The 144,179-nt window shown below is 38.6% G+C and overlaps 2 protein-coding genes across 5 annotated transcripts in view; one reads left to right on the top strand and one right to left on the bottom strand.

The window, feature by feature from the left end:
- Positions 1-3,282: 3,282 nt before the first annotated feature.
- On the bottom strand, positions 3,283-50,885 carry Ptar1 (protein prenyltransferase alpha subunit repeat containing 1). Its single transcript, XM_070035710.1, has 7 exons — positions 50,739-50,885; positions 41,892-42,061; positions 35,009-35,075; positions 26,666-26,770; positions 24,079-24,292; positions 14,194-14,498; positions 3,283-11,956 (listed from the first exon to the last, which is right to left on the bottom strand). The coding sequence occupies exons 1-7, from the start codon at positions 50,822-50,824 to the stop codon at positions 11,614-11,616; spliced, it is 1,290 nt and encodes a 429-aa protein (XP_069891811.1). The 5' UTR covers positions 50,825-50,885; the 3' UTR covers positions 3,283-11,613.
- A 35,849-nt stretch (positions 50,886-86,734) lies between these two features.
- Positions 86,735-144,179, top strand: part of Cfap95 (cilia and flagella associated protein 95) — a 58,596-nt gene continuing 1,151 nt past the window's right edge. Inside the window, exons 1-5 of one of the 4 annotated variants that reach the window (XM_070035455.1) lie at positions 86,735-86,950; positions 105,655-105,763; positions 116,723-116,841; positions 117,584-117,652; positions 131,722-131,779. In XM_070035455.1, coding sequence (XP_069891556.1) covers positions 86,811-86,950; positions 105,655-105,763; positions 116,723-116,841; positions 117,584-117,652; positions 131,722-131,779 — 495 coding nt within the window. In that variant the 5' untranslated portion in view covers positions 86,735-86,810. The other 3 variants (XM_070035457.1, XM_070035458.1, XM_070035456.1) reach the window with 3 other exon arrangements.

The raw sequence follows: 144,179 nt of genomic DNA on the forward strand, positions 1-144,179 counted from the left end.
TGGACATTGATCATACTATTTATTAGTTGGTAACCCCACTGAAATGTTTCACTTTGGTCAAGAATCAATTAATGGTATGGGTATAGGTCTACTGCTGAGCTGTATTGTTCTATTATCTGTCCATTCTGATGCCAAAGCCTCTTGTATTATGTCTTTATAGTGAGCCATCTTTTCCAAGATAGTTTCAGTTATATTGAGTCCTTTTCATCTGCACTTAATTTTAAGCAGCTCATCAGTCTTTTCTAAAACCCTATTGGAATTCTTGATGCAGTGTTGAATTTATAGATCAAACTTTGGAAGAACGATGTATGTGTTGTCCGCTACCATGTTGTTTTCATTCTTCTATTGGGGTGACAATTATATAAAATGCTTTATGTAGTTATTGCAAAAACACGCACACATGGCAGTCTAGAAAGAGAACTCCACCAATAACCCCCAATACTTGTTCCCACCCTTTTTCAGGGCTCCACTACCCTGCGTGTTGTTTGCTTTCCTTGTAAGATGTTCTCACCCACTTTCCCAAGTTTTATAGGAATGTAACCATCTAGTATTTCTTTTACCTTCCTCAAAGTTTTTCTGTATTTGTAATTGTACATTGGCAGTTACATTATTGCAGTATGCTAAATTCATCAAGATACTGGAATTACAATACTGTGGTCAAAAACTGAGTAATCGGTTCAATCTTTTATCTTAAGACTTGGGATTTCATAGTTTGGGTATGGTGTGGATTTTGTTTATTCTCCTTTGGGGAGAAATTTTTTTTTCTAGTATTATTAGTCATGTTCAATAAAAAGGCTAGGTTTGTCATGGGTGGATATGAAATTTTAAACATTTGTTTTAATAAAATCAGGATCCAATTTTACATAGTATCTTACGATCCATTTTTATGAACCATTCTAAAAATTAATTGGATGTTTTCCATGAAATGACACCTTCTTCTGTTATTTTCTACCTCCCTAAACACTACACAAGATTCCTTTTCCTCAAAGGGCATAGTTGACATTGACTTGTATTAAATAAATGTTCAAGTTAGATGTGTCCCAACTTATAGAGGGAACTGGCTACTATGTCTTTCCCAGTGGACCTCAGTAGACAATAAGACTACACAATCAACTTGAAATAAAACAAATGGGTGTGGTGCTATACAATTCCCCTTGTCCACCATCCTATAGTACTCTTGAGCTGGGATGAGCAGCAACTTAAGCCAACAGGAGGAACAACAGTAAAATGGTGGAGGCCATTTCGGGACAGATAGCACCCGTCTGTAGAGAGCAGCCCTTTCTCTTGATTATGCTCCAGTGACTGAAAGGTATGAAAATGGTCCAATATGAGAGCAATGCTAATATTCCAAACGAATAGTCCATTATCGCTACAAGTTATCAGGATTTGAATTCTGATAGCCAAGATTTTGCTCATCATCCTTCTGTGAAGCCTAGACAAAGTATTGCTTTATCTAAAGGATAGAAGAGGCAAGCAGCCCTTCAACTTCCACAGCTATTAACACAGGCACACACAGTACTATATATACTTCTCATAGGAGAACACTGTAACTTAAGAGCTGATGCACAACCTGGTCATTTTGGAATGAGTTATTAGTAGTTTTGAACTCAGGGCCTACTACTTGATGACCTTTTTTTTTTTTTTTTTGCATTTGTTATTTTTCACAATGCCTTGTTTTATGACTAGGCCAGCCTGGACCACGATCCTCCCATTTATGCTTGCGTACAAAGCTCGGACAACAGGTATGGGCCAATACACTCAGCCATTGGTTGAATATTGTGGAGTTTTGCCCAAGCTGGCCTCAAACCATGACCCTACAGGCAGATCTCTGCTGCTCAAATAGCTAGGATTACAGGTTTGAGCCATTAGCTCTGGCTATATTTCTTTTTAACCACAGCATTTAATTCTCCTTTTGAAAATACAGCACAAGTAGAACTCTGAGTTTCCTAACATGAAGAAAATGGTGACCGCTTGCTATATGTAGACCAACTACTTTATAATTACATTAATAACTTTAAGGGCCAGAGTATCAACCTGCCTGCTATCATTAATCTTTCAATAAGTACGCTATTAAGCAAGGCAATTTCCCAGGGACGCACTTTGCTAACATCAATTTTTGTCAAATTTATATAAATTGTTAATCAAATTAAGACTTTTTGTAAACTACTTTTTTATTTCCCTAACATTAGTGCAAAAAATGACTGCAGTGTTCAGTGTTTGTGTATGTATATATATATATATATATATATACGCATACATATATAGATACTATATATAATTACTATATATAATACATAGTAATTGAACGTCTCCCCCGCCCCCCCCCCCCAGTACTTGGGATAAAGCCAGGGCTTCCATAATGTTTGTTAGGTAAGCACTCTACAGCTTGCTCTATATTTGAAGCCTTTTTTGAGAAGGGGTCTTGCTACTTTGCCTAGGCTGGTCTCAAATATATAATGCTCCCCCCTCTGCATGCTAAGAGTTGGGGTTATGGGTATTACTGTTTTAAAATACTTGGTTGGGGGGGGATACTGGTATTGAACACAAGGCCTCATGCTTGCCACGCAAGCACTCTACCATCTGTGTGATGTCTCCTGTCCTTTTGATTGTTTCTTTTGAAATATATAAAATAGAAGTTAAAGCAAATCTAGTCATACTTTTATAAGTCAACTAGTCATTGTTAATGCAATTTAAGGACAATTATGTCATTTTCCTTCTGTTGTTTGATATTTCTTTTGTGCCCTACACAGAGCGATATTTTTTTTAATTTAAAAACACAATTTAAATTTTACAATTGATATTCTTCAGAACATATTAATCTTTGTTTAATCACAGAAAATGCAAGAGAACAGATTGAAATCTTATTATAAGACAGGAGCCAGTGGCACATACCTATAACCTTAAACACTTAGAAACTAGGTTTGGGAGGAGAATTTTAATCTGAGTCTAGCCCTGGCAGAAAAGATCTTCAGATCCCTGCTCAACACAGGATGGGCATAGTGGTATGTAGATTTGGGATAAAGGCATGTGCATTCATTATCCTAGCTTTTACAGGATACCTAAAATAGGTGGATCACAGCCCAGACATAATAACTAACACCAAAGAGTGCTTGACATAGCGATATTTTTAACTTTTTCTACAAATATAAGTATAAAATTATTGGTTTCATTTAGACAGTATTTCACACCATCACCCTCAGTAATTCAACTGAACAGTTGAGTAGACCAGAGCTAAGTTGAAAGCACTACCGCAGATGAAAATAAAATCACACTCAGCACTCATTTTAGGAGATGAAAAGTTTACTTAGAAATTGGAGACATTTAGCAAAGACAAATACTATTTCCTGTTTTCTGTATTCTTCAGAAATACAGTAATTTATAGCTGGCTTGGAACATAGTCACAAGTTGAAAACTAATCTAATGAGAAAAGGAATGTTTCATTCTACTTCTCTGTCATTCTTTATAACTTAGTAAGTGTACCAGTAGGTATTGAAATATGGCTGCATAGAAAGATCAGAATCCTAGGGCTGTTAATATACATTATTAATTAATAAGAATAATACATAACAAAATGAGTACAGATCTACAATTAACATGCATTTAGGCCATTATTTTGAAGGAGCAGGTCACAATAGTGAAAACACCTGAAAAAGGAACTGTTGATGTGTTATGATCAAATATCATGGTATTTTACGTGGCACATAATTTCTTTAAAAAATAGTTGGCAAGTCAAATTGGAACAGGTTGACTTCTAGAGCAAATATAACATGAAGATGAAGGAAAGTGGCTAATTCTACTAGACATTTTTCTAAATATCTCAAATAACTTAAAGTACCACAATTTCACATTTATCACCTCCATATTTAAAATAAGTACCCCATGAATCTGCACTGTCCAATATAGCAGCCCTTAGTCCTATGTGGCTCGAGTACTTGTAATGTGGCCAGTCAGAATTGAGACATGTTGGAAATGTAAACTACACAGTAAATTTTTAAGACTTTGTTTATGGAAAGAAGGTAGTTATTACATCTCAATAACTTTTATATTTATTACTTATACAAATGTTATTTTCAACATACTGGATTCAATGAAACATTATTAAAGTTAATTTCACCTCTTTTTAAACATGGCTACAAGAAAATGAGAAAGTACTTTGTGGCTCATATTATATTTCTATTGAATAGTGCAGCTATAGATCATACAAAATCATTGTAATACTAGCCTAAGAATTTAGCTAATAATTTAAGCACTCTAGAGTACTAATTCCCAGAACACCAAAAGTGCACTCTGCACATACCTTATTGAACATTTTATTCTTATCCCTTTCCAAGGTATACCTTCTAAATGTAAAAAAATTCACAAATATTTAATCCTTAATAATTAACCCTTAAATAATTAATCCTTTTATAAAAGGGATAATTACTTTAGGAAAGAGCTAAAGGAGAAAGGTTCAATGCAGCCTGTTATGTTGGAGAAGGCAGATTAGGAAACACAGGACTGCTATTAGTGAAGACATTATCCACAGTGAGACAAGGTAGCCAGACTAACCTTTTAATGCCTAGGATCTGACCCTTCACCAAAAGACTTATATGTAACTTGTCCATTTGAATACAAAGTACAAGAAAATCTTAAAATACCCACTGCAATTTACTGAAATGTTCTTTACCTGGCTGATTAGGGCAAATGGACACATGTGTTAGATTTCCAACTTTGCTGGAGGTGGCCAGTTAAAATCTACAAACAATGTAAAATTGAAATGCATAGTGGATGCTAATGGTATCAAGACCTTTCCCTTAAAGTCTTCAGTGTTAAACTAAGCAACTGAATAATATCTAAAGATTAGACATTAAAATGTGTTAAAAACTCATTACTTAAAAAAAAATCTTTTTCTCCCTCACATTTATTTGTAGGTTTTGTAAATGCACGGCATACTTATAGTACCCAATCTTTCCTTTTTTTTTCAAATAAAAGACAGTAAGTTAGTTTAGCACACATTCCATTATTCTCAGCACAGATACAACAAACACAATACCGAGAGTGCTCACTTTAGTCAGAAGCCAGCATCATAATCATGCATCAAAACTTCACCAAAAGGCAATGCCTAATTACACCTGTACTACACACTTGGTTCCTTACACTCAAGTAGGAATGTTTGTTTCAGACTGTTTAACTTTTGTATTGAGTAAACTGACAAAAAATACTCTGACAGCTGAAAGTGAACAGATACCAAAACTACTGTATCACTTATGAAAACTTTCTAAAGGTATTTTAAAAAACAAGCAGAAGTTACTTCATGTAATATAACATTACCACTCTTAAGACACTAGAAAATTAACTAAAATTTAGGGAGAAATACAGCCTAAAGTAGATAGTACTAGACACAGTGGTAAGAGAATGGATTGCAGAACACTACAGTAGTTTTCCTCGAGAGTTCAATCACCATTTTTAACAACATTTCATCACATTTATTATTGTGCCCTGCACAGGAAAATACTAAACTTTTCACATCTCCTATATTCAGACAATGTTCTGTATAAACAATATTTTTACTACATGTTACTAACTCCAGCCTACATATGCTTAATAATTCATGTCAAATGATAAAAATGTTCACTTTCACACATATATTACTCTATGAATATATTCCTCAGTGAAATAGTAACAAGTCTCCTTGTGGAAAACTCATTGTCTAGTGTTACAACAACAACTGACTGTTTGCTAACACCTCATGTGACTGCACTCAGGCTACCTGCTCCAAATGTGTGACACTTGATTAGGGGAGGAAAGAAGCAACTATTTCTGACAGAATACGGTTGGAGTCAGTATTTGCGTATATGAAATTATACATCCCTATGGCATAAAACTTCGTCCCCTTGTAAACGAATAATTTAATCATGTATGCTGCATAGTACTCTGAGGAAAGTGATTGCCAGACAAAGAATTAAGGCTGATGCCCTAGAGGCCTGGAAGAAAGGTGAGGAGGTTATGGTTTATTAAACCCCAACAACCCAAAACGAACAGTTTACTCAAATAATTTGGTGATGTAGAACAAACTGGTCGTTGTTCTAGATTTCTAATTTCACTGGAGAAAACTGCCTTAAACTGGAGTGTTTTAGGCAAATATGAAAAAAACTTATCTCATATATATTTATCTGTGTATATACACATTGTTTAGGATCTGCCCATAAATATTCTGAAGGAAACACAAGTCTTAGAAAGCAAAATAGTTGTCAATTTGAAAAATAATAGGAATCATTTTCCTCAATGGGATTTCTAAAGTTGAGAATGATATTCACTAAAATAAAATATAACTTTTCCCACCTTCCCCAAACATGGAAAAATAAACTCAGCGGTTATTTCCACAGAAGACATGTGTAAGATTAATGTTCATAACACAACCATGAGGGCTCAGCCACAAGAAGAATGAGGCAGGCAGGGTATCTCTACTAGCTACTGCACTGGTAGTGGTTTATAAAAAATACTATATATACTAAAATTTTAAGAGCTAGTAATATATTTAGCATATTTTTGCCTTTTCTTTTTACCACTGAATATAAAATTTTGTCCTAAATTGACTAAATCTATACCCTGAGGAATAACAATGAATAAAGAAATGTCAGGGTTTGCTTTATGGATCACATTACTGTCCAGAAAGCATGAACTATATATAGCTAATATTCTTGGAAGCACAATGTTTCACCAACAGACCAACTACTGCCCTATGTATTTTTTAAGCAAAGAATTTGGTTTTACAGTGCTGACTGGCTGGCCTGGGGAGAGAAGAGAAGTCTAAAGCTGGGAGCCTGAGGTTTCCCCTCTAGTCCCGATCCACTATGAACACAGCAGAATGCTGTCTGTTAGGGACATATTACTCAAGAATTCTCTATAAAGCACTTTGGAATCTTAACTATATATGCTTTTATGAAATTACAATGGACAGTTATTTGCTATTCTGAAATATGAAATTCCTATCCCTTTCCATACACAAATACATAAAATGATATACTTTGCATCTCAAATAGTTAATATTGTCATTATTAAAAAAGAAGTCCTATTTTTCTGCCTTTTAACTATTTTACATCAAGCCTTTAAGTGGGAGGAAAGGAAGGTCTTTAAAAGTAAGGCAAAGGATTCATTTAGAACAACCATTCAAGAAGCTGGTTCTAGTGGTTATAGCTCAGGGCTAAGAGTGCTTTTCTAGCATGGGTAAGGTCCTGGGTGTGATCCCCAGCACCACAAAACCAAACCAAACAACAACAAAAAAGGTTAACCATCTCTTTTTTATCTTAGGGTAGGGTGCCTGTTTCCCTTTGAACACAGTTTGTCTTTTGTTCTAGTTTGTCTTTAACTGTAGAGCCACTAAATGTGATGCCTACAATTCAAAATGAAACTTGTCAGAGAGAAAGAATTCTTGTAGGTGCCTAACAGGGTAACTGATGACACAATCAGCTATTTCCTTCTGACAACAGTATCTCACTAAAGGACAAACAGCCCAGGGACCATGCCTAGCAGTGAGAATGAGTCATCATAAGCTGTTTAATAAAACTTCTGTCCCTCAGTTTGACTTAAAACACTAGACTTCAATATAATATAAGCTTGTTCCCCTCAAAAATAAGAAAGGCACTCAAATGAACACAAGATACATAGCTATTTTGCTTTTTAAAGGGTCAGTGTGTAGCAGTAAAAAAGAGTTCTTCGAGTATATGTTTTTTTGCTACTGCTTTGTGACACTGTTTGCCTCTACATACTTCTTTAATAAAAAGGTGCTTACAATGTGTATATTTGTGTGTGTGTGTGTGTGTGTGTGTGTGTGTGTTGTGTATATAAGCACAGTCAATTGTATTTGAGATAGTCAAGACAAGATTCAGTTTCTATAATGTTGAAATTATTAGTATACTTTAAACATAACCTAGTAACAGAATAAAGCTTAACTGAAAATAGCTTTAAAAAATTGTGTTACTTCTTTTTACAGCTAAATCTTTAGCATCTTCTATAATTCAAGGAGCTAAGGTAGAGATTGTTGTACAGCGAGTGGTAGTTCCACTCCCAAATTGCATTCAGCCCGTTTCAGATACCATCTTGTGCTATAAAAAAGAAAACTTCAAGATTGACAATTTGTTTGCAGCAATTTTACAAGTCCTCTCTTTTCTCTCTACACACACATACATGCACACAGTCACTCACCAAGCATAAACTGAGATGACCCGAAACATATTTAAATGACACAATATCCATCATATGTTTTCTACAGACTACTGCATAAAAGTTGCAAAGCGTTTTATTTCCGCATCTTATGTCACAGAAGCCCTTATTTGATGATTTAGCTGGCTTTTAGTGACAATCTATATACTACACTGAATTCTATGAATAGTTAATGAAGTGGAGTTTGATCTCTAGCACTGCCACAGAAAGAAGAAAGAAAGAAAGAAAGAAAGAAAGAAAGAAAGAAAGAAAGAAAGAAAGAAAGAAAGAAAGAAAGAAAGAAAGAAAGAAAGAAAGAAAGACATTAACAAAGTCTTTAAATTAGAACCATACTAAAAGATTAAGAAATAGGACTGAAAGTCTGGGCACAGAGGTCATAGGGGATATTAACAGGTTATAAAATCCTAAAGCTTAAAAAATGACTTACAAGTTTAGGAAATTCCAGGACCACAGCTCAAGTTTGGGAAAAAAGAGAAGCATAAAATGTCTATGCAAGTACAGAGATATCAACAGGTCACTAAAGTCAAAGAACTGCTTTAGCTGTCCAATAGTGGCTCTGTTGGCAAGATCTGTTCTTAAACATCATAAAAGAACAGAGAACAGTATTCTTAATGCAAGTGGGTTTCATTAATTGGGAATTCTGAATGTCAAGTACAGCTAACTGGAGAGCTGCATTTCTTGTCTGGGACTTAGTAAGTTTAAACAAGGTAATGAAATTAAGAGAACACATCTAATTAAGTTGTTTTAAATGGAATAACTCTCCCTAAGAATTATGAAGCTAGTCTATAGTGTTTACTTACAATCTATTAATTTTTCAACTATCACCATCATTCATGACCAAGCATTCTCTTTTTCAGTTGGTCATTAACAGTGAATCCCCAGAATGTGCAAGGCACACAGAATCAGGAAACAGTGTATTACCCAAACAGGTTAAAGTTAAAAAAAAAAAAAAAAGGCTAGGTTTATGGCAAGTCCCTTTCAGATTTTATAGCTGTTTGCTTGTCAGTAGTTTTTTTGATCCACAGGATGGTATTATTTTAACTGATAGTCTTCCAGTGAGAGCTGGGTAAAATATGTCAATTTAACTTATCGTTTTGTTTGAACAACTACATATTTGTAGAAAAGTAAGACTAACAAGTCCCTGAATTAGACATTTTCTTTCTACTTCATGAGTGCATTTCATCAGACATTATTATGCTAGTGAGTTTAAATGTAAACCACTTAAAAAATCATAACCATATATGACAATTCTTAAGTTTTCATATAAATGAACACTTGAAAAATATCAGTATTAAAAATAAAGTAGCCCACAAAAGTCACATACTAACAATATCTTTTGGATATTTGTATTTTTACTACTTAGTTATAACTTCATTAGGAAGACAAGAGACTAAGAGATATTAAAAGGCTGCAGGGCTTCAGAAAGGTTGAGCCTTAGGATGCATGAAGGCAGTTAACACCAATGATGGGTAAGATATTGAGTGGAAGGTATAAAAGGCATGGGGCACTATAAAAATGTAGCTAATCTTCATAGAGTAAGGTCTATACCCATTTCCTGACACATGCCCAAATCAAAGAGTAATATAAGCCCTATTGATTGAGATACTAAAACTGATGCTTGATAAAAGTTAATACCAAGTGTGGCCAGAACTTGGCAAAATGTATCAATGGAATGGATGAAAATTCTAGTATCTTCTTGCTGTTTCTACCTAATCTCCACATGAGTGGAAACCTCATAAGTCTAATGGTTTTAATCCATGGTAGTCTATTAAAACTTGAGGTATTTGATTCAAAAGATGCTTTGTATACAAGGGGCTAAGGGGTTACTTATAATGGCAATTATTTTCTCACCTAAACTGTATAAAAACTACAAAAAGGTTAAGTTTTGCCCCCAAAGAGAGGAGCAATGTCTATCGACTGGGGCCAAGCTGGGTAGTTTTTACCGGTGTTCTTCAAAGTCTCAGTTCAGCAGCCCATAACTCAACAAAACCATGATGCCCAAGAAAAAGATCTATTTTGTTTCCCTTAAGACAAGTCCAGGCTTTCTAGAATCATAAGACAAAAGAAGCCTGTTTTATCCTATAACCTGCTCCCTACCTTACACATCACTAATCATGAAAAAAGAGAATAGGTCAAGTAATCATACTTTGTATTTTAGAGATATGGTATAAAATTCAGAGAAATAGGACAATTAATTTCAGTAGGCATCTGTAAAGAAAGACAGATGAGAGAAAACACACAAAAGTGAAGGTGATAAAAGATGGAACAGACTGGTAAAAAGGAGAAAGGTGTGTGCAAAGAAGAAACAGACTATTTACAAAGGGGGAAATAAGATAATGAACTGGACATTATGTGACCCATTCCCATACCTTCCCTTCATCAACCTAAAAAACGCAGCCCTTGTTATTAAAAAGATAAGATACAGCTATAATGTGGATACTTTGGTACCTCATCCCTGATAAGTTCAGTATCAAAGTGTTTTTGTTTCATTTTTAGAATACAAATTGAAGAACTAATCTGCAAAACTACTCTTTCTCCTTGGCTTCCACAAAATTTTTGTTGATTATCTAGTATAACCTCAATAAGTTAAATGTTTAAAAAGGAAGTTTATATGAATACATTTCTATGTATGTTTCCCATTTTTCATAAGTGATTTTAGGAGGAAAAAAAGTAGTTAACTAAAAATGGCATTCTGAAGTCTTTTTCAAAAAGAAAAACATTTATTTTATAAGGGCTGACTTGATTGTTTTGGCATATACCAAATATAAGATAAAAACAATCTACCAAAACTAGTAATAAAAATGCTTCTCAGCACTATAATTACACAAACCCTTAGTTTTTTTTTTAAAAAATAACCATTTAGAATGGATTACACTGGAAGCACATTTTCATGTAAATTCTAATACTTCTGACTTTGGTTATCTTTGTCTAGGACTTGAGAATATGCTAGAGAAAGAGGTGTAGTTTATATCTTCAGATATCCATCTATTTAGTCATTTGATTCTCAGAACAATAGTTAGAACAAGTCATATTGCATTTGTATTAATGTTCTTAAGCTGAACTACAATGTAAAATTTTAATTAAAAAAATTTGGCTATGCACCAACTGAACTGAAGTAGGTAAAGGTATACATATAAACTCATTAGAAGGTCCAAATGAGAAGCCCAACATAGAAATAGAGTGTAAGAAATTGAAAAAAAAATAAGACTCACTGTTTAGCAGGATGGAACTAGACAATTATTACTTTATCCCCAAAGGAATGTATTTTTAAAATAAATAGTTACTATGGACTTTTAACTTACAGATGAGGAGCACACAGTTACCTAGTAAGAGCAAAAAGTTGGTGCAACTATGTCAGTAAGAAAGCAGTATTGCACTAAAAGGGGAACTCTATGGATCACCCCAACTCTTTCATTGACTCAATGTGACCAGCCATTTCCTGTATGCATTGGCATACCTGGCTTGCTCGACGTTCCGACAGGTGGATAACACTTGATCAATGAACCTGTGCTCCATTTCTAGGCCTAGGGAGTCTGGAGCTGGGGTTCGCTTCAGGCGCTTGGTTTCCTGGGAATAGCCTTGCTTGCTAGAGTCATTCAGTCCATCTACTTCCATTGCCTGAGATGGCTGGGGACCTGCTGGGATCAGGTGCAAATCATACAAAGCTCTTCCGGGGCTATCTGCAGGAGACAGCTGGGTCATGCTGCCAGGAAGCCTACCATTTAAATGATGTTGAAGGTAGAAAGCATGCCGCCTGTGGTGGGGATGGGTAGAGAAAAAACAACATCACGTCACAACATCGCGCTTTTGAGGGAGAGAACTGCTATAATTTGAAAGCACACAGCGTTCAGTCCACTGCCCATTTCAAAGCCTGGAGCTAAACAGGGAAAGGAGGGAAAACAGTTGTAATGGAATCTCTATGCTTTGGATAAAGGTGTCAACACTAGCTTACTGGTTTGCGAGAAACAACACTACTTCTAAGAGTTTTTCAGTTAGTATTTGCTGAGATAACAATGGCTTAGAGGTGTTACTCTTTAGTAACTATTGTAACATTAGAAACAGGTCTTAGCTCACTGTTTGCCATAAAGTACCATATAAAAAAAATAAAAAACTAACGGTATGGATACCTTAGAAGATGAGTAATTAAGAAATAAGGAGTAAACAGTTCCGGGAGGTTTAATTCAGGGCCTCTATAATTACCATTTTTAAAGCAGAATGCATTTACAGCCATTATTCTTATTACCTAGACATACTGAACTTCTTTCTAAATCTACCACTGTGCTCATAAATATCCATATGCAGTGGGTATGTGCAGGGCTCTGAGCAAAACAGAAGATATAATTCCTATTTTCTTTTCTTTTTTTTTTTTTTTTTTTTTTGCCTGTCCTGGGGCTTGAACTGTGAGCCTGGGCACTGTCCTTGAGCTTCTTTTGCTCAAGGCTGACACTCTATCACTTGCACCACAGTGCCACTTCTGGCATTTTCTGTGTAGATGGTACTAAGGAATCGAACCCAGGGCTTCATGAATGCGAGACAAACACTCTACCATTAAGCCACATTTCCAGCCCTCCTATTTCCTTCGTAAAAGAAAGTTTCTCTATCTTTATCACTCTGAATTGCTTAAAATTAAAAATGAACATCCCTATGCCCCATTGGCATAACTGCTGTGTGTAATAAGATAGATTACACAGGTTCTGTTGTTTTATTTCATCACCCATACAAGCAACTCTAAAGCCCTTAAACTCTAACTCTATTCCTTTTCCCTGTATATTCCAGAGTTGATGAGAAACATATAATATACCCATTTAATGGATAGTAAAATTAAACAACATTCATTGCCTAATAGTAATGAATCTGTAGCAGAAAACTAGCCTATATAATACATAACCTAACTCCAAAGTTAACTTTCTACAAAGAAAAGTTATCTGCTAATCTAGCTGGCATTCAAATGCACCTATCATTTTTTTAAATATCCAAAGTGTAATACACCTAAATACAAAATAGCTATAAAAACCCTGAATATAAAAACAAACTCAAGTTAAGATTTTCGCACTTGAAATTGTGGGATAAGTATGTTAAGATAATTCTCTGTTCATGAAGGTGACAAAAACAGAGGTAGGGAGAAGGTGGCTTCTATCTTCTGAGTATGTTAACCAGCTCTCAAGTAGAGACTAATCTGGATAAAGGGTATAAACCCAGTAACTTAAGAAATAAACACACATTTAAAAAAAATCTACTTCCTGCTTGCACTGACAAGCCTTTTGCTTACAAACTGACAAACTGAATACACTGGCTGGAAGTAGAATTTGTATTTAATGAAAACAAAGATGCTTCCAAATAGAGGAAGTTCCAAAATGAATGAAGCAAGGAGTTCACTTACATAGACTTCATCAAGGCATGAAATATGCCTTGTTAAATGTACTCAAAACTCAGGGTAAGGACCGGTAAACTTTTTGTTTAAAGAAACAAAGTTGGCTTAAATAAAAAGTATAAAGGGATTGTTCTTAAAGTAAGTTAATCTGAAGACCATTTAGGGCAAGAAAACAATATTAAAAATTACCTTTTTCCTCAGGATCTAATTAATAGTCTCAATCCTGATTGCATCGTAATTATCTATTAAGAGCTTTTTAAAATTAAAAACAGATGACAGCATTCCATCCAAGACATGCTAGATATTAGGATCTGTAAAGATGAGTAGAGAAATTCATGTGTGTTTTGTTTGCATTTTGAAAGTAACTCAGGGATTTTGCTGCACATTTATGGATGAATGCCACTATCCTCAACAGGTATAGATCTGTGTGAGGAACCTATTGATGATGATGATGATGATGATGGTGGTGGTATGGTAAATACAAACCCTTTCTCACTCAGGCAAAGCTGCCATCAGATGGTCATATTCACCCAAAGACAGAAGTCAATATAATACCATCTGCAGGTGCCAAAACGACATGTCCAGTTTCACACAAGAAGTAAATTTTCTCCTTTTCTTACCTATGACACCAAAGAGTTTCATGTCCTGGGTAGGAATCAATAAGATCTGTGGTGAATTCAACTTCTTCTTCTAGAAGCTGGGGTAGATTGATCCTTGATTCTTCTGCTGAAGCTGTTGCTTCTTCATCTTTTGGAAGAACTAGAGTAGCTTCACTTCTCAAAGAGTTTTGCTCTAATACAGAAGTATCTGTCACAGTTTGGCTAATCAAAGACTTCAGTAAAAACTGGCGGTAGTGAAATCCACTGTGGTCTGAAACATGTACGGATGCCCAATGTTTAGTAGAAGACAGTTCATCAAGAAGGATCTTGTGGGAAGAAGAAAGGGAGGTGAGAAGAGAAATTTCCAAAGGCTTTCCTTTCTTAGTTAACACCTCTGACTTTTCTTTGAAACGTTCTTTATTTGACTACCATCTCACCAACATTTTGAAAACAGTATCTACCACACTGCTGTCACTTAGCAGAAGCTTAATACATGCTAGTTTCCCCATTCTTTTATAAAGTGGGAGAGGTTTTCTTTTTGTAAGTCACAAAATTCATGAACTTGTGATACTTTTTTCTCTTGGCTTTGATAAATAGCTTACTGACTGGCATGGAGAAAAGTCTAATTCCAAAATGATGAACATTAGGGCATTCATTTAGAAGTAATGGTAGCACAGAAGGTTAAAACATTAAAGATAAATTCTGGTTACTGGGTTGTGTGTGTATGCCAGTCCTAGCGCTTGACTTCAGGGCCTGGGCACTGCCCCTGTGCTTTTTTTTTTTTTTTTTTTTTCTCAAGGCAAGCTTCTGCCACTTGCTTTTGTGGTGATTAGTTGGAGATGAGAGTCTCACAGACTTTCCTACCTGGGCTTGCTTCCAATCGGCATCCTCAGATCTCAGCTTCCTGAGTTGCTAGGATTACAGGTGTAAGGTACCAGCACCTGCCTTGCCTTGATTACTGTTGAGGGAGTTTGTGTTTTATATCTGGGCTGACCTGGACTGCATCTTTCTACTTGTGCTTCCCTGTGTCACCTGGGAGGCAGATGCGTGCAGCCCACGCCCAGCACTGTGCTCCCCTGAGGCCTGGAGAGTACACTACTTCCTCTGATTAACTGCTTGTCAAGGGTCCTTGGTTCTTCCTGTACAAACTTCTCACACATCTCTTTTCTTCCTCAGAAGAAATCTTCTTTCCCTCTTCTGAACCTCCACAGCACTTGTGTGTTCCGTTATACAGAGAGAATACTGTGTGCGTGTCTTTGTCCAAGCTAGTGCTCAGGTATTATATGTATATATGTATTTATGTATGCATTGTGCCAGTCCTGTGGCTCAGGTCAGGGCCTGGGCACAGTCCTTGAGCTGCTGTGCCCAAGGCAAGTGCTCTACCACTTGAGCCACAGCTCCATTTCTGGGTTTTTGGTGGTTAGTTTGTATAAGAGTCTCACTGGCTTCCTGCCTGGGCTGGCTCTGAACTGAGATCCTCAGATCTCAGGCTCCTAAGTAGTTAGGATTACAAGTATGAGTGACTGGTGCCTGGAAGACATTTATTCATCCCTAACAGATATTTTTATCCCTCTATGTGCACTGCCATCTAATAAATGAATGAACAGTTTAACTAAGGAGATAACAAGAACAAAGGACTGAGATTACTTCCAGAAAAATTATATCAGTTAAATTTCACATATCTTCTTTAAGTTCTCTCCTTAAAAAAAAATTTTTTTTTTTTTGGTCATTCCTGGGCTTGAACCCAGGGCTTGGACGCTGTTCCTGAGCTCTTTTGCTCAAGGCAAGCTCTCCACCGTTTTGGGCCATAGCTCCACTTCTAGTTTTTGAGTGGTTTTCTGGAGATAAAGAGTCTCACAGGGACTTTGCTGCCCAGGCTGGCTTTGAACCACAATCCTCAGATCTGAGCCTCCTGAGTAGCTTGGATTACAAGCTTCAAATACCTGTGCCCAACTCCTTTAAACTTTAAAAAAATTGGTTTTTAGATAAAATCTTGTAGTACCATCTCAGCAGCACCATCTTCTCCTGTCCCAGACTCTTGAGTGGTCCAAGCTTTACAGAGTTTATTCACAGCTACTAACATTTAAATTTGGAAGCTACAGTCTGGAAAGTGGCTGAGAAATGGAAAACTAGGTAATTTATTTGCTTATAAAAGGTGAGCAGAGATAGTACCAGATAAAAATCTATCTAAAGAGACTAATTTAAGGTTAGGATATATTTAAAGAATTAGGCCACAGGATATTTAGTAGCTTTTTATTTTGATACAGTTTCTTAAGCATAGACTGAATAGCTACATATTTAAAAATAAACTTATTTAACATGAATAAGCTTCAGATTATCTCTCACTGGACAGTTCTCTGAAAAAAAAAAAAAAACACCCCAGAAACAAAGGAGGAGGCAACAATGCTTGATAAGATGTTGTCATTACCTTGCTCATGTAATTGTAACCCCTCTGTATGGTATTTTCACAATAATAATTTTAAAAAAACCCTCAGAATAACACAAATAAAATTTAATTTCTTACAACTCAAATCTGTATGTTTTTCTAAGACATAGAAGGATGCAAGAATTTCATGGCATTTTTTTATGGGACCAGGTATTTGTGTATAGATGCTGATGAGATATTAAGAAGCTACAGGAAGTGGTGCTGTGGCTCAAGTGATAGAGCATTAGCCTAGAACACAAAAGAGGCTCAGGGACAGCGCCCAGGCCCTGAGTTCAAGCTCCATAACTGACCAAAAACAAAACAAACAAAAACAAAAAAACCCAAAAAACAAAAACTACAGAAGCAATGCAATAAAGATACCAGGCTTAAGTTACACACGCTATCAGTCTCCATGAAGTATTTGTTTTTCCTTGATTATAAAGAGGATGAAAATGATTACAGAAAATTTCAACAGTCTGGACAAATACAAAAAACAACCAAAACTCATTCATTACCCTGCTGGCTACTCTCAAAAGTCTGGCAGAGCTGGGCACTGGTGCCTGACGCCTATAATCCTAGCTACTCAGGAGGCTGAGATCTGAGGATTATGGCTCAAAGCCAGCCCAGGCAGGAAAGCACTTGCATCTCTTATCTCTAATAAACCAATAGAAAACAGAAAGTGGTGCTATGGCTCAAGCGGTAGAGTGTGCTTGCCTTGAGCTGAAGAGTGCAGGGACAGTGCCCAAGCCCAGAGTTCAAGCCCCACCACCAACCAAAAGAAAAAAAGTCTGGCAGATAATCTTTCAGGTTTTCTTCTTAGTACGGCATGCACACAAATTTTATTTTTAACACAAATTTTGTACTGATTTTATTCCACTGAAATTATATATCATCTTACATCTTTACTATCTTATTACATAATTTTAATGGTTGCAAAATACTTTTTCTTAAGAAAAATCACAATTTATAAATTCTTCTATTTCTACTCTTGCATAAGAAAAATTCTTACAACTAAAACTACATGGTATCTATCAATTTAGGAGAAAGTTCTAGAAGTTTTCCTAAATCTATTAACTTTATTCACTTTATTTATTAAGTAGTTTTCATGATAAGTAGATACAAAAATTAAAGTAGACCATACATTTTGCATATTTTGTGAAGATTAAAACATTCATGAGATATTTATCCAAGATGTTTATGTTATGAAAGGCATTTTTATGAGCTAATTTTTTTGTTTCCTCTTATATTAACTACCTATTTTACCTAATTCTCTTCATTTATGAATTGACTAATTTACTATTTGTACTAATTTACTATTTGGACCAGTCATTATTTTTCTTCTAAGTTTTATAAGAGATATTTATGTATTAATACTATTAGATCTCCATTTATCATATACGCTTTAAATATTTTTATCAATATACTATAGCAATCAACTTTCTATTTGCATTTTTCCAGGTTTACTTGCATAGTTGACAAGTTTTATATACTTTTGATATACAAGAAATGTTCTTATGTGTACACTGTGAAATAATTAACACAAGCTAATTAACATCCATCACTTCACACAGTATTTTCCTTTTTATGGTAAAAACATTTATAATCAACTCAGCAAATTTTAAGAAACAATATTTGAATTCTTGTCATTGTGCTGTACAATTGATCTTTACAACTGTTTTTAGCCAGCAATTTCCCATTCCTGATCCTAGCCCAACTCAGCCACACATCACTGTACTATTTGCTTGTAGGAGTTCAATGTTTTTAGATTCCACATAGAAGTGAGATTGTATAATAGTCTGCTTATTTCACTTGGCATGTCCTCCAGATTCCCATGTTCTTCTCACAGATTTTTAATTCTCTTATAATTCAGTGTACATAGGAAATTAAAACTCTTATGTTAAGTATTTTCTAAAAAGTCCATTTTACAAATTGAATAAAGTATTTCTTCTTTAATTATGTGAAATGCCACATCTACACCTATTATACACTGGGATTTGTTTCTAACCTTACATTTTTTTTTAAATTACTGAATGAAACAGTACTGTAATATACTCAAATATCTAATAATACAGTGTTCTTTTCCCCCCAACAATTTCTTAGCCACTTTTTGCAGCTTTCTTATTACTAATAAACTCTAAAATCAATTTCTGAAGTTGAAAGATAATACATCATTTATAGATTTATGGTTATACTGCCATCATTGCTAATATATTTCAAGCATTTTCAGCTACCTCAAAAATAGTCCATTCCTATGAAGAGTCAATCCCCATTCCCTCTTCCAAGCCTCTGGCTTTCAATAATATGCTTTGTCTATTCTGCATATACCAAATAAATAAATGATCTTTTGAATCTGCTCACTTTCAATAGCTCAATGTTTTAGTGTTCATCCATGCTCCAAGATGTATCCTTATTTTTATTGCCTTATTATGGCCAACATTACATTCCATAAATATACTGTGTTTTGTTCTCCTTTTCTCAGATAATACACAATTGGATTGTTATATTTTTTGGCTATTTTTAACCATACTGACCACAAACATTCTCATACAAGATTTGTTATGATCATGTTTTCAGTCCTTTTGGGTGATTCTAAGAATTATAGGATCCTATACTTTCCTTATTTTATATGTATGTAAATTCTACCATTTTGTCTTTTGAGAAAATGCTTAACATATTTTCCATGCTGACTGCACTATTTTACATTTTCACTATGTTTGTCATTATTTTAGCCATTCTAATTGGTGTGCGCTAAGTGTTTTACTCACTGTGGTTTTCATTTCCACTTCTTAAATGGCTGATGATATCCAATGTCTTTGCTATCTTTACTGGTTGCTTGCGAATCTTTTCTGGAAAATGTTCCCATGTTTGTTTTTGTGCCAGTTTGAACTCAAGGTTTGAACTCAAGGACTCACACTTGCCAAGCAAGTGTTGTGCCACCTGAGCTGTTTGACTGGATATCAGGTTCCTGTCTGGTTGTGCAGGGGCTTGGCTGCACTCAGACTATTTACAGTAATAACAAAGCTAGAATGATAGGCACAGCCATTAACTTTGAACTCTCCATCTCAGCCTCCCAAGTACTTAGGATTACAGGCATTTGCCACTGGCACCTGCTCCCATATGTTTTTGTTTTTTTTAAGCAACATGTTATATCAACTTTTAGTTGGCTAATACCAATAAATTTTGCTTGGTAACCTGCCCTTTCCACTCTACCCTCATAAATAAGATCTTAGAGGAAGCTGGGTATAATGGCTGAAGTCTATAATCTACTTGGGATACAGAGATTGGGGGAGTGTTGTGGTCCAGGCATAAAGTGTAGAGACTCCATCTCAACCTATGGCTGAGCATGATGACATGTGCCTATTATCCCAGCTACAGGGGAAGCACAATTTCTATTATCTATTATCCCCAGTAACATAGGAAAGCATAGGTAGAAGGATCACAGCCCCAGCCCGCCTGGGCATAAAGTAAGATCCTACCTCGAAAACAACCAAGGCAAAAAGGGGCTGAAGAGATATACCACCTGACCCATTCATGTACTGAGGGGCATCTGGATTGATTCCATGTCTTGGCTATGGTAACTAATGCTGCAATGTACATGGTTGTGCTGGTAGCTTTAGTATGGCCTTGTTTGTGGTTAGTTAGGTAAATGCCCAGAAGTGAGACTGCAGAGTCACAGGGAGCTCTATGTTTAGTCTTTTGAGGAACCTCAGACTGCTTTCCAGAGTGGGCAAACAAGTTTACACTCCTGCAAACAGTGTAGCAGCAGCAGTTCCCTTTTGGCCACATCCCCACCAGCACCTGTTGTTATTAGATTTCTTGATAATGGCCTTTCTAACTGGGGTAAGGTAGAATCTCAATGTTGTTTTGATTTGTATTCTTTAATGGCCAGAGATGATGAACATTTCTTCATGTGTCTATTGGCCAGTCTTATTTCTTCTTCAGAGAAGCCTCTCTTTAAGTCTTTAGCCCACTTGCTAATGGGGCAGTTGTTTATTTGAGGATTTGTTTTTTTGGGTGTTTAATTTTTTGGCTGTAAGTATATTTTAGATATGATGCCTTGTCTGTTGTTTGGCTAGTAAAAATCTTCTCCCATTCGGTGGGCTTTCAATTTATCTTTCTAGCTGTGTCTTTTGCCATGAAGAAACTGTAGTTTAATGCACTCCCATTTATCCAACCTTTGTTTGATTTGTTCTGGGTCTTTATTGAGAAAATTTTGACCTGTGCCAAGGAATCCTAGAGTTTCCCCTATTCCTTCCTATAGTATATACACACAATGGAATTCTATGCTTCCATCAGAAAGAACAACATTGCCCCATTTGTTAGGAAATGGAAAGACCTGGAAAAAAATATTAAGCAAAGCAAGCCAGGCCCAAAGAAATGTAGGTTGCATGGTTTCCCTCATTTGTAATAACTAGAATATGTTTATGATATTCTCAGCAGAGAATCACAATGGCTCAGTCACTAGGTACATATGACCATATATAATGAAGCATATCAAAATGAACTCCAAGAATTGGAAATAACAGGTTTTTATTATGTACTGTTTGCAGTTATTATTATTTCTTTTTTACTTTTCTGTACCTTTTGTTTTGTATATAAGCTTATCTGATCCGTGGAAGGGAAAGGGTATCAAAGAAACAACAGGACAAAGGAAGAACTAATGAAACAATGAGACTCACTAAATACTATGTCAGAAATGAACTTTACAGCTTGGCAGGGGAAGGGAATGGGGAGGGGAAAGTGGAAGAAAATGAGGAAGGGGGTTACAGTGTTCAAAAAGAAATGTATTTATTACCTTACTTAGGTAACCATAAACAACCCCTCCTGCTCATCACCTTTACAATAAATAGGTTTTAAAAAGTTATCCCACCTATTTTGCAAGCACAAAGCTCTGAGTTCATTCCTCACACTGTCAAAGTAAAATTAATTTATGTTCCTTTAAACATACAAATAACACCAGGGAACAGAAAACAGAAAAATAGTCTCATGATGCTACTCCACAGCAGTAATAAACGTCCTTTACTCTGTAACATTTTTCCCAACTTAAAAAGTTTGTTAACAACAAAGAAAAAAAATCTGTAACACCACTGTATATGTTTTCATAAGTATCTACTATATATTTGCTTTCGTAAGTATCTACTGTATATTTGCTTTGTTCCAGGTACTATTTCCAACTTTACAGTGCTTTCTCATATTCTATGAGCTCTACCCTTTACTTGGTTCTACAGCTTACTGTAAATATTTTTATTTAAAAATCTTCTAAACTACAACTTAGAGTAAACCAAAACACTCTTATTTGTGATAGTTTGTAATCTAGTAATTCCTCAGCATTAAAAGGTTAAAAGTCTTTCTAGTACATTATAAACATTTTTGTAATCAACCTTTATATTTAATAAAGTATTCAATGATTATGAAGCACTTCATGTGGACACATTCAATGTGCATCACTTGATGAGACAGGAATTACCATTCCAGCTTTACAGTGAGGAAGCCAAAGGTCAGAAAGGCTACACAACAAATCGGCTAAACATCCATGATACTCACTGCATCTCTATGCCCACGGAGTGAGCCTTGGTCATTATACAGTATTTCTTTCGGATGAATCCCTAGAAGCAGAACTGTTAGAGGTATTGCTTACCCTCTTCCTTCTTTTAAATGTTATGTTGCTCATTAGTCAGATTCTAACCATTTTTATGATGTTCATTGTTATACTCTTACCAATACTTTAGCACTTAAAAACACTGTGCTGCAGTGGTGGTGACCACAGCCCTACAGGCAGGACAAGGAAGCTGATGATACCTGGTTCCTTGTTCCTGACGTCATGGGAATGCTCCTTAAAAGGGCCAAATCATAGCAAGAGCTCTCAGCTCACTTGGGCTTTTCTTCATAGTTCCAAGTTACCTGAAAGTGCTCACCTCCACTAGGAAATAGGGGAGCTGAGATGACCAGCTCCACAGCACCACCCTGAACCCACTAGATAACTTGTGCTCCATGCCTTCAGACTCAGGCAGCTATTTCTAGTGAGTGCTGGCTGGAGAAAGAGGTAGTTCCTATAATCTCAACTCTGTACTCTGAGTTTCCCTCAGTCCCTTCCGGCATCATTCTGCTTTGCGATGGACTTGCTCAGCCAGAGTTCTAGTTTGGAGAGGGCAGCTCTTTGTCTTTATGGTCACACCCAAGTACACATGGCAGTAGCTGGGAATAAATAATGAAAAGTACTTATGGCCAGTTTCATTTTACCTATGGGAGAACAGAGAGAGGGACTGAAAGTCAACGAGTCTTTATGAAGTGCCTGGTACTTTCTTACCATAATTCATTGAAACAGACAGTGGAGTCCTTCCTTTAAAAAGGAAAAGATTAAAAACCACCCTTCCACATAGTGGCATAATTCTGAGTTCAGGCTGATATGATTCTAAGATTTGCTTTTTCTATTCCATTAGGTGGCCTCTTTACCTGAAACTGACAGCTATATAAATTGGAAGAAAAAGGGATATTCTTTCAGCGTTGTTGCCGTAAAAGGTCTTGGAAGTAAAACCTTTATTTGTCCTCAAGAGGAAAACAAAGGGAAAAGAAGGTAGACACAAGAAGTAGATTGTAACCTAAAATTACAAACTGCTTTCCCATGAGTCTTAAAACATCACTTAGGGCACTTTGACCTTCAACTTGACCTCCTTCTGAATTGTTCCAATCTGAGAAACTTTTTGGAAGAGTACCCTACATTCTTAGGACATTATAATACTATAAGGAGAGAAGAAGAAAATGAAGAAACATAACAAAAATAGAAAGCAGCACAAAGAATACTGATTCTTACTCTGATGAATGAATAGTAAATGGTCAATTATGACTCTAGGCCATGAAAATCTCTGAAAATTTACATCTCTTTATTTCTAAACTGAAAATACTAGGTTCTGAGAGTTGCTAACCTAACTAGGCATTCAAATAAGCCCCTGAGCCTATGGGTGGAACAAATAAACAAACACCAGTACATTCTACCCTCATTGTCTTGGACTGAATTGGAACTTAGGAATCACCAGATAATTGATAGACTGCAAATGTGGGAATACCTAGGTTTGATCTTCTGACTCTGCTTCCCTTTACCTCCACAGTAGGGAAAGGAACCTGGAAAGGTGGTCACCTAAGTCAGCTCATGTTTACATATCCAGATACTACTAAGAAATCATTCTAAATCTAAAAGATACTCTTCCTGCTTCAGGGCAAAGTAAGTTGTGATCAGTTTTTCTAACAGATCTACTCTGCTTTGGACTACCAATGCATTACACCCAGTAGTGCCCTAAAGCAACTGCACTTTTTGCAACTGCTAGAGTTTCTTTGGAGGTGTCAGTTGTCATAATTCTCTTTGGTTGGTGGATCACTATTTCCTTTCCTTTATTACGTTAACGCTCTTCTGAGAGTGAGTTAATACCAGAAGATTTGAAGGGCAGACAGGCAGCTTAGCCCCAGACACCCATTCACAGTCCTACCTTGACGTCTAGCTTGGCCAGGTGTTGTAAAACCCAGATGCGATGGGACCAGGCATTATAGTTGCTTGGGTATCTCCCTGCTGCTTCACCACACACTTCCATCTCTTCCTGTATTAGTCGCTGTGTCCTCTCTGCAGGTATTGTTCCCAAGTTTCCTTTGGCCACAAAGGAAGGTAAGGAACTTTCTTGAATCAGTTGTTGTAGCACCCATCGCCTGCCAAGGCAGCATGTGGCAAAGAGGAGGAGAAAAGGAACATCAGTCAGAGAGGAAAAAAACCACAACCAAACTCTCTTTTCTTTGTTCTTGACTTAGTTTCCATTCACATACAGTGAAGAACAGTATCTATAAATTTAGCTTGGGGGAAGGTGAGGAGGGCCTACTGTTTTATTGTTTTTGAAGATAAATGAGGTATTGTGAATAGGGGCTAGTTAGGAAATAGAAACTTTTCTATAATTTTAGAATTTGTCAAAAAGAAAATGTCATCAGTTCTAAAACAACAATTCCCAAGCTCCATTTTGCTAAAAAATATAAAGGAACTGGATGGTCTGTGTGCTATATGAGGTGGTGATGCGCTTGGGTTATTAAAGATTAATAAATACATATACACACTTAGCCCTATGTGCGTTTACAAATAATTAAGAAACTTTTTCTATTATTTTGGTGCCAGTACTGAGGCTTGAACTCAGGGCCTGGTGCCATCCCTTAGCACTTTTGCTCAAGGCTGGCATTCAACCACTGGAGCAACACCTGCACATCTGAAAGTCTCATGGACCTTGCTGCTGGGGCGGGCTTTGAACCCTGAATCCTCAGATCTCAGCCTCCTGAGTAGCTAGGACTATAGATGTGAGCCGCTGGCGCTTGTCAATAAGCTGTATTTTGACAGCATTCATTAACAGAATTTTATGCTACATCATAAAATCTACAAATATAATATAATTAAGCCAAAATTGTCTTTATTCAAAATTTTTCCTTCTGTATATTTAAGATTTGCGTTAGCACACATATAAATGAAAAGCATTAAAAACTCTTAACTAATGTTGTTGGTTAGTACAATTTTTTTTCCTCTTATGAATGTCTTCTTTTAACTAAAAACTGTGATTCCAAAGGGGTAGAAAATTGAGCATCATTTCTAATTATGAGTTTTTATTTAACAATGAAATGCTTAAATGCTTTTTAAAAATAAATTGCAGAAGCCAATAATTAATGGATGCATATATATATATATATATATATATGTGTGTGTGTGTGTGTAATAGTTTTCTTTTGACCTACACCCACCCACACACCTAAAAAAACACACACACACAATTCTCTAACATCTGCTATTCCAATTTTTAGTAAGGAAGAAAATAGTACTCTTTTATGTGGTTTGTAGAAGCTGACTTGGTACAAACCAGAGGCAAGAGTATAGCCAAGACACTCTTGAGCTGACCTAAAATTCTAAAAAGACTCAAGATTAAGCAAAACTGAATGATTTAACGAGAATAGACTTCTTCAGAGAGTTCTCCACTGATACCAATCAGCAAGATCACAGCATCCCTTTTCAGTTAAACAACAGCAGTTACATGGGTCCAAGTGGAAAATACTTCTAGAGATCAGAATTTTGAGAACCCTTTCTTGCTGTCTTAGGTCATTACCCTAAAAACCCTCTTTAAATTTATGATCTTAATAGCTTTTTTTTTCTTTTTTCGGTCAGTCAGTCTGGGCCTGGGCACTGTCCCTCAACTCTTCAGCTCAAGGCTAGTGCTCTACCACTTGAGCCAAAGTGCCACTTCTGGTTTTCTGGTGGTTCATTAGAGATAAGAGTCTCATGGACTTTCCTGCCTGGGCTGGTTTTGAACCACGATCCTCAGATCTCAGCCTCCTGAGTAGCTAGGATTAAGACATGAGCCACTGATACCTGGCATGATCTTAATAGCTTTAACTCAACCTATTTTAACCATTCACTTCAGTAGCCCTTAGCCTCCTTTAAAAGTTAAGTTTAATGATCACAACCATCAGACTGCCATCTTTACCAGGAACAGAACCTTACATTTATGCATTTAAAAAATCAATTTGCTTATTACAGATGAATATCTAAATGCAATGTCTAAAATTACAAAAAAAAACAGGTAGTATCAGCCAACAATTATTAATTAATACATGCCAGGCATTATGTTTACCTGCATAATCTCATACACATTCAACTCTTAACATGATGAGATAGGTATAATTATCACTCTTGTTTTATAAGTGAGGAAACAGATTCAGGCACTTAAGGAACAAACGATAGTCTTTTGACAAAAACATAGGTCACAACAAAAGCTGTGTTTTCTTTCCCCAGAAATCCTGAATACTAAAAAAAAGATCTTAGCCAGTCACCTGGATGGGTGATTACGGGCTCACATCTAAAATCCTAGCTACTCAGGAGACTGAGATCTGAGAATCATAGTTTAGAGCCAGTCAAGGCAGACAAATCTACAAACAACTAGCAAAAAGCCAGAAATATGTATGGCTCAAGTTCAGAGTTCAGAGTTCAGAGTTCAAGCCCCAGTACCAGCATAAAACAAAAACAAATGAATATATGATCTTATACATTAACCACACCTATGAATCCATGTTTCTGGACTCTTTGGAAACTTAGTTAAGGCCAGTTTTCCCAGATATAAGTCCTTAATTGGATTTAAAGTGCCAGAGAGGATCAGCTCTTTCCTGCAAGAGAAAAAAATAAAATAAAAACATTGCTTATCCTTCTATTCAATCATTCTGCATGGCTTTTAATATAACCTCACTGCGAAGTGAATTTCCAAGAATTAAAATAATAAAATTAATAAAAGCAATTTTAAAAATGGAAGGGTTGACACTGGTCAAGATGCACTGTACTCATAAACTGACATGCTGAATGAATTGAAACCCCTCTGTACAACTACATAAAGGTAATAAAAAAATTTAAAAATTAAACCCCCAATCTACTGTAGTATATAAAACCATCATAAATTGCACATATAGTAATCAAGAACAAATTATCACTATAAAAAAACAAAACAACAAAAAGCAAATAAACAAACTAATGACTGAGCTTCTAGAAAGCAGCTCTTTCAACAACAGAACTTTAGTAACTATTTGGGAAAAGGCAAAGAAGTTTTCTGGCTTCACATCCAAAGGTTATATGACCTGACTGAAGTATCTATAGGACAGATTCAATAGTAGTAAAGAATTGCTTTTACTTCCTAACTAGGGCTTTTTATAGTCTAGTTCCTTAGCAGATAAAAATATGTATACAACAGAACACAGTATGACTGAAATGTAAGAAGAAACTATCATTTGTTAAACTATTACCCTAACAAAATTATTTTTCAGTTGTCCCTTCTGCCTGTTCCCATATGCATATTTTAGTGTGTAACTGTACATCTTACATGTGTCACATTAAGAGCAGCTGTGTTATAACTGAATGTCTTGCCCTCTGATTTTTACTTCTTTAGGTTTCTCTCAACTCTTGTACTATGACCTAGGACAATTTTTCCAAGAGGCATTACCAGGTGAAATGCTGTGTGGCCCTCACTACTGCTCTATGCCACTGTTTCTTTACAACAGCATATGCAGATGTAATATCATATGCAGATGTATTACCAAAAGCTTTTTGCTGTTTTAATGTCAATCAAGCTCAACCAAAGCTTTAATGCAATTATGAGGAATGTTGCTGAATAGGTTGCTACTTAATTCTTAGTAAATATAGTCTCTCATTTAAGTTTTTGGCCATAATCATTAAGTTCCCAATTCTCAATATTATTTTCTAATAAAATCAAATCAATTGCTTATATCTGGTTAAACTTAAAAATGGTAGTTATATTTATCTTCCTTGATTACTTTAGAGAAGTTTAAGCCCAACAAAATCATTATAGCTTTCTTACATTTTTTGATACAACAAAATCTCTTATACTTCTAAAATACATTTTCTTTCTAACAGCAATATACTATTTCTAAATTTTTGTTTAATATGAAAATTAAGTTCCTTTTAGATAAAAATGATAAACACTGATTAATACTTTCATTTCAAAGTTGTTTTAAGGTAATTTTACAAAATTACCTAAGCTTATAATCATTTTAATGAAGGAATTTATTGACTTTTCCTTCTAATGCATACTAAACTTATTTTTCATTAAAAAAATATTTAGCCCAGCAGGATGGTTCATGCCTGTAATCCTAGCTACTTAGTAGGCTGAGATCTGAGGATCTCAGAAAAGTCCATAGACTCTTATTTCCAAACTACCATCCTCCTTCCTCTCAAAACACAAGAAGTGGTGCTACGGCTCAAGTGCTAGTCTTGAGCACAAAAGCTCAGAGACAGTGCCCAGGCCATGAGTTCATGTCCCCAGACACACACACACACACACGCACACACATAATGCACACACACACACACACACACAAGTGCACGCGCGCATACACACACACACGCACGCACGCACGCACGCACACACGCACGCACGCGCACACACACACACACACACACACACACACACACACTTAATGCTCCAGATTGCTTTGTCAGAACTTTTTCCATTTGAAATTAGTTAACATACGTACAAAAATCTATCAAGTAAGGTGAGGCAAATTTGGAGACAAGATCTCAAGCATGTAGCTACCCCTGGCTGGCTTCAAGCTCCGGATCTTTCTGCTTCTGCCTCTTGAGTGCTGGAGGTAGAGGCACTGTGGTGAGTTTAGAAAACACTACTGAAATGAATTTATTATCTCCAGACGTACGGGAAAATAGTAACAATGGTCTTCAGAAAAGAAGCCATCTTATAACTGAATTTACATAAAGATTCTTAAATTATGGCGTTCTCTTAGTTACTCTGAATAAAGTAATATTTTGAGAAGATACCTTAACCTTAAACAACCTCAATGGTACTATCATGTGGGCATGCAGAAAAAAAGGAACATGAATTGTAATATAACTTTAGCAAACCTTCTTAGTGGCAGAACCAATCACTTATGTAGTTAAGTTATAGCAATCATATAACCTAGAAATACCACAAAAAAACAAAAACAAAAACAACTTGACAGCTCTAATGAATTCACAGATTTAATAGGAACCTGGCTGGATTCAAAAGTGCCATCCCTCAAAAAAAAAATAAGAAAGTGCCATAGTTCAAACAACTTAGATATAGCATGATGAGAACAGGAAAACTACTAGATAACTTTTTTAAAGAAAAGGTTCTAAGACAACAAAGTCAGTGATATGAGTCATGTGAAGTGTTTCAATAAAATTAATGAGCATGAAAATAAACAATTTATAAATTATTTCACCTAACATATCCCTCTGTCCCTCCCTTCCTTCCTGATTCATTTTTTCTTCCCCTCCCTCCCTTCTTCCCTTGTACTAGGGACTGAACTTGGCTTTAAACTTGCTAGACACTCTACCTTTTGAGACACGCCAGGCCTTTTTTAAAATATAGGATCTAAGGTTGCCTGGGCTGGCCTTGAACCACAATTCTCCAGGTTGCTGGGATTTCAGGTGTGAGTCACCACATTACTGTTTTTGAGATAGGGTCTCTAGCTAACTTTTCCTAGGCTGACAATTGAATTGTGATCTCCATCTATGCCTTTGTGTAGCTGAGATTACAGACATGTATCATCACACCCAGACCCAAAATAAACACTTTAAGAACTCAAGGTGGTTTTATTTGAGGGAACGTTAATTTCAGCCTTAACTGAATACGCTTTCTTATTTACTTTATGCTAAGTCTTCAGTGGTATACTGCCAACAGCAGTAAGAAATAAAGTCCAAGTTACCAAATACACATGACCCTGGTATTATTCCAGTATTATTGAGCAGGGCTGGCAGGAAAAGTGTGGTGCTACATGTACTTCCTTGCCGTGGGAGGAAATTACTTAAATGAGGACAGCCTTTTATAAAAATGTAAGAGAAGGAAAGAAGGTTGTTCTTTTTAAAGCAAGAAAAAGTTGGATTGTATAAAAGCAGTAAGGTCTTCCTTAGAGCAAATATTTCAAGCAGCATGATACTCCTTTAAAATCTTTGCTACATTTTTCACTTGCCATCTAAATAAAATAAATGACAAACCCATCACTTTCTCTGGAAGGCTGTGGCTATTTCTGAAACCAGCTACTTTTGTACTAAAACACCCATGGGAATTTTCAGTTTCCTAAGGTGACTGGTGTGCTTTCTTCCTGCATCTCAAAACTATTAGCTATTAGTTTTATTTTTTTCCTTGCTGTCACTCTAAGATTTCTTTAGGAGGCAAGTAGACATATGTACCTTAATCAAGACTAAGTCTACCAAGGTTATCCGAGTACTCAGCACATACTGAATTAAATCAGTAAGTACCATCTTTATTCAATCTTCAGTTATTCTGTCTGAGATGACACAGACATTCATAAAAACTAATACCTACTAAACACTCCCCTTGGGTCAGGCCCTTTGTAAAGTGATTTATTACATTTGCTATCTAATTAACTGTAAGGAGTATTATGTTGAGCCATATGAAGCTGCCAATATTCAATCTCCCAAAAAAATCTTATTTTACTTTGCAAGTTTTAGATTTGTAGAAAAGTGGTAAGAACAATACAGAGAACACCCACCTATTCTTCACCCAGTTTCTCTACTGTGAATGTCTAATATTATTAGGTGTACTTGTAAAACTGATGTGTTAATAATATTGACACATTTATGGCAGTCCATGCTTAGAATTTCCTACCTTTTACCAAGTGTCCTATTTCTATTCCAAGATCTCACCCAAGAGTCCACATTATAGTTACGTCTTCTTAGTTGTTCCTCATTCATGATTACATTGTTTTTGATGGCCATGATAGCTTTGAGTACTGATCAGGTGTTTTGTTTTGTTTTTGTGCCGGTTCTGGGGTGTGAACTCAGAGTTGTCTGTCCTGGAGCTTTATTAGTCAAGGCTAGTGCTCTACCACTTGAACCACCGCCCAACTGGCTTTTTGTGGCAGTGAACTGGAGTTAAGAGTCTCATGGACTTTTATGCCCAAGATGATTTTGAACCGTGATCCTCAGTTATCAGCCTTCTGAGTAGCTAGAATTACACGTGTGAGCTGGCTCCTGGCTCTCTTGTCTCTTTAACATACCCCCTCCATATTATTTTGTGAGCACTTTCTTTACATTCTGGCTCTACAAGATGTCCCAGGCCCATCTTGTATATTTCCTACCCTGATGTTACAATGGGCTATTTAAGGTTATGAGTACTGGGTTTCAACTGTTTTTAATCTACACATTCTAAACTCATAGACAAGAAAACTGAGAACTGGAGAGTTTCAGAAACTCAAAGTTGCTCAGGGTGTCCTACATCAAAATTTCTGAGTCAAACATGAGTTCTGCATAATAATGAGTTATAAATTTAAATTACAGGCTATGCATAAAGGACTTCAATTAATGGGGTAGAATGTCAAACAAGTCTAATTCCTCACTGGTGTTTTGCTTACTCTAAGTTCACAGACTGATGAAACAGTGGGACATGAAGCAGCCTCTGTTATCAAATAATTCACCAACTTTCAGAACAAATTCAATGTAAAAGCAAAGTAGTCACTTTTATGAGTGATTTTTCACCTACATGCATCACTCACTCACTCACTCAAATCCCAGGAGCTCAAAAACTTGCCTCTATGTTTTCCCCCAAAACTCTAAGAGTGACAAATTGAGTTAGAGTTATATTATACCTGTTTTCAGAAGCTTGTAAAATACAGTAAAAAAAAAAAAAATCACACAATACCTTCCGGGGTAAATGCAAAGAAATACACCAATAATTAAACATCAGTGCTGAGTATTTGATATGCAACAGAGACTTACACAATTAGACCCTGGTTGAGTTTTGCTGAAAAATGTATCCCTGGTTACATATCTTTGTATGTCAATTAATCTTACCAATACAAATAAAAATTTGCTAGAATATAGATCCTCAGTGGAACTTTCTAAAATCAAGGTTCCCTTTCTACTCATTTAGCATGTCTTTACTAACCATCTTATTAGACTAATTTTCAAGATCAAGTGATCTACGGTTATAAACATCAATGAAGTTTTACGAAGATTTATGGAGCAATTTCCCTTCACATGAGAACCAAACCATATATAAATCAAAAACCAGTCAGTTTCACAACAATCATAGAAGAATTCACCTAGATCAACAGGGCTATTTCATACGTAAAGGAGCTGACATATCTGAGAAATTAAAAGCTTTGCCTAACGTGCACTGCTAGTTAACTGATGAGACAGAACTAAGTTCTATAGTTTTAAGACTAGGTTCTTTTGCTACACTCAACTTTGTATCTGTGTATCTCCTTGTAAATCTATAATGAATAATGGATTACATGTGTGGGTGAATGGGTAGATAAGACAGATGTGCCTGTGTGCGCGCGTGCGTGTGTGTGTGTGTGTGTGTGTGTGTGCGTGTGCGTGTGTGTGTGCGCGCGCGCGTATGTATTGCTGTTCTACCACTTGAGCACACTCCCCTCTGGCATTGTGATTAATTAAGAGGGGTTCTCTGAGGCTTTTCTGGTTGAGCTAACTTTAAATTTAATCCTTCACATTTCAGTCTTTTGAGTGACAGATTACAGGCATGAACCACAAGTGCAGGCTAAGGATTTGCCTTTTTTTTTTCTCATCAGGAATTTGAACATATGACTAGAAATAGTATTTATTACCTTTACTACCTTTTTCACTGAATTTATGTCAGTGCCCAGTTTTGGCAAACTACTTATTTTTCTACATATTTTCTAGCCAGGCACTAGAGTTAGACACTAGAGAAACAGGGGGAGGGGGGGGGACATGGTCCTTCCTTTGGTGAGTTCTCAATCCTAAATTCTCATACAACACCTTCCTTAAAAGTCTCCTCTGCTTATTCTTTCTTCTCCTACTAACAACAGAACAGCATTTCTAGTAGATATATGTGACTCATAAATGTGAAGTATACTAAAAATATAAACACATTTTAATTCAATATATCCCCAAATTGTTATAATTACAATAAATATTCAATCTAAAAATTACAAATTGACTATTTTATGGGATACTTAGTCTCCAAAATCTACTGTGTAGTTTACACTTGTAACTTGTCTCAACTGAGACCATTCACATTTCAAGGGCTCAATAGTCACAAGCTGCTACGGCCTGGACTACACAAGTCTTAAAATCCTGGAGTGTCCCAGTTCTCAAGTCTTTAGATTGGTTCTTTTCTCTATTTAAATGCACACGTTAGTGACATGAAATAGTTTCACAGCTTCAAAAGCATTTACACGCTACGGGAAATCCCAAATTGATATGTGGTCCACATCTCCTCTTGGAATTTCAAATTAATTCACCCTTTGTGCTAAACAAACTCCTATAGTAAATGTCAACTTTATTCTTCTAGCTAGTCAGGGCAAAAACCAGAATCAAGCTCAACTCCCTTCTTTCTTTTATATACAGCTCACCATCTATAGCTTTAAAGTCTATCTAGACCTTTACACTTCTCACCACTTTTTCATTGCTGTTGAACATCAAGTAACCAGTATTTCTTACCCAAATTATTGAAACTACTTCCTAATTTTCCAACTACTCCCTACAATCCAATAATCTATTCCTATAGGAACAAGAATTTTACAACCTAACATTCTATTCCTCCTCAGCTTGAAAACCTTTAATGATTTCCTACCGTACCTAGAATAAAAGACAACAGCTTATAGAGATCTTCAAAAACTCTATTAGATGTGGCCCATTAATCTGACCAGATTGCCAATTACACTGTCCATCATTTATGCTGCTTTGGCTTCCTTGCTGACCCAGAATATCCAGGAACACTTTTTAAGCACGACAGCTTTTCTTCTTGCCATTCCTTCTACTTGGAAGAATTCACAGGGATTAATTCCTAACTTCATGTTGGTCTTTGCTCAAGTAATCCTTATTTAAAACTGTAATACCCCTAGTTTCATCTTCTTTTTACTCTTCCTACACTCTTCTCCTCTGTTTCCTCCACAGCAGAAACTCTGGGCTGGAGGCCTGGCTCAAGTAATAGAGTACCCAAGCAAGTGAGTAGAGCACGTGTGAAGCTGAGAGTTCAAATCCCAGTGCTGGCAAAGGAAAACAAATTACAAATAGAAAATCCAGTATGTATTACAAAACAATAGCTCAAAATATGACCTTACTTAAAATACACAAAAAAAGTTAATGTGCGATTTAAGTGATTTTTTAAAAAACAATGTTATAATCTGTGGCTCTTGGCTATAGAAAATTTAAATTAACTCAGAATGTTCAATAGGATTTCATTATTTATAATTTATATTGACACATATATACAATATTAAACTTCAAACTCACATACATAAATACATATATGTACTACACATATCTCTGAAAAACTTCAATTAAAGAAAGGATCTTCAGGCGATCTTTATCAAATATTTGGTTTAAAAGCTGTAATAATCAGAATTAGAGAATGCAATATATTTATAAAATATGATCCCTGCCCCAAATACTGAGCATCGTAGATTTCAGATGATTTGCCAACAGGGGTTACAATGTGACTGGCTAAAACGCAAGGCTCACAGCCTTGAGTCCTCACGCCTCACACGCTACACGCTTCCCACTGAACTGTAGTGCTTCTCAACTATGCCAACCATCGCCTCATAACCAGGTCAATTATGCCAAATGCCCATAGCTCTAAAAACAGGAAGGAAAATGTATGCAGTTTGCTGTAATGCAACAAGAAAATCTATAGTTCAGGCAAGAGAAAACAGACATAGACATCCAACAAGCAGCATAGCATAGGTATCAGAACTGTCACGGAGGTATTATAAAGAATGAGTGAAAGAATTCAGTGCAGGATGCCGAGCACGATGGTTTATATTTCATTCTTCAAATACCTAACAACTCACAGGGTTTATATGTCTTCAGAACTGTGGACAAATTTCATCTTTTCACTGATGAAAATGACGTACCTCACGTTCCATGCAGTGGTAAAGTCTGGGTTTAGAAGGAGCAGGGTGCACGTGACATCTATCAATTCTAAAATAAAGAGAACTCATATTAAAAACAAACAGTCCTGTCCTTCCATCCCTGATACCCCTTTGTTCTAAGGTTCTCTCCATCTTTTCCTCCCTCTCTCTCTCATTGCAATAATACGTATCTAATATATTATTAAGTTTAATCACAGATAACCTGTTAGAAGTTGTTAGGGGCACAAAGATGTTCCTCAAGACTTTCTTCTATTCTGGTAAGTATAACTCCTTTAAATGGTAAGTATAATTCTTTTAAAAGATGATGAAATAATGTTATGTCAATAAAGGATAATCTTGTCATTCTTTTACAACATTTTGGCACTACTTTTGTAGTACCTTCAATGTCTAGCTTTCTGATTTAAGATGGGGTCTGGCTAATGTTTTGCCTGGGATGGCTTTGAACCTAGATCCTCCTGATGTTTCTCTTGAGTACATGGGATTACAGATGTGGACCACCATGCTTAAATATAATTCTATTTAAAAAAGAATCAATGTGACAGATAAAAAACACCTGTACTTTGTTTTAACTTACATCTTTAATTTATGTAAGTTTGTTCTATTTATAGTTCATCTACAAATACCCTACTCATAGTCACTATTTATCTGTCATATTCTTGATAAAATTCCTATATAGTCACATAAACTCCCTAAGAGTATCTATAAAAGAACTAAATCTATAAAACGTGCACATATTTTTAATTTTACTGAAACTGAAAATAATTCTACAATTACGATTATCACTCTAGGAGCCTAATACTAAATTTGATAACCCTAAATTATATTAATTATCAATTAAATAAAGTAATAAAGACAATAGTATAACTCATGTAGCACTTTTGTGTACCAGATGTGTACTTTTTGCACATCACTTCTTGAGTTTTCACGATCATGTTCCAAGATATTCTTATCCCACTTTATAGACAAGGAAAATCTGCATTACAAGTTTAGGGAATGTGCTCAGAGTCATCCAATTGCCACGTGACTATGTTAACATCTGACTGCCTTCAACAAATCGTTATAATGTAACTGAAATGTGTGTGTACAGAAGTAAAGGAGGTATTTTCAGGATACAGGAAAAAGATAAAAACCATAAACTAAGAACAAATGTAAGTACATCACAGTGATTTTAAAAAATTCTAGTTAATATCAAAATCAATTATTTCATTTTCACAGCTTCTTAATGAGAAACATTTTTATTTTGAGCTCTCATGAGTTCAAGACTATCAAGCATATTGTAATATTACAAACTTGAGTACAAACAGCAGGATGAGTATACATTTTTACCTGCATTCAAGTTACAACATTACAAGTTATTACATGATAAACATGGTATGTCTACAAATAACAACCTAATTAACCTCTTTATGCTCTTACTTTCAATAATTTTCAGCAGTAATTTAACATCTGACAAGAAAAACAATATTATCTTCTTTACCACTATTCAGTGAATCCCACAAATATTTCAACTTGATAGTTGATGTTGATACAACCGGCAAAGATTAAACTTTAAAATATTAAAATTCCCCCAGAATTAAAAGAAGATAATTATATACAAGTCCTGATCTTGGTCTTTATATGGTTACCCTCTATTGGAGCAACTTACAAACAAATAATTATATAAAGCAAAATGAAGTAATTATGAAGTAGAAGCATATACCACATCTTTGGAGTCTATGAAATAGGAAGCTGCAACTAATTACTACTGGAATACCCTTAGGAGATTGTAAGTAAGTCAGTAGAGAAACCACAAACCATGGAAAAGTATGACAACAGTGCATTCTCAAAGAGATCATGGCAGCAACAATGTGACTACAGCACGCAGTGCTGGGAAAATACACTAGGAGATGAAGCCTTCTCAAACCAAGTCCAGATCTCTTATCAGCCTGCCTCCCACTACTTCCTTCACGTGTTGGCTACTGTCAAACTTCACTGTGCTCTAAACATACCCTCTACTGCTTGCTTCTCTTCTCTACACATATTTCAGTTTTACCTGCTTCCTTGTCTTTCTGCCAGAAATGTCTTCCTATGTTCAAATATTAAAAAAATAATTTTTTAAAAATAGTAAGTTTTTTACTTGTTTTACATCTTCATAAAGGCTAGCTCTCTGATCTAACACAGAAAAAAATCTTTTCTTTTTTTGTATGTCCCTTCCTTCCTTCCTTCCTTCCTTCCTTCCTTCCTTTCTTCCTTCCTTCCTTCCTTCCTTCCGGTCTCTCTCTCTCTCTCTCTCTCTCCCTTCCTTCCTTCTTTCCTTCCTTCCTTTCCTTCCTTCTTTCTTTCTGTCAGTCCTGGGGCTTGAACCAGAGCCTGGGCACTGTCCCTAAGCTTCTTTTGCTCAAAGGTAACACTCTACCACTTGAGCCAGAGTGCCACTTCCAGCTTTTTCTGTTTATGTGGTGCTAAGGAACTGAATCCAGGGCTTCTTGCATTCTACCACTAAGCCATATTTCTAGCCTGAAAACTTTGCTTCTTAAATAAATATTATCTTCTTACTCAAGTAGACTATATATTAGGGAGGCAGGTCCTCCATAATGCATTTTCAGATTGTTCATTTACTCAGCAGATTTTGTGAGCTTCTGCAACAAACAAGGTACTGAGCTGGGTGAAGTTGAGTAAGTGAGGATCTCTGCACAAAAGAAATGCCAGGTGAGACTACAGTACAAACGGTGACAAAAATACAGGCTTCAGAGCCACACTCTTTGGGTTTGAATCCCAGCTTCTCCACTTACTATTAAAAACATAACTTCTTTGAATGTGTCTCCTAAGCTGTGAAATGGAGACAGTGACAACTTCACAATGTTTTGAGATTATTCCATTTCTCCACAGCTATCTGACACACTGGAACTGTTTTTTTTTCTTCATTCTCCCAAGTTTATTTTATATTCTTTTTCCCAAGTATTTCTTTATTGCAATTATGAGATTATATACATTTCACAATACTGTGGCATAGTTATATTTAGCTAAAGTCACAAAAAATCTTTTAATCTTCACAATGCTAGTCATTATTATTTTTTTTTTTTGCCAGTCCTGGGGTTTGAACTCAGGGCCTGGGTACTGTCACTGAGCTTCTTTTGCTCAAGGCTAGCACTCTACCACATAAGCCACAGCACCACTTCCAGCCTTTTCTGTTTATGTGGTACTGAGGAATCGAACCCAGGGTTTCATGCATGCTAGGCAAACACTTGACTACTAAGCCACATTCCCAGCCCAGTCATTATTATCTTAATCTACATTGCTTATGAACTCTATAACTGTTATTGTTAAATAAGTTGTTAAAAAAATTGTTCAACTAAAACTACAGCTAATTAACAAGAAGTATTTTTATCTTTAATCAAAGAGGTTTTACTTATAGTGAAACTGTCTAAACGTATAAACCTCAAAAATCAGGGAAGCTTTGTACATGATGAGAGATATATGGGATTTTTTAATGTAATTTTCAAAAAGCTGCTATACTACTTGTGTAAATTGGTACTTATGTCACCTGGATTCTCCTTTTCTATATTAACTGATAATTTCTTTATACTTTATGTACTTTTTTTTCCTTGCTACTTCTGGAGCTGAATTTAGTGCTTGGTTTGCCTATGCATGGTTAGTACTCTACCACTTGAGCTAGTCCAGTATTTTGCTGGCTAACCAGAGACAGTGTTGCAGACTTCTGTCTGGGCTGGCTTTGCATTGAGATCCTCTTGATTCAGCCTCCTGAGTAGCTAGGATTACAGGCAAGAGCTCTTCGTGTCCAGCTTGTTTATGCTTTTAACAAAACTCTCCTCTCTACTCCTGACAAGTGGAAACAAACTCATTTCCATGAGAAACTTCAGCATAGCAGCAGTAGGCCATTACTATAGCAGACTTACTAAATAAACATCATGTGTTAGAAACACTTAAGAAGCTATAGCTTTGTTAAGAAGTTAAAAAAAAAAGATAAGTGTTGGTGGCTCACACCAATAATCCTAAAAATTAAGGTTTGAGGCCAATATGGGCAGAAAAATCTACAAGACCTTTAAAAAAAAAAAAAAACCGGGCTGGGAAGGTGGCTCAGTGATAGAGTGCTTGTCTTGCATGCATGAGGCCCTGGGTTCGATTCCTCAGCATCACATAAGCAAAAAGAAAAAAGCCGGAAGTGGTGCTGTGGCTCAAGTGGTAGAGTGCTATCCTTGAGCTGAAGAGCTGAGGGACAGCGCCCAGGCCCAGAGTTCAGGCCCCATGACCGGACCCAAAAAAACCCAAAAATAACCAACAAAAATGAGGGCTTTAATTGGTACAAGTAACAGAGTGCCAGCTGGGAAAAACAAGCTGAACATGTAAAAGACCCTAAGTTTAAGTCCTATTCTAAAAGAAAAAGGTCATCTTGAGTTATAGAATATATTATTAGGATTTTGGCATGATCAAACATGTAGACACTGACATTCTGAACTATTTTTTAAATTGTCAGCTACCTATTCTTGGCTGTAGGAAACTAGGATTATAGGTATGAGCTACAAGTACCTGGCTACACTTGTAGTACTACACTTATAGTACTATCTACAGTTTTAAAGGAAGAACATTTTCATTCAATAATTTCTTTTAGAGATGGAGTCTCATAGACTTTTCTGCTCAGGCTGGTTTCGTATCATGATCCTCAGACTCATGAGTAGCTAGGATTACAGGTGTGAACCATTAACATCTAGAATAAAACAACTTCTTTTTCTCAGGAATCTTGACTTTTTTCCCCTTAATTAGATTCTTTTCTTTATCGAGATTGACCTCTGTGCTCTAACTGCTTTCATTCATAAGTTTGACACAATAGCATTATATTAAGCCAGCATTTTCAGATATCTTTTTCCGTCAAATCAAAAGGTTGGACAGAAATAATACTGATAGTATACAATGTGAGTAGGGTACAACACTATATATTATAGATTACTATGCTTTTTCCAACCTTATGGACTGAGAGGTTCTGTGAGTCTTCCTAGAGCTTTCAAGACTAAATGGTATGAATAAGGAGAAGGAGCAAAGCTTCAAATACAGTGCCTAGAAGGACGAGAAACAGAAATGGAGAGGAGGACTTGGAGAGTCACTGGAAGAGGGTGGGTGGGGCTGGCATACATGAATGGGCAAAGCTAGTGTTCGGAAACAATTACAGGTTTTGACTTTTTAAAATTCCTATTGTTTCTTCTCTACAAAATAATCATTCTACCCCCCCCTTCACCTTTGTATGTACTACTCCATTTCAGATCTATGTGTATCTGAATACAAATATAGCTTTATTTGGTAAAAACTAACTTGATGAATTCATATGTCTAAATTTCTACCTCAATGTTCTAAAACATATGACATGGTGATAAAACAATTAAAGATAGTCTAGCAGAAGATAAATACCCTTATACTTTAGATTATACTTAAACCTAATACCTTAAAGTTCAAGCCACAAATGGTCATGCCATTTATGACACGTTTAGGTATAGTCTTCTATACTGAAATGCATGTATCAGATGACTAAACAAGTGAAACAATCACACCGAAAATATTCTCACTGCCTCTTCAAATCAGGTGTTTTAGTGATCTAAACAAGAAAAGGTGCTATCAATCTATGAAGATAGGCTATGAAGGTATTCAGGAAGTCAGTATGTATGTAGTACCTTCAGCAATACTCTTCTTCATGTTTCCTACCCCCAAAGACATTGTCACTCAACTGTAAACTTCACTCATCTTTTAACTCCCACAGTACTCAGAACAGCTTCTGGTCTGATGAGGCCCTTGGTAATGGATCTCAAACTAGTAGTTAAAATTCTCTAGGAAACAAAGTTCTTGTTCAAAAATCAGCCCACCAGCATACTAAGCACTTCTGAAGGTATGTCGAAAAAGAAAGAAGCTTTATGAAAACAAGGGAGGACACGATTTTAGGTAAGCACTCCCCCCGAAAAACAGTAAAGAACAAACGTAATTTGTCTACATAAAGGCTTAATTTCGGGAAGCACTAAGAAAAAAAAAAAAAAGATGAGGGAAAAAAAAGCCAGAGAGAAACTTGCCGCTATTTGCATTTACAGGGAATAAAAAGTTCTAAGAATATAAAGCTTTGAGGGTGGAGGGAGAATAAAACAAGTAGGATATAGAAACACAAGACCTAGTCACAAGTCCAGAATCGTAATTACGTCTCCATTCTACACTGACTGCCCATGTGAAAATGAAACACAGGACTAATAAGAGATTATTAGCTGCAGTAAAGAGCTGACTCAGAGAAAAAGGAATTGTTGGGCTGTTTTTTTTTTTAGTTTTCTTTTTTTCATTTCAGCATAGAAAAGAGATTCCGAAGACGGGAGTTTGATTGGGATTCAGAGAGAACTGGCATGTTCATAAATCATCAGATGAGCTCACAGTGTAACTACTTCAATCACACCTCCAGCATCTCCTTTGGACTGCTACATAAACAAGTGCTATTGCCCACAGAACGTTAAATGTGATCAGAGATCAGTGACTAGGCTGAGAGGGAATTTATTCTTCAGTGGTACTCAAATATGTTGAAAGCCATAGGACATGATCTTTAAATAAAGTCTTGCAAATTGCCTCACTACATTACTAACAGGTGGAATCAGAATCACTCTGGTTGCAGACGCTGGCCTGGAATCCTGCCTGCGGCATTTTTTATATAATACTGTAGTTGCAAATTTTGAAAACTAACGATCTGGTAGAAACTCCTCGCTTTCACAGAGGTTAAGCAGCTGCCCAGGAAGGGAGGGGAATGGCCCAAACCAGAAGCCAGGAATGCCAACACCCCGAGGGCTCTTCCCACTCTTTTCCAGGGTCCTAGGAGGAAGCTGAGGAGGAGGAGAAGGTGGTTACTCACCGTCTTTGTTCAGCCACTGCTTTCTTGTTCTGTATAAAAGGAGCTTGTTGTGGACGTAGGGTAAAAGGAACTTGACACACCAACTCTCCACACCGAGTTTATTTTCAACCAGGACTATGGGACTCCGGTTATATCTTGCTTCAGGACATGGGATCAGGCCAATTTCATCTCTTAATATATAAAACATAAAGAAGATTTGAAGGTAATTCTGGCCTTGTCACAATTTCTCTAATTCCAGAGTATTTTTAAAGATCCACGCTATTTCTCTTTCTAAAAAACATGGCTGAGAATTTCAGCTCACCTCCTGCGGTGTTAGAAATGAAAAACGAACATAAGCCAAACAAACAGGTTTGTTGGTAATGGCAAGGGAACTGGGAAACCACTATGCTTTACTGTACTTTATTCATAAATGACAAACCTTATCTTTGGATGGCAATTTCAAAATGCCATTCAACATTTTAAATTCACATACCCTTTGACTTAGCAATCAATGGGACACAGTATAAGTAGTTAACAATGTAAGACAGATGTTTTTTGGGTGGGTTCGGTCGTGGGGCCTGGGCACTGTCCCAAAGCTCTTCAGCTCAAGGCTAGCGCTCTACCACTTGAGCCACAGCACCACTTCCGGGTTTTTTCTTATGTGGTGCTGAGGAATTGTGAACCCAGGGCCTCAGGCATGCAAGGCAAGCGCTCTGAGCCACCTTCCCAGCCTCACATAGATGTTAAAAAAAAAAAAAATTACTGAGAGCCTGGCGCCAGTGGCTTACTCCTGTAATCCTAGCTACTCAGGAGGCTGAGATCTGAGGATCTCAAAGCCAGCTCAGGCAGTAAAGTCTGTGAGACTTTTATCTCCAATAAACCACCAGAAAATGGGAAGTAGTGCTGTGGCTCAAATGGTAGAGCTCTTGCCTTGAGCTAAAGAGCTGAGGGACAGCGCCCACCCAAACCCAGAGTTCAAGCCCCATGAGCGACAAAAAGAAAAAATTACTCAGAGCAAATAACTCAGAGCCAGGTACTGGTGGCTCACACTGAGCCAGGTACTGGTGGCTCACACCTATAATCCTAGCTGAGAAGGCAAAGTAAGGTCTAAGGATCATAGCTTGAGGCCAGTCCAGTCAAGAAAGTCCATGAGACTCTTGTTCCCAATTAATCACCAAAAAAGCCAGAAATGGAACTGTGGCTCAAGTGGTAGAATACTAGCCTTGAACCAAAAAACTCAGGGACAAAGCCTAGACCCTGAGTTCAAGCCTCTAGATCCAGCACATGCACACCCAAGTGTGTGTGAATACACACTTTGCCATTCTAGTTTATAAAGATCTGTAAGAGGAATGTGGAGAATGCTGGGCAAACATCTGGACAATGACTAGTATTTCAAAGTATGTTTTTGTAATTGTATTTGGTGAGGCTAACCTGAAATCTAACTCATTAGGACAACTACACATATAACTACATGCTGGTACTTTCTAGTGTTCAGAGTGTTAGTATCTAAAGTAGAGCACTACAAAAGTAGCTAAAAATAGTTTTATAACTCAGTCTATGATTCTGTTCTCTGAGATCTAATAACTACTTAGAACACTTCAAAAAATTGTAAGAGCTAAAAATGAAATGTTATAGTAACAAGAATAAAAGGATTCTGGCTTCCGAGTATAATCTTTTTTGGGAAAGTTTTTGCTGTTGTTCTGTTTTTTATACTTAAATCCCCAGTGTAAAAGCTGTCATGTTCACTAGTTGTACTGGGAATAAAATGTCCAAGTACTAATTTGGTATCTAAATTACAGGACAAAGCCATCTGTACAATTAAAGCAAAAAACAAAAAGCAAAACCTATTACTTTGGTTGGCTATCCCTATTCCAAGGATAAGCATAAATTACTAAATAAACACTTCCTAAAAGGCTGATTATCCTTATACTTCAGCGAGATTTAAATAGTTTTCAAAGGCTGCAACTTCTAAACCTTACAAAAGAGCATTTCCTCTGATTTTCTTCTACTACAGTGTTCTGAAAACAGCCTGGACCTTCCATCTATCACTCTGGGCTCTACAGACCTCAGTTTTCTCAGCTGTAAAATGGTGGGACTACATTATCTCTAGTAAAGGAAACGGGCAAAAGCTCATCCAGATTTCAAATGCTATGACAGAGAGAAACTTGCCAGCTATTTACATGTAGGGGGAATAAAAAGTTATAAAAAATATAAAGCTTTGGAGGGGGGACATGAAAATAAAACTAGTAGGGTAAACACAAGACTCTGTCACAAGTCCAGAACTGTAATTAAGTCTCCATTCTACTACTGACAGTGTATGTGAAAATGAAACACAGGACTAGTAATAATTTTCCTGTTCATTATAAAAACCCAACAATTCCATGTGGAGAATGTGGTAAATTATGAAATGCTAGACAAAGATGAACAACTGTACTGTCATTTTTTTAAGAGCCTGAGATCAGTTAGTAAAGCTCCTTGGTTAACAGGCAAAGGGAAGCAGAGGTAAAGAATGTTAAGCCTTTGTTATTTGAGCCAGAAGACACATAATGTATTGCTGCTTCCTAAAGACATAGCCTTTATTTTGTAAAGACACGTGTGTCACTGAGCTTCCAAGTAAATACTTTTGACTTCAGATCTCTGTGAGCGTCCCTTAGGTCAGAGTCGTGTGTGTGTGTGTGTGTGTGTGTGTGTGTGTGTGTGTGTGTGTGTGTGTGTGTGTGTGTGTGTGTGTGTGTGTGTGTGTGTGTGTGTGTGTGTGTGTGTGTGTGTGTGTGTGTGTGTGTGTGTGTGTGTGTGTGTGTGTGTGTGTGTGTGTGTGTCCTGTGGCTTCAACTCAAGGCCTGGCCAAGTGTTCTAACCACTTGAGACACAGCTCCACTTGTGGCTTTTTGGTGGTTAATTGGAGATAAGAATCTCATGGCTTCTAACCTCTATCCTCAGATCTCAGACTCCTCAGTAGCTAGGATTATAGGCATGAGCTGATGGTGCCTGGCTATGGTCCACTTTTTTCCCAGACCATTTAAAATAGTATTCCAGAATCATTTAAAAAACTGCATGGAACTCAATTCTCTTCTGTCATTTTATAGGATGAGGAAACTGAGATCTAATGATGCAAACAAGTTAGCTAAGGTCATATAACTAGTAGCTAAGAACCTAGAGCCTCCAAATACTTAATCTAAAACCTTAGACATAGAATGAAAAAAACAAAACAGTATTTAGACCAATTCTTCCTAGATTTCTGGCAGCTTATATTCTAATTTCATACTCAAGATGAGGTGGAAAACTCAGGGGAAAAAATACAAACTAAAAGCTATTTGTCATTTTTCTGTCACTATTAAGGCTTGGGTATACATCTCTCCCCACCCCTGCAAGTATCTTATAAAGTATGTGATTATATTGGAAAAAAAAAAAGTATGTGATTATATTGGATATAATCTTTTTTTAGTTCTTTGCAAAATCTGACAATTCTTATTGTTTTCCTACATAATTAAATGGTATTTTAATGAGCACAATGAGTATGTGATGCATACCAAATATATTTCTAAGTATTTCTTCACAAAAGTCTTGTAAAAAAAAAAATAATGACATGGGCTGGGAATGTGGCTTAGTGGCAGGGTGCTTGCCTAGTATGCATGAAGCCCTGGGTTCGATTCCTCAGCACCACATAAACAGAAAAAGCTGGAAGTGGCACTGTGGTAGAGTCCCAGCCTTGAGCAAAAAGAACCTCAGGGACAGTGCCCAGGCCCTGAGTTCAAGCCTCAGGACTGGCAATAAATAAATAATGACCTTTTCACCACCATTAAATTTTGTTGTTTAACATGTAGGTTTCTAGCCCTTTAGATTCCTGGTATTACCAAAATGCTCAAGTAAATACTTTCTACAATATCAAGGACACCGGATTTTTTTTTTTTTTTTTTTTTTTTTGTCAGTTGTGGGGCTCAAACGCTGGGCTTGGGCGCTGTCCTTCAGCTCTTCAGCTCAAGGCTAATGCTCTACCACTTGCTCTACCACAGCATCACTTCGAGTTTTCTGATGGTTAATTGGAGATAAAGAGTCTCACAGACTTTCCTGCCCGGGCTGGATTTGAACACCATCCTCAGATCTCAGCCTCCTAAGTAGCTAGGATTATAGGTGTGAGCCACTGGTGCCAGGCTAGGATTATTTATTTATTTATTTTTGCCAATCCTGGGGACTGAACTCAGGGCCTGGGCACTGTCCCTCTGAGCCCGTCTGCTAAAGGCTAGCACTTTACCACTTGAGCCACAGCAAGCCACTTCCAGCCTTTTCTGTTTATGTGGTACTGAGGGATCAAACACAGCGCTTCATGCATGCTAGGCAAGCACTCTACCACTAAGCCACATTCCTAGCTTGGGCACAGGACTTTTAAAGATGGGGGAAGTTTGGGACAGTGAGCAAGTTCCATTCCTTGGAAAGAGATAATGTAAAATGCTCACTATTTAGATTACCTTCAAAAGGCACTCCAAAGACATACAACAAGGAATGAATGAGTGAGTTTACTTAATAAGAATACACAATAAAACTCAGTTCTTGGAATCCCTCAGTTTTTAATGGCGGTCCATTGAAGTTCAGGGTTCATATAAAATAATGACATGTCTAGCGAGCTTCTCTTGGTTGTGTCTTGTGGAAACATCAATCTGCAAGTAAATCCTCTTTCTATTCATAAAAGTATCATCAATCATCCTTTTAGGAGAGGTAGATGTCCCAAATACTGAAGCCTGTCATGTGGAAACTGAATTAAAAAAAAAAAGTCCAAGAATTCATAAACTAGTACAAGATATTTTTAACCTAATAGTTGTTTTTGCTAGCTTACCCCCACTTCAAAACTGGAAATTCTCTCTAGAATGATTTTTAAAAAAGGAATGTTAGTAAAATATCTAAAGGAATTAGCTCTTGTTAACAAGAGTTCAATGACCTACTATGCTTTCTCATTAATTTTAAAGATAACTTTGTATATTACTGACTTTAGAGAACAGCTACACAAATTACAATTTGTTTTTTATGTGCTATCCTGTTAGTTTAATATACATTATTTCATTTATTATGAACAATAGGCTTCTAACAGAAAAAAAAATTTAGCCCCTTTTAGAGATGAGGAAACAGTTTTGTCTAGGTCTATCCAGCTAGTAAGTAAAAAGACAAGGTTCAAATTCAGGACTCAAATTCTAAATCCAAACTCTTATAACTATACATTATTTAAATAAAAATCAGGCAAAAAGATGATTATTAGACTCTCTGATTTTCTATTCCTCAATTCAATTTGAAGTCAATTTAAAACTGCCTTTCATTACTACTCTCCTACTCAAAAACATTCCCTCAGCCCTCATACAGCTTAAAAAGCCTATTTTCCTTGAACTATTTTTACATTTCAATCTAAATGCTAGTTCCTCAGAAAGAACTATATTGACCATCTAATCTAATAAGGTTTTCCTGTTAATATTCTTTCAAGATATCCTTTTCACTCTCTCTACCTCTGTACAACCTGTACGATTTGTTTAAAGTTCCATTAGGATAGGGACCAGGTACCACTCAACTAGCGGTGTTCTTTGGCCGAAGGTTTAAATGAGTTAAGGAGATGAAGCCGGTCAATGACTTCTATAATCTGTCCCAATGGCATCTCTTCACTCACATTCCGCTTTGGGTGGATTCATTGTTCCTAGCGGAGGGTCTCTATCTCCCTGACACTGTAAATCCTAGGCTTCAGTGTTCAGCTTAAAACCCACATCCCCAAGATTTCTGACCCAGAAGTATCCAGCTTCCCCCCTGTACTTCTAATAGACTCACTTACTTATCATACTACTAATATAACCTTTACTATAAACTGAATTGCAGGGTTAATTTACTGTTTGTGCACACAGATAGATCTTAGTCTCCATTTTAGACCCACAGTGATTACTGAAAAACAGTAATCACTGGGCACATGGTATCATTATATATATAAATCAGAATTAAATTTAAAATTCATTCCTCGCATTAGGCAAATTTCAAGTGCTCAATGTGGCTTTTCCAACAGATACAGAACAATTCAATCATTGAGAAAATTTCTGTATCTTCCATATGAAAATCGTATTGTGTACTTCTTCCTGTCCCATATAATGAAATTGGTACTTCACAGTGAGAGACAGCCAATTAAGTAAAAGCAGTGATAACTTGCCCTAATTAACATGACCCTAATTACACGATAGATGGTTGTTTTCCACATGAACACAGGGTCTATACTTTATGCTAATACCTTACCCTGGGAGAAGCCTTCACCTGTAGAGAATCCATTACAATTCGGAGTCACTCATACAAACAACATCTGTATAGAACTTATATGAAAGTGCTTCACATTGATCTTTCATTGGATCAATGTATTTTTGGCAAGTGACAGAGGGATTACTTAGCAATAACAAGTGCCATTGTGATTCTCCTGTTCTCATTAGCCTTACAAGATCAAGAGGAATCTAAGGCTGAGAGGGGATAACCTATCCACATCAACAGTAACAAAATCTACATCTTGCTTAGTGCATCATTGACTGGCTTTGGCTAGATATTCTACAAAGACATATATATTCGAGGGAGTAGATGTTAGCAAAAAAAAAATCAGTCTATCTCATGTTGGGGAAGATGGAAAACAGTAATTAAATAATGAAACCTTTTATAATACTGTAATTAGGTTCTAAGTATAAAGGTAAGCATGCCTCATTAAAAAAAACAAAACTAGGACTGTAGCCTTCTTTTTGAGAATATGTGACATGCTCAACTCTTCTTAAACTTTTAAATCTTGCCTGACCCAAATGCCTACTAACAGTTATAAATTAAGTATTCACAAGGAGCATATTAATGAGATTTCACAGTAAAAGTCTGAGGAAGGGAAGGACATTAAAGCCTTAAGAGTTTTGATAAATGTGATCCAGAACTAGGGCATGTTCCACCCTGTACTGTGTCAACCTGCCAAACCAATTAACACCCAATCTCAATTTCTTCAAATAGAAAATAATGACATTCTTTTGGTGTCATTCTTTTAAGTGTCCTTTCAGTGTCATTATTTTAGTGTCACTGTCTTTCAGAGAAACTAAGGTGATTCGTATGTTAAGAGTTCTAACCTCTGCTATAATTTCTGCTAGAAAAAATTACACCAGTGATGAAAAAAAAGCCAGTTCTTCATTTGCTCAATGTTTTTTTTTTCTTTTCTAAAGGATGACTCTTATTTGTACTGATGCTCTCATCCTCAAAAGTCTTGAAAGACTGATACACAACAAGGCATCAAAGCATTCTTTAAAAGGCTCAGCAACCACTATGGCTACGGCCAGGAAATCATTCCAAACAGGCTCATTCTGTAAAAGGCAGCAGTCAGGAGGGAGACAGGAAGTGGCACTGTCAGAGCCAGAGCGAGGTGGCAGGTGTGCTGTGAGGCCCAGCAGTGTTTTGTGTTTAAAGAGGCTCAGTGCAAGTCTCCAATCGTGTGCCACAAGGGAGCAAAAGGCTGTCGAGGGCTTCTGAATTCTTTTATAACAGCATCACCTTGGGGGGGGGGGAGAAACACCCCACACTTGGTTAAGATGTAGGGTCCTGGCACATCTTTTTAGGCGGAAAAGTGAACGGGACTGGAATGCTTAAAAAGAGTGATTCCAGTGTTCCAGTTTCCAGGACAAAAAGCTTCCAAATAAACCCCATAAATGACGTGAAAACCAAGCAGCACTGGAACCCAGGTTCCCCAGCCTCAGAAGAGGAGGCAGCGGAGAGGAGCTACACTGTTGCTGCCGCTGCTTCTTTTTAAATCCTTTAGGACAATGTTGCCGGGAGCGCTCGCCATAGCTTCCGCTTTTTTTTTTTCTTTTCTGGTTTAACTCCATTCATTAAGGTGTCCGGGAACGCACCGTCGGCGCGCTCGCTTTCTATCATCCAAAGCAGGGGAGAAGGCAGGCCGAGGTCCAGCCCGAGCCGGGTCGGGCGGCGGGTGTCCGAGGGCCGGGCCGGGCCCGCCGGGGATGACAGGTGTCAACACGTCCCCGGGCCGCTGCGACTCAGCGCGGGACCCAGACCCGCCCCGCCGGCAGGCGGAGACTGCGCTCCCGGGCAGGTCCTTGGTTCACCTTCCAGACGCGTCTCACCCCGGGGACACGGGGAAAAGGCAACCCCTCAAACTTACTTTGGGACCCCCGGGGGGGGGATCGGGGCCCGGGGGAGGGATCGGGACGGGGGGGGGGGATCGGGACCACGGGGGGATCGGGACGGGGGGGGGAAATCGGGACCCGGAGGGGGGATCGGGGCCCGGGGGGGGGATCGGGACGGGGGGAATCGGGACCTGGGGGGGGAGATCGGGACCCGGGGGGGGGATCAGGGCCCGGGGGGGATCGGGACCTGGGGGGGATCGGGGCCCGGGGGGGTCGGGACCTGGGGGGGATCGGGGCCCGGGGGGGATCGGGGCCCGGGGGGGGGGGGTCGGGGCCCGGGGGGGGAATTGGGGCCGGGGGGGGGCGGCCCGGGTGCAGAGCTGTGTTCCCACACACACAGACCCCAGACCCACACCGCCCGCCGCGGGTCCCACCACCACCCGGGCGGGGGGGGTGGGAGTTTCGAGAACTCCTCGCGAAGGGACGAGTAGGGCGAGGGAGACACTTGCACACGTCGGACGGAAGCATCGGCGTCGCGGGTGGGAGGCTGGAGGCGCCCCGGTAATAACAGACCCCCCCACCCCCCCCACCCCGGGCCGCGGCCCGCCCGACCCCGCGCAGCCGCGCCCGGAGACAGGCCGGTGCGGGCCGGGGTCACCCGAGGTCAGCCGGAGCTCGGCCCCCGCCCCGCCCGCCCGGCCGCCCCGACGGACCCCGGAGGCCGAGCCCGGGGCGCGCGGCTCACACTCACATGTGCGGGTTCCTGCGGAAGGCGTTGGTGATGTCCTTCACCACCCTCTGCACCAGCACCGCCACCTCCTCGCTCGTCTCGGCCATGGTAGTGGCGGCCGCGGAGGGAGGCTGGGGCGCGCCGCGGGGACAGCCGTGCCGCCGGCGGGAGTTCCGCGGGGGAGGGGGACGGGGAGTGGGGCGGGGGGGGGGGAAGGGCGCGCGCGCGCACGTGCGTGCGTGCGTACGCTGCTAGGGAAGGGCGCGTGGCCGCCGCGGCCGCCGAGCACTTCCGGGTCGGGTCAGCCCCGCGGCGGCTGGCCTGTGTGTGTGTCCGCGTCTGGTCCCTCCCGGCTTCCCGCGTCGGAAGTCGCTGCGGATGGGTTTGCGGCGTTATCCTCCACCCCAGGCCGTCGGTGTATTTGTGTGGGTGTGTCTGTCTTGTCTGTCTGTCCTTCCTGGAGCTTGAACTCGGGGCCCTGACCCTTGAGCCACAGGCTACTTGGTAGGTAGATGGACTCCTGCCCCGGCTGGTTTCGAACCGCGATCCTCAGATCTCAGCCTCCTGCGTGGTTAGAATGACATGTCCGAGCCACCCACCCTCTCCTGGCTGGTTTCCTTCCACTGTTGAGTCCATTCAACCAGAGAGGCTGCGGTTGAGCCTGACACCCGCGTGGGCCCCCGCTGGGCCCCGCCCGTGCAGGCAGGTAACTGCCCCAGGACACCCCCGATGGTCCCCAGGCCTTTGCACGGCTCCCTGACCCGAGGCCCCTAGCCCAGGAATGAGATCGGCTGGCGTCCTGGTGCCTGGAGTCCCTGTTTGACCCTGCGGGTTGCCCTCCTTTTGAACCTGCATGCGAATTTGCGGCCTCTGAAATGGAAAGCAGTCCTTTTAAAATAGATAAGAAAGTGTAGTGCATTCAAGAAAGGGAAAGTTGCCCTCTGCATCTAGGGAGTGGAAGAGAACTGGGAGGTTTTTCATTGTTGTTTTTGGTTTATTCTTTCATGATTTGTATACTTTGTTTTACTATCGTTTACTGAATGCTGTGTCAGTTTTGAAGTAAATTAGAATCAAGGCCCTAGTGCAGTTTGCTCATAACATACACTTATTTTTCTACCAATAATTATTGTCAGGGGGAGAACTCTAGTGTATTCGGATTTTGCAATGCAATAATTAATATTTTTATATAAGGGTGGGTTATTTTTTTGCCCGTCAGAAAATTTTAAAAGTCCCTCCTTAAGTTCTCCCCCTCACGTTTGAAATCTTTATCTTTTAAAAGTTGTTTTTTTGCTTGCTTGTTTTTGTTTCTTTTGGTCCTGGGGCCTGAACTCTGGGTCTGGGCGCTGTCCCTCAGCTCTTCAGCTCAATGCTAGTACTCTACCTCTTGAGCCACAGCACCACTTCCACCTTTTTCTGCTTATGTAGTGCTGAGGAATCAAACCCAGGGCGTCATGCATGCAAGGCAATCACTCTACCACTGAACCATCTTCCCTAAAAGTTCTGCTTTTAAAGCAAGTTCGCAGTGTGTTTAATATGAATATTATGTGAAGCATGTGAAATGTAGTATATGTGAAAGTAAAAACCACTAGATTTAAAATGAATTGAGAAACATCAACCACATATACCCAGTGGTTGATATTCCCAGTGGGTATGCCTTAAAGGCTGTTAGGGGCCCTCTTCTTTTTTTTTTTTTTTTTGTTTCGTTTTGTTTGTCGGTTGTGGGGCTTGAACTCTGGACCTGGGCGCTATCCCTCAGCTCCAGCTCAAGGTGAGTGTTCTACCATTTGAGCCACAGCACCACTTTCAGTTTTCTGAGTGGTTTATTAGAGATAAGAGTCTCTCAGACTTTCCTTGCCCCAGCTGGTTGACCTTCTTGTTTTTAAAAAACAAGGTAGACATTCAACAGAATTATAGAAAGCAAGATGGAACAGTTTTAAGAAAAAAATGAAATCAAACCTTACCTATGGCAAGTTGTGGCATAAAATAGTAAAAAGACTAGAATGTGTATTTAATTTCAAGTTCAATGGCAGCTTCAAATATATCATGGTTACAGTTCTCCAATGGCTTGAGTTGGCTGAGTAAGTCCTCTTAATCCAGACCCTGCCTTGTATCCTAGTAGCAATGGGGAAGAAATCCTGTCTTCTGGGGGCAAAGCTCAAAGCAACTTTCTTAGAAATATGAATTTCTCCCCCCCAAGGGTCTTATTTATATCTTAAAAATAGTTATATTTCACTCTCATTTATTTGTGTTTAATAGGAGAAATCCATACTTGGTCTGAAAATCTCTAATAAAATTAGTATTCTAGAAAATATTTTTTCTGTATGGTTGTCTATGTGTCCTACATCTCCCCCCCTTCTTCCCTGCCCCTGGACCTTTTTACACTCATTTGAAAGATGTGAATTATATGTCTCCCGTTCCTAAGATTCAGCTCAATTTTACAGGTGAAAAGAGGTTTAAGATGAAAATTTAAGAGCTCTTTAATGACAAGAATAGGGCATGATATACACAGGTTGTCTGCCACTTTTGTCCAAAAGAATATAAGCATACTCATGTTTATTGCAAAATTGTTTCTAATATCAGTAGTAAACGTCTAAGACAAAATCAGGAAAACAATCCCAATCATAATAATTTTTTTCATATGTAAATTTAACTAAGGACTCTACAACAAACGTTATAAAACACTGAAGATGTTTAAGAAGAAAATAGAAGATGGAAAGACCTCTGATATTCATGGACTGGCAGAATTAATATTGTGAAAATGGCTATACTACCAAAAACAATCTATAGATTCACTATACTCCCTATCAAAGTTCCAGTGGCATTCTTCACAGGAATAGGATATCCTAAAATTTATCTGAAAGTATAAAAGACCCAGATATTCAAAGTGATCTGAGCAAAAGGGCAAAATTGGTGGTATCATAATATGTGACTTCAAATTATGCTACAGGGCAACAGCATGATATTGACACAAAAGTAGACTAAATGCCCAATAGAACAGATGATACACAAATAAGCCCACACAGCTACATTCAGTTGATTTTCACAAAGATGCCAAAAAATATTTGTCTGAGAAAAGGAAGCTATTGGACATGTAGTGTTGGGAACTCTGAATATCCACATGTGCAAGACTGAAATGAGATCCCTGTTTCTTAACCTGTTCAAAAATCAATGTTAAAAAAATGGAGCAAAGACCTTAATGTAAGAACCAAAACTTTGAAACTATTACAGGAAATCATAGGGATCAAATAATGACTTTCTCACTAGGTTTTTGCTCAGGAAACAAGGTTTGATGAATGAGATTACATTAAAATAAAAGACTATGCTGCTTGAAAGAAACCATGGAGATACAACCTAACGAAAGAGAAAAGATCACGCTCAGCTATACATCAAACAAGGAATGGATACCTATAATATATGAAGAGCTAAAGTAACAATATAATCAATAAACCAACAAACTGAATAGACATTTTAGAGAAGAAATACAATTGACTAATATATGGGGAAATGTTCAACATTATTAGTCATAATGGAGTTGTGAATCATTTTGCAAACACTACTGAGATTCTATCTCACTCCTGATAGAAGGGCAGTATTAAGGAGATAAATGACAACAAATGTTGGCAAAGATGACAAGAGGAAAGGAACTTTTATATCCTGTTGGTGAGAATTCACATTAATGCAGAAACACTAAAAATAGTGTTCCTCAGAAACACTAAAAATAGAAATATCATCCTGACAGTTTGACAGGAAAATACTATATTCCTTTCACTGTTAAAAGTAAATATTAATGGTCTCCATTCTTCAATCAAAAGACAGAAAGGTGAGTTGGATCAAATATCAAGAACTATCTATTAAAATGCATCTTACTGACAAACACATTGGTTTAGAGTGACAAGATGGAAAAAGGTTTTCTCAGCAAATGAAATCCAGAAACCATATTCATATTTGATAAAGCAGACCAAAATAATTCAGAAGAGACACAAGTCACTTCATATTAATAAAGGGAACAGTCCAATGTCTCTTGATGGACATACTAAGCAAGTGAGAATCTGAATAGTACATTGGTGAATAACCAGATTGTCACTGAACAGAGAAAAAGGAAAAAAATAAAAAATTCTAGAATTTGATTAAAGTGAAAAAAACTTACAATAACCTCTGAGATAGAGCAAGGACAGGCAAAGAGGAAAGACTATGAGTGAAACTATGAGTGTCTACAAGGGGGGGGAGAGGGAGAGAGAAAGAGGGAGAGAGAGAGGACTCAAATAGCCTAATTATGCACCTTGAACTCCTAGACAAAAAAAACATCAAACCACTCAATCAAAAAAGCAGCAGGTGGCTTGCACACTGGTTCAAGCCTTGTAATCCTAGCTACAATAACAAACCAAGACTAAGTTTAATATATATTATACTTGTTTTAGCACTTTAAAAGACAGCCTGGCGCCAGTGGCTCACACATGTAATCCTAGCTACTCAGGAGCCTGAGATCTGAGGATCGAGGTTCAAATCCAGCCCGGGCAAGAAAGTCTATGAGACTCTTATCTCCAATTAACCATGGGAACACTGGAAGTGGTGCTGTGGTTCAAATGGTATAGCACTCACCTTGAGCTGAAGAGCTCAGGGACAGTGCCCAGGCCCAGATTTCAAGCCCCACAACTGACAAAAAAACAAAAAACAAAAAACAACACTTTATACTGTGATTATAAATAATCTAGTCCAAGTGTGAACTCAAATAGTAGGTAAATGTTATCAAGAAATAATAATGAAAATGTCTTTAAATGGTTATTTTTTTTATCCAGGCAGATTCAGAAGTGAGGATTCTAGTAACAGAAATGATTTTTGTTGCTAAGTGATGATTGTGATGATTTACTTCCTTTGGTGTTTGATAGCTCCAGAATATCATCTGTTTCCTTTGCCCAGTTCTTCCTTCCTACCACAGAAACCCAGACCAATGATGTAATGTTTAGGCAAAAAATGGGCATCTAGGGAGGGAAGGAGAAATGCAGGATTTACGCGTAGAAACAGTGAGGGAGTTGGTGACTGTTTCTCCATATAATGTCCATTTCTCATGCACTGAAGGTGTTAAACTCATTAGTGGGTCTTTAATTGATAGCTAAACACAAATTTTTCATTGTAACTACAAGAGATTAAAACCACAGACTTAATTTTTAAGTATGGTAATTGAAAATTTTGCAAGAAAAAGTACCAATTTAGTGGGCTCTTCCTGTCTTTGTTTTTGTCAGTACTGGGGTTTGAAGTAGGGGCCTCTTGCTTACTCTGTTGTTTTCTCAGCTGGTGGTGTACCACTGGAGCCACACCTAATTACAGATTTTATGAACTTTCGTGCCCAATCTGGCTTTAAGCCATGATCCTCCAGATTTCAGACTCCTGAGTAGCTAGAATTACAGATGTGAATCACTGCTACTCATTCATTTCCATGTTTTGTTTTTAAATTATTGTTTGGTAGTTTGGGGGATTGAACAGAGGGCCTTGTACTTGTTTTTGTTACTTTGTTTCCAATAGGGTATTATCCTTCTGCCTGGGGTTGGCTTTGGACTATGATCCTCCTACTATGTCTTGGGTATTTTGGTTTGATATATGCTACCATGACCAGCTTATTGGGTGAGACAGTCTTGCTACCTCTCTACTTTGACTGGTCAGTAACTTGAGTCCTCCCAATGTCTACCTCCCAAGTAGCTAGGATTATTGGTATATACCATTGTGCTCAGCTAGTTCAATGTTTTAAGCCATAGTCCAGACCCATCAAAATTCACATTAGAGGCAATAACTCAGCAATTCCCATCTATTCGGCAGACTGAGACCTGGAGGACTACAGTTTGAAGCCTAGCCTGGCAGGAAGGCCTTTGAGACCATCTCCAATTAAACAACAAAATTCTGGACCAGATATGTAGCTCAAGTGGGGGAGCACCAGACATGAACAAAAAATAAAATTGTTGAGTGAGAGTACAAGACTCTGAACTCAATTACAGTTGGGCCAATCAATATCAGTAATGAGGAATTTTCTTTGTTGAGTTTTGCTCTCTAAGTATGTATTGAGTATTAGAATGTCAAAGATTCAGCCCCTAGTTCATACCTATTGACTTCACGGACTTTATTTTCTGTATTTAACTGTTCCAAGCTTTCCAAGTTTGCAAAAATGGCAGCAAGGTAAAGGAGACCTTGGGTTTATCAGAAGCTTTCTAAATGCTATCCCTGAGAGGACAATTTTACTTATTCATTCCATGATTAATGCTACTGTGCATAAGCAGTCTGCTAGCTGCTGGCTATTCAGTGGTCTGAAACCCCTGTTGGTCTTATCATCCAATAGAAGACAAATACATAAAAAGACAAATATATAAAAAGTTGTAATACACAATACAAAAGGAAAAACAGGCAACAATTGTTAGGAATGTAGTGATAAAGGCAGAGCTTTAGACAGAGCAGTCTGCCTACTCTCTTTGCTGATATGTGAGCTGACACCTAAAAGCCAAGAACCATCTCGGTGAAAAGCAGGGAAAGGATCTTGTTCATGGGGGAAAAATCTGTGAGAAGGCTCAAGAAGTGAGAAGCTTGCTTAGCATGTCTCAGGCTAAATTAATACTTCTGTGGATCCTTACAGTGTTTATAAAGTGATTTCAGACTCACAGTGATTGGTACCGGAATTCCAATAATGAACATGGTTATTTAGCTCCACTTTCCCTTATCTTTTTGTACCTCTGCAAGTTTTTTGTTTGGGGGATGTACGTTGTCTTCGTTTTGTTTTCAGTACTGAAAGTTTCAACTCAGGGCTTCACAGTTGCTAAGCAAGCAAACTTTTTGTTCTCCTGATTCTCAAGAATCATCCATAAGAGATGCACATTGGTAAGCCTTGAAATAGAACAGAAATAGCCCCAGAATCTATGCCTGTTCTAAAATAACTTTCCTCACACCTCTTCCCCAAACCTTCTTATCAATTTTCAAATGTTGCGAATTTCTGTGTAATTTGTTCATATTTCTACCAATTTCTCTGACTATTGTATCAAGCTATTGTCACTGACTATAAATCAGTATATAACTATATTATCTCCTTCTAGTCTAAGCAAACTTGATGTAAAATCTGGTATTTTACCAACTTGGAAAATCTCCCTTACAGCCTTGAATAATGCTGAAATATGATGGCAGTCTTCTTTTGAGCGGTACTGTCATATTGTGAAGAACTGTCTAGAAAATAGATGATGTAAATGTTCTCTTTCTCTGTCACATGTTCTGGACAATCTCCATGAAGCTGTAGATAATGGTTAGAGAAGCATGTCATTACAACAGAAACAAATGCCTTGGGTCACTTACTTGTGCAGTTGGTGCTCAAGCCTGATCTTGTACATCCTCTTGCAGGAAGGTCGTCATGTGAGTCAGGTGGCACCTCAGTTCATGTGAGTACTTGATGTCTTATAGTCAGAATAAGCCCAGGATGGTTTCTCAGAAGGATAGTACTTAAAACAGAAGAACGGCTGCTCCTCTAAAACCCTAAGGATATTTCCATGGCACTTCTCTGTGCTGCTGTGAGAGCATTCAATCTTCTATTTCAAGTACAGTTTGGTCTGCAAGCCATATGCCTTGAAACCAGATTGTATGGAAGTTTATACCTACTTTACAACCCTCTGATTGCTCTGGAATCCTTTCAAGACGATGGATTACTCAGTAAATGACTCAAAGAACATTCAATGATAGTATATGTCACCTCCAAATGGCCCATATGTTTCTCTGTGATCACATATGCAAGATAAAATAACCCAGTCTTTACTTTCTCTTAGAAACGTCAAAGTTTTAATGGCTCTCCTTCCATTTTCTAGCCTATGTATTTCTTGGAAAGGCATCGAGAGTATATTAAGTCAAACACTTCAAAGGAATAAAGAACTAAACTTCTTCGTTACATATTTATAATCAAATATTAATTGATTAATTAATAAATATTAATTAATTGAATACCTTTATATTAGAGAATGTAAACTCCCAAGAGTTAGAACACTGTCTTGTCCAATTCTGTGTTCCTTATTCCTTGCCTTGCCTATAGTGGGCCCTTTTACATTATAATGAATGGATGAAAGGATAAAAATTAAGGATGGAACAAATAGCGAAGAACAGAATCATCAACATGAAGTACAAATGGAAGCAGTAGAAGAAGTCACCTAGGGATTTAGCCAATAGCCTATTCATTAAAAACTTAAGTCTGTATTTTGACAGTTGAAGTTTTTCTAAAGGTTTCAGAGAGATACTGAAAAGGTTTATCCTTCGTCAAAACCCATTCACTTTTTCATTTTCATCCTCTTATACTTTGTATTAGACATATGTACATAGCATGAGTCAGTTTTCTTTTTTCTTGTTTTGGTCGGTCATGGGGCTTCAACTCTAGGCCTGGACACTGTCCCTGAGCTCTTCAACTCAAGGCTAGTGCTCTACCATTTGAGCCACAGCATCACTTCTGGTCTTTTCTGTGTATGTGGTGCTGAGGAATTGAACCCAGGCCTCATGCATGCAAGGCAAGCACTCTACCACTGAGCCACCTTTCCAGCCCCATGAGTCAGTTTTCTATCACTGTGATGAGAATACCTGACATAAACTCTTTAAAAGGCAGAAAGAAGTCAGGCATGGTGGCACATTCCTGTAATCCCAGCACTACTCAGGAGGTAGATACCTTGGGCTACAAAACAAGTAATTAAAAAAATCTTTTAATTTGGCCTCCCACTATGTATGGCGAGGTGTTGCATTACCTGGACCTGGAGGTGAGGCTCTACATGATGCAGAAGGGAAGGCTGCTCAGCTCATCATGAACCGGAAGCAAAGAGAGGGCACGGACGATGACCAGGTATAATCTTCAATAGCACGTCCCCAGTAAAAATCTTCTCAGGCCCCACACCTAAGTTTTCCATAACCTCTCAGAATAGTGTCACTATTCAGCTGTGCTGAATTTCATAAACCAAATATGCATAAATACACCCACATACATAATTCTATATACATATTGTTTGACCTTTATCAGATAAAACAAGAGAACCTATTTGATCTTTAATTGTTTTCCTAGTGTCAGGAATTAAAAATAAAAGGCTCAGTTAAAGCATCTCTACCTTGATTACCCAAGCTGAAAATGCTCTTCTATACGTTTAAATTTCATTTAGTCTTAGCACTTGGCTTCTTTTTCTTTTTCCTTCTTTTCATTTTGTTTTTTGTTTTTTGTGGTTGTTTTTTTCTTTTTTTTATGCTGGAACAGGAGTTTGGTCCTTGCAGTCTTCATTTTTTGTTTTTCGTTTTTTGCTCAAGGCTTATGTTCTACCACTTGAGCCTTACATGCACTTCTGGCTTTTTGGTGGTTAATTAGAGATAAGAGCCTCTTAGACGATCTGCCTAAGTTTGCTTTGAAGCAGGATCCTCATTCCCAGTCTCCTGAATAGCTAGGATTATTGGTGTGAATGACCATAGCCCAGCTCTTAGAACTTTTCGTATATTGCCTTCCTTCACAATTATTTATTTATTTAGTTAGTTAGTTATTTTTAGACAAACACAAGTTGAATTTATTGAGAAAACTATTAGTTTTAAAGATGTGAGTTTTACAGAGACAGAACGCTTATCTAGCATGTGCTAGGATGTGAGTTCCATTCTTAGTAGTGGGGTGAAGAGACAATATACAAACACTTCTGAACAACTTAAAATCTGGAGGGGTATGGTGGCATACACCTCCAATCCTGGCTACCTGCAGATGTAGACAAGATTGTTAATTCAAGGGTAGCATGGGCAAAGTGAGGGAGACTACCTCAAAAACAGAATAGAGGGTTAGCTCAAGAGATAGAATGTGCCGAACAATCATGAGGCCTTGGGTCCAATCACTAGCATTACAAAGGTAAAAAAATAATAATACAATTAGAAACTTTTATATTTTCCCATGATTTATGCTTGACAATGTCTTTGATAAGCATATAGATATATGTATATATATATATATGTGTATATATATATATATATATATATATTAAACCAGGCCCATTTTCATCTCCTTCAGTCCGTGTGCACAATTATTTATATAAATCGAATATCGTTTACCAACCTGGAAAAGACTTTCAAATTCACTTTTGTATGCCAGCAACTAGTACAATTCCTTAGGCAGATATGAAATAGATACTTGTGGAATGGAAAAAAAGAAAAATGTTGTTCTTTTATTGTTAGCACTATAGATAGCAAAGATTATACAAAGAGAACCATACTTCTTTCTTTCCCCCATGGTGCCAGAATTCAAACTCAGGTCCTTGTACCTGTTAAGCAAGCGTTGTACCTCTGAGCTATTTCCCCAGCCCTCAGAACCATGATTCTGAAAATTTATTGTTCTTCTGCTGTAAATAACATAGATACATTTTTATTTGCTAATTTCATATAATTTTCACCAATTGGGTGAGTATGTTGAGAGTATAGGAAAACTTCTTTTGAAAAATGTTACAAATAGCCAGGTAAATCCTCTTAAAGTCATGTTCATTAAAACATACATAGACCTTTAAATTTATCCTTTGAAAGGACTGAATTTAGTATAATGTAGTGTTTTTTAGTATATTTACATGGTGGGTTATACAGGTTTTACTACTATCTCGTTCTGTAACATTCTCACTACTTCCTGCCCCCACTGAATGTAGTCCTGAAGTTTGTTTTATTTCTTTAAACTCTTTTTTCCCTTCCCTTTTAGCATGCTTTTTAACCTTTTGTTGAGAACTGAGCATGATGGGACAATAGAAACTGAAGCAAAAAGGTCTTGGGCAAGAGCTTTTGATGTTAATGTGGCTGGAAGCTAGACTCTGTGTCATGTATACAGTAGTTGTAAGTGCTCAGTGAATACCTTGAAATTTCCCTAGGAGATCTGTTCTCAGACTCTATGTCTTATAAGTTCTTATGGTTGAAATCCCTTGGCATTATACTGGAGCCGTGTAGGTGTGATGGTGAGCTGGTGATTTCTCTACTTTGAATGGAACATTTTGTATGTTTCCATTTGCTCTCTTATCTTGACATATTAGTTTGCCAAAGTTGTCATAACAAAATACCACAGACTGAATGACTTAAATGACAGAAACTGATTTTCTCACATTTGTGAAGACTTAGAGATCCACATCCAAGATATTGGCAGCCTTAGCTTCTTCTGGATGTTCCTTCTTGCTGCATTGTTGCTGTTTTACTCACTTTTAAAAAATTCTTTCTTTGTATGAACATCCTCATTTTCTGTGTTCAGATTTCTTCTCATCAGGATAACAGTCATATTGGAATAGAGCACATCCAATTGAAAGGCTGTCTCCAAATGCAGTCACATTCTGAAGTATGGGGATTTAGGACATCAACATAAGAGAGATTTGGGGGTGGATACAAATTGCATTCAATCACATATCAATTATACTTTTTTTTCCAGTGCCAGTCCTGGACTTGAACTCAGGGCCCGGGAACCATTCCTGAGCTTTCGTGCTTAAGCATAGAGCTACAGTTGCACTTCTGTCTTTTGGGTGTTTAATTCATAAGAATCTCATGTCATGGGCTTTCCTGTCAGGCTGGCTTTGAATGGGAGCTTCAAGATTTTTAGCCTTCTGAGTAGATAGGCTTACATAAATAGCAAAAAAACAATTTAAAAATTTCTTTAAAAATTAAAAAAGAATTCTCTGGTAGTTGTCTTCGTGTGAATATCCATTTAGAAATAATCAAATCCTGCTTCCAAATAACATTATCCTGCTTCCGGGGTAGTAAATGTCTTTCATATCAATCTCCTAATTCCTCCCCAGTATCCTGAATAACATTAGCGATATTCATGTCTCTTATCCAGGAGTGATAATCACTAAATACAAAATTGGTATGACTGTAAGGTTTGGTGAAAGGATACAGTCACATGGTTCAGGCAAAAAAGACTTTATTGGAGGGAAAGCGAACTGCCAGCCTTCATGAGACGGAGGCATGCAGAGAGAAAAGAGAAGAGACAAAGAGGGAGGGTCTTATGGGTAAGTGGGATTCTATGGAGAAAAGCAGGAGGTGTGACTACAGCAGGTGCAGAAGTGATCTCAGAGCCTGGGGAACCTCTCACTGTCCAAAGGAGGCTGACCAGGGCTGTTCTGGAAGTTCAAGAAGTGACCTCAGCAGATGAGGAAGTGACCTCAGAGCCTGGGGTCTGTTGCAGACTCACACTGAGGTGATTGACAGGCAGGTGATTACTACTGGTTTCAGACAGGTGATTTCTGGTAAGGTGATGCACTATCTTTCAGGAAGAGGAAGGCTGGAAGGGGCAGACCTAACACTTACTATTTTGAACAAACTTTTCTTTCAGATAACTAAGTACAATAGAAGTTAAAGATCTTTTACTTTCATATTTTCTTTCTTTACATAGACCCAAGTTCCTGACTCTATAATTTGATTGCTTTCTGAGGAACTTCATTTAGTGCGACAAATTCCATTAACTTCTCTGAGAGTCTCTTTTACTCTTTGAGTCTGAAGAATAATTTCACTTTTCCTCTTAGTCCTTTAAATATTTCATTCTACTTTCTTCTTTCTGAATGGCTCCTGAAGAGAAATGTGATGTAATTCTTACCCATGTACTTCTATAATTAAGGTACCTCACGCCTGGACTTTTTCAAGATTGTTCTAACTTTGATTTTCTGCAGTTTGAATAGGAAATGCTTAGTTACAGATTTGAGGGTAGTTATCCTGCTTGTGTTTACCGATCTTGGGTCTACAGTTTGAGTCTCTCATCAATTTGGAAAATTTCCAGCCATTCTTAAGTCAAACCTGTTCTGTCTTCTCTGTCCTATGTTCTCATCATGCATAGGCTATATCTTTTGTAATCATAACATTGTAACATCTGAAATGCCCAAGAGACACATTTTTTCAAGAATAAAAGAAAACTGCCAAGCACCAGTGGTTCACACGTAGCTACTCAGGAGACTGAGATCTGAGGATCCCAGTTCAAAGCCAGCCCTGGCAGGAAAGTGTGAGACTCTTATTGCCAATTAGCCACCAGAAAACTGAAGTGGTGCTGTGGCTCAAAATGGTAGAGCGCTAGCCTTGAGTAAAAAAGCTCTGGGACAGTGCCCAGGCTCTGAGTTCAAGCCCCATGACTGACCAAAAAAAAATCAATAAATAAAACCAAGAGTTAGGTTGAGGACCCTTCAACTTCAATTGATCACCATTCATGCATTCAACACTTTTTTTTCTGGTCCTGGGGATCCAAGTCTGAGCTTAGGCACTGCCCTGAACTCTTTTTGCTCAAGGCTAGTGCTCTATTAGTTGAGCCAAAGCACCATTTCTGGCTTTTTCTGTAATTAATTGGAGATAAAAGTTTCACAGACTTTCCTGCCAGGGCTGGCTTCCAACTGTGGTCCTCGGGTCTCAGCCTCTTGAATAGTTAGGATTACAGGCGTGAGCCTGCACCCAGCAGCACGTACATTTTATTGAAATGCCAACTGAACATTGGTTCTCTTGAATAGTTTTATTACACAGGATGACATTGTATGCATTACTTCCCTTTAGCATTTCTCATCAGTGACAACTTCATCCCTTTAGTAATGAACTAGGAATTAATAATTCAGTCTTTCATGCTTCATTTCCAGGACTTAGTAAAAACCATTTGGAAGAAAAAGCACAGAGAAGGCTGCAATGAAATGTGCAGTTTTTTTTTCATGGAAAGAAATGTAGGCTAGATAGTATTCAATATTACTACATTATTCTTTTGAGGGAGAAGTAGCTTCGTAGTCATAAAAATCCTTCAAAAAGGGCTGGGAAGGTGGTTCAATGGTAGAGTGCTTGCCTTGTATGCATGAGGCCCTGGATTCAATTCCTCAGCACCACATAAGCAGAAATAAAAAAGCTGGAAGTGATGCTGTGGTTCAAGTGGTGGATCACTAGCCTTGAGCCAAAGAGCTGAGGGACAGCGCCCAGGCCCAGAGGTCAGGCCCCACAACTAGACCACAAAAAAAAGATCCTTCAAAAAGTTAAAAACTATAAATGAGTATGCAACAACCATTGTAAGTTACATGCAGTTTTATGATGAAAGCATCTCATGAAGTTTATGATTAATAGGTTGCATTTATGTATGTTAATAACTTACCATAAGAAGACCAGTTCAAAAATTCAGCACAGATGGATGAATTTTACCCCTGAACATGTTCTTTTTGCCATATGGAAACATGTTTGAACAGCAGCTCAGTCTTCAGTGTATAACAGTCCTACCAAAAGGGAAGTCTTAACAGGAACAACATGTATTAATAACAAACACACAGAGAATTGCTAAATATTTTGACTTATATTTTTGGCTCCAAATTGTTGTATTGGAAGAGCTTTCCATATCTGTAAGTTCACCTGAATTCTGAGAGGTTAGATAGTATTCCTAAGAATGACTCTGTAGCCAGAAAAAGGTAGCTGAATTTTCTTGTGTACAAAGAACATCTGTACAAATTCGGGGGTGTGTAATTTTAGGAAACACTATATCTCTGAAAAGCCAGGTGGTGAATAACTCAGCCATTGTATTGAAACATGTCTTAAATGTACTGTTGAAAAAATAAAACCGTTGTAATGAACTCTTTTCCTTTGTAGTGTACGAAATCACTTAGTGATAGGCTTTTAGAATTACTAACACTATGCAAAACTTCATGTTCTACTCAAAGATAAGATGCCATATGACTAGAATTTTTATAAGATTGAGATTTGAATTTTTAATCTAATACTTTTAAACAGGGTAACATCTTTATTTAATGTTTTGAAGAATGCAGACTCTGGTGGTAGACTCTTTGATTTCAAAATCCAGGTTCTATGAATTTGTTCTTCAGGGACTTCTAAAATCTACCTGTTTCCTCTTCTATAAAGTGAGATTGTATGCTTTAATGATCAATTGTACATATTAACCAAGATAATGCACAGAAGTACTTAGCACAAGACCTGAGTTAATAGATGTCAATTACTCTCATTCGTCACACTTTGTCAGTACTTGTGTTTGAACTCAAAGCCTTTTGCTTGCTAGGCAGGTGCTCTGTCGCTTGAGCCAGTCCACGCCACATAATTTAAAGTGACTGTGTCACTCTCATGTTTAAAAACACTCAGTTGCTCTTTATTACTAATGAAATAGTATCTGGACGCTTGCTCATGGTTCTCATGACACAGAAGGCTTTCACAGCCCGACCCAAGTTGCCATTTTCAAAGTTATTTCTTAATGGCAGATTCTGTCCTGATATTACAAAGAAACTTCAGAAATGGGTTTATAACCTTGGGGACTTGATGGACTGTGAGAGGTAGCTGCTGCTAGCCGCTGAGAGGGCCTGTTTCATACTCAGAGCAAGAACCATGGTGACATTTCAGCTTCAGGAACAACGAAAGGCTTATCTTCTCTTAATGAATAATTAAAGGCTTATCTTCTATTGCCTGCTTTGGTTATAATAAAGAAGCCTATAATTGGCCTGGGAAGAAGAGATGGGCATCTGGGGTGGGGGGGAGGCTTGAAAAAGAGTAGTAGTAATAGTAGCAAGTAAGAAGAGCAGGAGGAAGAGACTCTGCAGATAGTAGTGCCACTCCTTTGTCTGCAGGTGGAAAGATAATTATATCCTGTATTGTTCTGTGGTTTCAATTATAAACACACTTGTGCAAAACACCGTCTTTTTCCCAGGTGTTTAATTTATCCCTCAGAACAGCTCTGTGAGATCTTATTGGTATCCTCAGTTCAGCGATGAAAGACTAAGAGTAAAGAAAATAAATTACTGACTCAAAAATTACACAGCAAATCAAGTTGATTCCCCTTTATTTCTTAATTTTACGACTGTCACATAAACATCAGGGTTTATTCTCTGATCTAAGAGCAAGGGAGTGGAACACGTGTGTCCCAGTTTCTGAAACTGAAGACTACCATGAAGAAGCCTCTTGGATCTATTTTGCTCCTTATTGTGATAAAAAAAATCACATTAAGATTATTATTCTATCATTTTGCAGAACTGTGCCAAATGCTCTATATACATCATTGAATTTAATCCTTAGCAACATTACACTTTATTTTTGTCCATTGTGTAGATACAGAAAGCAAGTCGTCAGTAAGTGACTCAGTCCAAAAAAAATCACACAGTGCATTAAGTGTCAAGGGTGAGGCTTGAACTTATGGAAGAGAGAGAGTTTTCTTTTGGGCCCCACAACCTTGAATGCTTTCCTTTAAGAAATTGTTTAGGGATTTTAAGATCTAAAGTAGCTGTTCCTAGGATTAGAGGTGTCACATATCTGTTTTCTTTAACACTATCTCTCTTCCCTCTTTAGCTCAGCAGCATTCTGATTACAGAGAAGGAGATGATGAGAACATATTCCCCCTGTGATGTTCACTATCTCCGGGATCTGATCTGCTTAGTGCCCTAATACTACGAAACCATTGCAGCTGTTGGTAATCAGCTTATTACTGAGCTTCAGCACAAAATCCTAGAAAATGAGAATTTTATAGTAGAAGCAGAAGGAACACTAAAATTAGAATTGGAAGTCTCGCTCCTCTCTTAATCCTGATCTTTCCTTGCTGTGTGCCCTTGGTCAGGCTGTTTTAATTTTCTGCAGTATCTACTTTATTAACTTTAAGTTCTCACAGTGTCTATCTTTGCCTTCTCTCACAGAGCATGTGGTAGATTCTAAGCCACATACTTTCATGAACTATTTGTTCAAAACAAAGCAAGCAAACAAACAAACACTTGCATCCAACTTTTTAAAACTTTTATTATCTTTAAGTAGTTGTACAAAGGAGCTGCCATTCAACAAAGCAGTTTATGAATATGGTGTATCATGATTAATGTCGCTCCTTTCAACATTCTTGCCCACTCCTCCCAACCCAACCCTTCCCTCACTTTTCTTAATTTCCTAAGATATGTATTGATTTTTTTGCCATTTAACAAAACAATTTATGAATACAATGCATCTTGATCTGTGCCACCTTCTTCAACATTTTCACTCTTCTTTGGCCCTTATTTTTCTTAATTTTGTGGTATATTCAATGCATTCTTGACTGCATTCTCTCCCCTATCTCCCTTTATTTGTCTACCCCTCTTCCCTTGGCCCCACAAAGAACTCTCTGAAAGTCTTATATGAAAATGTTGAAAATTCTTCACTGTTTTAACCCTGAAAAATTGAACCCAACCGATCTCTCTTTGATTTTCAGGTTTTGGCTTTTGAATAGAAGGTAGTTTTTATGCTGGGTTCTGGTGGCTCACTCCTGTAATCCTAGTTAATCAGGAGGCTGAGATCTGAGGATCACAATTCAAAGCCAGCCTAGGCAGCGAAGACCTTGAAAATCTTATCTCCAGTTAACCACCGGAAAACTAGAAGTGGCGCTGTGGTTCAAGAACATGACTCATGATATGACAGCTAAGTGTATTCCATTTAGTCATTTGAGAGTCTTAAGAGTTGATTTCTCCACCAGTGCACACTCTGTGAAGGAATCATGTGCAATGTTTTCTTAGTGCCTCCCAGAGTTCTTTATTTCCTGTTTCTAAATAGTATTGGTGTTGCCTATAGCAGCAGTTTAAAGCTGGAATCATTTTGATCTGGGCCAGAGTAAATAGAAAGTTCAAGAATGAAGATGAATGTCAGGTTCTATACAACATTCAGGACATTGACCTTTCACTTGCAGTTCTTTTGCTTTCAGGCCTGTTTTTCCCCCTTGATTGTTGATCCTCTTCTGCTTTTCATGGTCTGGGATAATTCCTTTGGCTTGAAGATGGTGGTTATTGCTGAGATTGCTGCAGTTATGAGTGATAATGATGTCATGATGAAGAAAAAGTGCTATCATATGACACTGGCCTGAATGGAAGTTGGTATTTTAAGTTAATTTTTACATATTGCCCCAAATACGTTTTTGTTGGTATCCGAAAAGTCTTCATTAGCTAAATATTCACCTAAAGAAAGCTGACCCATAACTTTAGGAGTTTCAGAATTCTCAAAAAGGTGGTGGTTTTGTCACCTAATGTTGAAAACATTAAAAAAAATGGAGGCTGGGAAGGTGGCTCAGTGGTAGAGTGCTTGCCTTGCATGCATGAGGCCCTGGGTTTGATTCCTCAGTACCACCTAAGCAGAAAAAGCCAGAAGTGGCACAGTGGCTCAAGTGGTAGAGCGCTAGCCTTGAGCTGAAGAGCTGAGGGACAGCACCCAGGCCCAGAGTTCAGGCCCAATGACTGACAAAATAAATAAATAAATAAATAAATAAATAAATAAATAAATAAATAAATAAATAAATAAATAAATGGATAGATGTAATACCCTATCTGTCTGTGTGTCTATCATTTATCTACTTGTCTCTCATATTAATCAAGCTTGATAGGTTAAATCAAGGAAAAGGCAATAATCTATACAATATATAACTTTTTCTTAATATATAAATAGCCTACATATCAATAAGCAAATGATTAAAAATCTAGTAAATGGACAATGAGTATTTTTGCTCAAAGGGAGACATTTTTAAAGAGGGAAACATATTGTTATCTGACTGTTACAATTAAAATATATTTCAGTGGCAACTTAAAGGAAAGCAATGGAGAAAACAGACAAAGGGAGAGATAAAGAGTAACTGGAGCTGGAACAGTGTATATAACTTGGCCCCTCCAAGGAAGAGGGGGGAATTTCATTAAAAATCTGGGATAGAGATTATAATATGAAATCATAGAATGATTTAGAGTTCTCATAAAACTTAAGAAACTCCTTGGAGAGCTTTCCTGATTCTCCTCCTCAACGAAGAGTTTGTTAGTGGAAATAATGAATATTTCATGAATACATTATCTCACCTATTCTGGTGGTCAATGTGCTTGGAAGAAACTCAGGGACTCAGCAGTCATTGAGAGAATTCATCTGACATGGTGCTTCTCCAAAACCAGCTTGAAGTTTTAGTAGTGATGTCAGCCTATTGCTTGGATTCCTTCCTCCTTCCCTCCCTCCCTCCCTCCCTCCCTCCCTCCCTCCCTCCCTCCCTCCCTCCCTTCCTTCCTCCCTTCCTTCCTTCCTCCCTCCCTTCCTTCCTTCCTTCCTTTCTTCCTTCCCTCCTTCCTTCCTTCTTGTTTTCTCTTTCTTTCCTTTCCTGTCACCAAGCAAGGTTGAGCCTCTAAAAGACTATCTTTTAAAAAGTTGAATAGAAAGTTTATGAGCTGAGTGCAGTGACTTATGCCTATAATTTCTGCTACCCAAGGGGTGGCATCTGGGACAATCATGGTTTGAAGTCAGACCAATAAACGGGATGTGGTAGCACATGCCTGTAATTCCATCTGTGAGAGAGGCATGGGTAGGAAGATTGTGGTCTCAGGCTATCCCAAGCAAAAAGCAAGGCTCTGTCTGAGAAAAGAACCTAAAGCAAAAATGGCAGGAGACAGGGCTAAATTATACTTGCCTAACAAGTATGAAGTCCTAATTTCAAACACTAGCACAACCAAAAGTTTGCAGAACACATGAGAAAATGCTAATGCAAACTTAGTAAAAATTAGAAAAGATATTATTTTAAATGATGCTTCTTAGAACTGGAGGCATGACTCGAGTGGCAGAGTACCATCTCTAAGTGAGGAGCTGAGCACAGCACAAGGCCCTAAGTTCAAGCTCTGGGACCAGCACATAAAACAGAGACAAAATAAAACAGAAATAATTGTTATTCAACAAACCAGTCTTTGAAGATTAGAAAAAAATTTAAGACTATCAATTTTTGTAGTGTTGGGCCTTCAACTCAGGGTCTTTGGCATGTTAGGCAAGCACATTTCGAATGAGCTAGACTGCACCCTTGGTTTATTTTGACACAGGGTCTCATTGTATAGCTCAGGTTGTCCTTGAACTTGCTATTAGCCCAGGTTAACCTTGAACTCAAGATCTTCCTACTGCTGCTTCTGAGAGCTGGGATTACATTCAAGTACTACAAGAACTGGCCCAGACATCATTGTTGATTGTCTATCATTATCCATACTATCCTAACTTCTTCCTTACTGGCAGATGCTCCAGGTGGTCCAACTGGTTTAGTGTTTAGAAACAAACAATTTTTGGTAATCCCAATCCCCTTTTCATTGATTGGTTTAGGAGACGGCCATGATACCCAGTTCCAGCCAATCAGATCTGGGTTTCTAGGAAAGATTTCTTCATCCTACGAAGAGATGGTGTATCTTTTATATCCAGTTATACTGTAGTTTTGTTGGGATGCACAGCTCAGTACTACTCCAGCTGTTTTGTAAACTTGAAAGAAGTCAGTGTCTTTTCAGTGAATTGAATGAAGAAAAATGACATTATTAAAGCATTGAATAAAGCAGTTCTGAAAACTGCTCTGCATTGGTTCTGTGTGGAAAAAGATGTTTTCTCATTAATCCATTACAGTTTTCTGTTCTTTGGTTTTAGCTGAATGAAATCATATATAATATGTATGTGTATATATCTATATATCAAGATAACTTTAGTTCACTACTAATGGAAAATCAATTCTTTTAATATTTTGGGAGACAAATGGATGAAACATAGAATAAGATTTTAATCTAGTAGAGCCACTTTAGTAATTTAATAATTATACATTAGCTTCAAGTATACATGCAAAAATCAAATAACCATTTTGTCATGCCCATAATGATTATATGTAGAGGTAACAAAATCTATTTTCAGAAAGAAAATATGTTTTTAGTTGTTAACGTACCTTGCATTTATCAATCATGTCGACACCACAGCAAATATTCTGGAGACAGAGTGGCTTATTGGACATAAATGATTACATTCTAATAAGAGAATAACAGAGTAGGCAAAATAAATAAATAAATAAAAGGTAGTTTTGCTTTTCTAGAAGAGTTAATATGTGGGTGGAGGGGACAATGTGACACTAGGGTTCAAGGTAGTACTTTCTGGGATATGACATGATAGATGAAGAGATTTTTATCTCAAAAGTGAGGAGGAACTTAATCCAGGCAGCATGTCCAAAGATTCATGGGCCAGCAACCAACAAAACGTCTCCTTTAAAAGATCCTTGCATGCTACAAAGACAGAAATGGTGTCTGTATGTCTGGCGTGGAATGATGAGAGGACAGTGATGGTAACTGGTGTTGGAGCGGTAGGTAGGGTTATGTTCACGTGTAAGAGACAGAAAGCAGATAAGGAGTTGGGATTTGATTGCAAGAGGAATAGGAAGGCATTGAATTAATTTAAGCAGGAAGATGACATATGTGGTTATCCTACTCTAGCTGCTGTGAGGAAATGGATTGTAATAGAAGCAGGGGAAAATAGCCTATTGACAAATGAGGGATGACAAAATGGCAGTCACTGGAGAAAAGCAGAGTAAATGAAGATATATTTTGAAGGAAGAATGAATAACTTTCCTAATGGACAGTATGCTAGTGGTGTGGTGATGAGAGAAATAGCTGAAAAAGTGAAAGTATTGAAAATAGGAAGTTATTACAGCACAGTGTAAGTATTAACTATAGTCAGCATGTACAGTAGATCTCTTAACTTAATCCTCTTCTCTGAAATTGTGTTGCCTTTGGCCAATATCTTCTTAGCTTCTCACTCCTATTCTGTTTCTATGAGTTTAACGTTTCACATATAATTTAATCCTTTAAGAGCTTTTTCATATTACTGAAACTGGACACTTTAAAACAAAAGAGGTTTCTAGTTCTCAAGATTAAAGAACGTGATGTTCACATCAGCTCAGCTCTGGAGAAGCTCTTCTGGCTAAATCAGAACATGGATGGGCATGAATGGCCTCACAGTGGATGTGGATGTGAGGGAAATATACTATGAGAAACCAGAAGCATGGGAGATTCTAGGGCAAGGTTCATTCCTTTTCTGCACCTTATTCTTTCAAGATCTAATTCACTTAAAGAGGTCAACATTAATAACTGCCTTGAACCTTAACAGGTTCCAATACCTGTTAACACCACCATACTGGGTCTCCATGTGAATGGTACATGAACCTTGGGAAATCCCTCAAGCTCTATCCAAACCACAACAGGGAAAAAGGTCTAGTCTAGGTTGCAACTAATATGCAGAAGCTGGTACAAAACCTAAGTTTACTTTTCCCACTGAGTCACCTGTCACTGTAAACATTAAAGGAATTGTTTTTGCTTTTTTTTCACTCTCTCTCTCTAGGCTTTAACAAATAATTCTTTAACGTACATATGGTATATTCACAACTATATCTTGGGGGGGGTGTCGAGGGCACAGAACTCTAGGAAAAAGGGTGAAAAGTGCAACAGTAGAGTGCACTGGCCATTGATGAAGTGAACTATAGAACTTGTGGGTGGAGATGAGAGAGGGAATGGGAGAGAATATGGAAACAGATGGCAACGTCCAACAGGAGATGTACTCATTATCTGACTCATGTAAGCGTAACCCCTCTGTACATTACCTCTACAATAACAATAGCTATTTAAAAGAAAGCTTTGCAATAAATAATATGATTAGAGAAATAAAAAATAAAAATAGCCTTTCCCCATATGATCTCTGATGTATTCTGCAAAATCTAAATTGCATCTTTCAGATTATGGTCTCACTGGTGCTTGTGTTGCTTCTGGTGATGCATTTATAAAATCTTCCTTTGTTTATCAAAATTGTCCTGCTTTATTGTATTCACAGTTAGTAAGAGGTAGAATAGAGCAGCCAAAGATAAATATAGGGAAAGAATTTCTTAAATATAATACTCATAATAAAAATATAGGAAATGAGCATACTCAGGCAATGTTAGATGGAATTTAAATTCTTAGTCTCTTTCTGGATGGTGATTTGATGTAGAGATCAAACTCAATGATGTGCTCACTTTTAAAATCCATAACTATAATCTCTATATTTTATATTTATTGTACATGCACAAAAGCCTCCCTGTAGGTAAAGAATAAGAAAAAATGCCTAACAATAGGGGAGATGTTATGAGCTACCCCCAAACAATAAAATGTCCTCTTGTCATTAACTATTACTGTAGAATGTTCAAGGATATGCAAAGCATATTAATATATTGTTGAGCAAAGAATGTTACTAATGTGTATTATGATTATGCAACAAAATTGAAAGAGTTCATGCCAAAATACATTACAGTGGCCTTCATTCCTTCCTCCCTTCCTCCCTTCCTGTCTTCCCTCTTTCCTTCTTTCCTCCCTCTTTTCCTTTCTTCCTTCTTTCCTCTTTCATACAAGATAAAATATCTAAGACATATAGAAGATAAAATGTTAAGAAGACAGCTGCTGTTGAGTGACATTCCAAATCGACAGAATTGAGATTTCTATTACAGAAGATGACATGAATATTAGTAACCATAATTAATACTAAATGGAATTAGCAGAGTAGACATTTATATTTAGTAGGTGCTTTCTTTGTAATGTTCCTTTGAAAATACTTGTTGATATATTTGGGTCTCAGATGCTTGAAAGTAGAGATCTAGACTGCATGGAGATCCCACCTACAGTGAAATGTGACAGGGAATGACACACAGAAAAGGACATCCTATGGCGTGTGTCAACACTGTGAGGATGTTGCTTAACCCCTCACTTTAAAACAAGAGAACACAGAAATAACAAGTCTTCAAAAGGCTTCCCTGAGGGCAAAGAAGATGGCGTCAGTCTTTCCCTCCAAGAATAGCTGTGCCCGTAGAAGCTGAAAGTCTGCACTTAAAATTAGATATAAACTTATATCTTGGAGGCCCACAAGATGCACCATTCCTATCTATCTTCTTGACTCCTCATCTTTCTTAAGCTATACTCTGCCAGGGTTACCCTTTCTCTTCTAAATGATTCCTGGCCTACCACAATTGGTTACCTATTTATAAATCCTAGCTGTGAATAGGAATCAAGAACTTCCATATAAATACAACCCAAATATATAACCAATATATTAACCAGCATCATTGGCAAGCTCAGACTAATGGAAAAACCAGACACATATGTTTTGGGTAGATTAAACATAATGCAGTGCAATTACTGCAAGAATCCACAGGGAAATCAGCACAGGACACACCTCACAGAGATCAGCAGCAGCATTCGGGATAGATGGAGGAAGTTAATTTAGTCAGAAATCCTTATCACAGGGCTCTGACACCACACTCGATAACATCTGAGTAAGATTCTAATCACTCCTCCTGGAAGCAAAGCTTTGTAGCTATACTTACATATACACAACACTGGTCCATTCTCTAAATAGGCTAATCTTAATTTGTGCTGGAGATTATCCCCTGGGAGCAAGGAACAGATCATTAAATTAGCTTTATATTGTAGAAAGAGATGAAGGTCAACCAAATGAGAATGAGCATAGCTATCTTTTTTCAGAACTTGCTGTGCCAATCGTGTTAGCCACCAAGGCTTACAATCTGGCCGAGATTCAAAGGTAGGCACAAGAATAAAGAAGGTATAAAGTGTGCCCTGACCAAAATCTGGAAACTGTAGTGAGGCTGGGGACAAAAAAAAAAGCTTTCCATTTATAATCAAGCCCTGACCATGCAGAACTTGGACCGTCACTAGAGGTAACCATCAGACTTCCTACTGACTGATAACAGGTTACTGTTTTCCCAGCTGGGTGATATCTTGAGTAGATTATTATAAGTTGTGAGTCAGAGTTCTATTTTTGTGTGTAGTCTGGCCGTTTTTTCATTTTGCATACTCAGTCTCCCCAGATAACCACAATGTGGACACAGGAGGTAATAAACACAATGCAAAAGACCCAGGCATGAATAGTTCTCATTTATTACTCCTAGGATCCCCAGACTTCTGCATCCCAGTTCAAGAATACTCTTCGAGTCAGTACTGTAGAGCCAGGTACCTCTGAGAGTCGCAGCTTCCATCTACTCCAAAGCTTGTTCTGCAAATTGGAAATGTAATATGGGCAGGAAATGGAAGGTAAACACAAGTGACTACTTTTTTCCCTCCCAAACCGGCTTCATGGCCATCTTATTTTTATCTATAAACCTTAATGTGACCACTGTTCAAGCCTATGAAACTGCTTTTTGATGCTCTCAGATTGAGCAATTTAGGGCTGCATGGACCAAATAAGGTTCTTAGCACTATTGAAGTGAGAAATCGGGCAACTTGCTGAAGGAATTGATGATGACATCCCCTGACAGCCAGATTGCCCTTGGATAGAAAACACATGCAGGGCTCAGGGAATTGTGAAATAATGTTACATCCAGGTATGGGAGTTTGGATTAAAAGGAAGCAAAAGACACAGATAAACCAACCAATTATTCTCCCTCCTGTTTTGTTTAAACACGAGGAGTGATTGCCAACTACTGAATTGCTTTTTAATTTTTTAATTAGTTAATAACTTTTTTTTTTTGTCAGTCGTGGGGCCTGAACTCTGGGCCTGGTGGCTGTGCCTCAGCTCTTCAAGGCTAGCGCTCTACCACGTAAACCACAGCGCCACTTTCGGCTTTTTCTGCTTATGTGGTGCTGAGGAATCAAACCCAAGGCCTCATGCATGCAAGGCAAGCACTCTACCACTGAGCCACCTTCCCAGCCCCCTGAATTGCTTTTCATACATACATTTAAAAATGTAGTACTTTGATAGCTCTCAAAGACTTCAGTAGTAATAATAATGAAACTTTGGCAGTACTTTTATTCATTTAGAAACACTTCTTCCTGCATTACCTGAGGCTACATTGTTTAATTTTCTCTTTTTCTGAAATGTCTGACATGCTGTACTAATCCAGTGTTTCAAATAATTTTAAGTGAGAGTGAGCAAAGGAATTTGAACTCCATCTAATTAGATAAGCATTGGTTGACAGTATGTCTAGTTCTCAGCACTATCATCTCATAGAATGTCAAAGGGAACATTTCATTCCTAATTTTCCTAAGTAAGAAGGTACACTCTACAGGAAATGTCAAAAATGATTCAGAAGAGCTACAAAGATAATGGCAGCATGATGTGTATATCTAAATTAATGGAAGCTATCATAGCAAGTATTCATGGTCTAGAGACTGGACAGGAGTAAAAGAAAGGAAGAAAACTTTTTTTTTCTTTTTGTCAGTTGTAGGGCTTGAACTCAGGGCTTGGGAGCTGTCTCTGAGCCTCTCTGTGCTGAAAGCTACCACTTGAGCACTCTACCACTTGAGCCATAGCACCACTACCCGTTTTTGAGTGATTAATTGGAGATATGAGTCTCACAGGGACATTGCCAGGGCTGGTTTTGAACTGCAGTCCTTAGATCTCGGCTTCCTGAGTAGCTAGGATTACAGGTGTGAGCTACCAACACCCAGCTGAACTTCTCTTTTTTGTTTTGACTTTCTTTTTCTTTTTTTTTTTTTTTCTTTTTTGGTTGTTCATGGGTCTTGAACTCTGGGCCTGAGCGCTGTCCCTCAGCTCTTCAGCTCAAGACAAGCACTCTGCCACTTGAACTACAGCGCCACTTCCAGTTTCCTGGTGGTTTATTGGAGATAAGAGTTTCAAGTACTTTCCTCCCGGGCTGGCTTTGAACCATAATCCTCAGATCTCAGCCTCCTGAGCAGCTAGGATTACAGATGTGAGCCACCGGCATCCGGTTTGAACTTCTCTTTTTAAAAGAAAATTTAACTCTATTCTCTATATAAACGAACCCCATCCTAAATAACTATAGCAGGCTCTGTATTTAAAAAATGTCAAGATGCACCAATATTCAAAGAGTAGACATCAATATTATTCCAAGTCCAATACAGGGTCAAAATAATTGGAAGAAAGATTATAATTTTATGCTGCTATACATAATCAATACATCATCTTTTAGCAAATACAAGAACTAGATTCATTATTACTGTTGGAGTGTGTAGTCCACTATATCTGTAATAAGGGGATTATTTTGATAGCATTAATTTCCCTTTTATGCACTTACTGCTCATTAGGCATAGTGTCTATGTCAAGAAATAACTCACCATCTTTAGGAATCTTTTAAAACAATAATGCCTTCTCAAATAGCATATATTTTAGTTTTCTTCTGCTGCCTAACAAGTTAGGATGGACACAATGGCTTCCATTAACATCCATTCATAGCCTGAGTTCTCTGATAGGCTCTAATAAAGCGAACATCAATGTGTCAGGTGGATGGGGGTCTTACCTGGACACTTGGGGAGAAAAATCCCTTCCAGGTTCATTCCAGCTACTCGTGGGGTTCACTTGCTTGCAGTTGTAGGAGTAAGTCTCCACTTTTCTATTGGCATGAGCTGTGGTCCCTGAAGCTGCTTTCCTAGCTTTTACCTGACCCTTTCATCAGAGTAGTAATTCTCTTCTTTCACATCTCTGTGTTCACGCCATGCAGAATAAGTACCTTTGGCATTTCTCGTTTGGCTAAGATGCTCTTCCAGTACTCAAATTCAGGCCCAGTTTGTTCTATAACTCTCCCCTCTCTGATTTTTCTTCCCTGTACCTTTCTATTGATATAAAGTAAAAAACTGTAGGCACCCAGAAAAACTGCTTATCTCCTATTCTGACAATAGTGGAAGGAAATTTTGTGTCACAGTAATGATGAAATCTTTCAAACTGGTGAATGAAAGTCATCATCAATATATTTCATATCCCAAACAATCCTCTTGATACTATGACAAGAAAAAAAGGAAATTAATTTTATGCAAAATATTCCCTGCATGCATACCTACACTGGGAGAAAAGATGATACATTTTTCAATAATAATAATGTTCAGTCAGAATTTAGTTTGATGTAAACTGAACAAAAAAACAGACACCAACAAATGGGAGGAGAGAATACAACATAAGCTATGTACGAAAATTTAAAATATATTTTAGGATAGTTTTTAAATGTTAAATTGCAATTCATGATAGAACTGGGTACAGACTTTTGAAAATTTTTGTCGAGATATCAAAAACTTGGTGATATTTTTCCTTACAATTTTATTTGAAAATAAGTCATACTTAAAATAAATTGTATCTTTGTGGGAGAGAAAGCACTTGACCTTCCAGTGTGAAATTAAAGTTTATGTTCATATATAAAAATAGAACAATGGAGCTTGCTAAAATTTAGGAAGAGGGAGTAACGTGGGGTAGAGGAAAGTGGGGGAGAAGGAAGGATTCATTGTTTACATGTGTAGAAATGTCACAATAAAACCCATGCATACAGCTACTCTAGACTAGTAAAAAAGTTTATGTTGAAATGTCTTAGAAATCCAGTTACTCTTTCCATCTCTGGGTTCTAGGGTGACAGCAGAGCTCTGAGGAAGAAAGTCTAGAATAATTTAGTCCTATCAGTGACAATATGCACTCCACAGAGATTGAGGTTACTTAGAGAGGGAAGATCACACAGAGAACACAAAATATCTTCAGGAAGATAAAAAAAATTATATACCAAATGCCAATGCAAAGAGATAACAGACCCAAATTATTTGCTTATTATTATTTCTTGTCCTGTCCTAGGGCTTGAACTCAGGGTCTAGGTACTTCCCTAAGCTTCTTTTACCTGAGCTCCTCTTTCAGCTTTTTTGGTAATTTATTGGTGATAAGTGTTTCATGGGTATCTTTGCCCCAGCTACCTTTAAACCACAATCCTCATGAATATATTAGATTACAGATGTGAGCCACTTGTCTTGGCTTTTGCTTATTTTTTATAAAATTACATAAATATATATCACATTTCATGTAACCTTGGAGAACTCAACTGTATGATTTCAGAGGAAATTAATAGGGAGGAACTTTGGAAACATATTACTCATTGGCCAGCTACCTTAGAGGGAAAAATGATACACAGAGGACATAAAACTTATAAGGGTTTAACTAAGATGAAGAATAATCTTGTAGTTCTAGAGGCTAGATTCCTACAAGCAGGAGATCATACACACAGGTGCACACATATACATTTATATATATATTCATACATAAATGTACAGACAAACAGATTAACGTATAATGTCTATAGCAGAACAAGAAAATTCCTTGGGGTTTGAAAATATGACTAGTTTTGCCTCTTAGCTAGCTGTGATTCAGTTTACCTACCTTAGAAGTTGAAATGATCTGGGCATTGTTAGCCAGGACTCCTTAGTTACAAATTCAGACTACTTGCCTCCATATGCCAAACAGAAGTATAGTGAAGGGCTGAGAAAGATTTATTATATGGCAGCCATGGAAAGACAGCACTTCAGTACATCTTCATCCCTTTTCAGGCATACAGACATTGGCTTCAGGTTTAACTGGGGAATTGGGGGCAGAGGGTGAGAAAGGTATGCATAGCTAAAACAATCCCAAATCATAGGCAAGGCATGGTTAACCATGAGCTCAGCTTTTGTCCCTGGAGGAGTTCTAGAGAGAGTTACACCTTTATTTCTGCAACATACAAACACAAGGTGATCTCTTGAGTTTTGGGGTGCTTTAAGATGATAAGACGAAGGAATTGCATTTTTCGCCTAACTGAAATGTTTTCCCCTTATTCTGTGAAGAGTAACCTATTTTTTTCCTTTAGCTCAGACCCATACTTTCAGTTGATTATTTACAAGGGTGGGCATTGGGGAGGGAAGTCCAGGACACAGAGGAGGATGCCCATTTACTAGTGTGTTCCTCCGGCCCCCCCCAAAAAAGAGAGAGATAGCACAAACCAAATAAAGCTAATAAGCCTGTGGCACTGCTGTTGGAATTAGGAGAAAGAGCAATACATGATGCTCTGGGTAAGAAAAAATATAGTTCAGTGGCCATCTTGGGGAGGGTGTGGTGAGAATAACCCAATCGAAGAAGGGAAGCAGAGCCAAAACATGGAGATAGTCCATCCCAAGGCACGATCAAGCCTAGGATTCCCATGTGTTTAAACCAGGTGTGCCCCTGGGATTCCACTGCAGGCCAAGAATTCCTCTGCTTGGTCTTAATGGCCCTTTGTCATCAAGAATGTATTTGCTGAGTCAATGATTAGAGAACCCTTAACTATCCTTAGTGTTCCTTGACCTACTTTATACTTGTAAGAAGCCATCTCAGCCATCCCGGGGGGCAATATGGCGTCTGCCCCTATCCGAGTGCCCACCTCTCCCAGGAGAGTAGGGCTGGAAGGAGTTCAGGTCTGGTGGAGCTTGGGACCTACAAGCTGCCCCTGGGAATGTAGTAGGAGGGGCTGAGGGACCTTCAGTGTGGGAGAATGCTGTCAATGCTAAAGCAATGAGATGGCTATTTCAAACTTAATCCTAAAAATCAAGGAAACTTGTACCTCCTTTCAGGCTTTTTTCTTCTTAAGAGTCCGAAGTTTTCCAGCTTCTTCTCTCCAAGAGCGGTAATTAGGCAACCCCAGATGCTTGCTAAACTTAACACCTAGAAACCACGTGTATGTGCCTGACCCTCTGTGGAAACCCACATACTCAGTTCCTCACCAAGCTGCGTTGGTGATGGGAAAATGACCATCTTCAGCAGGAACGGGAAGACCCCAGCTCCTCCCAACACCTCTGAGCTTTTTCCTGTGAGAAGTTCTTCATCCGTATTAGAGGAACAAGGAAAGCCACAACAATTCCGCCCTTAATTTCAAGCTCCACTCTCTTCAGAAGGACGGTTAACTGGTAGCGAAATCATCTCATTCCTGCTGGCTGTGAATGAACAGGAAGGAATACTAAGGAGCACTGGGGAGAAAAGGATGAAACCAAAGGCTTTAACCATTTATGAAAACGGATGTTTAGTTTTTGTATAATTAAGGATATCCAGTTTGTGGGATATTAAAGAAATCCCTAATCTACATTTATGTTAGAACATGTCATTACTAATCCAGGATATTAAAATTTTATCATGATAGTTATGGACAATTCTGCCAAAGATTTTCATGTATTGCTAATTAGATATTAAAAATTAGGGAATTGCTGAATTATAAGATACTATATGTTGAATATTTAATAAATTTCTCCACTCATGCTGATAGTGGAAAGTCTAGAAAAGAATGCCTGCTGTATATTGATAGTTAACCAATACTCTTCTAATTATGGCTTAAGAACAGAGATGCCTCATTTAGTCACAATCCAAATTAGAAGCACAGACAAAGCACATGTAAAGTTAAAATCATTCTGAAAAAAGACTGTTGGTAGTTAAAGGAGAAAACAGAAGATAGATGCGTTTGCTGGAGGAGAGTCCTTTGAGAGATCCTGGGCAATGTTATGTATGACTTTATTTGTATAAATTTGGGCCCTTGTTTCTCAGTCTGATTTTTTTTCTTTTGTATTTTTCATATAATTAACTTGTACCCGATTCTCTCAGAGCCCAGCAAAAAATTGGCTTCTAAATCCATATGGATTCTAGAAAAAGAAGAAGGGAAGAAACGAGAAGGAAAGACATAAAAAGGAGAGGGAGAAATAAGGGGATCGGACATGGAATGGGGAAAAAAGGAGGAAAAATAAGGAAAATGAAAACAGATGAAGGAGAAGGGCAGGAAGACAGAAAAGTAGGTGAGAAGGGAAAATTAGAACAAATAGACTCTCTTGGTTAGAATGTAAATGCTTAGTTTTTAACTTCTTAGTACCATATAATATAAAGACAACTTTAACATATTTTAACTGGATGGACAAATTAATTTTAAATCATTTCATTTTCTTTTTTTTAAAAGCTTAATTGGAAGACATCTGGGATTGAGAAATTATGTTAATGATGGAAAGAATATGCTGCTGTTGACTTTGGAAGGTGCTGGGCAGGGCTTTTCCTGGGCCTTGCAAGTGGTCGTTAAGATTGGAGGGAAAGAAATGGTCGAAGTTTTTCCCAGCTATTTATAACCAGTTGGATTTTATTTGCTTTAGGTTTGTTTAGCATAAAGCAAATTCTGCAGTTCTTGCTGCAGAATTTTCTAGAATTTGATAAAGCTAATAAAGAAAATCAGGCTGGGATTGTAGCTTGGTGGAAGGCTGCTTGCTCAGTGTACACGGGTTCCTGTATTTGATTGCCAGCATTGCAAAATAAAAAAGCAAATACATTAGAGTTGGTTCATATGATACATTCTATTTCCTGCATTGGTGTCCTTAAGTTTACTCTGCAGAAAAGTCTTGCTTCATTCAACTGAGCTCTGATTTTCTCATTCCAATGTTATTATCTCCAAAGGGAGTAATGTCTCTGTAGACATTGCTTAAAGCCTCACACTTCACTGATACGATGAAGGCTGAAGAAAACGAACAACTGAAGTGTGTTGAGGTTCCGTGATGTTATATTTATAAAGCAGCAAGTTTTTATAGGATTGACAGTTCTATGTGAATAAAAACATCACTGATAATGTATCTAATAGCTTGCCAACACTTTTTGGATTCATATATTGAATTTCATATTAAAATATGGTAAAAAGTCTTCTCATCAAATTCCTTTCTGTCAATTGTGGCATTTTATGGATTCCCATGAGAAGAAACAATTCATGGAACCAGCATTGTTTTTCCTTTGGTTTTTTTACAGGAGTGTATTTGGCTTACAGATATTTTGGGACCGGGAAGCCAAGAAAGAAAAAAATACTAAAACGATAAGAAAACATTCAGTAAATGTAATACAATTAACAAAAATCAAAACATCCAATACAATGAAATCACCTTCATACTAAAATGCATGCTAATTCAAAAATAAAATTTAAAAAATGATTAAGCAGATATAACTTAAAAAACTAGAAATACTTAAGGGACTATTCTCAAATGATCATCATATTTTAGGGTAGTTTTCCAAATGATAGAAAATATAGTAAGCTTGACAGTCATTGAAATTTAATTATACTTTTTGACTTATGTAAGTCTCACAAAAATCCTCTATGAGAACTGCCATTAGCACGGTCTTTTCCTACTTTATTGACTGATTTATTTTATCACCCATTTGAACTGGTTCTCAGCACTATGGCTTTAACTCAGAGTTGTGTGCTCTCATTTGGCTTTTTTTGCTCAAGGCTTGTGCTCTACCACTTGTTCTAAATCTTCATTTCTGGCTTTTGGCTGGTTGATTGGAGATAACACTCTTTCAGATTTCTGCTCAAGCTGGTTTCAAACCTTCAAACCAGATCTCAGCTTCCTGCTTTCCTGTTTTGTTTTGTTTTTTAATATCAAGAAACCAAAAACCCTTTGGAATGTGTTGATACATACAAAAGAAGTGTGATGCACCTGCGCTTGAGGATATGGGATTTAATCTGAATCACAGTACAAGGATACTGAAAATATGTAGTAGACAAAACAATTAAATACATAATTACTATGATAGAAAGCATGATATAATAGGAAGCATATTCATAGACTCAGCTTAGCTTAAGAAACGCTAAAATAAAAGGTATGTTTGTTTTGCTTGTTTTCTAGGCTGGAAAGCCTACATATCACATCTCTGCAGCACCTCTGGGCAGCTTCTATTTTTGAGTCCAATTATCTCCAGTCCTATCATATGGGCTGCACAGATTCATTATGTCACCACTACTTAAACATAAGGAGAATAAATACATAAAAAGATTATAGCAATGATGTGATGCTTTGGTTTACATTTGAAAAAACCCAACTTCACATGGATTTTATTTACTCTCTTAAAATTAACTTCTATTTTTCTTTTCATTCTCTCAAAAAGGAAAGAACTGGGCTGGGAAGGTGGCTCAGTGGTAGAGCGCTTGTCTTGCATGCCTGAGGCCCTGGGTTCAATTCCTCAGCACCACATAAGCAAAAAGAAAAAAGCCGGAACTGGTGCTGTGGCTCAAGTGGTAGAGTGCTAGCCTTGAGCTGAAGAGCTGAGGGACAGCGCCCAGGCCCAGAGTTCAGGCCCCACGACCGGACCCCCCCCCCAAAAAAAAAGGAAATAACTAAAATAATGGTCAGCACTCTGGAAATGCTTAGCTGGGAATAGTGGACAGTTTCTTTGCTCTTAAATATCATGTTTGCACTGTAGCTGTCAGTAAAGCAGGGACCTCACCATACCACAGGCGCCCATATTATGTACCACAGGCCACAGAAAAGCACTTAGTAGTTGTATGCAATCACATTTGAGAAATATGCTCCAGATGAATGGCTCAGTATCTGTAGAAGTAATATATCTTTTATAAACGAGAGAGTTGATGTGTACAGTGAATTATTTCAATTGGTTCTTAAGTTTGAGGAGGCTTCATTGAACATGTAATATTCTTATCCATGGTATTTCTGGAAGCCTAGGTAGATAAAAGGCAGTCAAACAATATTCATTCATTCATTCAATCAATCAATCAATCAATTCATTTATTGATTCATTCAATGCTCAAAATATTCCATGTGCAAAGCACTAAGTAAGAATGATGGAAACCACTGATTCCAGTAATACTCTCAAGGTGTTCAGACTGTGGAGAAAAATTTCAAAGTTTTACTCTTTTCCTGCAAAGTAAAAAAAAAAAAAAAAAAAAGGAAATACACACTTGTCCTTATTACACAGATGTGTAACAGTGTCTGAAAGACAATACCATAAACGTTTTAATTTTTAAAAACTTCTTTGTAATTTTAAAGGTGATGTACAGAGGGATTACAGTTACATAAGTCAGGTGATACCTGAGCATATTTCTTTTTGAACAGTATCACCCCTTCCCTCGGCTTTCTCAGAATGTTTTCCTCCTGATTCATGGGGTGCTATCTATACATGCCCATACTGGAGGTAAGGACAGATCTCAAAGGATTTCCCTCTGCACCTGTCCTGTCCCAAGCAACTAGAACCAAGATTATGCATCCTTCATCTCTTAAGCAACCAGAGAAGGGGGGGTTGTCAACAAAGTGGACGGAGTCAGTTGTACAATTAATTTTCAACGTCTGGTGTGTATCACTGCTACGTTTGTTCACCCTTTGTCCCATCATTTCTTTCCCCCATTACCCTCCCCAAAACAGATAGAAGGTACAGAAAACAAAGACAGTGACGGAGGAGATAAAACATTGGTAAACAGAATAACAAAAAGCATTCTTGCTTCCATTTCTTGGAGTTCATTTTGATAAATATAATTTTATATGATCGTATGCACATAGCCATTGAGCCTTTGTGATCCTCTCTGAAGGAGAGTTGAGGGTCCTTTTTATCATATCTACAGGCCTATATAATTTATCATGTCCAAGTGGTATTTTTTAATTTTTTATTGTGAAACTACTATACAGAGGGGTTACAAGTACATGGGCAAGATAATGAGTACATTTCTTATCAAGCATTGTAGCCTCCTCATTTGTTTCCCCTTCCCATCCCTTCCCATCCTCCCCCCAACCCCCACCAAAGTGGTAAAGTTCGTTTTCAACATAATGACTTGTACGTCTCATTGTTGCAATGGGTCCACCTGTATCCACGTCTTTCCTTTTCCTTACAAATGATACAAAATCATTCTTTTTGATGGAAGCGTAGATTCCATTTTGTATATATACCACATTTTCTTGATCCATTTGTCAAGAGCATGAACTTCTGAAATCTCCCTCTCACGTAGAACATGTAACACAATATTATGGTAAATTTGTATTATTGTAAAAGGTGAGAGGGATGCACGGGTGAGATCTTGGCAGGTCCCCGGTTGCTGGGATCTAGAGGAGTCTTTCATGGACGTAGAGGCCCTGATATTCATTGTCCACCTCTCTCCAAACTTGAATCCCCCTCCTCTGCTTTCAGAGGAAAAATAGGTGCTACTCAGAAAGACTGAGGGAAAAGCTGTTGTTGGAACCAGACTTTCTGATCTTCAAACTTTTTTAAAATGATTTCTTGAATAATCCTATTCCTCCCTGACAGCTTAAACAAAACAAAACAAAACAATTGTACAGAAACGACATAATGCAGTATTTGAAAGGGGCTCTCTTACTCCCTGTTAAAGAAATACGCAGAGGAATGGTTCCAACTAATGACAGATAGTAAAAAAAAAAAAAAAAAAAAAAAAAAAAAAATAACTTCTTCAACGACAGCCTCAATACAGCAGCTTGGGGCTCAGGTTCTGTTAGCCCTTAACTGACCCCTCTGTCTCCCCTATGTCTTCTCAGTCACTCCTAAAATAAGGCTGGCAGATCGGCGAAACATTTCCCAGCCTGCAATCTCCCTCCCAACATCTGAACGTTGCAGTTTCCCATTCATAACTATGAAGACCAGGGAATCAGAACTGTAAGATGGGAAGGAACTTCCCCTCACTGACTCCGCCCACTACGTTGACAAACACCTCCCGCCCCCTTCCCTGGTTGCTTAGGAGACGAGAGACGCATAATCTTAGTCCTAGTTGGTTGGAGCAGAACAGGTGCAGAGGGAAATCCTTTGAGGTCTGTCCTCACCTCCAGTGTGGGTATGGAGAGTACAGATAACTCCCCATGGAGGAAACAACGCTGGTATGAGATGGGACCCACGGACTTGCTGGAGCGGAAGGGCTCTCTGACCCTCCGCTCCCAAAACAAGAAGTACTCCAAGCCTGTGTTGGTGCATTCCTGGTGAGCTGCCTGTTCTGAGTTCTTCTTGGGGGGTGGGGGGGGGGGGAAGGGAGGGAGGGAGAAATAATGAGATGGGACAAACAAGGGAAGGACAAAGAGGAGAGGGAAGAGAGTGGAGTGGAGAGGGGAGCAGGCACAGAAGAGAATGAGAAAAGGGTGGAGAAGAGAAAGAAGGAAAAAGTATAAAGAGGAGAGAAAGAAAAAAAGAAGATGACAGTAGAGAAAGAAAAATGAAACAGGTGACATTAAATAAGATGTATTGTACTCTCAGACATGTTGAGCACCCTCTGTACAACTGCTTAAGGATCCTTTTTTAAAAAGGGGGAAAAAAGTGAAATGGGAGAAGAGGGAGCAAAGAAAGCAACTACCCACGGAGCCATGCACAGGTTCAGAGTAACCGCTGGGCAGCCAGGAGGGGCTGCTCCCCAGCATGAGACCCTACATCGCCACACATTGGCTTGCAAGTCACCTTACTGAAACAAGTAGTTCCTCTTTAAACAGTAGATTCTGTTAGAAGGCCCAGGCCATGGACTGGTTGAGAGGACCAGCCTCCAGGGCTGCAATTTCTTAGACTGTGGGTGTGTATGGGGGGGAGGGAGGTGGAGGAGAGAAATAGGAGGAGTGACTTGGTCGCGATCTCTAAAAACCACCAAAGCAATTATTGGGTGTTCTTAGCCAGAACTCCTACAGACATATTTTTGATGTAACGTCTGCTTACACGTCTTCTTTTTTAATTAGTTGATTGTATTTAAAAGCAGTAGATTCACATAAAACACACTCAGAAGGCTGAAAGGCCTGATGCTATAGAAACAAAGACTACACAAGGGCTGTACGCAAGGACGATGTAAGAGTACTGCTCCCTCCTGAAGATGGAATTTATCTCCCTGCCTCCTGCGAAGAACTTCACTTCTATGCCTCTGGCCTGACTCCAGGAAGCACTTGTCTACTTTCCGTGTTTAAGAGTTGTACTTAGAGGCTGGGTGCTGGTAGCTACTTAGGAGGCTGAGATCTGAGGATCACAGTTAGAAGCCTGCCTGGACAGGAACATCTGTGAGGTTCTTATCTCCAATTAACCACCAGAAAGCTAAATGTGGAGTAATGGTTCCAGTGATAGAGTGGTAGCCATGAGCAACAAATAGCTAATGGACAGGACCGAGGCCATGAATTCAAGCCCCAGTACTGGAAGACAAGAATTGTGTTTAAGATTCACCTAGAGATTCTTTGCTACTAGAGTACTGTGTATGACACCTATGGCTTCTCTCTTGCAAACATCCTAAAGCCTGCCCATTTCCTGCTTTCTTACAAGCTGACTTCCCTACCTGTATTTCTCATCTCAAACACTGACTCTCAGTCTGCATAGCATGAAAAATTATGTACATTTGGAACCAAAAGCAACACTGTGGAATAGATACTTACATCACCCGTTTCACCCTTATATGGGAATTCCCATATGACTTTCAAGAAAAAAAAAACACAGCTCTTCTGATTTCTGTTTATCCATAAGGATTTGGGTCATGATAGACATCAATATTGGAAGTTAGTGCTAAAGGGAAAACTTTAGCAAAGGGGTAGTGTTTCTGCTCTCTTCTGCAATATCATTGCTTCCAAAGTTGCCTTGTGAAGAACATAGACCTACACAAGAAAATCTACCAGAAGAACATAAATGTAGAATAAAGTAAGGGATCTGATGAGGAGAAAAAGGGTAGTGGAATACTGTGTCTTGGCCCAGCACCTGTTGAAAATACAGAGGGCTCTTCTACTATTGGTTGTAGAAGGGAGATTTGGAAGCAAGAAGACAAATTCAACCCAGTGAACATTTATTGTGCTGTGAAGGCACTTTGCTAATGTGTTGGAACACAAAGACAGGAACACAAAAATTATCAATGAGGTAACTTTATAAAGCTTCTATTATCATGCCTGGAACATATAATCTACATTAAAGAACACTATTTAGTTTCACACAATGGTAAAATATTGGGCTCTAGGTTGAATAACACTGCTAGGTAAGAGTCAAGTGACCTGACTCTTCTAGGGTAGTGTGTCTGCCATTGTAAAAAGGGTAGTGTTAGAATTACCATATGATCAATGAACAGTGTGAAGTACAATCTAGCCTGAAGTACAGTGAACACAGGAAAGTTTGTTTATGTGTGTTAAAATATGATCATTGGTCTCAAGAAATGGTAGGCCAGTAAGGAGACTAATGCTGATTAATTTGGTGTCAATTGATTTGTGCAAAATAGAGATGGGTATATGAAAGGATGATGATGATGATGATGATGATGATGATGATGTGTGTGTGTGTGTGTGTGTGTGTGTGTGTATGTGTGTGTGTGTGTGTGGCATGCCAATACTTGGGTGGAACTCGGAAGCTTTCTTGCTCATAGCTGCCCTTCTACTACTTGAACCATACTACAATCCAGAATTTTGCTGGTTAATTGGAAAGACTTTTTTTCCCAGAGTAGTTAGGATTACAGGTATGAACTACTGATGCCTAGCTAATTCCTTTTGTTATTGATAGTTAATTTGATCCATGAATACATATTTGGATGGCCTTTCTATGAGTATTTTGTCAGTTCAATGACCATACCTATATGTACAATCTGTAACTGAGAGAAATTCTGTGTTATTTCTGATTATACAGTATAAACATTTGGATTTTTCCAGTTTCTCATTTGGCATGCAAGAGAAGGTTGTTTTAGCTTTACTGTGTGAATTACCAACAGTAGTGTATGATAGCCAGAATCAAGTGATACTCTCAGAACTGTTGCTAAGGGAGATCTCTGGTCCATATCTGGGACAAGACTTTGCCAATGAGCCGCCTCTTCACTGTGACTAGAGTAGTAACTCTGGAACCATTTTTGCCCTCATTACATCTTGGTGCTTCTGAGTCACAAAGCATCTTTTCTAGAAATCCTCGTTCCCTGCTGCTTCCTGTAGCTTTGTGGACCCCACCACCAGATGTTTTTAGAAATTTGGCTTTGAGATAAAATTATCTCCTAAGATGTCTTCCCACTCAATGGAAAAAGCAGAATAAGAACCAGCATCATTTCCAGTCACCCTGAATACATTTTTCTCATGAAGGCCTAACTCACTTATTCAATTCACTCACTCGATCACTTACTCTTACTTTATGGCAAAACTGACCTCTCATAACAAGTGATAACAATTTAAACAAACAACAACAACCCCAATCATTCAGATCTCCATGGAGATAGTGTCTGCTCTGGTCTCCATGGAGACACTCCATTTTAAGGACTCAGATTAATTATTTTTCTGTATTTGTAATTTCAATTAATTTTCTTTCTTGCCTACACCATAAATTAAACATGGCATTTTATTTCTTCCAACCCACTCTCCTATACCCTAATAGGAGAATAACAGAAAGGAAAGGGAAAAGGGAAAGAAAAATCAAATGGGGTAATTAAGGGTTAAGGGAATCTCATTGTTTTAAAGATTTTTTAAAAAATCATTATGCATGAATAATAAATTAAAGGGGAAACCAGTATTTCAATGGAACCCTTCAGATTTTCCTCTATTGTGCAATCTGAATATGGAGTCTGGATATGTATTTAAGACACTCCATTTTCACTGGAGAGAGATAATCTAGTTTTAAAGCCCCAGGATATTATTAGTGTGCTCAACCAGAAAATAAATGTTTAGTTTGCGATTCCATTCTTCCTATGTTTAATCAATGATTTTCCTGGGTACTTACCTGGATTATTTATAGTCCCTCACATCATCTAGGGCTAAACTATAGTTATGTAGATCTGGTCAGGCAACAATCACATCTCCCTACACCTCCTACATATGCTTAAGAACTAGGATAAAAGGTAGAGATGAACAAAAAGTATGCATTAACCACTTGATGCAGCCTGCCCCTTTGCTGTATTTTATTAGAGCTTTCTTCCTAGCAACTCTCCAAACATTAACATAGACTCAGTCTCAGAAGAGAAAATTTTTATTTTGCTGGTCCTGGGGCTTGAATTCAGGGCCTAGGTGCTGACCCTGAATCTCCTTGTGCTCAAGGCTAGCATTCTACCACCTGAGCCACAGCACCACTTTTGGCTTTTTCAGGGTAGTTTTATTGGAGATAGATGTCTCAGGGACTTTTCTGTCTGGGCTGGCTTTGAACCACCATCCTCTGAAGAAAGTTTATTTTTGTGTACATTAAAAACTCTTTGGGGGGCTGAGAATGTGGCTTAGTGGTAGAGTGCTTGCCTAGCATGCATGAAGCCCTGGGTTTGATTCCTCAGTACTACATAAACAGAAAACGCTGGAAGTGGCACTGTAGCTGAAGTGGTAGAGTGCTAGCCTTAGGCAAAAGAAGCTCAGGGAACAATGCTCAGGCCCTAAGTTCAAGACCCAGGACTGGCAAAAAAAATCTGTTTGGTTGTATAGTTTCCATGCACACACATATAATTTAAACCAGAGAAAGGCAGTTTCTGTTGGGTTTCATGGTCAAGCAAGAAGAACAAGTATGAAGAACAAGCCTTAGAGCAAGGAATAAAGATACAATGAGGACTTTATGAGTGTTTATCAAATACATGAACAGATGAGCTGATAGGAAGAATACAGAGACAAACAACAAGGCACTATGTATTAGAGTCTTATATAATTTAAAAGGGCCTTGAGATAAGACTATAGTGTATTGTAATTATGTACATCTTACCATGGTTAAGTGACACTTAGAAGTCAGAAACATTGAGTTTAAATTTGGGATCTGACAAGGGCTAGATTCATATACTGTAGCTGTAAGAATCAAAGCAGGAGCATGACTGGTAATGCATAGGCTCTTGTAGATTTGCTACTATCATCTGTTCCCTAGGAAGTCTGCTGCTGTGAGAAGAGAGGGTGAGAGCATTTTCCAACATGAACCCCTGAATCACCCTTCAAAGACAAAGACATGATTATTAAGAAAGCTTATGTTTCATTGGACTGATGTAGGATATTCGTTGGTATAGCAAGACCTCTTTGTTTTCGATTCTGTGCTTGTTATTCTATTGTACTTATCCCACGATCTTGGATTACCACTTAAACACAATGTAATCTTTTTAGAAATGAAAAGGTAACAAAAATGAACATTACCCCAAGACATAGTAAAACAAAAAAAAACCCCAAGACATAGTTGGTTTTCACAACCATGATTTGGTGAAGCCCACAGGATAACATGGCACATGACTTTGGAAGAGGCTAACACACGGGCTTCTATTTTGCTGTGGAGAATTGAATGCCAGAGCTAAACTTGTGTTACTCCTTCTTTCAGTGCATGTCAAATCCTCAGGGACTGATGGCAGGTATTAAGGAGACTGGGTTCATGCAGGGACAAGAGATACTTACATTTGAAAGATGTATTTTTATTTCCTAACCCAAAAGTTCCAGACCCATAATATTATGTGGGCATAAATTTAATAGACAACTAAGGATTAAACAGAAAACCAAGGATACAGAAATAGGTTCACTATTCCTGGCAGGTAGCAGAATTCCAAATCTGCAAACAACTCAGATGAATAGATAAAATTTATCTTCTAGAGAGAGTTTTCCTAACTGTTTGACTGCTGGTTACTAGAGATTCAAGCCAATTAAAGGTCATCTCTAACTCTTTGAATTTCAACAGCTTGTTTTAGTTTAAAATAGTCCCTTTCAGAACAATGCCCACTCTTTGCCAGTCTTCCCTCCTCCTCCACATTCTGTATCTCCCCCCCCGCCCAAGCCATCTGTAGGTGCAAAGTACGGAGCAGTGTGACATTTGGCATTGGTGGTACTGGGTGAGCCATGTCCCGGTCTTACGGTTATGTCTGACACGTGTGAGTTCTATTGGTCTTTGAAAGATATAGCTAGGGCTTCTCCTTAGAGGCTCCGTTCCACCTTGGCTCTTGCTGGTCTTGCTGATCTTTGTGTCAGGCTCCCCCTCTCCTCCTGCCCCCTCCCACCGCCGCCACCCAGCCCATCCATGATTTAAGATTAACCCCCATAGACATTTCCACTCCAGAGCCCCATCCCTCAACATGGTGGTCTCTAGATGGCACAAAGATATTCCAGTCACTTTCCTCCAGGTACTCTATAGAGGAGGTGACTGCACACTCTGGTATTCTGGAAGTTTCCTTTAGGTCATCAGAGACAAATCAAAAGCCCCTCTTTCACTTTCTCTAGCGTCCTTTTTTGGTTTTGGATGGGAAATTATACGGCTGCTCCCCCGTAATATTCTTGAGGATGTCTGGCTCTTGTTGTTAGTAGACGCTTAAGGAGTTTAGAACTTTAATTTCACAACAACGTCCTACTTCTGACAAAAATATTCAGGATTGAAAATTTTAATTTTTTTCCAGTTAGAAATGAATCAGCAGTGGTTTAGTTTTCTTTATATTTCAGTTGCAACACTATTAATTCTTCCCAAGAAAAAATGAGGATATGCCTGGTTTATTAGAGCATACATTATTTTTAAACAGGAGGTCATGCAAAGTACAATGATTAATATTGGAAAAATAATAACTTTATACATCCTCCAACAAGTGTGTACTAGAGCCTCCTTTCTTTGGTTAAAAAATGTATCTATCTGCATTGGAACAATAGTCATCTCATAAAATAAAATATTACTGAATGATGGGTTACTGAACTGTCCTTTTTTGCTATTCTGTTACTTCTATATTTGTCCTAAAGAACACACTTTGTTTCCACAGTAAGAATAAAGTAAAATTACTTTAAAAAACAGATACCATTTTCTACAGCTTTGTCCCTGAAGCAAACATTCTCTAAAGGATCAGAATGTAGACACAATAGTTCATCTCTTTCAGTTTGACTCATTTGGAATGGCTTATGAGTCTTTTTAAAGTATCTTTTTAATTGCTAGTTTATGTTGGGTAAAAAGGATGCTATGCATCTTCCTTTGGTTTAACTACCCTTCATTCTTGTCTGTGTTCTATAATGGCAGCGCCTACGCACTGTTATTTTTAATCTAGTTCTACGTTTTTCTTCCTCAATACATGCATGCTATCCACAAATGGTTTTTGAATGAAGTAGTTTTCTTCTGAGAGGGAACACTCTATTTTGTGAGAAAATTCAGACGATGCCGTCTCTTTTTTATTCTGACTACTTTTTGCTTTCTATACTTTGCTCTTTTAGGAAATTTCACCAAATTTTCCCCAAATTTAATTTCCAAACTATATTTTCCCCCAAAATGAATAATTAGAGAATAGTGATACTATGATTTTTATGGGAAGGTTTGCCCAATTTAACTGACATTTATGAAAATAAAACAATTTGGGTGTAAGATGAACCCTTGGAAGATGAATATAGAATAGACATTTCCTTGTGGGCACATGCCAATTTGGGGAAAAAATTGCTGTATCCAGGGGACTGTGTCTCGAACCAACTTCCTATCCATTGGACAATCTCCTAGCTAAATAGTACCCACCACAGCCTTCTCCTCATCAAAATGCTGCTGTAGTCATTCTTAGTCATCAAGCTTCTCTTCTTTTACCTCAATGATGATCTTTTTCTAGAGGGTTAAGGAAGGAGGTAAGAAGAATGTGGGACATAGTGACATCCAGACCCTCAAACTAATGGTTCGCTGCCATTGGTACAATTTTCTGTGTGTGTGCATCAGTATTCTTTGGTTGTAAGGGACAGATACTCAGTTGGTACTAGCCTAAGCAATAGAACACATAAACTCCAATGTTCATGCATGGTTGGCTATCAGATAAGGAAGGCAGAGGTATAACTGGACCTTAGGACCAGAGGAACAAAGGACACGACCGGATCTCACTTCATTTTTCTTTTCGTTTCCTCTTTGTCATGGATTTGCTTTCTGTTAGGACAGACTAGGAGAAATATGGTTGCTGCAATCAAAGTCCATAATTTGTACTTTTATCCCGCAAAGAAAGTTTGTCTTTAAGATATTTTCAGTTCCAAATTAAAAAAAATTATAGGTCAGATCCCTCTATCCCTGTGTGAAGTATCTGCGTGCAGGTGAAATGAAAACAGGGCAGTTCTCCAATGGCCATGAGTAGAAAGAAGAGTGCTGGGCTGGTAATCCAGAGGTAGCTTCCATACTAGAGAAGGAATTCCAAATTCTAAACACTCAGATTCATAGCAAAATTTAGTATATGTCTTAACTAATGCATGGGGAATTTCTTATCTCTGATTTAATTTGACCTTGGCCTCTCCCTCCCCCATTGAAGTGCACCAACTCAGTGTAGGTTAAAAAAGTTGACCACCTGGTGACCTTGCCTATAATCTTAGCTACTCAGGAGGCTGAGATCTAAGGATTGTGGTTCGAAGCTAGCCCAGTGAGGAAAGTCTGTGAAACACTTATCTCCAATTAAATCCAAAAAGCCAGAAATGGCTCTGTGGCTCAAACTGGTAGAGCACTTGAGCACAAAAACTCAGGGACGGTGTACAGGCCCTGAGCTCAAGCCCCAGGACACTTTCTTTCTTTCTTTCTTTCTTTCTTTCTTTCTTTCTTTCTTTCTTTCTTTCTTTCTTTCTTTCTTTCTTTCTTTCTTTCTTTCTTTCTTTCTTTCTTCTTTCTCTCTCTCTCACACACACAATTCACTTTAGATGTAAAGAGTAGAAAAAAGAAATCATATATAAATGAGGCGAGCAAGTTCTTTGTAGTGCTTTGAAAAAGTGAATTATCAGTGAACCTGAATATTGTGTTATTATTTTTGATAGGCACTGTAACATTTTATTGCTCTGTTTCCTTTATTTCATTCTGAAACATAATGCAGTTTTAATTGTCATTAGTCACACTAATGACACTTTGGTTTAACTAAGTTTTGATTCATCAGCAAAGATAATTAATTGACAGGAATATATATGATGTTTCATTGTTACCGTATTAGATCCCTAATCAAATTGTACCTGGTTCAGTTAAATGGAAGACTAAATATAATGTTATTTAGTGATTGCTAAATAAACCTTAGTGCAAATAATTTAGTCCCCTTTTGTTGAAAGTGAGAGGAAGAATATCTTGAAATTAAAAAAATCACAATTTTGTAAACACTGAGAAAAACTTTATACTGGTCATCTAGGAGCTAGAAACATTAACATTATTTTCTTCTCGTCACTGTTTTCTTTTTTCCATTGTTTCCTTTCTAGATAATGCGTGGAGAACTTATTTAATAAAATGCAAATGACACTTTAGTATATTGGCTAAAATATAGATCTCAGCCTCCTGAGGAGCTAGGATTACAGGCAAGGTCACCAGGTGGTCAACTTTTTTAACCCCCCACACTGAGTTTGTGCACTTCAATGGGGGAGGGAGAGGCCAAGGTCAAATTAAATCAGAGATAAGAAATTCCCCATGCATTAGTAAGACATATACTAAAAATATACTAAAGCAAATATATTTAGTATATTTGCTAAAGGTTGTGGATATAGCTCTGTGCTTTCCTAGCATGTGTAGGGTCTCAGTTGGATCTCTGGCAATACACACACACACACACACACACACAGTTAAAATATATTTATTGAGTAATTGTCATGTATGTTAAAGACACTGCTGGGTTAGGTATTCATAGTGACTACCCTCTGTCTTTAGGACATCAGACATTATTGTGAGTCAGCAGGGGAGGGTTACCTGACCAATTACAATGCATTGTGATGCATTCTATAATCAAGGATAGGCCAGGTGTTCTGGAAGAATCCTAGAGAAGCATTGAACTTAGATTTTTGGATCAGATAAATTTTCCTAGAAGAGGTTTGTCTAGGCCCTTAGGATCTTCCAGAGAACTCTAAAGCATGGTATGCTGGTTCTCAATGATAAGAGAATTACCCCATCTCCAAGAGTCTTTGGAAATATCTATTGGGATTTCTTATTTCAGAGTATCTTGTGGTATAGAGTATGTTGCTGCAAGAATTTTGACTCTTAGCCCTTTAGGAGGCCATGGTACCTAACCTTGCAGTTGGCATGGATCTGAAGTCAGTACCTTAAACTTAACTTGTTTTTAAATGGCTGGGACAAGAAGGATGGGTTAGCAAAATCCATAATAAATCCATTCATTCAATTAGAGCAGGTGAATTCCCCTCACTATGGTATAAGGTGAATTCCCCTTACTATGGTATAAGAATCCTCAGCTTTCAGAACCCAGTAGCATCTGCTTGCCCTGTAGGAATACAATCCAATAAATCAATGGGCCACTGTAGACACTCTCCTAGAGGTTAAGATACCATGACATTCTTACAGACTTCAAAGGGCTGTGTACAGTACTAGAGGAGTGGATTGAATGGTAGCTTGCTTGCTTAGCAAGCCTGAGTTCAATTGCCAATACTATGAAACAGTCTGAATATTTGCCTGTTTTTAAAATTGTTATTATAAAGGTGATGGGCACAGGTGTTACTGTTTCCTAAGTCAGCTTTTTTTTGCACTGTGTTACTCCTTGCTTGGTTTTTAAATTGGCTTCCTTCCTTCCTTCCTTCCATCCCTCCTTCCTTCCTTCCTTCCTTCCTTCTCTCTTTCTTTCTTTCTTTCTTTCTTTCCTTTTTTCTTTTTGTCAGTCGTGGCACTGTCCCTCAGCTCTTCAGATCAAGGCCACTTGAGCCACAGTGCCACTTCTGGTTTTCTGGTGGTTTATTGGAGATAAAAGTCTCATGAACTTTCCTGCCTGGACTGGTTCTGAACCACGATCCTCAGATCTCAGCTTCTTGAGTAGCTAGGATTACAGGTGTGAGCCACCAGTGCCCAGCTTGGCATTTTCTCTCTGTGTTAAGCAATCCTTTGACAAATACAAATAATTTGCAAAGGTTGTCTCTGGCTGGGTTTGATTGATGTCAGAGTCAGAGCAGTGAATGTAATGTGTTCAGATTCCACCCCGCCCCTCCCGTCCCTGGAGCTTTGACAAAGATGCTATCCAAGGCATGTCAAAGGTCCTGCTGGACATTCAGGCACACATTGAACCTATTCTCCCACTATCAAACCATCTGGACCTAATACCATTTGAATTTTATCTATTTTGTCCCAGGTCAGACAATCCATCATAATCAATAAGTGCTCCTTATGGCATGCTCAAAGTCATTATTTGGCCATTAATCAGACTGATGTTTATTTAACTGGAAGGGCAGACATCGCTTCCTGCTGTTTATTCCTAGTTTCCTGTCAATGTCCTCCACAGGCCCTTCTGGGTTCAAAGCTTTTCTCTGAAGATAATTTATACTAATGATTGATGTTATTTACATACCATTCGATATGTGTTGAGTGTAGAAAAAGATTTCTCTGTCTTCACCAAGTGACTTTCTTTTGGGGCTTCCAGTTCTGTGGTTTCACGGTAATGATGCACAAATCTCCTATGGCATGAGACACTTGAGAAAACAAAAAATCGCTCTTCATAAGTCTGAAATGTCATTGTTTTTCCCTCCCAAACATAAGATTTTCTTTATTGACACTGAAAATCGATCTCAAAGTCTTCATTTGTCAGTTGGGTAGCTGTGCCACCAAATAACTCTACGTTGGCATACAAATTTTTTGCTCATGAAAGCTTTGAAGAGGATTGTCAAACATTTCTTTACAGTCTCAGCTTCTATTGGTGTTATACTTCTAATGTATTAGAGAATGTAGCTGATTCTCAAGGGTAATTTTTGTAAAGTCTTAGTTAGCAGAGGATTCTAAAACAACAGAAAAGGTATCTTTCTCCTTTCATTTATGCTATATTTACATCAAGAACACAATAGCTGACAGCAGAGCTGTGAGCTACATTAATAATTCTAAAATTTAATGTTAATATATTCTGCCATCTGGAGTTTTAACTCAACATTTTTTAACGCCTCTGTGATCTGCAAAGACAAAAAAATGTGTCTCTTGTCAAGTAACCAGGAGTTAGAACGGGGCTCAGATTCTCATTGTTCTCATGCCAGCTAGTGCTCAGATCAAAACTCCCTCTTCAGTCAGTGAGATGCATCTGGATATTGAGAGTCTTCCCATTAAACAAGTGGATTTATAATTCCCCTGGAGACAAGCTGGTGTTGCAAAAAAACAAGCTTGTCTGTATGCGTGATCACTTCCTTTTGGTGAATGTGATGCGGACTAAGATGACCTCCTTTAAGGGTATAGACACGTTTGAAAGCCTTTGTTTTCAGCAGTTATATTAAACTCGCTCACAAGATGTAGGAATAGGAAATCAATCAATCAAGACAGACTTAATGAGTATTTACAATGTGTCAGACTATGCTAGTCATGGAGATCACAAAGATGAATAATAAAGCACACACACAACACACACACCACACCACACACACACACACACACACACACACACACACACATACACACACACACACACACGCACACATACACACACACACCGCAATCCCTGTAGCTACTAAGGGAAACTCCAGATATTCTCACATAGCCTATAAAACAAAACTAAAGATGACATAGTAATAGAGGGACTGGATGAACTCTACCGTGTCTCGGACTCGTTTGTTTAGTCCTGAATCTTACTTCAGATCTGATTTGCTAAGGACTCAGACATCACGAAGGAAACTGCCTGTCTCAACAGATTTTCTTGATAAGTCATGACTCAAGGTGGAGATGGGTGGAGGGCTTAGATGGTGACTGGAAGCTGTGTACAATTGGATATGCTGGACATTGGTCTAGCGTGGGCCTCCTGTGCTGAACTTTACGATACCTGCTATTGTCTGAGTCTTCTAAATCATCCCAAGCATCATTTTTTCTCTTTTTTTGGCAACACAATCCAGACTTATGTAGTCTGCAGTTTGGATTCTGTTCTATCAGTCCTCTCTCCATTCCTGATTCTCTTCATGGTGTTAAAACAAAGTTACCACAAATTTGAAATTTGAATTGGCTTTTGTTTGAAGTTTTATAACCAGGCAATATCTCTTTCCAGGAAATAGAGTAAGCTCTCCATTAGATAGAGCAGAGAATATTGTCATTATAGGCAAAACGAAGTTGAAAAAAATAGCAGATAGAAAATAAAAATGGATAATCTTTTTATTCCATATATATGAATATATATATATATGTATTAGTCATGTTAGAAGTGACCTTTATGATAGAGTTACAATGAGAGGACTTTTATTATCATTTCATCATCAGGTAGACTGAGTTCTCCTGTGCTTTTGGAAAACTGGCCTGTTGGATTCTATAGAATTAGCATAGTGATTTCATTGTGGTTTCATCTGCTCTGCTAAGGTCTGGTATAGAATACTTTTCTAAAGCAATGGACTCTGAAAAACGGTGTTATTTTGTTACTTTCTCTAACACACAGTAGAGAAAACAACTTTCATCTACTGATAATTATGTCTCAGATAAATCTTGATGATGATGATGATGATGATGATGATGATGATGATGATGATGATGATGATGATGATGATGTGTGTGTGTGTGTGTGTGTGTGTGTGTGTGTGTGTGTGTGTGTGTGTGTGTGTGTGTGTACCAGTCCTGGGGCTTGAACTCAGGGCCTGGGTATTGTCTCTGAGCTTTTTCACTCAAAGATAGCAGTTCTGTGCCACTTGAACCACAGCTCTATTTCCAGCTTTTTGCTGATTAATTGGAAATAAGAGTTTCACAGATTTTCTCTGCCTGGGCTGGCTTCTAACTGTAATCCTCACAAATCTGCCTCCTGAGTAGCTAAGATTAGAGGCATGAGCCATGTGTACCCAGTTGATAAATACTTTATATAAAGAGCTACTTACACCTGCAGCCATCAGCTCTGTCTTGATAAAACAATGTCTTCAGCAGAAGCAAGATTTTCTTCAGGGAAAATTCTGGCACTGCTGAAAAGAGGTCCTACAGCCCTTCCTCCCAGCTTGGATGTCCAACTGGCCTTGAAGACTCAAGTCTTGTTTCAGGCAGTTAGCAGATACCTGTAGGTATCCATCATCTTTGGTCATGAACTAAGTTAAGTACTGTCAAACTTATGCTCGGATGAATTAGCATATGCAAGAGACTATAGATCTGACTGCCAATGATGATTTTTGCACTAGTCCAAGGTGACATAGAAACTGTAATGACAATATAGCATATTTACTCATTGCTGAATTTATTCACTTCGAAGGACTGAGATTGTTTTTGCTGATTTTTGGTGTAAATATCTTATTTTTAAAGAAGATAGATGATTCTTTTATTCTGAATGTGCTTGTCAAAATAAAGCTGACAGTTTTATATTTGTTCTTCCTTATTTGGGGAGGAAGCTTGGCTCTTCCACAAAGCAATGTTTTGGAAATCATTGACCCAAGAATCTGGGATTGCAGCTGTCTCCATAGCTTTCTCAGCCTCACTGCTAATGATATTGAGGCCAGATTTTTTTTTTTTGTTGCTGTTGCTGTGCATGATTGCCTGTGTACCAGAATGTCTAGCACCATCACCAACAGCTACTTGCTAGACTGCTAACAACCTACCCTACTCAGATGTTACAATGAAATGACAGGATTTTTTGCTTGTTGATGAAACTGAGGTTTAAGCTCAGCCTCGTGCTAGGCAGGTACTCTACCAACTTGAGCCATTCTCCTAGCCCTTTTTGCATTGGTTATTCTTGAGGTAGGATCTCACTTTTCCCCTGGGCGAGTGTGGACTGCAGTCCTCCTATTTGTGCTTCTTTGTATGGCTGAGAGGTATACGCCAACTGTGCCCAGATGTTTGTTGAGATGAAGTCTTAGAAACTTTTTGTGCTGGCTGGGCCTGGTATTGCTATGCCCTCAATTGCTGCCTCCCAAAAAGTTGAGATTACAGACTGTAGCTACTATACTTAGCTAGATTTTATTTTTCATGTTTTGCATTTGTTTTTGTTTCAGGTAATCATGCTATTCAGCTCAGGCTGATCTTGAACATGTGATACTACAATAAAAAATGTCACTGATTAGGCTTGTTGATGTAAATCTGAAAACCCAGCCATCAGGAGGTTGAAACAAAAGAAATGTTATTCGAGGACAGCCTCAGCTCTATATGAGTTCTAAGTTCATGGGCTTCATTGCAACACCTGCTTTCAATAATAACAACAAAAAGTCTCCAAATATGAACACATGTCTGATTTGTATGCAGTGTCTGTGGGGGTTTGGTAGTGACAAATGACCTCCACCCCTATTGATTTGGAACAGAATTTTTCAAATTATGGTCTCAACCCACTAGTGCATGGTGAACTTAAGGGTTTAAGAGCTATGTGAAAAATGCAATACATAAGAAACAAATCCTTCCAATACATGGTGTTGGGGAAATTAGATATCCATAGGAAGAAGAATGAAATTGGACCCTTCTTGCTCACCAAGTGTAAAAATAGTCTCAAATGGATTAAAGATTTAGATGTAATACATTACACTACTAGGATAAAATATAGAGGAAATGCTAGACTATAGAAGGAATATGAGACTAAAATGTAGAGGACATTGGGAAGTTTAAAGATTTGGGGGGTCAAGATCTTAAAAGCACCAGAAACAGGAAGAAATAGACAAATGAAATGGCATCAAACTAAAGAATGGAAGCCAGGGCAGAGACAGTGTACAGAAGGGAGAAAGTATTTGCCTTTCTTCTTCTGACAGAGGGTTAATACTCAGAATGCATTAGAAAAAACTTTACAGCAACAAACCAAGTAATCCAATTTTTAAAACAGGAGATGTACACATGGCACTAGGTGCATGCCACAGTGTTCAATGTCGTGGATAGATCTGTAGTGGGACGGTTGAGGATTGAGGAGTTTCAGCAGATGTAGAAGAGGACACTCAATGACAGCAAAGATGGATTTTTACTTTTCTGGACCTCATACTTTTCTAACAGTTGGGTAAAACTGCCACTTGACTGATGATAAGGTTTTCCCACCTGATTAGAGATGAAAGTGAAAGAGAAATTGAATCCAATGTTGGAGAAATAAAGTTGCAACTGTCAGACACCAGATTTTGAGGCCCTATCAGTGTTAACTATGTATAGATGTCTGTGATGCTTCAAAATATAGGGCCTTTCTTCTTACATTTAATCCCTATGAAAATCTTAAATAAAATTCTGTCTCTGTCTCTGTCTGTCTGTCTGTTTCTTTTATTACTTTTTGGGGCTGTACTAGAACTTGAACCCAGGGCCATAGATGTGGTGCCCATCACCACTTCCAGCTTTTTGCTGGTTAATTAGAGATAAGTCTCACAGACTTTTCTGCCTGGTTTCAAACTGTGATACTCAGATCTCAGCCTCTTGAGTAGCTAGAATTATAGGCAAGAGCCACTGGCTCTTTTTTTGTTGTTATTTTTTTTTCTTTTGTTTTTCTTTCTTTCTTTTTTCCTTCCTTCCTTCCTTCCTTCCTTCCTTCCTTCCTTCCTTCCTTCCTTCTTTCTTTCTTTCTTTCTTTCTTTCTTTCTTTCTTTCTTTCTTTCTTTCTTTCTTTCTCCTTTCTCTCCCTTTCTTCCTCCCTCGCTCCCCCCTCTCTTTCTCTCTTTCTTTCTTTTTCTCTTTCTTTCTCTCTTTCTTTCTCTCTTTCTTTCTCTCTTTCTTTCTCTCTTTCTTTCTTTCTTTCTCTCTTTCTTTCTCTCTTTCTTTCTTTCTTTCCTTTTTTTCTGGTCATAGGGCTTGAACTCTGGGCCTGGATGCTGTCCCTCAGCTCTTCAGCTCAAGGCTAGCACTCTACCACTTGAGCCACAGTGCCACTTCCGGTTTTCTGGTGGTTTATTGAAGAGTCTCACACACTTTTCTGCCCAGGCTGGCTTCTAACTGTGATCCTCAGATCTCAGCGTCCTGAGTAACTAGGATTATAGGAGTGAGCCATGGGCACCTGGCAGTATTATTTCTATTATCATTTTGCACAAATGGAAAAGGGAAGCATAGAAAGGTCCCATGGCTGGGACCTGGCTGAGCAGTGACTGAACTCTGTGGTCTTGTCCGCTTTACAACTTCTTAATGATGTTTGACATCCCTACCCCGGAGCATGTGAGAACTTTCTGTCAGGCTCTCGTAAAAATGCTAATGAGTTATCAAGGTTCATTATTGTAACTTGAGGCCCAGGTAGAAAGAGAGAAGACTCACATGCTAGTATTCTGCCTGCTTTCTAACCTTGGCTCATTGGCTGCCATATTCTGCCATAGAGCTCTGCCCCATGCTCAGAGGTGGAGGCCAAGGGTGTTAGGAGAACTTAGTGCAGTGGTTGGGACCCGATATGTGAGATGGAGTTGAGGGGGCAGGCCCCAGTGGGGCTCAGGTTAAAGATGCTGTTCTGTCTGCACCCCACTGTATCCACACTCAGCACATGGCAGGCTTTTTTCTTACCTAGTTGTTTCTGTCTCTGGCTGGACTGGAAGTAAGTGAGAAGTGTCTCCATCAGGGTCACTCCCCAGTTCATTTTCCAGCCCAAGGCCTGGTGTGAATAGTAGTCTCAGTCCATTTTCCATTGCTGTAAGAGAATGTCTGAGACTGGATAATGTATAAAGGAAAGAAGTTCATTTAACTCATGGTTCTGAAGGCTGGAAGTCCAAGATCAGGTGATCACATTTGTGGAGGGCCTCATGGTACATCACACATGGCAAGAAGAAGAAGAAAAGAAAGGAGGAGGGGGAGGGGGAGGGGGAGGGGGAGGGGGAGGGGGAGGGGGAGGGGGAGGAGGAGGGGGAGGGGGAGGAGGAGGAGGAGGAGACTACGACGACAAGTGCGGAAGATGCCCAGGGAGGATCAGCTTATCCCTATAGGTGACAATTTCATCATTCAACAGTAACTGGTAGGGCGGGCTGGGAGAGATGGGTGAGAATTCTGAGAGGCATGACCTTGATCAAGGCACAATGTATTCATAAACTACTTCATTGAATGACAACTTTGTACAACTACTTAAAGATAATTTTCTTACAAGGCGAGAACTCAGTACTATGAGAAGTGACCCAGTCATGAGAGAAAGTCATAGTCCCTCTTAATGCCCACATCAACTTATAAAGGCCCAACCTCTGACCCCGCTACATAGTATGTCAACTTGAGTTTCATATTGAACGATATTCAAATCACACCAAGTAGATTTCTAAGAATATCTGCTGAATGAGCAAATGGATGGATGGTTGAATTCTCTAGTACTTGAGTACTTGAGTGTCTCTTATACAAGCTAGTTTGGTATCCCAAACAATGCTTGCTCTCAGTTTGTTTTGTTTCATTGAAGAATGCTTTATGGAAGTAGCCACTTTCATAAATCAGCTACTTATGTTACCAGCATAGAACTTCCTTTCCATTTCTTACTCTCAAATCCTTCTCCTTTAATTATTCTCAACTGCTCTTATACAACAGAGGTTTGGAAGTTTTTCCTCTTCATGTATACTTCAGAGAAGCATTCCTCTTTTTCTTCTCCTCCTCCACACCCCCCCTTTTTTTTAGCTTATGGTTAATGATCAGATTCCTCTAACTGCTCTTTAGAAAGTACGAAGCATGGGTTCTCAATCACTATGAACAAATACTCTGCCATCCTACTTTGAAAAATATGTATAATTAAAATTCACGGTTGAAAGAATTTCTAAAGTGGCAAGTTGCTTTTCTAAGATATTACCATGTCTTATTTTAGAATTTACATTCAGTAGCTAATCTACATTATGAAATGAGATCCAGTTCATTGGAGTTCCTGAATAATTACTGTGCTTTCTGCTTGCAGGAAAAGTTGCCTCAGCTACTTGAAAAGTGATTTTAAAAAATACTTTGTTCTAGACTCAATTTAGAACTAGAATAACACCACAAATACAATCAATTTTCATTGGATAATTTTAAAACATGTAATGCAATACATAATAAATATGATTTATCCCTTCTGAAGGCACCACGAAAGACAAGCTTTTCCCAAAGATTATGATACAGAGAATACAGACCAAGTAATAAACTTGTGTAAATCCTCATATCATCGACTCGGAACTGAGGAGCCTCCCGTAAGTAGCTGTTGTTAATTTCTATAAGTCTGGACACTTTGGTGTAGCCATGCAAGTAAGAACCAAGAGGAACATGTGTTTAGCACTGCCATCTTTACTGTGGTGAGTTACTTTGGCAGGTGCTTTAGCTGGTGTGTCCTTCACCAAGCCTCCCTGTAAAACGCACCTGACTTTCTATTGTTATTGGGGAAGATACGTAAAGCAAACACAAAGTGCCCAACGGAGCGCCTGGCTGTATTAGTTAGCTTTCTATTGCTAGAATGAAATACCCGACACAGGCTTGCCTCTGGAAGTCGAGATTTGTTTTGGCTGGTGATGTGGGAGGTCCAAATTCAAAATCACGTGGTCCTCTTGGTTTGTGTGTCTGGGGAGGGAGATTGTTGGGATGCGCAGCCCTACCTTGATTGTGGGGAGCAGAGGGAGACTGTGGGAACAGATGTGCTTTTGAGAGCACATCCCAGTGAACTCATTCAGGACCCTATCTCTTACATTTCCCAGTGTTACCCATTCTGGAGACCAAACCTCTAACACATAAGCCTTTCGTAAGGTAAATTCAACACCCAAACTAGAGTGCAGGCATACGGTAGTTGTTCAAGGAATTGTTATTATTTTTGTGCTGTTGTGCTGGCCTGGGAAATCATTATTACTGAGTGGGGATGGGGACGTTCACTTCTTGACCTGAGATTATTGTTCCTATCTTGGAAATGAGAGGACATCTCCTGGGTTAGTCAGAGGGTGTTAGTCATAGATCTGCAGGATTCACCGTTTTGGAATTTGAGATAAGCAAAGAAGTCTGGGACCCAAGAACAGACCAGAGAGAAGCAAAGGGCGATTTTCACAAAGCCCTGTAACATTGCTTTATCCGGGAGAAGAGAAAGCTTGCCTGCTTCCAGCAAGCCGCCGTTGTGAGTCTTCATGAAGAGAATTATTGGAAACAATTGCACAAGTGCCTAAGAGAAGAGGAGTCTGTTATTTTGAATGTCCTCCAAGCTCTAAGACACTAGTGACAGTTAAGAGAGTATGAGCCAACTTAGCATTAAGCCTTTCACCCCCTCTGTCCCCATCAGCCAGACCTGGCAAGAGTTCAGCAGTAGAAAAGCAGCAGCAAGGGAAACAGCAGCATCTAAGCAAAGCTCAACTCACTGTAGGCTCCCAGGTCTAAAGTAGCACCGATCCAGGGACAGGGAAACATATATGCAAGACAAAAACTTATCACTAGACTGGGAATGTTCTTAAGTAGAATGAGATCCTCCTTGAAGTTTGAGAGGCTGAGAAAAGCTGTGAGATCAGCCTACAATCTCTTTCCCTCCAGAGGAAGGAAAGAATTAGCCGTGCATGAGGGAGTGAAATGGACAGTTTAGTTAAAATTAACTTGCTTCCTGATTGTATTGTGTTGATACAGTGTTGATCTATTCAGTAAGATGGCTACTTTAATGTTACCTCATTTCATTCTCTAGTACCATGAATGCAGAAATTGAGATCATGTGAAGTTGAAACAAAAACTATGAAAGTCAGAGGTTACATTCTAAGATCTTGAATCCTTTCACAAAATATCTCTTGGAGGATCAAACTTCTCTGTCACTAGTGCCATGGTTTTTCTTTTCTGCCAGCCCTGGGGCTTGAACTCAGGACCTGGGCACTGTCCCTGGGCTTCTTCAGCTCAAAGCTAACATTCTAGCACTTGAGCCATAAGATCACTTCTGGCTTTTTTCTGTTTATGTAGTACTTAGGAATTGAACCCAGGACTTCATGCATGCTAGGCAAGCACTCTACCAGTAAGCCACATCCTGGGTTTTTCTTTTTCTTTTTTTTTTTCAGAGCTGAGGACCAAATTCAGCACTTGCCTGGCAAGTGCTCTTCCACTGAGGTAAATGTCCAACCCTTGCCATGGCTCTTTTACTCTCCTACAATGCATCCTGATTAGGTTTTGGTCTGACTTGGTAATAGTCTGTATCTCACTGTATACGTGTTGGGTCTTTAGTCTCCTACATCTTAGCTACAACTTTTGTCTTGCTCATGAATTATATCCACACATATGCTAGCTAGCCCTTCCTATCTGCTCCCTTTCGTGAATGGCCTTCTTGCCCTTTCTAGTTCTCTTAAGACCGCTGCCGAGTTGTGCTGCTTATATCTACTAGTGATTCTGGTTTGCTGATTGAAGGTCTCTTGACACTTAGATTGTGCTACAAAAGTTAATGTGGACATCATTTTTTTTTTGGTGACAGTATTTAAAACAGCACTATCTGTGCTTACATTTGGGCTAAGTTTCCGAAAGGTCAAGAATATAACAGTAGTTTCACAAGCCAAAGTGAAGTATTAGGTTACTTATGGGAGAATTCCAAATAAGATAGTGCCATTAGGCCCACATTCACCTGAAGAGGATTGAAACCTAAGGAAAAGAGTCACACTGAAAGTCAAATTAGGAGATTTGAATCCAGTCAAAAACATCCTGTATCATGGGAAAGGCCATTGCTTTTCCCAGATAGGACCTTGAAGACTACTAGAGAGGAAACTAAGAAGTCAGCTTCAAATATCTATGTGTCAGAAAGGTCAAATATAGACATAACTAGAGGAGCCAGCCTCTCCTGCCTTGCATTTACTTCTTTCCTTATATCCTGGTACTCATGACATCATCCTTCAAGAGGACAAAGGGAATTAGAAGAGTAGTGAAGAATACCAAGACAGTTGAGAAGAAGCCAATTATACACGTGCCCTCCCCCCTTCCCCCAGTAGGACAGGTCAAAGCAAACCCAGGTGGGTGGAGGAATGAGATTCTTCAACTTTACAAATGTTTGAAGTTTCCACTGTTACATGGGATTGGCTATTTTATTTACTGTAGTAAGACCCTTGGGACAGAAACAGCTGAAGAATGTTTATAGTATCCCAGAGTAACCAGAAAAAAAAAATCCTGGGGCTTATATTTCCCTGAGCATGAGAAAAGTCTAGCCCCTCCAAGTGACAAAGGATAGGCAGGGATGGAGGAAGGGGATAGGAAAGGATGGAAGAGGAAAGTGAGCAGGGATGGAGGAAGAATGGGTTTGTTTTGTGACTCTCTATACTCACAGCTTCCACTTGTTCAATGCCCCAGTTATCTACTTGTCTATAAAAGAGACACTCATTGTTATTTTCTCTTTCCTTAGTTTTCTTCATGTCACTTAAATCACTGGACACATTGTCACAAACGAAGGGACTTTGTTTCCTATCACATCACTATTTTGTAGAACCGAGCACTGAGTGACTGCTTAATAGGTGTTTGCAAAAGAAAGGCAGGAAGGTTTTTTAAAGCAGGTATTAAAGCTACATTGGATAAGAAGGATTTAAATCACGTTATCTTAGGCCAGTGTGCACAAACATATGTCTATATTCTTCGCCTTCAGTGTCTATTTACATATTGCCTTGTGGAAATATTTCTTTATGCTTGGATAATAGCTTGGGCAGGTTATCATTCTTTTATAGTAATTATTAGATAATTGACAAGTGTATTTGGTCATATTTCCATAAAAATATTTTACCAACATGATGGATTTCACTTAAAGCTAAATCTTTTCTCCCTCATCCTTAAACTACAGCCTCCTTAAGTCTGGGGAAGAAAGCTGAGGGGAGGAATGAGGCAAAACTGGCTGATTTTCTGTTTTTCTACTTGCTCTAATCTTCCTTTCCCTCAGACAACTGGGCAACCATAAAGGCCTTTTTTGTGATTATCTGACAATTAATTGACAAAGACTGTTTCTGTGGCCAAAGAAGTGGTTTTATTAGCTGATAGAACACAACTAAGAAATTTGTTCAAGATTTACTTCTCCTAAGGACATGAAATAAGCACCTTGTAAAAGCTGTAACAGGTGACAAAGGAATAAAATTGTTTTCTGATGATAGTCTGAGTCCCATTTGATCAAAAAAGTACTGGTTCTATTTTCAGGGATCACTCTGGGATCTTTTGGATTCTGTAAGTAAATGTAGATGTGAAAACAGCCAGGAGCTCAGACATCACTAGTATTGAGAAATAATGGCCTTTATGGTGATTTTCTTAACATTAAAAACTGTGTGTGTGTGTGTGTGTGTGTGTGTGTGTGTGTGTGTGTGTGTGTATGTGTGTTTCCTAGGGTTTGAACTCAGTTTTTGTTGTTGTTATTATTGTTGTTGTTCAAGACTAGTGCTTTACCACTTGAGCTTTTTGGTGGTTAGAGATAAATGTTTCAAAGACTTTCTAGTTCAAGGTGACTTTGAACTGTGATCCTCAGATCTCAGGCTCCAGAGTAGCTAGGATTGCAGATGTGAGTCGGTAGCTGATGTCTGGCAACAAAATCTTGGTATTACTCTTTGTGAAGAGGATGGTGATGGTGATGATGATGATGATGATGATGATGATGATGATGGTGGTGGTGGTGGTGGTGGTAATGATTTGGGGGGGGATCTTGAAAAAATCTCATGGTAGGAGATTGACAGGTTAAAATATGTAGCCTCCTTTCTTCCCTTCCTTTCTTCCTTCCTTCCTTCCTTCCTTCCTTCCTTCCTTCCTTCCTTCCTTCCTTCCTTTCTTCCTTTCTTCCTCCTTCCTGCCTGCCTGCCTGTCTTCCTTCCTTCCTTTCTTTCTTTCTTCCTTCCTTCCTTTCTTTCTTTCTTCCTTCCTTCCTTCCTTCCTTCCTTCCTTCCAATCTTCCTTCTCCTCCCTCCCTCCCTCCCTCCCTCCCTCCCTCCCTCCCTCCCTCCCTCCCTTCCTCCCTTCCTTCCTTCCTTCCTTCCTTCCTTCCTTCCTTCCTTCCTTCCTTCCATCCTTCCTTCCTTCCTTCCTTCCTTCCTTCCTTCCTTCCTTCCTTCTTTCCTTCCTTCCTTCTAAGGAGCTCTGCACTCAGGGCTTTATGCTTGTTAGACTAGTGCTCTACCACCTGAGCCACACATCCTTCCCAGCATCTTGCTGTTGTTAATTAGAGGTAAAATGTCACAGATTCTTCTGCCTAGGGTTGGCTTCAAATCTGCATCCTCAGAAATCAGCCTCCTGAGTATCTAAGATTATAAGCATGAGCCACTAGTACCCAGCCAGATCGTTCGTTTTGAGATTAAGCCTTATAAAAATTTCTGCCAGGGCTATACTTAAACCACAGTCTTCCCAATGTCCTTCTTCCATGTAGCTACAGTTATAGACACGAGTCACCAGTGCCTGGATTCTTACCTCATAATGAAGATCTTCGGCCTAAGATCTTCAACTTGGTTCCAGGGCATTGTGGTGGAACACTCAGATAGGTCAGGCAATTGGTGAGTAACTGTTTTTGAAATTCTTGGTCTCTCTTTCACCTTGAATATTTGAAAATAAGCAAAATAAAAAAGGAAGTTGAAAAGGACTGGCCCAAAGTATTTAGAATGTGGAGAAATCTCCTAGAGAAAGAAGCAAAGGGTAGGTATGGGAAGTGGGTTCCACTTAGAAGTTAGGGCCTGCAGGAAATCATCTAGTGACTTGATAAATATTCCTCAGAGGCAAGAAAACGTGATGGACTGGAGTCTCATTCACACTGGATGAGAGATTATAGGCAAGCTGACAGGTTTAGGCCTCTAATCCTAGCTAGTCAATAGGCTAGATAAGAAGGACCATGATTTAAAGCCCACCCCAGCAGCAATGTCTTTGCAACTTCATTTCTAATTAATTAGCAAAAATCTGGGCTAGAGACATGGTTCAAGTGGTAGAGTGCCAGTCATGAGCCATCAAGAGAAGCCTCTGAGTTTAAACCCTGGAGTCAGAGAAGGGAAGAAAAAGAAAAAAAAGAGCTTCAGAAGAAGCCAGAGGCATCCGAGGGGAAGATTTTACTTCAGACATATCTGTATTTCAATATGGGCCAGAGGAGTGTGTTTTCTGGGGGCCCTACAAAAGACCCAACAAAGAAATTGTCAATTGAAGATCAACAATGAACTCTGGTATGATTTGCCAGAAAACAAGAAATACTCAGCAGAATGAAGCTGGCTATCCTCAAAAATGCACCATGAAGACAAGTCATAAATGACCTTCTATTCTCTGTACCAGCTACACCTGCTGTGTATCTATTACCCAAGTTTCTTAAATGCTGTACATATGGTGGTGTTCATTCTGAAAGTTAGAAATTGGGACTCAAAAGAACGGGAAATGAGAATGATAACATGAAATGAGCTTCCTGTATACATTCGGTAGTTTATATATTACCATTTGACTCAAGCTAAATTTGCTATTCAAATTCAATGCAAATTTTAGTGATTATCCTGTTTGTTCTGTGTTAATTTAGCTATCTCAGCAAATTGCCAATCTCCAATTTGATACACACACACACACACACACACACACACACACACACACACACACACACACACACACACACACACACACACACACACACACACCTTTTTTAAACATATGGAGTGCTTTTATGAATTACCCACATTTTTGTCAGGTTATGAACATTTCTACACCAAAGTGATTTTTCACCTTAAGATGGTGTTAGGATTAGGTTTGCCTGCAGGTACCTGAAACCAGAAATCAATGTAGATTGTTCATACAATGTTTTATGTTAACATTCTTGAATAGCAGGCCACCTCCAGAATGGGAGTTGCACAGATTGTCTAAAGAAACCTAGACCTTCCAGCTTTCTGCTTTGCCACCTCTGTGGGTAGGACCCAGTGTGACCTGCTCACCTTTTCTGCATCAAGAAGAGGAAAAAATAGACTTTTCCTGGAGGGCGTAAAAAATAATCACACCCATTGCACAGTCCAGTTATTGGTCATATTTAAGTTTAAGGGAGGCTGGAACATGGCCATCTGAAATCCATGTAATCACTTGAATGTGGGGATTTTGCCTCTGATTATATGAAACATAGAGGTCATGAGTAGGTTCTGGAATTAAGCAACTTTGACTATTGGCTACATAATTTAAGAGGTTATAACTTTGATCAGAAGTCTTTAAGCTTTTCATATCTTCATTTCCTTCTGTGCAACAGGAGAATAGTAGAGCTGTTGAGGGCTTAATGTGAAGGCATTTAAAGTGGAGTCTGGACATTTGCTATTATTAATAATAAGCATTTAGCCTTATGATGGATTTTAACTCACTAAATTGCGGTCACTTAGCTTCTGAGGTTTGTTTACCTCTCTATGTGTGTATTAGCCCTATATATTAGATGTTTGAAATTACAATGGAGTGCTTGATGCACCTAACTTTATATGAAAGTTTCTTTAGCTGTTTTGTAGAGTAGATGTCCAGAGAGCATAGCGTAGGCTCTGGCAAAGGCTCTATAGTGGATGGTACCAAGCATGTTGATAAGTACCTGGTGTGGTCAGAAACACAAGTGCTCATTTTTATAGCAACCCTCTCTTCAGAACCACCAAAGGGTCACAAGAGAACTACCCCACATCTTTAATGACCAAAAGACCTCTACTAGCCACCCCCCCCACACACACTGAAAGACCACTCGGGTCACTACCCTTGGACCCAGTCTTTTAATAATATGAATCTTTGTATGGAATGCTATTAATGAATATCCAAATCACAGCAGCTTAGAATCCGGCATGATGCCTAGCACTTGGTAGATACAGATGGATAGATGAATCAGTGAATAAGACTAGATATATTTTGAATCATGAAACTACTACTGTTTAGCTGGTTTACCTAGCCTTACGTAAACTTTTTCAGTCTTAGTTTGCCCATCCCAGAAATGGAGCAATTAGGCTACACATTTGTTCCTGTGCCCCTTCTGATCTACTTTCTGCCCTTCTAAACCAAGGACAAAGGAGTCTGATTGCATAAGTGACCTTCCTTGTCTTTTGTTTTCCTATTGAGATTGATCCACTGGAGATGATAAGAAGTGGGAGGAGCCTGAGCTTCGCCATTTATCCCCACGCTTTTGTCTTTATAGGGTCATGGCTTAGTGATAACTGTCTCTTCTGAAAGCCAAAACAATTAGGAGGCTGTCTTTTTATAGCTGTAGGTTTTTTTCTGGATTCCAGTAACTGGTCTACCATGTGGCTCCTTTATAAATAGATCCTTCATTAAACCCCCAGTTCACTCATTTGATTATTCTTTTCCTCTGAGACCAAGACTGAGATACAGCTGTCTGTTGCTGTGAGTATTTAATGAAATAATGAATGTAGAGTGCTTGATACAGTGTCCGATACAGAATAAGCATATGGTCGACAAATGCTACTGTTATCTTTTTCCTTTTACTCCTCTTTGTTTCATGTTTGGCAGTGTCTCTGTTTCAAGTAATTGCCTAAGTTCTAGAGGGTCTGTTACAAATAAAGCAGTATTGGAAATTATCAGAGCATACTTAAGGTTAATATTTTAGTCTGATACTTTCAAACAAAATGGTAGTTACTAATTTTTTCCCTCAAAGAGAATTTTTCTTTTTTGTTGAAATACATATGAGTGTCAACCCCATATCAACCCCCCCCCCACTACCACCACCATTGACTTGTGAACTGGAAAATCTGAGGAAAAGTAGTTGAACTAATAGTTTATGGGTCAACAATTGGAAACTGTGTTGAACGAGGAAATTGGGCTGAGCTGGAATGCTGCTGATTTGAGGTTTTAGAGAACAGTGGTCAGAGAAGCCAAGAGGCCAGAAAGAACATGGTGTACACTGGGAACATGGGCAGAGACTAATGATTATCAGTAGGATAGAATCCTAGTTATGACAGAATTTTATTGGTAGGTCAAAGTGGACCCAAGCTCTTTGGCAATAGCTCTGATATTCGTGCAGTTGAAGGCTTCAAATTTCAAGGAGTATTTTCCTTCCTTCCTTCCCTTTCTTCCTTCCTTCCTTTCTTTCTTTCTTTCTTTCTTTCTTTCTTTCTTTCTTTCTTTCTTTCTTTCTTTCTTTCTTTCTTTCTTTCTTTCTTTCTTTCTTTCTTCCTTGCTTGCCTGCCTTCCTTCCTTCCTTCCTTCCGACTGGACTCTGTCCCTGAGCTTTTTTGCTCAAGGCTAGAACTCTACCACTTTCAGCCACTGTTCCACTACCCATTTTTGAGTGGTTAATTGGAGATTAGTGTTTCAGGGGAACTTTTTTCCCCAGGCTGGCTTCAAATAGTGATCCTCAGATCTCAACTTCCTAACTAGGATTACAGGAGTATTTTCTTTTTCTTTTTCTTCTTTTTCTTTTTTAAATGAAAGAAAAAAAAACTCTGCTGAGAATAATGTATTCTGGGATTTCATTGAATATTTTAGGGAACCTCATTTTCAGGTTTAGGAAGATGATGGATTTTCTTGTTGCTAAGGTCAGGTTCTCTACTCTGAATCTCCAGATTCATTATCTTCTAGAGTTTTGTATGGAAATACTGTGTGTGTGTGTGTGTGTGTGTGTGTGAAAATACCATACAGAGGGTTACAATTACATGGGCAAGGTAATGAGTACATTTCTTATCAAGCATTGTTGCCTCCTCCTTTGTTTCCCCTTCCTATCCCTTCCCATTTCCCACCCACTCTTCCCCCCCACCAAAGTTGTAAAGTTTGTTTTTCAACATAACAACTTGTACATCTCATTGTTGCAATGGGTTCACCTGTATCCCTATTTAAACGATGTTTTTTTCCCTTCCCCTCCACAAATTATACCAACATCAAATACAATGAAAGCAAGGGTTATACTGTGGGGGAGGGACATACAAAGCAACGAAACAATTGCAAGAGAGAAAAACCATTTGAATCCTTATCTTGGGGTTCATTTCATCTAACATCAACTTATCTGACCTTTTCTGCTTGTCTCAGACATACTAGTTATTGCAAATAAGGAAAACCATGGGACCTATGTTTCTTTGGGTCTGGCTTACTTTACTTAATATAATTTTTTCCAAGTCTTTCCATTTCCTAACAAATGGGGCAATGTCATTCTTTCTGATGGAAGCATAGAATTCCATTGTGTATATATACCACATTTTCTTGATCCATTTATCTACTGAGGGGAATCTGCGTTGTATGGAAATACTGAACCCTGAGCCCATCATAGTCTTCTTGCATTTAGGAACAAAAATTTTTGCTTTCAAGATTTCTTAAATGTTAGCATGATGGTTCTTCAGGTAATCTTTCACAGCTATGATTGCTTGATAATTAACTGAATTATCCTCAATGACAGAGAACAAATAACAATAGTGATAGTTTTTGATTGCTGCAAACATTTTCTTACCTAAGGAAGTTAGAACAAACAGTCTTGAAAAGGACGCAGAGGAAAATAGAAATTAGGGAGAGTTAGCATTTAGTCAAATGAAGCACTATTTCTTACCTGGAAACAATTAAGCTGAGTTTTATTTTCTAGTATCACACAGCAAGGGACTGTTATTTTTACATATATTTTGAAAATGATAGGAAGATTATTAGGAAAGGAATATACTTTCAAAAGATTGAAAGCAGATCATCTCTAGGGTGAAAGTGACAATTATTTTTACCCTGGCATATTTTTTTTAATTGAAGTATAAGAAGTTGGGAAAGGCCGGGCGCTGGTGGCTCACGCCTGTAATCCTAGCTACTCAGGAGGCTGAGATCTGAGGATCGCGGTTCAAAGCCAGCCCGGGCAGGAGAGACCGTGAGACTCCTATCTCCAATAAACCACCAGAAAACCGGAAGTGGCGCTGTAGCTCAAGTGGTAGAGTGCTCGCCTTGAGCTGAAGAGCTGAGGGACAGCGCTCAGGCCCAGAGTTCAAGCCCCACGACCGACAAAAAAAAAAAAAAAAAGTTGGGAAAGTTAAATCCCTCCCTGGGGGCAGCCTATGGGGTAGAATCTCTAGGGTAGAGGAAGTGTCTGGAATTATACCTGAGAGCATGTTTTTCTGGCCTGGGAAGGAACTATTCATTGGATATTTATGAAGAAATAGTTGATGGCTATGAGTTATATTACTCATTTTTAAATGTCAACTGGAGTCAACACTTAAAATTAGAATGTACTTAAATAGGAACATGTAGTTAGTAACTAGCCTTACAGAGGATGAATTCATTTCTCTTGTCTATGGTTTCTATTTTTCCAGATTTGGATATCAGAAACACGTGAACAAATGTCACGGGTTTTCTTAAACCGAGAACTGGCTGGAAAAAAGAACAAGGCCTTACTAAATGAGGAAACAATGAGCTCTGGGATTGTTGACAGGTATCCTTCGCGCTCTCTTTTGCCTATACAACTTGCTCCAGGATCATGCTCATGAAACCACATTCGGGGGAAAGAAGGATCCTGATCCCAGCACACACCACATATTGTTTTAAGCCTCCCTTCTTTCAGGCTGCTGCCTCTGCTTAGAATTCCTTCTTCCTCCATCATTCACCATGCCACATAGCCTGGACCTAGCTAAAAAAATCTGTTTGCTGTCTACAGTCCTGATTGCAGACCTGTAAAATGGGAATTATGAAAGTGTTTCGTTCATGCAGTCATTTAGATAACATACAATATGAAATATGCCTAGAAATATTTTTCTGAAATGCAATAAGGATCAGACAATTCATCATTAGAATGGATTGCTTCTACTCTTCTAGCCATCTGAGCATTGTATGTCCTCTGTAACAGTTGTCTGTGTCTATGTTTTTCCAGAGCTGGAGATAAACACATTTTTGAATGTAGGAATTGTTTTTAGTCATACTTTTTATCCTTTCATGGGAATGCGAGACACAGACTTTTACCTTTTATTTTAATTGTAGAAAAATACAAAGTAAGAACAAAATGCTAAGATTTCTGTTTTTATGTGTTGGTAAGTTTTATATGGCAAAACATATAAACAATGAAAACCCTTTGAAAAATAATTGTGTGAATTTGCAAGCCCCAATTAACTTTGTATGGCTTTGAAAGTTTATGTATGACAAGTAGACATGTTTTCTAAAAGTTACTTTCTTGTTCATAGGGACACTGGCTTACCCGCTACAGGCTTTGGAGCTCTCTTTAGGAGACATCCACCCGATAGGAACAAAATGTAAGTTATTTTTGAACTGCTGGGGATTGTGGAGAATGCATATGGATTCCAGAGATTAGTTTGGAGGGTGAAAAACATCTTTAATAAAAAAAAAATTAACAAAAGATTTTTGTTCACCAAGAAGCATAGCACTAATAATTGTGATCATAGTCATAATAATAAAGCATTCAATTTTTATTTGCATATTCTTAATTTGCAAATTCTCTACCTCTAAGATTTTTTTGGGTAACCTCCAAATCCTCATTTGCATCCAGACACAGTATGATGTATGTAGTCGCAGCGCTCTGGAATCAGACCTTAGAGAACTGACAGCTTGAGGCGGCCTAGGCCACAGAGTGAAGCCATCTGAGAACAACAAAAAACCAAATAAAGAAAATAAACAAATAAAACTCAGAGGTGTACAGGAACCTAACCTTGTATTCTCTCTAAAAGCAATGCTGCAATATTTGCTAATTCAGTCTGCTAACAGCTTTATGAAGCATTACAACAGACCCTTGGGTGTCAGTAGGATGACCAAGGAGAACACTATGAGAAGCTGACAGCACAGGATGCTTAGAGCTCAGCCTGAGATTGTGTCTGCTTAATTCCTTTCCCCCATAACACAGCGCGGCTTCCACTAAAGATCTGCCACCTTCCAATGAATCTAAAATTTACACTGTATCACTTCAATTAAGCACATTAACCTTGACCTTTTGGGTACACACACACACACACACACACACACACACACACACACACACACAATTAAGGATAGAGGACACAATAGTTTTAAAAACAACTGACAATAATGCAGGACTAATAGAACGTTTTTGCAACAACTGAGTTACATGATATGAATGCAAGAATTTATATTTGTTTTTAAATTTCTGTTATGCATTCAGAACTCTTCTAGTTCACGTTTGGTCAAAACTGCATGTAATAGATCCATGAATAAGGCGGACTTTGCTGTACTAACAGACATTGACTACCCAGCAGGATATTCATACTTCTTACTGATAACAAAATGTATTTGGAGGTAGCATGAATTGTTACTACAAAAACTGGTATTGACTCATCTTTTTAAAAAAGATAAGCTTTAGTGGTATATAAGGTAAGTGGTGTAGAAGAATACACTTAAGATTATGACAAAGCTTTAAGCTTTGGTTTGTGCATGACAGGATTGTGGTAGATTTTCCAAGGTAAAGTATATAACCCAATTAGAAAGCTAACCAAAGCCTACTTAATAACTGCTCTACGGTGCACTTGGTGTGGTACTGGGGTTTGAACTCTAATCTTTGCTGGCACCTATGCCATTGAGGTACATCTCCAGCCCAACTTCACTCTTGATTTGGTGGATTTGCTCTCTCTTGGAAATCCTTTATTAGCATGTTGGGTTGCTTGGACTGGCCTTACAATTTTTTTATTCCCTCTGTCCCCCCCCCATCTTTAATGTCTTCCATACTTTTAACTCCTTTTTATCTTTCTGACTTTTCTGTTTTTATATGATCCTTTTTGGACCACAATATCTTCATTTACACATGTTCACAGTAGTTTATTCTTCTTTAAAAGTCTTCCCTACATAGTCCAAGATGCTCTTGTCTTTCCGGTTTTCGTCTGTGTCGCATCCATCTTCAATGCTAGAAGTGTTTTTCTCACATGACCAGTAATGAATCTTTGATTGGAGCTGGGGCTGAGAGCTGTGACAGGGTTTTGTTGACTTGAAGCCATGCTGGAGAAATCTCTATAGCTCATTTTTCCAAAGCAGCCCAGTGTCAGAACTTCACTCTTTCTTCTTTAACTGCTAACAGTACCCCCCCAAAAGTGCCCCAATCTCCTATCTGAATAGTAAAAGAGGTTGCAAGGTATTCTTGTGACTTTGGAAGGAAAGGTGATTGTCTGGGGGTGTTTCTATTAACCATTCATTGCATACAGTCACACTGAACTGTGCTGTTGATCAATGACTTTCTCCTTTGGCCTTCCCAGAGCATGTATCTCTAGCCTCCTGGAGGGGAGGGGCAGTTACTCTGCAATGGTCAGTGGATGGGGAAGACCTTTGTCTCCTCAAACACAGCACTCTCCTTAATCCTCTGTTCATTTAGAATTTGGCTAAGTCAGAGACCATCTGTCCATCTTCCCTTGAGCTTTCAAATTTTGTTTCTCTTATCCCTTTATTCTATTCTTGTGAGTTTAAAAAAAAACATGTTAAGGCTTCCCTGGAGATTTTCAGGAAGGAAGTTTAGCTGTTCATGCAATCTTAACACTAGAGTCATAAAGGTTTCATCTGACAGGTGATTTCCTCCAAAGTATACCTACCACTATCTTCAGCCACACCCATTCCTATGACTTAAGGAGGTTTGATAGGCCACTTCCTCTAGAGAACCTCCCCATATTTACTGCCATACCCACTTCTATAACTTGCAGAGATGGAAAGGTGGTTTGTGAATGTTCAGAGCACTTATATTTTTTATCTCAACACTATCTTTTCATCTTGTTTGTGTGTTCTTGACATCTCCAGAGAGTCTGACCTACTGCAGTTGTAGCATAGTTATATCTTGGACAACTAGATCAATGATTTCTGATGTTAATGGCAAATTATAATGAAAAAGGGAATGTTTAATGACCATCTTATTTGATTTAGGGATTCAAAGCTGGTAGATCCAAAAGTTGTCTTATTCTATTTTGGTAAAAATATATTAGAAGACATGATTTTTTAGAACATCACTTATTAATTTCAATTCCTGAATTACTTGTTTGTGTTATTTGATACATGAACATTAGCAAGGAAATATATCTATGAGCACCTTCATCTGTCCTCCACTAATTCTGTATATAATGCTTTCCTTCAGCTAATACACACTAACTAATTATAGGATGATACTGCATATGATAGAATGCTGTGGTGGTTTAGAATCTACTCTTTTGAATATTAAATGTTCTTTTGCTTCTTGCCAACTGTACTACTAAGGAACTTAAATGTCAACCTTAAAAGGCAATGAATAAGAATGAGTTTGCTCAATCGACCAAAATAATGAGTTCTAAGGTATAAAAGAAAGGCTCTAATTATAGTGGAAACTCATACTTCAGGTTATCTCAATGGAAAAAAGTCAGAATATAAATGTATAGTTTAGCCATTAGTCCACTGCACTCATCTTAATTTTTAGATAATATTTATTATGTTGTAATGGCATTTGACTGTCTGGTTCTTTAGTTTGTAATGCAACTTTTGTCCTTAACTTCAACATTAAGAAGACACTGTCCCTTTCCTCCATAAAGTAGTAGCAAACACCACAGTGACCCTTATTGAAAATCACAGCAACTAGAGTATTTGCTAGCCCTGGTCATTCTTGAGTTTGACTAGAAAAAGTTGCTCTCAATAATTGTTTCCTTATGGAGATAAATGAGGGGAAACCAAACACAGGAAACCAGTAGAAACAAAGAAAATAGTTCAAAGACTTACACTTTAAAGATCACTTTAAGGCTAGATTGAGTCATCTGAAGCTACAGCTATTATTTTCCTTGAGTGCTGGACATTCTCATGAATGTGTTTTAAAGAAGTTGGCCGTTGGTGAGAAGGCTAAAATTAAGGAGACTCAAATGTGTTTTAGACACAATGGTGCTTTTCTGGTCAATAACAGACACAGAATCATGCATAGGACATGTTGAATGTACATTACTTTTACTCCTGGGTACAGAGAGCAAAAGTATACAAAATTAATGGGAGGCACATTTCCTTTAATGCACATAGGAAGAGGAGGGGAAAATGAATAGAATGAATATAACTCAAAAGTCTATTTTTCCCTCTTACCAAAATTTCAAGCGCCTCAAGTAAGTTTAACTTAAATTTTGAAGTACTTTTTTAATGAAGTTTGGGAAACACTCATTAATTATCAGAGAATCCCAGTGTATCTGTTTTTTTTCTAATACAAAACCCTTTCATAAGTGTCCGTAGACTTAGACAGTTGTAGCTCACTCATTGTTTTCTATTTAAAAATACTTAGACCATGTGAAGCAAACAACTAAAAATCAAAACAACAGAACAAAAATAGAGGCATTACTGGAAAGGAGATGTGATAATGAATATAATTTTATATGCGGGTCTAATTTCTCAGAAGATCTTCGTTAAATATTCACATATGCCCTTATGGCCTCCTTGGGTCCACAAGTCATTTTGTTCTTAAGAGGACAGGAACTGGAAATTCTGTGACAATTCTCTCAAGGTGGGAAGCAAGTCCATAGGATTGCTAGTCTGACAACAGACTAGAAGTCCTGAGCACTGAGCACTTACCAGGAGGAAATGTATACCTTACATGAGGAAGGCTCCAACTACTGCATCCGGTCATCCGTACTAAATTTTTACTGCTTCCTCACAGCAGTGATTACTGTATATTCACTGAAATTTTATGGTAAATGACTCTTGTTTTCAGAATCCAGCTGAACAACCTACATGATCTTCATGGTGGGGATGAAAGCATTCCCTTGGATCACTGGTAGCTTTTTGACATCATGAGTGTTTTTTTTTCTCCCAGGAAGGGCACAGGATTGGAAAATTGGCAACCTGGGATCTACTTCTGGACTAGTACTAACCCTCCTAGATGACCTAATCACCCTCTCTGGGTTCCAGTTATTTCCATCTGGAAAATAAGAGGATTGAACCAAATGATCTGTAAAGTCCTTTCTTGTACTAAAATTTTATGGCTCTAAAGAGAAAGGCATCTATAGTCACATAAAAGGCATGTTAAATGAGGCCAAAAAGTAGTTCAGGCAGTTAAGTGTTGGCTGTTGGCAGAGAGCCTTTGTCCAGATTGGTGTGGAGTGGTCACTCAACAGTAATGGCAGTAACATGCCCAGGCCATTGTTTAAATTCTTTCCATTTATTTCTCTCACTGGGGCCTCTCATTGGACAGCATCTGTCAACCCTTTTCTCTACTGTTTCTTCTACTTGAGTATTTTTTTTTGTTTTTCTTTTTTCTTTTCTCAAATACCGTATATAGCATTTATTTTATTTTCTACTAAGGTACTTGTGGGGTGATTTGCCTCTTATTAAAATACCACCCAATTGTGGAACATATTTCCAGAAGAAAAAAGTTTACAAAATTCACCTCTGAGGATGATAATCGTGATGAGGAGAATAACAACGACATCAAAATGTGAAGGAATGTAATGAAACAAATTGGAACTCCATTCTTCATCCATGGTACTGCCTATGGTTTTTCGCGGTCCAGCTTTTTGCCTTTTGGACTGCGTCCCTCCCCCAGTGAATGTCATTTAGCTAGGCTGTATGATGGATTGGCTGATTCCCTTCCCCAAGTTTACCTTCCCATAAGCCCATATGTTCCTGGCCAGGCCAATCAGAGAACATGCTAGAATAGTCACGGGAGTCTGGGGGACCAAGTCCTGCTTGCTCCAGTCTACAGGTTCAGAGAACAATCTGTCTGTCCCCTGGAGAACATCTACTTGTCAACCGAGTTAAGCAAATGTGTAGAATAAATTCATTCTGGTCACATTCTGTTTGTGCATGCGTTTATCTCCCTGTCTTTTATTATTTAAATTTGAGCTGGGTTTCTATAACTTCTACTTGTAAGGGCAATATTAATAAACGCAAATAACCAAAGCCTGAGATGTGCTGGGCATGATTAAAATATTTTACCGATGCTAAAGCCTTAACTCTCCACAAGAACTCTGTACTCTGTGGAAGGTAAAATACAAGTGTGGAGAAATAACAAGATGCTCACAGCTCAAGCATAATGACAAGTTGGGATTTAAACTAAGACAGTTTAACACTGAACAGCATAATCTTGGACCCTCTTCTGTGCTACCTGTCTGAATGAGAGGTCAGCTGATATATACTTCAGTTTCTGAATAACACTTTCCTTTCAAAATGGAGCTAGTAATTGCCACCATTAGGTAGATTAGACCTTGAGCCCTGTAGTGTTGAATACATATGAGATTTTATTATAGAAATTGAAACACATGGTTATGGAATTCAGAAAGCGCCTCTCTGTGTGGTATGCAATCTCTTGTTACAATTCAGAGTATGAAAGCCTGAGAAACATGGGAGCTGATGTTAGAACCCTCAGTTCAGGATGCAGCCCTGAGAACCCAGAGATGGAGTCCTGCTGCTGAAGTCCCAGAAACACAAGATGAGAGGAAAAAGAGTTCTGCTCTGTGTGTGCAGGAGAACACGAATGTCCCAGCTGCAAGAGAGAGTAAAGATATGTCCTTCCTCTGCCTTTTTGTTCCACTTGGGACCTCAGTGGATTGGATACTATCTGTCCATGGGTGGGGGTGATCTTCTTTCCTCAGTCTATCGATTCAAATGCTGATTGCTTAATACACCCTCACAGACATACCCAGAAATAGTTTTGGGCTAGCTATCTGGGTATCCTGTAGTTCAGTCACGTGAACACAGAAAATCAACCAAGATAAATAGGATATGCTGAAAAGGTAGGAGGAAATGACAAGGGCATCCATATCCACTTAATGTCTTTTTTTTTCAATGATGTTTGCTGTTCAGAATAAGACTGAACTTCCCGGAGTGGTCAGACACTTCCCACTTGATGTGGCATTCCATGGTTCTCTGTGGTTAGACTTGTCAAAACAATGGATGTCTTTTTGCTGCTGTTAGTGATGAGATTGATTGAATGTGAACTCTTGTTTTTTGAGACTCAGCTCCAGAGGTCTTGATGGGCCCATGTAACGTGGTGACTATATGGAACATGCCCTTGTCTTGACTGGTAGGAGCCTGGTGGAGAGAATATCTGCCCCTCTTCCAGACAAAACAGAAAAGGATCAGTTGACCCTTCAGGTCCTTCCAAGTTTAAGAATCTGTGATGCTGTGGGTTTGAATACAAGCCTCACTGCTAAATCTCTGCATCCTATTGCTTGTGTTAATGCAGATGTGGCTACTTCAATGCACATCAGAGCTGTAACAATAACTTTAATATCACACTTCCTTTCTCCGCAGTCAATCTACTCTGCAGAGTATCTCATAGCTACACCTGCTAAAGGTCATAAAGGGTGTGTGTGGCAAACTGTGGGTGGAGCTGGTGGGATCCTGCTGTCTAACTTCTAAGCATCCTGGCAAGATGACATTATCCTGGTGAATTTACCCACATCTATTTGGTGTCTAGGTTCATATTTCCAAAAAGATCATTTTTATCTTGTGCTTCAGAAGTCATCTGACTTCTTGTGGAGACTAACTTACGCTCATTAAACACAAGAAAAGCCAGCACTGTACTTAATTAATTTATAATGAGAAATAAAAATTTCTAGCACACTAGACAGCCATGTCAGACTAATGAAAGCATTAGTAGAGAGAGTTAAAACTCCATATGGGAAGTTAGATTGTAACTAGGATATTGCTCAGTGTTTGGAATCTGAGCAAGGGGAATTGCATATATGATTATAATGATTAATGGTCTTAGACTCTGATCGTCTGATTGTAATAGGACTCGTTCAGTTGTGGGTGATAGACAAACTATTCAAATCCTTTGGGGCCAGGTGCTGGCGGCTCATGCCTATAATTCTAGCTACCTAGTAGGCTGAGATCTGAAGATCACAGTTCAAAGACAGCCCAGGCAGGAAAGTCCCTGAGACTTTTTATTTCCAATTAACCACCAAAAAAGCTAGATGTGTCAGTGTGGCTCAAGTGGTAGAGCACCAGTCTTGAGTGATAATGCTAAGAAGGCTAGAAAATTCACTAGGATTCTCTTTTTTACTCCATTTGCTTGGCCTGAGGGCCATCTCTTCCATCTGGTCGGGGCAGTTCTGGTCCATACAGTTCTGCCTCAGACGAATGACTGACTCTAGCCCATTGAATTTTACTGAAAAGGCAAATTCCAAAAGAGAGCCCTGACCACACTTGGGCTCAAGGCTGATCCCTGACCCTTTAGCTCTTGGCTAGGGCTGGAATACTAGAGCAGATCCACACGGTACAGGCTTGCTCCTGGTGATTCCACATCATGTCTTAATGCCATTGTTGGCTGCCAGTGAGACGTGCAGATGAACTCTAGATGTACTCCTGGAACCAGAACTATTTATGACCCAGGGTACCTCTTCCTAGATAGGGAAGCTTAATAAGGTAGCTACTTCATAGTATTCATGATGAACACCTTCAGTTTTGTAAGACATTGCTATCAATGGTGTATGAGGGCCCTGGTTCTTTACTAATACCCTAAACATCATAAGGATTTTTGAGGATCAGTTTAATGGGATTGGCATTTCACTGATTACTGGATTTTTAAAGTTTAGTTAGACTTTCTGGTTTCTTCTACTGTGAATCAAATGTCTATGGCCTTTGTCTATTCTTTCCTAGTAGGCTTTTTTATTTCATTATTTTATAGGAGTTTAGAAAAACTTGATTCTATGCACTAAGTTTTAAATTTCTAGGAAATGCCTTTATCCAGTAGAGGACTTTTCTTGTAACTTATTTATGGTGTCTTGATCATCAGAAAGTTTAAATTATAATTCATCAAATAAAATCCTGTAAACCTCTTAGTTATATATATATATATATATATATATATATATATATATATATATATATGCTTATGTTTGTGACATTAATAAAAGGAGCCAGATGTTCCTTTTCCTCACTAATTTGTAAAGCCATTCCATCATACAACAAGAGGCTTATTTCTGAGCTCTGTATTGTATTCTTTTGGTTTGTATATTTTTGTACCAATACAACATTGTCTTCATTGCTATAGCTTCATGCCATATCATCATCTTCTTCTGTTGCTTTTGGTGATGGTATTAGAATTTGTATTCAGGACCTCGCATATTAAACAAATTATCACGAGTCACTCTACCAGCCACTTCTGAGATTGGTAAGTGTTGAGGTCTTATTTTATGCCCAGGCTGACTTGGACCACGCTTCTTCTGTGTGTGCTTCCCTATGTCACTGAGGTGATGGGCATGTGACACCTCACCCAGGCATTGTGCTTCTCCTACAGCTTGGGGTAACAGGTTCATCCACTGTACCCAGCAATTGATTGAGATGGAGTCTCTTGAACATTTGTGTATTGTGTGTATGTGTGTATGTGTGTGTGTGTGTGTGTGTGGCTCTGATCTCTCAAACTTCAATCCCCTAATCTCTGTCATCCAAGTAGCTATGATTACAAGCTTGAGCCACCATACTGGTTACTTTTGCTGTCGTATAGAGTAAGTTTAACTACTTTCCCCTTTGTTTCCAAAGTTATTTCAACTAACAGTTTATGGAGCTCCATGACTTTTTGTCCTTAAGACTGTTTCTTAGGTTGCATGGATTGCCTTGTTTCTATTTGGATCAGAAGGGCATTGAATTTGTGAGGTGAAATAATTGCTCTTATCATCTGCAAAGAGAGGAATTAATTGTTTTATATCCTTTAATACATTTTATGTTTTCCCTATAAACATTGTGTGTAATTTCTGTTGTATATATTCTTAGAGATTTTGTTATTGTTATAAGGTTTTTTTTTCCACTTTGTACTTTCTAATTTTGATATATGGATGTGTTGTTTTGTATAATGATCTTGTATCCAACAACCCTGTGGAAACCTTCTTAGTTATGCTTTGTAGCTGCTTTGGATTTTTTAAAAAATTTAGACAATCTTCTCATTGGCAAAATATGCAAACTTTTGTTTCCTCTATCCCAATTATTACACTTATGCTTATTTTTAAGTTGCATTTACTAGGATCTGTAGTGTACCTTAAGTCAGGAGGCTTCTGTCCTTGCTTGGGGAAAATTCTGGGGAGAGAATTTTCATGAGCTTAATTTTGATTCTCATTTGTTGTTCTTCTCACAATAATGTTACTGATTTCTGCTAAATTCAAGTAGGGTGGATATTCTTAGACAAGCAACAATTATAGATAGTTCTACCTAGCCAAACAAGTTTGGGGATTTTGCTCAGTATCTTAATTAAAGAGCGCCCTCTTCTGTTAGAACACTGAAGTGAAGTTTAATTCACGCCACTGGGGATGGGGTGAGAAGCAGGTCCATGTTAAGGTACTTACTATCTTAGGGCTCCAGGAGCCTCCGTTTCTAGTGTATAGTTTCTTATTTTTCTTTATCTTTCTAGCTGTCTTTCTCTTCCACAAGCAGTGCTTTTCCAATCTGCCATTCTGGCGCTTCATATATGGAAAGCCGTGATTCAGATCTTTTCATCTTGGATCTATCTTTCTGGAAGTTGTGTCTTCTGTATTCCATCCACCTCTCTCTCTCTCTCTCTCTCTCTCTCTCTCCCTCTCTCTCTCTCTCTCTCCCTCTCTCTCTCTCTCTCTCTCTCCCTCTCCCTCTCTCTCTCTCTCTCTCTCTCCCTCTCTCTCTCTCTCTCTCTCTCTCTCTCTCTCTCTCTCTCTTCCTCTCTCTCTCTCTCTCTCTCTCTCTCTCTCTCTCTCTCTCTCTCTCTCTCTCTCTCTCTCTCTCTCTCTCTCTCTCTCTCTCTCTCTCTCTCTCTGTGTCATGGGACCTGAACTCTGGGCCTGGGCACTGTCCCTCAGCACTTCAGCTCAAGGCTAGCTCTCTACCACTTGAGCTACAACGCCACGTCCGGCTTTTTCTGCTTATGTGATGCTGAGGAATCGAACCCAGGGCCTCATGCATGCAAGACAAGCACTCTACCACTGAGCCACCTTCCCAGCCCCACTCCTCTCTTTAATATGACCCCTGCCCAACTTGCTTGCAGCATGAGCCTTGATTGAGCTCTACTGATTACTTTGCCTGCTTGTATGTACATAGTGGCTTCTAGCATCAAAGATAAATTAAAACAATTGAAAGAATTGAATCGGCATTTATTTGTAATTACCGAATGGAGCAATACCTCATCTTAAAAAATGAATTGAATGTCCCAAGTTGGGCACTAATGGCTCAAGCCTGTAATCCTAGCTATTCAGGAGTCTGAGATCTGAGGATCAAGGTCCAAAGCCAGCAGCAGTAGGAGGAAAGTCTGTAAGACTTATTTCCAATTAACTCCCAAAAGCTGAAAGTAGAGCTGTGTCTTATTGCTAGAATACTAGCCTTGAGTAAGAAAACTAAGGGCAGTATCCAGGCCTTGAGTTCACACACATGCACACACACACACACACACACACACACACACACACACACACACACACAAATGTTCCAATGAGCTGAGCTGGGCAGAGAAAGTTGGTTTCATAGACAGAAAATGTTGAAGAAAGCAGAAACAGAACAAAAAGCAGGTGTCATTGTTGTTATTTTCCTTGAAAAGGTTAATGCAGAGAGGACTTTCTCATCACTGAGGCTAAGATTGGACTTGTTTGGGGATTTGGCCCCTTTGTCTCCCAGCTGATTCCTTGAAAGGTCAGATAAACATCCTGGTGTCATGGGAGAAGCCCCCTTTTGCTATGGTTTGCTGCTTAGCCCAGGAGCTCAGTCCAAATCAGTGGCCTCCTGCAAATGTTAGTATTCACCTCTCCTTCTGGGCAACAGTATCAGCATCGTTTCACAGGCTACATATAGCAATTTGGATTTGAGGAGCTAACTGGTGGAGGAAGGGTTTGTTTTCTCCCTTCGTGACTAAAAAGTTATCATTCCATCTTTGGGATTCTATGAATTATTATAGCATTATTAAAGATCTTGGTAATTATCTCTATGGTCTTTTTTGACTCAAAGTCTCTCATAGATGCTATTAATATAAGAAAATGTCCTCTTCACGCACTAATGATATCTATAGTAAAATATTATTATAAAACTGAAGATAGCATTATTATAAAAAATAATACTAACACATAAGTTATATTATTACTTTTGAGTTTTATTTGAAAATGTTTGGTGTTCAAATTAAGCTCATCATTGCAATATTTTCAGCTCTTTTATTGTGACGGCTAAAATGTTAATGTCATGATTTTCATTTATCTTGGGAGCAGAAATAGTTTTTCCTATTCTTTTTTCTCCCTCCCCCTCCCTTTCTCCCTTCCTTCCTCCTTTCTTCACTTCCTTCCTTCCTCCTTTTCTCCCTTTCTTCCTTCCTTTCTCCCTCCTTTCCTTTCTCCTTCCCTTCTTTCCTTTCTCTCTTTTTTCTCTCTCTTTCTCTTTCTTTCTTTCTCTTTTTTCTTTCTTTCTCTCTCTCTTTCTTTCTTTCTCTCTCTTTCTTTCTTTCTCTTCCTTTCTCTCTCCTTTCTTCCTTCTTTCCTTCCTCTCTTTTCTTCCTTCCTTCCTTCTTCCTTCCCTCCCTCCCTCCCTCCCTCCTTCCTTCCTTCCTTCTTTCTTTCTTTCTTCCTTCCTTTCTTTCTTTCTTTCTTTCTTTCTTTCTTTCTTTCTTTCTTTCTTTCTTTCTTTCTTTCTTTCTTTCTTTCTTTCTTTCTTTCTTTCTTTCCTTCCTTCCTTCCTTCCTTCCTTCTTTTTGCTGGTCCTGAGGCTTGAACTCAGGGTCTGGGTGCTGTCTTTGAGCTAGCACTCTACCACCTGGACCATAGTTCCACTTCCTGCTTTTGGGTGGATAATTGGACATAAGAATCTCATGTTCTGTCTGATCCAGGCTAGCTATGAACTGTGCTCCTCAGAACTCAGCCTCCTGAGTAGCTAAGATTACAGGTGTGAGCCACCAGTGCCTGGATCCTTCCCTTCTTTTAAAGAGATTACCCTCTGTCTTTTTTTAAAATTACCATTTACTGGTTGGAAAGTAACGTTTTCAATTTTTGTCCTTTTGCTCATGAGTACTGGCACTCTAGTGTGCATCATGAGCACCTTGGAGACGGTTATGGAACAACAAGCCAACCAGTTCCTTATTCAGTAGTATTGATGAGTTTCCCATCTGTGGATTCCATCAGCCACAGATGGAAAAAACAGAAGTGTCTGTTTCTTATCATATTTCATACATGATAAAGTATAAAAACTATCATACACAATAACGTATAATACTGTTAGATTATTAGAAGTAGTACGTATTACAAATGACCTTGAGATGACTTATAGTGTATGGGAGGTTGTACCGTGATCTGTAAAAGGACTACATTATTCTACATATGGGACTCGAGCATAGATAGATACTACTTTCTGTTGTTTTCTAAGGTTCTGGGACCAAGCTCCCTAAGAATGAATATGTACATTTCTATCAAGTCCCCAGCTTGCTGATGTTACTCTGGAAACCACACCTGGGTTGCTGGCAGGAATTGGTTGATACCACCAGGTTAAATACTACCACTGGTTATTTGGGATTCTTGAAAGTGGAACTGTGGGCCAAGTGGTAAAGCTCAGGGAGAGCATGCAAACCCTGAGTTCAAGCCCCAGGACCAGCACAGGAAAAAAATGAAAGAAAGAGAGAAAGAGAGAGAGAGAGAGATAGACAGACAGACAGAAAGAGAGAGAGAAAATTCTTGAGAATTTCTCAAGAAAGAATTCTTGGGAAGTTTGTGAGGAATGGAAGTAAGGTTTAATTTCTGGCAGGAGAATATTTATTCCCAAGTCGAGGGAAACTTCCTTGCCAATTTCTCTGGTCTCTTTTATAGGAAAGTAAAGAGCCTCAGGCCATTTTCTTGTGCTGGAGGCTCAGGAGATCCACATTTATGTCTTCCCACTAGTGAGCATCCTTTGCATTTTCAGTACCTCAAGGTTTCCCTTTTGAGCCAGGCTAGGCTTGTAAATTATGTAAGATGTGGTGTGTGTGTGTGTGTGTGTGTGTGTGTGTGTGTGTGTGTGTGTGTGTGTGTGTTTCACCCAGCATTTCTGTGGCTTTAATTGAGTTGAGGGTTGGGGAATCGGATCTCAGCCTGCCCCGTCATCTTCTACTATCTCTTCCCTGTCATCCGGCAGAGACTTATGGCCAAAAGATTTCAGGGGCAGGAAGAGGGTGATAAAGAGAGTGTCTGGAGTGCAGAGTACTGGAGCTTAGGGTATAGGACATGAATGGCAGCCACACGCAATCATTTGTAGGGGAGAGAAGAGAGTTATGTAGAATTAGATAGAAAAGTAATTGAAGGAGGGAGAGGTACCTGCTGATAGTGAGAAACACTATAAAGAGGATTTCCATATTTTATTAGGGCAAGCCCTTCCTGAAATGCTTCTGTTACACATAACATATATAAATATAAAATATATACCATGCTTTTTAGAGTAATTCTTTCCTCACATATTGACTTCTCCCTCTTAGGTCGTCACTGACCACATACTCTGAAGATTACATTCCACCTTTCGATTACCAGCCATGTGTGAGTACAGCAGCCATCTTCAAATACTTATTTGTGACTTGAAATATCTCCTCACATTAGTGTCAGTGGTCAACTGATTTACGGTGTTTCCTATCTACTTAGAGATGTTACCTGTTTATGAGATTTAGAGCAGAAAAATACTGTCTGAAACATGTGTCGTCATCTTCCTTATTCTGTGTTTTGCCCAATCATGAACTCAGTTTATTTGGAATAAGAATCTACTTTTCTATTCAGCTGGGTCCCAGTGGTGCACATCTATAATCCTAGCTGCTCAGGAGGCTGAGATCTGAGGATTGTGGTTTGAGGCTAGCCCAGGCAGAAAAGTTCCCTGGACACTTTTTATCTCCAATGAAACACTCAAAAACCAGAAGTGGCCATTTGTATCATATAGACATATATATATATATGTGTGTGTGTGTGAGTGTGTGTGTGTGTTTGTGTGTGTGTGTGTGTGTGGATTAATTTGGCTCTCTAAAATGTATATGTTAGCTTCTAAAAAATCCATTTTAGCAAAGTGTGAACAAATGCAGCAGGGGTACTCACTAGACACTATATTGAAAGTGAACTATACAGCTTGTGGGTGGGGACTGGAAGGAAAAACTGGGAGAGAAATGTACTCTTTAACCTGACTTACTTAACTGCAACTCCTCTGTCCATCCATCACTTTTATAACAATAAAGCATTAAAAAGCATTCCATTTTGGAATTAGAATATAATGTTCCAAGAATTGTGCAGCTGAGTTGGGTCAGCATCTCCGTGAGGTCTTTGACCAAGTCCCAGTCACGAAGGGGTGAGGAGGGGAGGGGAAGGGAGCAAGGAGGGGGAAACAACACTAGGGATGGAAACAGCTGATTCTCAACACCAAGAGAGAAAGAGAGAGGGGCGGGGAGAGAGCCAAGAGTAGAGGAGAATCACTAGGCAACAGAAACAGCTGATTCCCAGCACAGAGGGGGAGAAGGGGGGGGAGAGGGGAAAGGGAGAGGGAGAGGGAGAGGGAGGAGCCCAGGAGTGGCAAGGTGAGGAAACTAGCCTATAGAAACACAGCAAAGCTTCTTGCCAGTGGCCTTTCCTTACTTAGCAAGGAACAAAACACATTGAACTATTGTTAAAGAAGAGAAAAAGGCAGTATTATCTTCACATAGTATGCTTATCTACTTAAGAGGAAGAGAACCAAAATATTAAACCAAGAGGAAATGAGAATGAATATAATGGTGCTCACTTACACCAGCAGTAGCGTTAGTAAATCATAACATAGAAAAACAGACACGGTATATTTTCCATACAACATTAATTTAAAATGTATTGATGAAAGAAAAATATATAGTTGAGTAACTTGGTATTACAAGATTAGTAAAAGAAGAGGTGGCATTTTATCCCCAAAGACATTAGAAAATGGAAACGACCTTTCATTGTTCATGGATTGGCAGAATAGGGGCTGGGAAGGTGGCTCAGTGGTAGAGCGCTTGCCTTGCATGCCTGAGGCTCTGGGTTCGATTCCTCAGCACCACATAAACAAAAAGAAAAAAGCCAGAAGTGGTGCTGTGGCTCAAGCGCTAGAATGTTGGCCTTGAGCTGAAGAGCTGAGGGACAGCGCCCAGGCCCAGAGTTCAGGCCCCATGACCGGACCCCAAAAAAAAAAAAAAAAAAAAAAGAAATGTACTCATGGATTGGCAGAATTAATATTGTGAAAATTAATTCTGTACTACCAAAAGCAATCTACAGATTCAATACCCCTGCATTTCCTTTTCCCTTTCCCACCACACCCCAGTACTAGCTTTGTTTCTCTGGAGCTTCCTGACTTTTACAGACAGAATGATTTTTAAAAGTTCTCTCACTCTAGAATCCCACTATTTGATTTAATGCTATTCTATAGATCCTGTTCCACTGAAAATGTTATTTGGTGAGCAAATAGTCCCTTTGATTAAAAACTAGCAGGCATTTAATTTCAAGTCAACTTGAAAATTAGGAAATGCACATTTTCATTTGGTGCATCATGAATAGTACAGAAGTAGGGAGCTTCATTTTGCAGGAAATTCGGATTCACAAATAGTATTTAGTGCCTGGGTCCTTTCAGTAGAAAGACATTGTTTCTCTTGAATTTTTTTAAATCTTGCTTTGGGCCTCAGATTTACAAGCATATCATTAGGCTATATCCTTATGAATATAAACAGCGACAGAGGTAAATATCCGCACATAACATAAAATGAAAAAACTAAGAAAACCAATACATGTGTTTTATAGGATTGAAATGATAGGACTACTATTCAGAAGAAAAGAGTGGGGAAGGGGAGGGTGGGAATATTGAAAGGGGTGACATTGATCAAGGTGCATTGGCTTCACAAACTGCTTTGTTAAATGGCAATTCCTTTGTACAACTACTTAAGGATAATTTTTTAAAAGCAACTAAAGTACCCTAAAGCAAAAACAAAAAGAAAAAGTAAGAAGAGAGTGTCAGAAGCTAATGCTCAATTAGCTAATGTTGCTGTCTGCAATCAATATTTGTGTGATATTAAAATAAAGTCAGCTTGAACTGTGGGCTAGTGGTTCACATTTGTAATCCTAGCTACTCAGGAAGCTGAGATCTGAGGATCATGGTTCAAAGCCAGCCCTAGCAGGAAAGTGCCCAAGACTCTTTTCTCAGATTAACCATCAGAAAACCAGAAATGGAGCTATGGTAGAGCATTAGCCTTGAGCAAAAGAGCTCAGGGACAGTGCCCAGGCCTACAGTTCAAGCCCCATGACAGATTCCTCCCCTTCACCAAAAAAAGTCATCTTACTTTGTAAAGTGTGTGTACATAGAGATTGCAGTAATTTTTCTTTATAATGAAAACTTCTATTGACTGGAATTTATTAACAGTACCGATACTATCCTCACAGTCTAAAATACTTTGTATTTGCTACAGCTATTTTCCTCTGGGCAGATACTTGTACTTGTTAAATTTTTCCCTTGCTAAAATTTTACCAAAGCAGAAACAAAAGGTAAATGTGTTTTAAACATGTAACAAAAATAGATCCCATGAGTTACAGCTGTCGATTACTCTTATGTTTCGAATCTAATCACTTGGGAGGGGAAAAATATCCAAAGGAATAAAACCATTTGAAACTTAGAGAAGAAAATGCATGATATCTTGTAGCTCGGGGCACCTGCAGTAAGCAAGATAGATTCTATTGGAGGGAGATTACTCTTTTCTTCCCACTCCGCTCTGTGTAGACTGAGAAGAAAGGCTGACTACGGGAAGAGAGGTCTCCAGTCAAATGTACATAAGGGCTATGGTCTTTATATATGATGTGTATTAAAAATAATGAATGGGAATCTCACAGCAATTTACTTTTATCTATTCTTTCATTTCATTCAATGTGACATTCACACAAACAAGCTTGCTGCTTCAAATACCTTTTAGGTGTAAATAGAATACCCCCAATGAGCATAGCTCTTGACAGGCATGTTGGGGAAGGCTGGTCTTCACTGTAGTCATGCCAGGTGGCTAATGGCTATCTATAATGGTAGACACAAGGTTAGTTCAGTGTAACTGATTTGGCCAGGAAATGTAACCCGTTATGCTTCTTTATGGGTGAGCTAGATGGAGGGATGGAGATGATGATTTTCATTAATCTTATAATGCTAAATTAGGCAGAGGTAATGATGTTCCAGAAGGCTGGACTAACATAGAAAATGACCTTGAAAAATAAAACTATAAAAATATTAGAAAGGTCTGTCTCAATGAGAATGAAATCAAGTCAGAATAAACCAAGGAACTGTTTACTGGGAGATTGGGGGAAAAAACCCCTGAGGACTGGGTATATAGTTGAACAAGAAGCAGCAGTATCATTTTATTTTCAGGAAAAAAATCATGAGAAAATAATGTTTAAAATAGGAATATAACACCCAAGAGGTGTTGAAGATGGAGGTGGTGGGGCAGTCCATTTTATTAGTACAAGTGAAAAACATGTTCGATTTCTCTTTCATAATGAGAGAAGGCCAATTGGAAACCCCACTCAGGAGAGGTCCCTTCTGTGGCATCCTAGACTGCCTTATCATGATCTATAGCAGAAGGAGGAGGAGGAGGGGAAGAGGAGGAGGAGGAGGAGGAGGGGAAGAGGAAGATGAGGAGGAGGAGGAGGAGGAGGAGGAGGAGGAGGAGGAGGAGGAGGAAGAAGAAGAGGAGGAGGAGGAGGAGGAGGAGGTGGTTTCTCTTTCTGGTCTTGCCCTCAGCTTACTTTCTTTTCTATCTTTTCTCAGTATGTCTTATTGAACTTGATCTTTTTTTCTGAGATGGTACACACCAAGATGACTAACATTTGATGTACACTGTTGAGTTTTGTCAGGTCTTGCTCTTTGCCAAACATCTTTGGAAGTTAGCATTGTCAGCTTTCATGTGTTCTTTGACCTTCTTAGCTTTTCAGGAGCTGTCACACTGCAACTTTATCATGCCCCAGTCCTTTGTGGCTTCTTTATAGATCCAACCATGGTATCCGTGATATGGAGGTCACAGAACACTCTCCTCTTCCACCCCCATTCTACACACTCTCAGAGAATTCATGTACTCCTGTCACTCTGCACTCCCCATTCTGGAGATGCAACTTTTGCTTAAATCATCCTGTAATTTTAAGGTTATAAGAAAGTTTCAAGAATTGCAGAAGATATCTTATTTGTTGAAGTCACCTAGGAGGCAGGTAGAACTACTCAGGGGGAGATCTTGGGGGCCTTTTAAGCCCTATTCTTTTCTCTGAAAAGAGGAGAAAGAAAAGGCCTCAGTGTTTATTTCTCAAGAACAAGGCTATATAAGTACAGTTTAGCTTTTGACCTCAGGAAAATTGGATGAGCATATTGTGTAATCGCAATCCACAAATGAATACCATGAGCATGCCAAGTGCTGTGCACACGGCCCTAACTCCCCTCCAAGCCATCTGTCCCATAGCACCACCTTCCAGATAAGTGCTTTGTGTTGATGCCATCACAAATTAAAAATGACCAAAATGCTATTCATCCTTCCCCTGCTGGAAAAGTCTTTCCATGCTGTAAGTCCCAGCCATTCAGGTTTGAAGCAATGAATCATCTTTGGTTCTTGGTCCCGTGAGCCCTGCAAGTGTTGGAGGTTCTCCATATAAAATGTCTCTTCCACTGCCTATTCCTTGTGCAGGAATGCCTGTCCATTGCATATGTTTTCCAGGGACTAATTTTTCCGGTGACCTTAACCTAGCTGAAAGACCTAGAAAAATCTTTGCCTTACCTTAGGCAAACCTAGCCAAGAACCAGTGTCTGAATAGTGGCATTAGTCAACTATGTGTGGTAATTCCCAAATCTTTATATACAATTTCTAAACTCTTTTACTCCCACTAAATAAATATTCAACAAAGACTTAATTATTATGTTATGGTGCTGAACATGGAACAATGATCACATGTAGAAGAAATGGATCTGATTACTGGCCTTCTTCCCCAGACCACCACCAGTTGGAAAACACTCTCTTCCCTACATTAAAACCATGTTTGATCACATAATTTCAACAGTTCCCTTAGGAAGCGTGCAGTCTTCCCTTGAAAAATGCTCTCACTTTCTTACAGATTATCTTTCAATCCTGTGTGTAGTGAAGAATTAACATAGCGGAGCTGAGATCACTGTTCTTTAAAAAGCATGATTGCAAGCTTGGCCCTTGGCTGCCATGTAGAAATTTGGCTTTCATGCTAACAAGTCTTCAATTAGAATGGTTCCCTGTGCCTAAATTGCTTGTGCAAACAATATGGTTTCTGCCAAACACCTGTTTTCCATTTGGGAGGCTGAAATTTTAGTACATGTGATCAGCTTGCAATAAAGACCCTGGGCACTTAGTCTCTCATGAGCTTTCCTGGTAGAGAGGATGCCACAATTCATTGGCTGCACTGGGAACGGGTTCTTGATTTACATCTGGTTTCCTCTATAACCTTCAGCCTACTCACCTTTTCTCGTTGCTCATTTTGCCTTGTGTTCTTTGCTGTAATAAATCATATCTGTGAGCACAACTATACACACACGTACACGTGCACATACACACACACATCCAACTGTGAGGCCTTCTAGTATATCATTAAATCAGGGTGATGGTTGAGGATTCTGGACTCTCCCTAGAAAGAGGGGAAAATATATGTTTCAAAAATAGCGGCAAAGAATTTCATTGTGTATATATACCACATTTTCTTGATACATTCATTTACTGAGGGGAATCTGGGTTGATTTCATATCTTAGCTATGTTAAATAATGCTGCAATGAACATGGTTGTGCTGGTAGCTTTAGTATGGTCTTGTTTGTGGCCATTTGGGTAAATGCCCAGAAGTGGGATTGCTGGGTCATAGGGGAGCTCTATGTTTAGTCTTTCAAGGAATTTCCATACTGTTTCCAGAGTGTTCAAGTTTACGTTCCCACCAACAGTGCAGTAGATTTCCTTTGGCCATATCCCTGCCAACATCTGTTATTGTTGGTTTTCTTGATAATGGCCATTCTAACTGGGATGAGGTGGAATCTCAATGTTGTTTTGATTTGCATTTCTTTTATGGCCAGAGATGTTGAGCATTTTTTCATGTGTGTCTTGGCCATTCTTATTTATTTTTTGAAGAAGTCTCTCTTTAAGTCTTTACATCAGAAAGGATGGCATTGCCCCATTTGTAAGTACATGGAAAGACTTGGAAAAAAGTATATTAAGTAAAGAAGGCCAGACCCAAAGAGACAGGTTGCATGATTTCCCTCATTTGTAATAACTAGAATATATCTAGAATATTCTTAGCAGGGGATCACAATGGCTCAATACCTATGTGCATACTGCCATCTAAAATCACACTTATTCTAAATGAGCTCCAAGAAATAGAAACAAGAAGTGTGTGTGTGTGTGTGTGTGTGTGTGTGTGTGTGTGTGTGTGTGTGTGTGTCTGCAGTTATTTCTTTTCTTCTTTGTTTTCCTGCTTTGATTTATTCCCGGTTGACACTTTTTAAAAAAAAAGATTTCTGCACCCATTTTTTTTTGTATATAAGTTTACCTGATTTGGGGAACAGAAGGGGTAATCACAGAAATGATGGGACAAAGGACAAAGGGTGAACCAATGCAAGTGATACTCACTAGATACTATTTTGGAAATGAACTTTACAACTTGGGGGGGGATGGTAGCTGGGAGGGGAAAATTGGGAGAAACTGAGGGAGGAGGTAACACTGTTCAAAAAGAAATGTGTACTCATTACCTTCTTGTGTAGCTGTAGCCCCTCTGTGTGTCGCCTTTACAATAACATCTAAAAATGAAATAAAATATATCTCCTTTAAAAAACGACTGCAATGTGTGCGCCTATCTGTCCCATGTGTTCTTGCAATGGCCGGTCGTGCAGTGACATTCAATGTCAACTGCCTTCACATCTGGCTGCACTCTGTCCGTGCTGGAAGTGATGCTCTATGACTTTCGAGGCTAAGTACTGAAAAGAAGCGCACCTTCCCCACTGGTGTGAACCACAGCATCATCACTCTCATGAACAGTCACCAGGTAGGGAGGAGGCCCACACAGGAACACAAGTGAAGGCAGCCTGTGTGGTTCTGACAGCGCAGCTGTGAGCCCAGTCAATACCAACCACCAATGGCAACGAGAAACGTTCCCAGGCCCTAGCCCTCAAGTCATCTCCTATTTTCAGATGATTCCAGCTGAGGTTCAAGACATTATGTGGTAGAGAGATGCCTCTTCACTGTATCCTGTCAAAATCCCCACCCAAGGAATCAAGGCATTATAGAACAGTTAGATGCTGCCATGTAGAGGATGGTGTGTAACAACATCATCAGCCTTCCCTAAGAGGGCATTTCACCTGTGCCAAGGGGGATGTTGGAGGGGAAGAGTGGGGGTTCACACATGGCATTCTCTGCCTGTTTCAGTCTCTAGGGTGATGAGCTGGTCTGCCTGGCACTCTTCCCCTTGCTGGCTTCAGTGGGTAACATATGTGTACATGGTAATTGATTGTGTTATTCTTTTTCCTTTCTGGGCTTGGTTGGAGCTCAGAAGGCATCTCTAATAACTCAGCTGCCTTTCCCCTCTCCCATTGATACTGTAGACCTCACAGAAGCCATCTGTGAATCTCATTCAATTCCAGCTTCAGCGTTCGGCTCTGTAGCTCCTATTAGTGATCCCGCTGAACACCTGCAGCTCCCTTTGGAGACACCCCCGCCCATACCTCTCGCTATCTTCTCATGTATCTGGGAATGTATCTCTCTCTCTCTCTCTAGAATAAAATTGCTCTGCCAGATTGAAGCATAGGGATAGTAAAACTGGGAAATACTCATCCTTTCTGCTGCTCTACTTTCCCCTCAGTTCCTTCCTTAATTCCTTCTCTTCTAAACTGTCTCCTCCTCCTCCTCCTCCTCCTCCTCCTCCTCCTCCTCCTCCTCCTCCTCCTCCTCCTCCTCCTCCTCCTCCCTCCTTTTCCCCTTCTCTCTCCTCTTCCTCAAAGCTATAGCTTTCCCACTTGAACCACAGCTCTACTTCTGGCTGTTTGGTGGTTAATTGGAGATAAAAGTCTCACAGACTTTCCTGCCTGGTCAGGCTTTGAACCACCATCCTCAGATATCAGCCTCTTGAGTAGCAAGGATTATAGGCATAAGCCACCAGCACCCAACTCTTTAACTTCAGAGCAAAGGATGATTTTTTTCCCTACACATTTGGGGAACTCTATGTTCTGTCATTTGATCATAGATATTCCAAAGTTATCAATCCAGTATATTTGATTACAAGCTCTTACTGAAAAAATTTGGATGCTGCAAATTGAAAGATGACATTATGTTGCTCTTCACTTTGCATTTTCTGAAACACATTTTAATCTCTTTTGCAAAGGAGTGGTTACATACACCAAAGAGAGAAACGTAATTGCAAATGATTCCCTCTTTTATTGATTTGAGTGATACATTTCTTGCTTGCCTGAAACTTCCACTATCTCAGCTTTGCCTTGGGTTTGGGCTGCAGTCAATATAGAGGTCTTTCAAAGTTTGTTCTTGACAGGTCTGCTTTTTGTCTTCTGTTCCACGTTAGCCTTTTTATATTAAACTTTACAAAGCATACTGTGCTTTCTAATGATAAATTATATCCAGGTTCCTGGTAATTTGTCCTAATTTTTTTTTGCCAGTCATGGTGCCTGAACTCTGGGCTTGGGCACTGTCCCTCAGTTCTTCAGCTCAAGTGGCTCTACCACTGGAGCCACAGCACCACTTTTTTTTGCTTATGTGGTGCTGAGGAATCAAACCCAGGTCCTAATGCACGCAAGGCAAGTGCTCTACCACTAAGCCACCTTCTCAGCCCTGTCCTAATTTTTGAATATCTGATTTGTTCACCAGTAGTTCCCTCTTTCTGATGTCTAATTATTTGTTTAGTCATGAATTTTCTGTCTGCCCTGCTCTCTTGATTTGAGTTCATTTCCTTCCTTTGATCCCAGGTGCCTCAATATTCCTGTATTGTATGTTACTAAGGAGTGTTACTAGGATAATTTTGGTAAAGCACATACAAACACAGTTCAAACTGAATCAGTCAGTAAAAGCACATTTCTTGGTAGTGTCAGACTTCAGGAAAGGATCTATATAGCTGTGTATCATGTTTGCTACTGACTCTCATATCTGTCTTTTAAGGTGTCCATTTCATATCATGCTAGTTGTAGACTGGGCTAGATGCTTTCTCATTCATGTCCAATAGTGGAAAAGGAGTTTCTTTCACATAATCTACTGAACAAAAATCCTAAGTTTTAATCTGATCAACACAATCAAGCATTGCACCTACTACTGGGCTCAGCAGTGCCTCTGTGGATGGCGTGAAACTGTATTCATTTTCTTAGGCTTGTAGCCCTGTCATCAGACTTGATCCACTGCCTGGCAGCTCCCCACTGAGAAATGAGAGAGGTAGACTCAGGTGAGCTGGAGCCAACAGTTTGTACAATCTCATTATGCTCAGGACTTTCTCATTCAGTATTTTCTAACTTCTCCCTGGTATCCTGAAGTTAGCAGTAACAGGAGTATTTAAACCACAGAGTGTGGCAATTGTTTGTTTGAACATTGGCTGTTTTTGTTTTTAATACTGGTATACACCTTGGTCAATGAGAGGCAATTAGTGTCATGTATCTTAACGGGAGATTGTCATTTAGCCAACTCCAGAACCCTTCTTTTTAATGCATTCATTTTTTTCCACTTTAAAATAAAAACTTTTAATGAACCAGTCACTAAATGGGCAAAGGAGCTAAGTAGATACTTCTCAGAAGAAGAGGTAAGAATGACAAAGAAACATGAGGAAATGCTCACCATCTCTGGCCATGAAGGAAATGTAAATCCAAACAACTCTGAGATTCTCTCTCACCCCAGTTAGGTTGGCTAACATTGTGAATTTGAGCAACAACAAATGCTGGTAGAGATGTGGGGGAAAGGTAACCCTCTTGTACTGTTGGTGGGAATGTGAACTAGTACAATCACTCTGAACAGCAGACTGGAGGTTCCACAAAAAGCTAAACATAGATCTTACTGATGACCCAGCTATACCACTCCTGAGCATCTACCCAGAAGACCACATGCCAGGATATGATAAAGACGCTTGCACATCCAAGTTCATTGCTGCACTACTCACACTAGCCAACTTATAGAAATAGCCTAGATGCCCCACAATACATGAGAGGATCAAAAAATGTGTTACATACACACAATGGAATTTTACACAGACATTAGAAAGAATAATGTTATATCACTTGCAGGGAAATGGATGGACCTAGACCAAATCATGTTAAGTGATTTTCTCTCAAATGCAGAAGCTAAATCTAAAATATTCTGGGACATGATAAATTATTCAGAATTCTAGGCATTCACATACAGTGAGACCAAAGGAGGATATTCTTAAGGGAGGAACTCAAGGTGCAATGTCTATGTGCCTCTGATCATATCAAATAATATTTATATAAATGAACTCCAGGAAATGCTAACTAGAGGTTTTTTTGTCGTTGTTTTCTTTTTGTCTTGTTTGTTCATTTATCTGTCTTTGGAAGGGGAAGGAGGCAACAGAAATGGAGAGGCAAATATAGCAGTGATACTCAGTAGACACTATATTGAAAATGAACAATACAACTTGTGGGTGGGGATGAGGGGAAAACTAGGGAAAAGCCAGGGAAGGGGTAATATTGTCCAGAAAGAAATGTACTCTTTGCCTGACTTATGTAACTGTAACCTTTCTGTATATCAGCTTTATAATAATGAAAATATTTACAAAAAATGAAAGCTTTGCTGGGATATACAAAATCCCACGTACTGTAAAATTCACCCCTTTTAAGTGTACGATTTACAGCTGTTTCAGTATATCACAAGAGAGGTAAATGATCACCACAATCAATTTTCAAGCATTTTCATCACCCCCAAAAGAAATCCTGAACTATTAAATCTTCCTCTACTTCCCGTTCTCCTATCTTTTAGCAACTACCAATCTCCTTTTCTGTTTCTGTGGATATGCCTCCTCTGAACATCTTATCTACAAAAATTGTAGAGCATATGGTCTTTTGGTTTATCTGTCTTTCACTTAGAAAATTGTTCACAAGGTTTATCTGTGTCATACCATGCATCAATATTTCCTTTCTCTTAGTGTCAAATCATAGTTCATTGTGTGTAGGAACCATATTTGTTTATCCATCCATCAATCCATGACATGTGAGTTATTGAGATTCAATTCTAATCACAGTTCTAGAATCCAGTCTTTTCTATTTCTAGTTGGTTTTAATACTTACGCTGCCAGAAACATTTTTCCTGAAGTACAACATTTTGACGTGTATTTCACCTCATAAAAAGATATCCTACTTTCTGCCTATGTTTCTAAAGGAACATACTGACCTTGCATTTGAACTCTTTGTAGTTAGAGTGCAGTAAAGATGGGAATGAGAACATGCTATACCATTTGGGCCAGTGATCAAAGTACTTGTATCTGACTTACTGATCACCAACCAACCAACCAATAGAAAAGCCCAAAGAAACAGTCCCCAATGACAAAAGCAAAATAGACTATTATGGGCATTCTATATCCCTAACCATGGATGGAATGTAGATTTATCATTTCATAGTTTATATTTCTTTTTATCTCTTATTAAAGTTTATAGATGGACAGTGGGACAGACTTAGTTTTTAGTCCTGTCTCAGTCACTTATAATTTGGCTTTCTTTAAAGTCTTTAATTTTGTTAAGGTCTCTCCTTTGGAGACTTTAGGCAAATGATCTTATGTGTAAAACGGAGTCAAGAATTGTACTTCAGAGTCCAGTTATGGATTAAAAGATGTACATGCTCAAGGATCGTGCCCAAGCATAATAGGTACTCACTAGACAAATGGACACTGCTAAAAATACAATTGTTTTCAACAAAAATCAATCTAAGATTAGAACTACCTTGGTGTTCT

This window comes from Dipodomys merriami, unplaced genomic scaffold, assembly GCF_024711535.1.
Source record: "Dipodomys merriami isolate MVZ:Mamm:240054 unplaced genomic scaffold, mDipMer1.0.p SCAF_26, whole genome shotgun sequence".
Classification (NCBI taxonomy): Eukaryota; Metazoa; Chordata; class Mammalia; order Rodentia; family Heteromyidae; genus Dipodomys; species Dipodomys merriami.

What these genes read in the sequence shown, in the direction of transcription:
- Ptar1 (XM_070035710.1), bottom strand. Translation starts at nt 50,824, where the DNA reads ATGGCCGAGACGAGCGAGGAGGTGGCGGTGCTGGTGCAGAGGGTGGTG. An exon ending in CCAGAAACATGGATTCATAG is followed by an intron (nt 24,293 to 26,665) that starts GTGTGGTTAATG and finishes CTGCCTTGGCAG; the next exon opens with GCGATGGGTGCTACAACAAC. An exon ending in GAAACTCTTTGGTGTCATAG is followed by an intron (nt 11,957 to 14,193) that starts GTAAGAAAAGGA and finishes TCCCCACCACAG; the next exon opens with GCGGCATGCTTTCTACCTTC.